General features: G+C 49.4%; 4 protein-coding genes and 1 long non-coding RNA gene across 5 annotated transcripts in view; all 5 read left to right on the top strand.

Moving 5' to 3' along the window:
• The first annotated feature begins 29,248 nt into the window (after positions 1-29,248).
• LOC104296548 (nuclear pore membrane glycoprotein 210) lies at positions 29,249-120,044 on the top strand. Its single transcript, XM_054176577.1, has 40 exons — positions 29,249-29,409; positions 39,971-40,107; positions 43,616-43,747; positions 48,705-48,801; positions 50,595-50,745; positions 52,512-52,644; positions 54,101-54,259; positions 55,330-55,398; positions 56,361-56,467; positions 57,616-57,756; positions 59,163-59,300; positions 64,845-65,000; positions 69,056-69,254; positions 70,480-70,625; positions 74,752-74,973; positions 76,689-76,862; positions 80,823-81,015; positions 81,971-82,077; positions 84,731-84,835; positions 84,962-85,063; positions 89,419-89,547; positions 90,290-90,417; positions 91,865-92,000; positions 92,814-92,876; positions 94,159-94,338; positions 95,609-95,689; positions 96,407-96,538; positions 96,736-96,894; positions 98,532-98,623; positions 100,614-100,788; positions 106,810-106,985; positions 109,090-109,307; positions 110,330-110,466; positions 112,479-112,602; positions 113,721-113,867; positions 115,313-115,563; positions 116,047-116,266; positions 117,617-117,712; positions 117,860-117,943; positions 119,935-120,044. The coding sequence occupies exons 1-40, from the start codon at positions 29,249-29,251 to the stop codon at positions 120,042-120,044; spliced, it is 5,667 nt and encodes a 1,888-aa protein (XP_054032552.1).
• Positions 120,045-123,899: 3,855 nt separating this feature from the next.
• Positions 123,900-124,897, top strand: LOC128898909 (nuclear pore membrane glycoprotein 210-like). Its single transcript, XM_054176475.1, has 2 exons — positions 123,900-124,141; positions 124,625-124,897. The coding sequence occupies exons 1-2, from the start codon at positions 123,914-123,916 to the stop codon at positions 124,895-124,897; spliced, it is 501 nt and encodes a 166-aa protein (XP_054032450.1). The 5' UTR covers positions 123,900-123,913.
• Positions 124,898-129,062: 4,165 nt separating this feature from the next.
• On the top strand, positions 129,063-130,055 carry LOC128898902 (nuclear pore membrane glycoprotein 210-like). The gene is made up of 2 exons (XM_054176382.1): positions 129,063-129,299; positions 129,783-130,055. Exons 1-2 carry the CDS (start codon positions 129,072-129,074, stop codon positions 130,053-130,055), a joined length of 501 nt encoding a protein of 166 aa, XP_054032357.1. The 5' UTR covers positions 129,063-129,071.
• Positions 130,056-132,128: 2,073 nt separating this feature from the next.
• On the top strand, positions 132,129-134,518 carry LOC128898035 (uncharacterized). The gene is made up of 3 exons (XR_008462672.1): positions 132,129-132,218; positions 132,366-132,449; positions 134,437-134,518. It is a non-coding gene; the product is annotated as an uncharacterized LOC128898035 (long non-coding RNA).
• A 3,883-nt stretch (positions 134,519-138,401) lies between these two features.
• LOC128898881 (nuclear pore membrane glycoprotein 210-like) overlaps positions 138,402-140,160 on the top strand; it is a 2,394-nt gene continuing 635 nt past the window's right edge. The window contains exons 1-2 of the mRNA XM_054176277.1: positions 138,402-138,643; positions 139,125-139,365. Coding sequence (XP_054032252.1) covers positions 138,416-138,643; positions 139,125-139,365 — 469 coding nt within the window. The 5' untranslated portion in view covers positions 138,402-138,415. The remainder of the gene's footprint in view (positions 138,644-139,124; positions 139,366-140,160) is intronic.

Here is a 140,160-nt window from a genome sequence, read left to right as displayed (position 1 = left end):
AAGTGCATTGAAGGGCAGCCATCCCCTACTCCAGAAAAGAGCAAATCTCAAGTTTCAGGACATCTTTCTCTTTCTGATGGCCTCAGGCACCTTTCCTGTTACCAAAGTAGCAATGGACACAATTTTAATGTAACAGTTGTCACAATTTCCTAAAAATTAGTATTGGTGATTAATCCAATTGGGGGCAGAGGGGTGGGGAAGGAAATGCAGTTTTGCAGAATATTCCTAAAAATATCAGTAAGTGGAAGGGAGAATTCCCATGGGAATAAAGGAACTCAAGGGACTAAAATGTTCAGGCCAACAGTCTCCTGAGAAAAGATTAATCAGAATCATTGATTTCACAAAATGCCAGGATAGGGAGGGTTTGAAGGAACCTCTGGGGATCATCCAGTCCAACTCCCCTGCTAAAGCAGGGCACCCACAGCAGCTTGCCCAGGAGCACAATGCCCAGGGGGGGTTGAAATCTCTCCAGAGAAGGAGACTCCACAGCCTCTCTGGGCAGCCTGTTCCAGGGCTCCAGCACCCTCACACCCAACAACTTTCTCCTCCTGTTCAGATGGAACCTCCTGGCTTCCAGTTTCTGCCCATTGCCTCTTGTCCTGTCTCTGGGCACCACTGAGAAGAGTCTGGCCCCAGCCTCTTGCCCCCCTCTATCTCCTGCTGAGCATTGCTCAGATCCCCTCTGGGGCTGCTCTTCTCCAGGCTCTCAGCTCCAGGGCTCTCAGTCTTTCCTCCTCACAGAGAGGCTCCAGGCCCCTCAGCAGCTTTGTAGCCTCTGCTGGACTCTGTCACTCTGTCCAGTAGTTCCCTGTCTCTCTTGAACTGGGGAGCCCAACACTAGACCAATACTCCAGATGTGGCCTCAGTAGAGGTGGGAGGGTAACTTCCCTTGACCTATTGGCCACACTCTTCTTCATGCACCCCCGGAGACCATTGGCCTTCTTGGTCATGAGGACACACTTCTGGCTCATGGTGAACTTGTCCCCCAGTACTCCCAGGTCCTTCCTGTGGAGCTGCTGTCCAGCAGGTCACTCCCACCTGCACTGGTGCAAGGGACTCTGTACTCTCTCTCTCTCTCTCTCCACATTTCTTGGCATTACAAAACCCTTTAGAAAAGACCCTGTACAATAAGTGAGGATATTCAAGCTTGTGCTGGCAAAAATAAAGTACCTGTAAAAGTTCAAGTTTCCTTCAAAGAATCTTCCCTGAAAAGGGAACTTAGTGTAGAAACCTGCTTCAGATATGTGGGGCAATTACACTGGACTTTACTTTGTTACAGCACATAAAGGAAACCAGGAGCAAGACTTTTCTGCCACCAGTGGCATTGCTCCTTGTCCCATCACTCCAGGTTTCTGCCAAAAGTCCCTCCCCAGCTCTTCTGCAGCCCCTTTCAGGTACTGGAAGGCTGCTCTAAGATCTCCCTGGAGCCTTCTCTTCTCCAGGCTGAACAGCCCCAACTCTCTCAGTCTGGCCTGACAGCAGAGGGGCTCCAGCCCTTTGATCATCTTTGTGGTCTGTGCTGGACCCACTCCAACAGTTCCACGTACTTCATGTGTTGGGGGCTCCAGAGCTGGCCACAGTACTGCAGGTGGGGGCTCACTGGAGTAGAGGGGCAGCATCCCCTTCCTTGACCTGCTGGCTCTGCTCTTTTGGACGCAGCCCAGGATACCAAGACCCACAGCAACCAACCTGGCTTTGTTCCAGGCTTTGGAGGTGTGCTAAGCTCAGAATGATTTAGAAACTCTCCTTCAGGATCAAAGGCCTTCAAGATGAAATTCCTCAGGGGCAGCAGGAGACATTTACACATTTAGATCAGGCTGTCTTACAGAACTAGATGGGACATTCCATTTCTTCTCAAGGACCACAGCACAGCTGAGAGGTGAACGAGCAGGTAAGTGGCACTCAGCCTGTATCAGGCATCATGAATTTGTATCAGTGGTTTGAGTTGCTCCTTCTGGCAAGCAGGCAGCCACCACAACCCAGCCCCTTATCACTGGCATTGCTAAAGAGGTGTTTTGGTTGCTGGATGATGGTGGTGTAATGATCACAAGAAGAGAGAAGCCAAATGTAGTTCAAGGAGGCCAGGCAGCTTGTCAGACCATGGCCCTACACTACTGCACTCAGCCAGACTGGGGGTGATGAAGGAGAACATGGAGCAGATGAGCCTGAAGAAGGGCAGCCTGAGAGGAGACCTTATCAATGTCTACAAATATCTGAGGGGTGGGTGTCAGGATTAAGGTGCCAGGGTCTTTTTGGTGGTGCCCAGTGACAGGACAAGGAACAACAGCCACAAACTGGAACCCAGGAGGTTCCACCTCAACAGGAGGAGAAACTACTTTATGGTGAGGGTTCTGGAGCCCTGGAGCAGGCTGCCCAGAGAGGTTGTGGAGTCTCCTTCTCTGGAAACTTTCAAGAGCCATCCAGATGTGTTCCTGTGTGACCTGCCCTGTGTGATCCTGCTTTGGCAGGGGGTTGGACTCAATGATCTCTGGAGGTCCCTTCCATCCCCTCCCGTTCTGTGATTCTGTGTTGGTGAATTTCCACCCCCCAGTTTTTCTGCACTGAGGGAAGCAGGAAACGTCTCCACCCCCTGCTGCTGCTCTAAAGCACCACACACCCCGAATCAAGATGATACAAGCTGCAATTAATGCAGCACTAATAGAAGAATTGGTGTAATCACAGGAGCTAAATGAGGAGGGTGCTAATTGCTGGCCATTGACTGACTTGCACTGATGAGCAGCCTGTTAGGCTCAGAAAGGAGGGAAGGTTATTACCATCATGGTGTGAGCAGCAAAGCCTTTCTCCAAGTAACTTCCTGTGGAATCAAGAAATGAGCTGCTCCTTACACACTGAGGGGACTTCTGCTGAGGTAGTTGAAAAACGTTTCTGCTTTGCCCTGGCTGTGTTAGTGGAGTGGAAGATGGAGAAGAAAAGTGAAAGGGACATCTTTCACTGACATTCTTTTCTGTGTGGACACTAGGAAGGATCCTTGGCTCTGAGGCTTTCTGAAATGCATTTCTTGGGATTGCAGCCCGGCGCACCGAGTGCATCTTTGTGTCCACAGCTCTTCTACAGTCTGTTTGTATACAAATACAGGGAGAGGTTCTCTTGGTTCTTCACCAGTTGTCCCCCTGGAGACAGCACTGGTGAGGCTGCATCTCAAATCCTGGGTTCAGTTTTGTGACCCTCTTTCCAAGAATGACATTGAGGGGTTGGAACAGGTCCAGAGAAGGGCAGCAAAGCTGGGGAAGGGTCTGGAGAACAGGGCTGGTGGAGAGCAGCTGAGGAAAGTGGGGTTGTTTAGTCTGGAGGAGGATGAGGGGAGACCTCATTGTCCTCTCCAACTCCCTGAAAAGAGGTTGGATTGAGGTGGGGGTTGGTCTCTTCTCCCAAGGAACAATTGATAGGACAAGAGGAAATGGCCTCAGGTTGTACCAGAGGAGGTTTAGGTTGGACATGAGGCACAATTTTCTCTCAGAAAGGGCTGTGAAGCCCTGGAACAGGCTGCCCAGGCAGGGGGGGAGGGATTTAAACACTGTAGGTGTGGTGCTGAGGTTTAGCGGTGGCCTGGCAGTGCTGGGTTAACAGCTGGACTGGATGTTCTTAAGGGTCCCTTCCCACCAAACCAATCCTGTGACTCCACTCTCTGACAGTGCCATGCAGTTTAGGGGTGGCTGAGGTTGGCACTCTGTGGTTGGCATTACAGCACTGCATCAGTGCAAGTGGCTGGCTGGCATTGCAGAAGATTGCATTAGTGCAAGTGAAACCTACCCACAGCAATGTCAGAAATCCCTGAGTAGTGAACCAGGGCCTTTCCAGTGAGGGCTTGTGGATTGTGCACCTGTGGCTCAGTTGTCCACCAGTTCCTTCAGTGGTATTGATACCACTGCTGCTCTAATTCTGACCACTGCAACTCTGCTGGCTTGCAGAAATGTTGTGAAGAGCAGGTCACTAGTGGTGGCTCTTGAGTGGATGTGTTAGGAACTGGCTGGAGGGCCGAGCCCAGAGAGTGGTGGGGAATGGTGCCACAGCCAGCTGGCAGCCAGGCACCAGTGGTGTGCCCCAGGGATCAGTGCTGGGCCCCATGCTCTTTAACATCTTCACTGATGATCTGGATGAGGGGGTTGAGTCAGTCATCAGCAAGTTTGCAGATGACACCAAGTTGGGAGCAGATGTTGGTCAGTTGGAGGGCAGAAGGGCTCTGCGGAGGGGCTCTGCAGAGGGACCTTGACCGACTGGACAGATGGGCAGAGTCCAACAGGATGGCATTCAACAAGTCCAAGTGCCAGGGGCTGCACTTTGGCCACAACAACCCCATGCAGAGCTACAGGCTGGGGTCAGAGTGGCTGGAGAGCTGCCAAACAGAGAGGGACCTGGGGGTGCTGATTGACAGCCGCCTAAACATGAGCCAGCAGTGTGCCCAGGTGGTCAAGAGGGCCAATGGCATCCTGGCCTGCATTAGGAATAGTGTGGCCAGCAGGAGCAGGGAAGTCATTGTGCCCTGTGCTCAGCACTGGTTAGGCCACACCTTGAGTCCTGTGTCCAGTTCTGGGCCCCTCAGTTTAGGAAGGACATTGAGACACAGAGAGAGTTGTTGGCCACTGGGATGTGCTGCCCAGGGCGGTGGTGGAGTCACCATCCCTGGAGGTGTTCAAGAGGGGATTGGATGTGGCACTTGGTGCCATGGTCTAGTCATGAGGTCTGTGGTGACAGGTTGGACTCGATGATCCTCGAGGTCTCTTCCAACCTTGGTGATACTGTGATAAAAGGAAATTAATCATTCATCTCCAGGGCATGGTTGGAATCATGTGCAGAAGGTGATGTTTCAGGGCTTGGATAATGAGGAGACAACAAAATGACTCAAGAGCAGCCTCTCTCTGCCCCTGAGTGGAGCAGGGTTCTTCGAAAGAGTCTCTGCCCATGCACCAGCACCATCTGAACAGGTAATTCAAGATGGGGTACTAAGTGTGCCCAAGGAATCTTACTCTGGCATTTCCTACTTTTTCCCCCAGTGTTTTTTAAATCTGTTGTAAGTAATTTTTAGCATATTTTGATCTGCCCTTGTCTGTGTGTTTTGTAACAGCCTGTCTTCTGGCAAGCTATTATTGGTTTATTTGAGTCTTTGCATGACTGAACAGCAGCACTTGGTGAGGAAGAAAATATACTAGTGACTGGGGGGTTTTCCCCACATGGGCTACCCTCTTCTGAAACCAAATGTTCCCCTCTCCACAAGGCAAAGCTAACCCAGAATGGAAGCCACCTTCTTGATGGAGGAGAAGCTGGACAGGAGCAGGCAGTGTGAGCTTGCAGCACAGAAGGCCAATCACATCCTGGGCTGCATCCAAAGCAGTTTTGCCAGCAGATCCAGAGAGGTGATTCTGCCACTCTGTTCTACTCTGGTGAGACCTCACCTGGAGCACTGTGTGCAGGTCTGGAGCCCTCAATATAGGGAGGACCTGGAGCTGATGGAGCAGGTCCAGAGGAGGGACATGAAAATGATCAGGGAGTTGGAGCAGCTCTGTTACAAGGACAGGCTGAAGGAGCTGGGGGTGTTCAGCCTGGAGAAGAGAAGGCTCTGAGCCTTTGGGGAGGCACCTTATTCATCCTTCCAACTGCGTGTGAGCTGAAGGCCAGAGGAATGAGATCAGTCAGCACTGATTATGTTTATTCCACCAGAAAAGCTCTGTTCATTTGGTGTGATGGCAGTGTCCTGCTGAGGAGAGCACAAAGCCTCACAGCATATTTTGGACTCGAGGTGAGCTGACAGATCTGTCAAGGTACAGATAATTGGAAACAACTGGGCAAGGGAAGGGATTCTCCCCCTTTCCTCTGCTCTGCTGAGACCCCACCTGCAATGCTGGGGCCAGCTCTGGAGCCCCCAACACAAGAAGGACATGGAATGGTTGGAGTAGGTCCAGAGGAGGCCATGAAGATATCTGAGGGCTGGAGAACCTCTGCTATGGAGACAGGCTGAGGAGTGTTGGGGTTGCTTGTCCTGGATATGAGAAGGCTCCAGGGAGACCGTGGTGCAGCCTTCCTGTACCAGCAGGGGGGCACAGGAGAGCTGGGGAAGGACATTTTACAAAGGCCTGGAGTGGTGGGATGAGGGGCAATGGCTTCAAACTGGAAGCTGGATTTAAGTGAGACAGCAGGAAGAAATTCTTCCCCCCAAGGGTGGTGAAGCACTGGAACAGGTTGCCCAGAGAAGTTGTAGGAGCTCCAAGCCTGTAAATCTTCCGGGCCAGGTTGGATGGGGTCTTGAGCAAGCTGGTCTAGTAGACCCCCACAGCAGGGGGTTAAGAACTAATTGATCTTTAAGGTCCCTTCCAACCCAAACCACTCTGTGACTGTATGCAACTCCCTAGTAAATATGTAGCTGCAGAAACAGCAGGCTGTGAGTTACTCAGCTGGCTCTGAATTCAGCACCACACAATATTTACACAGATGGATGCAGTACAACATGCTCTGGCGTTCAGTGCTTCATCTCGGCCTCCTCCTGCCGTGCCTGTGCAGAGCTGATTGAGTAGCAGGGATGGAGTCAAGGAGAGGCACTGTTTATCCCTTTCTAATTCTGGCAACATACACACGAATTTGACCTCTCTAGAGAATGTTCCTCCTTCCTGCTGTCTGCCTTGGAACACTGAGCAGTTTCCCCACTCTGTTAATTATTAGACAGCCACGTTTGTCTGCTCTTTCTGTTAAGCCAGGAAGCAAGGGGTAGCTGGGAGAAAGGGGAGGAGGAAAAGGGGTGAAGGGCAGTTTGGGGTAAACACAAAACCCAGGGCCCTTTCTAGTTTTCAGTATCAGATCTATAGGCATGAGTTCATGACAGAATCTCAGAATGGTAGGGGTTGGAAGGGACCTCTGGAGGTTATCCAGTCCAATGCCCCTGGCAAAGCAGGGTCACACAGGAGCACATCCAGGTTGATTTTGAAAGTCCACAGAAAAGGAGACTCCACAACCTCTCTGGACAGCCTGCTCCAGGGCTCCAGCACCCTCACACCGAAGAATTCTCTCCTCCTGCTGAGGTGGAACCTCCTGGGTTCCAGTTTGTAGCTGTTGTTCCTTGTCTTGTCACTGGGCACCACCGAAAAGAGCCTGGCACCTGCCTTAATCAAAAACCAAATCCTTACACTCTACAAAGAGCTAAGTTTCAGCAGTTTGCAAAGTAAATCTGCTTATTTCCAGCACATTACCAAGCCAGATATGTAAGACCCATCTGTAACACCACAGCTAGCAGGGAATTGATGCTGTTCATTCCTTAACCGCTGCAGGCAGGGCGCTGGGGACCTGCTCTGCGATCAGCCAGAAGGGACAACAGAGATGGAGCAGCAGCAATGACCTGCAGCAAAACCCAAACACACAACCTATGTGAGCACACAACTGGGGAGAAGCAGCAGCCAGGTGCAACCTCAGCCTGAGCTACAAATCCTGGCTGAACTGTTGTTTAGGTTGGCAAAGCCCTTTAAGCTCATCCAGTCCAGCCATTCATTAAACTCTACTAAGGCTGGGGCTAAACCATGGCCCTCAGCACCACAGCTCTGCCTCTCTGAAACATCTCCAGGGATGGGGATTCAAGCACTGCTCTGGGCAGCCTCTTCCAGTGTTTGAGAAACCTTTGAGGGAAGAAGTTTTTAATGTCCAACCTAAACCTCCCCTGGTGCAACTTGAGGCTATTTGAAAGGGGCTGCCCAGGAAGGTGGTGGAGTCACCATCGCTGGAGGTGTTTAGGAAGAGCCTGGCTGAGGCACTTGGTGCCATGGTTTAGTTGATTAGATGGTGTTGGGTGAGAGGTTGGACTTGATGATCTTAAAGGTCTTTTCCAACCTGGTCTATTCTATTCTATTCTATTCTATTCTATTCTATTCTATTCTACTCTATTCTACTCTATTCTATTCTCTCTTATGCTATCACTTGGTACATGGGAGAAGAGACCAAGCTCCATTTCTCTCCAACCTCCTTTCAGGGAGTTGTGGAGGACAATGAGGTCTCCTCTCAGCTTCCTCTTCTCCAGACTGAACAACCCCAGGTCCCTCAGCTGCTCCTCACCAACCCTGTTCTCCAGACCCTTCCCCAGCTTTGTTGCCCTTCTCTGGACCTGCTCCAGCCCCTCAATGTCTTTCTTGGATTGAGGGCCCCAAACCTGAACCCAGTACTCACGGTATGGCCTCACAAGAGCTGAGCAGAGTGGATAATCACGTCCCTGGTCCCGTTGCTCACACTTTTCCTGTTGGGTTGCAAAACCCAACATTTGCTGCAGAAACCACATCTGCAGCCACATCTAAGTGTGGTCCAGCACCAGGCTTGGTGGAGTTAGAGAATGGCTGGCCCTGTTGAACTTCAATGTCTTTTCCAACCCAAACAATTCCGTGATCCTGGGGTTCTGTGATTCATCCCTTCCACACACAGTATCACAGTATCACTAAGATTGGAAGAGACCCCAAGGATCATGGAGTCCAACCTGTCTCCACAGACCTCATGACTAGACCATGGCACCAAGTGCCACATCCAATCTCCTCTTGAACACCTCCAGGGATGGTGACTCCACCACCTCCCTGGGCAGCACATCCCAAGGGCCAATCTCTCTTGCTGGGAAGAACTTCTTCCTAACATCCAGCCTGAACCTCCCCTGGCACAGCTTGAGACTGTGTCCTCTTGTTCTGCTGCTGGGTGCCTGGGAGAAGAGACCAACTCCTTCCTGGCTACAACCACCTTTCAGGTAGTTGTAGAGGGCAATGAGGTCTCCCCTGAGCCTCCTCTTCTCCAGGCTAAGCAACCCCAGCTCCCTCAGCCTCTCCTCACAGGGCTGTGCTCAAGGCCTCTCCTCAGCCTTGTTGCCCTTCTCTGGACACATTCAGGTGTCTCAATGTCCTTCTTAAACTGAGGGGCACACACAGTCCTGCAGAGCAGCTCCTTCAGTTCACTGGCATAAATGAGAAAGAAAAAGTCTTTATGGAGCTTTCAGCAGAATTTTTGGGGTGGAAGAGAATCATAGTCCCTAAAGCCATGCAGATGTAAGACCAAATCAGTAAAAGCACCTCCCTGGAAGCCAAGCAGAATGTGTTGTGAACTCCTGAAGCAAGACCCATCTTAGTGCAAGGCTGCAGAACAGATCCTGTAGGTATTTTGGTGTTCATTTTCTCATCTGAGGTTTCAGCTTAACAGTTCAGGGCTATTCCTTTGTTTACACAAGAAAATCTCATTTGTCTTCTGCCTTTCAGCAATTGCTTTTCAAAGGGAAAGGCTGATTTCCTTGTAACCAAGCCACATGTCAGTGGGTAATTCACTGCCTTTTTTTTCTTTCTCCTGAGTCCTGTTAATTAATTAGAGCCCAAAGGCTCAAACTTTCAAATAATAACAAATCTTTATTCAAACAATTGGTAATAATCAAAGAGCCAAAGCTGCTGCAGCAGTTGGATATGAGAAAGCTGATTCTGTTTGTCAGCTGAGAAAAGTTCATTTTTCATCCAGTGAAATATTTCCAAACCCACAGGCCTGCCCCCAAGGTACTGCTGGGAAGCTGTGCAAGTGACTTTCACAAGCACAGAGCTAAGATTGGCATCACAGTCATTAATTTATGGTACTGCATGAAAGTCATACAATCCTACAATGGTTTGGGTTTGAAGGGACCTTAAAGATCCTCCAGTTCCAACCCCACTGTCACGGGCAGGGACACCTCCCTCTACCCCAGGCTGCTCAAGGCCTCATCTAGCCTGGCCTTGAACAACATGGGAAAATATGATGAGAAACCACAGAGTGCAGAGCTGCTTTCCTCCCTCTGTGAGCTATCTCAGATACCTAGTTGCATGGAATCATAGCATCATAGGCTTCATATTCAAGGCCATCCAGTCCAAACCCCCTGTAATCAGCAGGAACATCTGCAACTAGAGCAGCTTGCTCAGAGCCACAAATAACCTGACCTGCAATGGTGCTGGGATGGGGCTTCTACCACCTCTGGACCAGGGCTTCAGAACCCTCATTGTCAAGTATTTTCCCCTTCCATCTTGTCTGAATCTCCCCCTTTTATTTTCAAACCATCACCCCTCGTCCTGTCCCAACAGGCCCTGCTCAGAAGTCTGGCCCCAGGTTTCTGATCAGCCCCATTAAGTACTGAAAGGCCACCAGAAAGTCCCCATGAGCCTTCTCTTCTTGCAGGCTGAAAAACCCCAACTCTCTTAGAAGAGGGCTTACAATCCTGGCCTGTGCTGGCCCTGCTCCAACAGGTCCATGCTCTGCTGTGCTGGGCTCCAGAGCTGGATGCTATATGAATTTAGCTTGGCACTTTGGGGGGCTCTTATGATATGAAATGCCTAAAGAATCAGAGTGTCAGGAGTTGGAAGGGACCTGGAAAGAGGCTCCTGCCAGAGCAGGATCACCTGCAGTAGGTCACACAGGAAGGTATCCAGACAGGGTTTGAATGTCTCCAGAGAAGGAGATCCAGAGGGGATCTTCTCAATGCTCAGCAAGGGTGGGGGGCAAAAGGATGGGGCCAGTGACAGGACAAGGGGCAATGGGCACAAACTGGAACCCAGGAGGTTCCATCTGAAGATGACAAAAATCTTCTTTGATATGAGAGTGTTGGAGCCCTGGAGCAGGCTGCCCAGAGAGGTTGTGGAGTCTCCTTCTCTGCAGAGATTCCAAACCCCCCTGGAAATTGTGATCCTGGGCAAGCTGCTGTGGGTGCCTTGCTTTAGCAGGGGGGTTGGACTGGGTGATCTCCAGAGGCCCCTTCCAACCTCACCATGCTGAGACTCTGGAATTCTGTGACTGTTTGGCAGTTCCACAGGAGAAGCTGTTAACAATTGCAGTTTTATGCTGGAGCAGGATTCATCTAGGAAAAATATTTAGGGTTGGAGGATTAGTGCTGCTTACAGTGTAGGTAACCTTGGTCCAACCTCAGCATGTGTAATGATAATGAACTTCTAAGTGAATCTTCCTGTCTCTTCATCTGCTGATTAGTATGCTTGCTATGCAGAGCACTCAGCTGAGAACTTACTCAAAGGAAACCAAAACCAGTAAGAAAAAGAAATTGGGGGGGGGGGCTAAGGGGGAAAAGGAGACTACAAATGTGCCTCCAGGATCCCAAGAGGACACATTCATAAAGAACATAAACCTCAGTGCTGTCAAGAAGCCAGCTGGTTAGGAGAAATCAAATGTAAGGTTGATGTCAGTGTGCTGGAGGTGATCATAAACAAATAAAAGCAGAGTGATGACCTCCTGTAGAGAGCAGATCCTCTCTTGATAAAGAGACACAAGTACAGCCAAGAGAACATCACCAAGTGGCACTGAGCTTGATAATGCAAATCAAAGGGAGGCAAAGTGTCTTCACAGATTCCTACACAGCCCAGCAATGGGCTTCCAGCTTCTTGCAGCAGAAACAGAGCAGGCTCCAAGGTGGATTTGGGAATCATGAGAGACACTGTCCTCTCCTATTAGAATAGAGTAGAGTAGAGTAGAGTAGAGTAGAGTAGAATAGAATAGAATAGAATAGAATAGTATAGAATTAACCAGGTTGGAAAAGACCTCTGAGATCATCAAGTCCAACCTATCACCCAACACCACCTAATCAACTAAACCATGGCACCAAGCACCCCATCCAGTCTCTTCCTAAACACCTCCAGGGATGGTGACTCCACCACCTCCCTGGGCAGCACATCCCAATGGCCAATCTCTCTTTCTATGAAGAACTTCTTCCTAACATCCAGCCTAAACCTCCCCTGGCACAGCTTGAGACTGTATATCCTATGGGAAGCTTAGGCTTGAGGTGAGGAGAAAGTTCTTCACAGAGAGAGTTGTTAGCTGTTGGAATGTGCTGCCCAGAGAGAGGTGGCAGAGTCACTGTCCCTGGAGGTGCTCAAGAGGGGACTGGATGTGGCACTTGGTGCCATGGTTTAGTAGTCATGAGGTCTTGGGTGGCAGGTTGGACTTGATGATCCTTGAGGTCTTTTCCAACCTTATTGATTCTATGATTCTATGATTCACCCCAGGTCACTGTTTCGAGTTTCAAGCAGAACTGGAACCAATGCTTTTCCACTCTGTTCTGGCTCTTTTCTCTGTTCTTTTTTTGTACCACCACACTTTATTTAGATTGTGACTGCTGCTGAGCTCTGAGAGGAGGTTTGGATGGTGCTGGGGGCTGCTCTTTTCCCTTAGTGCTAAGTCAGACCGGGGCCACGTGCAGCAGCAGTTCAGCTCTTTCCCTTCAACGTGCTCTGCCCTGCCTTTGTCAATGTCTGAATTTCACCAGCCATTATGCTGCCAATTTGTCCACTTCTCTTTCCATGAAGTTCATCACAGCCTTCTCCTGCACAGGCTCACACTGAATAATTTTGTCATCTGCAAATCCTGCTGACCTCATTTTTTACACATTTCCCCCCTGCTACCCCTGATTTCTGCCTTTCTGGGTAATTAAGGAGTGTATGAAATACTAGCTCCAGTACAGATCCTTGGGACATACTAATATTAACCTCCTGCTGAGCTGAAAACTGACAGCTTAATGCATGAAACTCTTTACAGAAGAAATGTGCTGGCAGTGAATATCAGGATGGCTTCTGATTGATACCTCATCTGAAGGATGAGAAGGAATGGATTGAAGCTTGAGGATGAGAGATCTAGACTGGCTATGAAAAGGAAATTCTTTACAGGCAGACACTGGAACAGGTTGCCCAGGGAGGTTGTGGATGCCCCCTCCCTGAAGGTGTTCAAGGCCAGGTTGGATGAGGCCTTGAGCAACCTGGTCTAGAAGGAGGTGTCCCTGCCCACGGCAGGGGGTTGGCACGGAATGATCTTTAAGATCCCTTCCAACTCAAACCATTCTAGGATGATTTTAGGATGATGAAGCAGCCCAACAACCACCCCAAACTCTGCAAGTACAAGCACCTACAGGCTCCACTAGTTTGTATGGGACCTGGGAGAAACCAGGCTACTTCAGGAAAACCCAAGTCCAGTTAAAGAGGAAACAGCACCTCTGTAGACCTGTTTCACTTGCTCCTTACAGAACTGTTCAGCTATCAAACAGCAGCTTAAGCATTTACCCCTACAAAATGGTTAAAAGGGCCTTGGTTGGAATACCCTTGTCACAACTTGTTTAGGTATTTGATCCAGAGAGGACAAGGTAGAGCATTCATAGCTAATCAAGCCTGAAGTAAAGGATGAATAAAATGAACTAAACCATGACTACCACAGCTATAATCATGTTGACAGGACAGGCTTCCTTGTCAAAGGCATTCAGTTTTGCCAGGACCCCAGAAAACATCTTGCATTTCTCTGACACTTTGACACAGTGTCTGCAGCAGACATTTCTGGAAGCCACAGATAATACAGGCAGCAAACATCACCAAGCCACTCAGAATAGAAGGGTAGTTACCAAGTGTCCTGCCTCTGTTACAAAACTTCACAGCTTGCACTGGGTTGGAAGGGACACTCAAAGGGCATCTTGTCCAACCCCCCTGCAGGCAGCAGGGACACCTCCAGCTAGAGCAGGCTGCCCAGTGCCACATCAAGTCTGATTTTGAATGTCTCTAGGGAAGGGGCCTCAACCACATCCCTGGGCAATCTGTTCCACTGTCTCACCACCCTCACTGTGCAGAACTTCCTCCTTATGTCCAGCCTACATCTCCCCTGCTCCGGTTTCAAACCATTGCCTCTCATCCTATCCCCACAGGCCCTTCTGAAAAGTCCCTTCCCAGCCTTCCTGTAGGTCCTCTTCAGATACTGAAATGCAGCTCTAAGGTCTCCCTGGAGCCTCCTCCTCTCCAGGCTCAACAGCCCCAATTCTTTCAGCCTGTGAAACTCAGCTGTGTTATAACCATCAGCAGAAGGTCTAGGATTATTTCTGAAGGTAAATGTGTGCAGTTTATTCAGCAGCTTGCAAACATGCTCATTAGTGTTCCCCCAAGTACAAATCCTGTTGTTTGAACCCTGCACCAAAGAAGAGCCAGAAGAATAATGCAAAAATAGGAATGAATATTCACAGGCTCTTGAAAGAAAACCTCCTTCATTCCTCAATGACTGGGGAGATCAAATTTGACTAGCACAAATGTTTACCAAAAGTGAAGCAGTCTGTGAAGGCATTTAAATGGTCAACATTGGAATAACCTGTGCTGCTGAGCCAGGGGCCAGTTCCTAGGAAGACAGGAAGGTCTCTGGAGAATGTGCCTTGTGCTCCTGAACTTCAGAAATCACAGAATGGGTTGGAAAGGACACTGGGAGGTCATCTAGTCCAGCACCCCTGCAGTCAGCTAGGACATACCCTATTAGATCAGCTTGCTCAGAGCCCCATCAGCCCTGACCTTGACTGTCTCCAGGGATGGGACCTCCACCACCTCCCTGGGCAACCTGTTCCAGTGTCTCCCCACCCTCACTCTGAAGAATTTCTTCCTATTTCCAGTCTTAATCTCCCCTCTTCCAGCTAAAGCCATTGCCCCTCGTCCTGGCACTCCCAGCCCTTGTCAAAAGTCCTTCCCCAGCTCTCCTGTAGCCCCTTCAGGTACTGGAAGGCTGCTCCAAGGTCTCCCTGGAGCCTTCTCCAGGCTGAACAGCCCCGACTCCAGTCCTCTGATCATCTCTGTGGCCTCCTCTAGACCTGCTCCAGCAGGTCCATGTCTCTCTTGTGTTGGGGGCCCTAGAGATGGACACAGAACTGCAGGGGAGGTCTCACCAGAGCAGAGTAGAGCAAAGGGTCAGAATCCCCTCTTTCCATCTCTGGCCACTCTGCTTTGGTTGCAGCCCAGGCTGCCACTGGCTTTCTGGACTACAAGTGCCCATTGCTGGCTCATGTCCAGCTTCTCCCCCACCAGCACTCCCAAGTCCTTTTCTGCAGAGCTGCTCTCTGTCACACCTTCCCCCAGCCTGGATTAGCAATGACTGTCACAACCTAGGTGCAGGACTTCTCAACAGAGGTCCTTGTCAGAGCAGATTCTTTTCCTAATGTGTGATGCTGAGATAATTCTGCTAAAGTTGAAATGGAACATTCTGCCTTTGAAGTGCTCCTGGATGCTGTCTGCATCATAAGCTACACATGTAAAAACTAAGACCCAATCTCAAAGATAGATTGGGGTCCTTTGGAGATGATTGTAACTGGACTAGACTACTCTTTAGGTGCTCATACCAGAGTAGGGCAGCATTCAGTGTGTCCTAATTCTCCTCCATGGAAATTTAGTTGTTTGTTGTTTAGTGAACATTGGGCCAGATGGTGCAGTCAGATTTATTGTCCTGAGATGTGTACAAGAGATGATAGCAAGCACAGTGCCAGCCTGCAGGACTTTAAGGTGTCCAGCAAGAACTAATGCTGCTGTCCCTGCTGTAGAAACTCCTAGGGAGCCTCTATAATTCACCTAAATCACATTTCAAGACATAGACTCATAGAATAGTTTAGGCTGGAAAAGACCTTTAAGATCATCAAGCCAACTGCTGACCCAACACTGCCGGGTCACCACTAAGCCATGTCCCTCAAGGCCACATCTGCATGGCTTTTAAATCCCTCCAGGTCCTGTTCCAGGTCTTAACAACCTTTTGTGAGAAGAAATTGTTCCTCACACCCAACCTAAATCTCCCCTGGCACAACGTGAGGCCATTTCCTCTTGTCCTGTCGCTTATTACTAGGGAGAAAAGACCAAGCCCAACCTGGCTCCAGCCTCCATTCAGACAGCTGCAGAGAGCAAGGTCTCCCCTGAGCCTTCTTTTCTTCAAACTCTCAGCCCATCCACATAGGACTTGCTTTGTAGACCCTTCACCAGCTTTGCTGCCCTGCTCTGAGTGTGCTCCAGCACCTCAATGTCCCACCGAGGAAACCAAATATAGAGAATGAGAGAATGGCTCAGGTTGGAAGGCACCTCAGAGATCATCTACTCTAACACGCCTGCCATGGGCAGGGACACCTCTCAACTAGACTTGGTGGCTCAAGGCCTCATCCAACCTGGCCTTGAACACCTCCAGCAAGGAGGCATCCACAACCTCCATCAAGTCCCCCTGGAATCTTCTCCTCTCTAGGCTGAACACCCCCAGCTCCCTCAGCCTGTCCTCACAGCAGAGCTGCCCAGCCCTTGGATTATCTTCCTGGTTTCCTCTGGACTCACTCAGCAGCTCTGTGTCCTTCTCATGCTGGGGACACCAGAACTGGAGGCAGGATTGGAGGCGGGGTCTAAGCAGAGCAGAGCCCAGGGGCAGGATCCCCTCTCCTGCCCTGCTGCCCACCCTGCTCTGGCTGCAGCCCAGCACACAGCTGCCTGCTGGGCTGCAGGAGGGCACTGCTGGCTCCTGGGGAGCTGCTCAGCACCCAACACCCCCAAGACTCTTTATTCAGAACTACTTTCAACCCACTCTGCACCCAGCCTGGATTTGTGCCTGGGTTGGCCCTACCCAGATGCAGGACCTTGCACTTTGACCTGTAGTCTAGGAAGGTGCTTGGTATGTCAGACAGGGATGGGGGATGTTAAGAATGAACTTGCAGCATAATCTCAGATTTCTTTGATGGGCTTTAGTTGCACATCTGCAAAATGGGGACACTGGGCAGCTGTGAAGACACATTCATGAAGTACCTGTGGTAAAGCAGCAGTGGAAGATGCAGGCCAGAAGGGGCAAAAGGGAAATGGATGTTTGCATGTAACCAGGATGAGACAGACTCAGCACAGAAACAAAAATCACTGAAGGAGAAAGATGTCTGCATGTGGAGGTGGCCAGCAGCAGCAGCAAAATCCAGCCCTGGGCTGCAGAGGTGGTTAGCTACTGTGCCATGCTTTGCTAGCCTGGGCACCACTTTACTCATGCAATTTCTGTCTGTGCTGCTGGGACCAGGCCTTGATAGGCCAAGAGCATGAAGTATCCTTCAGGGAAGGAGCCCTTTAAAATCCCTGGGCAGTGCCTCACTACCTGCAGGGACACTGCAGGCACACTGCATTTAGCTTTTTTTGGTTCCAAATCTGCAGCTGTAAATCCACACTGAGGAGGGCTGGCTTGCCCCAGGAATGCTGCCTTTTTTTTTTTCCAAGGCTGCCCACTGCATTCCCCAAGGGAGCTTGATTGGTGGGTGACCTGCTTGGGAAAGGGACCCTAAAAGGAACTGAGGAGACAAAACAGAAAATGGTTCTCTTCAGAGCCATGTCTCCATGGTGGGTTACAGGCTGTGGTACAGTGCAGCACCTCCTGCCCTTCTGATGTTCCACTGCAGTACTGAAATCTCCTCTGGAAGGACTCATTACACACACAGCTGAATTTGTGTTGGGTTTCTTCAAGGTCAGCATTATTTATGCATTAGAATGGGAAAAAAACAACCCACCACCACATGTACTTGGAATAAAAATGTATAATTTTACAGTGAAATGCATATTTCAGCTAGGCAATATACATGGGATACAGAGGGAGAGGCTGGCAGTCTTGCTGTGTAGGTGCAGAAGCTCTCTAGATTCATGTCACAGCCTCCAGGGTGGGGGGCAAGAGGCTGGGGCCAGACTCTTGTCAGTGGTGCCCAGGGACAGAAAAAGGGGCACAAACTGGAACCCAGGAGGTTCCATCTGAACAGAAGGAGAAAGTTGTTGGGTGTGAGGGTGCTGGAGGCCTGGAGCAGGCTGCCCAGAGGGGCTGTGGAGTCTCCTGCTCTGGAGAGGTTCCAACCTCCCCTGGCCATTGTGCTCCTGGGCAAGCTGCTGTGGGTGCCCTGCCTTAGCAGGGGGCCTGGACTGGATGATCTCCAGAGGTCCCTTCCAACTTCACCATGCTGGCATTCTGAGATTCTGTCATTTGCAACCAACTAACCTTGAAAAGCTCACAATTCCCTTCCCTTGGTACTGTTAACTAAGCCATGACACACAGTCACATGCCTATTTATAACTTGTGTTAATTCATTGCAAGACTGAGGACTATTTGTGTTTTTCTAAAATTCCCCAAGGTATTTAAAGCAGAAACAAAGGTTGGGGGTGGGGGGGGTGGTGTTTGCTACTCCTCTGGTCTTGTGAATCCTCCTCACTGCTGCCTCCATTCAGTGGTTGGGGGAACAGCTCATGACTATGATTTGTGTCGTGGAGCTATAAATAACCTGCTTCAATAAGCAGGCATTTACATTAGAAAGGTAGAGGAACTCTGAACTGAAAACCTATTATTTTTATCTGATGTCACTGTTTCAGGATCTCAGCCTTATCAGACTCCTCCAGAAGAATTCAGTAAGGTCCTGGGGCCCTGTAGCAGCAGGGAAAGGCTTCTATCTCAAATGGGTTTGTAGGATGGGAGCTGAGATCCCAGAAGAGCTCCATTTCTCTGTGGGGACTCCATCCTCCTGGTACACTTTCCAAGCACCCTGGGGACAGCCCTGGTAGATCAGACTATGTAAAGAACAGCAGGGCTGGCCCTAGTCCTACTGATTCTCTAAACACAACTGCTCCTCTCTGAATAGAATCATAGGATGGTTTGGGTTGGAAGGGACCTTTAAAGCTCACCTGGTCAAAGCCAGTAGTGGCAAGGAAATCAGCCTTGATGGAAGTTATTTCCTTATTAGAATCAGAACCACAGAATTGTTTCCATTGGAAGAGACCTCTAAGATCATCCAGTCCAACCCAATGCCACCATAGCCATTAAACCATCTCCCCAAGCCCCACATCCACACATTTCTTGTACACCTCCAGAGGCAATCACCTCAGACTCCATCACCTCCCTGGGCAGCCTGTTCCAATCTCTGACTTCTTCTGTAGGAAAGAAGTTTTTCCTCATCTCCAACCTAAACCTCCCCTGGCACAATTTCAGGCCATTTCCTCTCCTTCTATCACCTGATAGGAGGGAGAAGAGACCAAGCCCCACCTCACAACCTCCTTTCAGGGAGCTGTAGAGAGCAATGAGGTCTCCCCTCAGCCTCCTCTTCTCCAGCCTAAACACCCCCAGATCCCTCAGCTGCTCCTCCCCAGCCCTGTTCTCTAGACCCTCCCCCAGCTTTGCTGCCCTTCTCTGGACCTGCTCCAGCTGCTCAATGTCCTTCTTGGAGTGAGGGACCCAAAACTGAGCTCAGTATTCCATTGACTGGCTGCCTTAACTCAGGATATTTACTGCATTGACACCTTCCTTTGGCCAAACCTCTTCTCTTGGAAGGAAAACACTGCCAGGCATAACCAAAGCGTTCAGCTTTCCTGTTGCTCTCAATCCATCATTCCCTCCGCAGGGAAGGGCTGTAAGGCTGGGAGGATGTTCCCATAAACTGTTCCATAGGTTTATGAAGGCCCAGAAAGCCTAGCACAGTAAAGTGAAGATGATCACTCTACTAGCAGAGAAAGTGATAAAGAAATAATTGCAAAGGGAATGTTGGTTTATGTGCTCTCTAGGGCTACGATAGCTACTGGAAAGAGAGGCCCTGCAGAGCTCTGTGATCACGGCAGGCAGGAGCAGCTCAGCAGGGATGTAAAGCGGAGGCAGGAACACGTCCCATGGGCTGGTGGCAGCAGGACCATAAGTGAGTTAATAAGGTTTGCCAGGCAGCTTAACAGCTGTGAACATCTGTGTGCATGGAAGGACGACTTGGGCTGATCCCCAGCAACATGGGCAGGGAGGGGATTCTGCCCCTCTGCTGTGCTCTGCTGAGACCTCCCCCCCTGCAGTGCTGGGGCAGCTCTGGAGTGCTCAGCACAGCACAGACAGGGACCTGTTGGAGAGGGGCCAGAGAAGGCCACAGCAATGCTGGGAGGGCTGGAAGCCCTCTGCTGTGAGGCCAGGCTGAGAGAGTTGGGGTTGTTCAGGCTGAAGAAGGGAAAGCTCCAGGGAGACCTTCTGGTGTCCTTTGATTGCTTCAAGGGCTGAGCAGAAAGCTGGGGAGAGACTTTTGAGCAGGGCCTGTTGTGAGAGGACAAGGGGCAACAGTGTGAAGCTAAAAGAGGGAGATTCAGACCAGAAGGAAGGAAGACAGTTTTTCCACTAAGGGTGGTGAGACCCTGGCCCAGGTTGCCCAGAGCAGTGGTAGAAGCCCCATCCCTAGAACCACTGCAGGTCAGGTCAGGCTGTGGCTCTGAGCAAGCTGCTGTAGTTGCAGATGTCCCTGCTGACTGCAGGGGGTTTGGACTAGATGGCCTTGAGAGGTCCCTCCCAAGAGGACCAGCTGGTCTATGATTCTCTGAGTGACCTCTGAATTATTAATTCCCATGAGCCTTTTGCTAGTGCTAAGAGCCACCAGTTGTCATTTTGTTCCTTTGTTGACTGGTTTTAGATACCTTTTCATATACTGGACTACTTTTTTCACTGATGTGTCTTTGGTGGAGGCACTTTCAAGGTTCTGCAGCTATGAGGATGGAACCAGGCAGCAAACTAAGCAGCAAAAAAAATGCAGCAGTGAAAGCTATCAAGCTGGTCAGCCAGGAAAAACGGGTGAAGCACTGTACTTTGAGGTCAGCCATGGGTAAGAGACACAAAGGGAGCAGCTGAAGTGCTGGGAGATGCAGCCTGATAAGCAGCAAGGAAAGTGACCATCTTGCCCAGTGAGTTTTTGCAGGATACAGCTTAAACACAGCCAGCATCAGACAAAAGATGTGGTGGAACACACATCCCTGGAGATATTCAAGGCCAGACTTGATAGGGCCCTGAGCAACCTTATCTAGTTGGAGGTGTCCCTGCTCAGTGCAGAGGGACTGGACAAGATGACCTTTGAGGGTCCCTTCCAACCCAATGCATTCTGTGATTGTGCATTAAAAGGTCCATCACTGCTATTCTCACCTTAAGCTACCACTCCCAGACCACTTTCCTTCTCCAACTTTCTATTAACTTGCCCTTTTCATCTCCTGCTCAGCCCGGTGGAGGCAACTCCCCATCTCATCTCAACCACAGCTTCATCCCTGGAGGAACAGCCTTTTCATTAAATGTGTTACCATTACTTGTCAGTCACTCTTTAGCCTCTAAATCAAAGATTATTTTCTTTGAGAGGTTCATAGGTTTAATACCACAGAGTATTTTTCATTACTCTACTGGGTGAGATCTGTTCTCCCAGTTTAATGAAACTGTTCTTATAAATAACTTGCACACATTGCATTTAGCTGCTGGTGCTGCACAGAGCCAGCCCTAAACAACCAACGTGTGAGCACAGGCACACCTGCAAGGATTGTGGTTGGACATGGCTTCAGCTAGCTTCATCCAGAACACTTCAAATGAATCCCAGAGCCAAAAATGGTTTGGGTTGGACCCTGAGGATCATCCACTTCAACCCTCTTGCCACAGGTAGGGACACCTTCCACTAGACCAGTTTGCTCAAGGCCCCATGCAACCTGGTACTGAACACCTACAGGCTTGGAGCCCCCCCACATTCTCTGGGCAATGTGTTCCAGTGCCTCACCACAGGGAAGAATTTCTCCCTAATGCCTGATCTAAATCTAGCTTCTTCCAGTGTGAAGCCATTGTCCCTGGTACTGTCACACCAGGCTTTTGTCAGAAATCCCTCCCCAGCTCCCCTGTAGCCCCATTCAAGTACTGGAAGGCTGCTCTGAGGTCTCCTGGAACCTTCTTTTCTCCAGGCTGAGCAGCCCCAACTCTCAGCCTGTCTCCACAGCAGAGGTGCTCCAACCCTCCACACCTCTTAGCATTTTGCTGGCATTTCACTCTCCGAGTTTCAGCTATTCAGAGCTGGGTTTTCAGCAGGGTTGAGGGGGAGGGTTGGTTTGGGGGGTTTGTTGTTGTTTCTTGCAGCTGAGCATTTTTAAAGATCTTCAGATAGACAGTTTGAAAGCTGTAATGTCTGAGACTAAAATCAAGTGTTCCTTGGCCAGATTGGTATTTAGTGCCCTCTTTTTTTTTTTTCATAGAATTATAGAAACAAAGAAATATTTGGGGTGGAAAAAACCTTTAAGATCATAGAATCATAGATAACAGAATGGCTTAGGTTGGAAGGGACCTCAGAGATCATCTGCTCCAAGCTCCATGCCATGGGCAGGGATGCCTCTCAACTAACCTTGGTTGCTCAAGGCCTCATCCGACCTGGCTTTGAATGTTTTCTTAGTCTCTTCTCCCAGGCAAGCAGCACCAGAACAAGAGGACACAGTCTCAAGCTTCGCCAGGGGAGGTTTAGGCTGGATGTTAGGAAGAAGTTCTTCATAGAAAGAGAGATTGGCCATTGGGATGTGCTGCCCAGGGAGGTGGTGGAGTCACCATCCCTGGAGGTGTTTAGGAAGAGACTGGATGGGGTGCTTGGTGCCATGGTTTAGTTGATTAGGTGGTGCTGGGTGATGGGTTGGACTCGATGATCTTGGAGGTCTCTTCCAACCTGGTTGATTCTGTTCTATTCTGTTCTGTTCTATCCCCAGGGAGGAGGCCTCCACAGCCTCCCTGGGCAGCCTGCTCTGGAGTCTCACCACCCTCATACTGAAGAACTTAATTCAAACATCCAGTTGTGGTGGGTGATTTATTTACATTCTATCACTTCCTGTTCAAGATCTGTGAAAAAATTTAAAGGCATAGGCTAAAACAACCACACCAGTCTAACCCTGCTCTCCCTCAGCTTCAAACCATTCCCCCTGGTCCTACCTCTAGACACCCCGATGGAAAGTCCCTCTATAGCCTTCCTGTAGGATCCCTTCAGCTATTGAAAGGCTTCTCTAAGGTCCCCTCAGAGTCTTCTCTTCTCCAGGCTGAACACCCCCAGCTCCCTCAGCCTGTCCTCATAGCAGAGGTGCTCCAGGCCTTGGATCATCTTTGTGGCCCTTCTCTGGACTCACTCCAGCAGCTCTGTGTCCTTCTTATGATCTTACCATTGAGTCCAGCCATTCTCTAACCCTGCTTTTTTTCCTGTATGAACTCTGGAACCTGAGGTTTTCGTCACTCAAAAGCTGTCACAGTCAGGTCTCAGTCCAGGAAAGCACCTGTGGCTCACCTCACTATTAGACATGTGCTCAGTGCTCAGATCAAGTTGGCTTAGCCTTCCTGAGCAGTGTGAGCCCCACAAGTCCTCGTGCTGCCCAAAGAATTGGCACCCACATACTGAACACCCTTGAGAGATGAGGAAGCAGCAAGGCAGTTCCAAGAGAAGAGAGGCAAACAGGCACCATCATCACTGTGCCATTAGACACTTCCTTTTTCTGAACAAGGCTTTCAAATGATTTCACTGCAAACACATCCCCACGTGCTGTACTGATAGCTCTGGGGGAAAAAAAAAGGTTTGTAAAACCTTTCACTAACTCTTCCTTTTTTTATTTTCCAGTTTCAGCAGAAACCTTATCAGCACCTGGTGTTTGTTATTTATTATGTGCATTTTGATTGCCTCTTCAGTCTCTTTAAAATGTAAAGTTCTTCCACAAATGGCCCAGCTGCTTGGAGAATCACCATTTATTGTTTGCCTTCATCCCCTTCACAATTAGGCAGCTCATTAAAGTACTCTCTCTCTCATTCTCTAATTGCATTCTTTGTGACTAAGAGATTCCCTTTTTTGGTTTTTATCAGACTCCCTAAGGGTGCACACTGACATGGTGCAGCTGACATGTCTGAGGGTTGGGATCCATCCAGAGGGACCTGGGTAAGTTCAAGACAAGGGTCTCTGACAAGCTCATGAGGTTCAACAGGGCAAGGTCCTGCACATGGATCAGGGCAATCCCTGCTATCAGTCCAGGCTGGGGCTGGAAGGCTGGAGAGCAGCCCTGTGGAGAAAGACTTGGGGTTGCTGGTAGGTGCAAAGCTGGACATGAGCCAGCACCGAGCGCTGCCAGCCCAAAGCCAGCCCTGTTCTGAGCTGATCCCCAGCAGCATGGGCAGGGAGGGGATTCTGCCCCTCTGCTGAGACCCTCCATGTAGTGCTGGGGCCAGCTCTGGAGTGCTCAGCACAGCACAGACAGGGACCTGTTGGAGAGGGGCCAGAGGAGGCCACAGCAATGCTGGGAAGGCTGGAAGCCTCTGCTGTGAGGCCAAGCTGAGAGAGTTGGGGTTGTTCAGTCTGGAGAAAGGAAGGCTCCAGGGAGACCTTCTGGTGTCCTTTGATTGCTTCAAGGGCTGAGCAGAAAGCTGGGGACAGACTTTTGAGCAGGGCCTGTTGTGAGAGGACAAGGGGTGACGGTGTGAAGCTAAAAGAGGGAGATTCAGACCAGAAGGAAGGAAGACAGTTTTTTTCACTAAGGGTGGTGAGACCCTGGCCCAGGTTGCCCAGAGAGGTGACAGAAGCTTCATCCCTGGAACCATTGCAGGTCAGGTTGGTTGTGGCTCTGAGCAAGCTGCTGTAGTTGCAGATGTCCCTGCTAACTGCAGGGGGTTTGGACTAGATGGCCTTGAGAGGTCCCTCCCAAGAGCACCAAGTCTTCTATGATTCTCTGAATGACTTCATAATTGCTAATTCCCATGAGCCTTTTGCTAGTGCTAAGAGCCACCAGTTCTCATTTTGTTCCTTTGTTGACTGTTTTTAAAGTACCTTTTCATATATTGGGACTAGGTGGCCTTTAAAGGCCCCTTCCACTTCAAAGCATTCTGATTGTATGATTTTTTTTCCATTCTTTGCACTGTCTGTTTAATGTGGGAAGGGATGTGCCCACTCCATACTGGTCTCACCACTGCAGCATTGCAGAAGAAAGCAGAGTGCTGCAGCAACTATGCAAAGCCAGCCCATGATTGTAGCAACTTTTCACAGAGCCTGCAGGCCTGCTGCCTGCTTCCTAGCCTGTGATGCAAATGCAGTGCTGGACTTCTCATTTAGTAAACAAAAACCTTCTTCATCATTTTACTGTGCAACAGAAACTGCAGAGTTGCTCATCAGTGTCTCCTGCCTTACTCCCCTCTTATGGTTGCTCAGCATGCTTCTGAGTTTGCTCTGAAGGAGAAGTCAGGCATTAACTGCTGTACCTAACTGTCATGTGTCATCCAAAGTTTTGTCCTAAGTGCACTTTGTTGCTCCTTATGAAAATCACTGCAGTCTAAGAAGCAGCTGAGAACAACAATAATTTTCCAGTAACACACTGAATACTCATCACCATGCACTGCTGATGAAAGAATGCAGAGACCTACTGAGACTGCAAGACCTGCTCTTAAAAGCTGGGATGTACTGGGATACAGACATTTTTCTCACCTCATTCACTGCACAGGATGCAAGGTACTCAGTAGCTACTTCTTATCTACTCAGTTGCAATTATATTAGCTGTGAACACTTTATACTCATTGAGTCGTGGGCTATTTGATCAAGTCCCTCCCTCACATCTGAGTCTTTACTGAGCTTATCTTCCTAAGTTGCCTGTGAAGCAAGGTCACAGATCCACTGACAGCAAGAATAAAGAAATAAATAAGTCTGAATTTCAGGGAGCAATTTGAGGTGCAGTCATTAGATTTGCCAGAGCTTTCAACACCATCTATCTTACTGTGCCCAGCTCCCAGTGACTTCAATTGCAGCTGAAAAGTTCAGCTCTTCTCTAGATCAGAGCACACAATTTCAAGATGTGCATTCAGAAAATGAGTAATATCCAAACAGGAGCTACAGAGAGAAGTGAACTGTCCAGCAGCACACTCCTCTGGGATAGAAAAGGGAATAGCTTTGCTGAGGCACTGAGAAATGAAACACTAGTGGAATAAATGCTGTAAAATAAAAAGAATCCTGAGCAAATAAAGCTCTGTGGAGTTTACTTGCTTAGAGTGGATGAGGACTAGGTAACTTCTATACTGCCTAAATTAGAGCTGGTCCCTGGACAACTCCTGGCCAGATTTTAAATATCCTAATCCCAAAATAGACTTCTGAAAGGAGGTTGGACTGAGGTGGGGGTCAGTCTCTTCTCCCTGGTATGAAGTGACAGAACATGAGGAAATGGCCTCAAGTTGTGCCATGGGAGGTTTAGGTTGGAGATTAGGAAAAATTTCTTTGCTTCCAGAGTGGTCAGGGAGTGTAACAGGCTGCCCAGGCAGGTAGTAGAGTCACCCTCCCTGGAGGTGTTCAAGAAATGTGGGGACATGGCCCTTGGGGACATGGTTTAGTGGCCACGGTGGTGTTGGGTTGATGATCTTGAAGGGCTTTTCCAGACAAAGCAATTCTGTGATTTCCCCCTTCTTAAAATCCCTTCTCTAGTTGCATCTATCTAGCTATCCATCCATTCATCCCACATCCCTCTATTGTAGGGCATATTCTCCACAGAAGAACAACATTCACTAAACAGCTTTGGGTAATTCCCATGCTTCACGAATGGTGTAGAGATCCTACCTTTAAACAGATGCTGAATTAATGACACATATGAGTGCCTACTGACAACAAGGATAGCTTCAGTCTGCAATGCCAGCCTGCCTTTGGACTCACAAGCTAGGATGGTCTTTCAAGAGTACTTTCAAGTGTGTTCAAAGAGTCTAAAAAAGGAAACTATGAGCTGTACAGGAATTCCACACTATGGAATGATGCTTATCCCTACATAAATCACCAGATGATTTGAGCCTCCATCAAAAGCCTCTCTCAGAAAGTGAACAGACTTGTACAATGCCATCCACTGCCAAGTCAAATCACCACCAGGAAGCTAATATATATTTTGTAAGAGGATTACAAATTATAGAGGTAAAAAATACAAATAACCCCCCAAAACATACCTGCAGCATCATGTATCTCTATCTTCATCATCATCCTTTCTTCACCATGCAGCTCTTCTGCGATGAGCTGTCTTGCCAGTTTGATGTTTCGTCCTTCACTGTAGTCATTTTCCTCTTCAATTCAAACTGTTTCTTTTTCTCTCATTCTTCAGGTGTTAATTCTTCACCCTCTTCCTCACTGCTTTGCTCTTGCCTTGCTATAATCTTGGGTCCTTCACCTTCAGCTGCTGCTGCCAGTTTCTTACTCAACACGTCTGCTTTTAAGGGCTCATTTCTGGCTGTCTCATTTGATTCCTGAATTCCATTCCAGGTTCTGAACACACATCCATGATTATAGATCTCTCAGTGAGGGTTACAAATTCCCTTTTCTTCTTCTTCCTACACTGTCCTACTTCCCATGCTGTTCTACCATGCTTTTGAGCAATACATAGGAAAAGGCCAAGCTCATGTTAGGCTGCCTGATGAAATCTAGCTACTTACTGTGCTCCTTGGAAACTCTTAGAGGTCAGGAGCTAATCTCAGGTGCCCAGCTCCAGCTCCACTAAGAGTCAACCAGCATTCAGCTTGCACAAGGCCAAATTCCTTTGTAGTTGTGGAGTGTCTGTAAGTTTGCAGCTAAAATTTAATGCAAACTTTTTCCTTGTCTTTGTTCCTTCCTTTTCCTACTCTGAGAAATATCCTGACATTAGCTTTAGTTTGCCAGCACTGCTGTTGGTGCAGGTTGTAGCAGGTGAGTAATTACACTACACAGCCATGTACTCAAAGACCAACTCCAAACCAGAGTGGAACCCCTGTTGTGTTGCAAACACAATCAATTTCTGACTGTAACAACACAAGCCCCTCAAATTAATTTAAAAAAATCTCTAAAGACAGAGACTATTAAGCAGTGTAAAGAGCTAAATAATAAGGGTAAAAGTCAATGCCATACATATAATCCTTATTTAAAATGCCTGTGTGTGTCTGAAGTCAGACACACAAGCTCAGCTCCCAAAGCCTGCCAGCCAAGCACAGAGAAAGCCTCACTGGTGGTGAATGCTAACACTATTTAAAAGAACTTGCTGAATGTTGGAAAACTCTTTGGTGGTTGCCTTAGAAGTTACAGACTAACAGGGAAAGAGCTCATTGTTGCTCTGGAATTAATCCCTGTGTAACACATTTTAGTGTACTACTAAAGGAGAGGATAAATGGAGCAGTGCAGTACAAAAAATACCCTCCTATTTCTGTACAGAGCTTATGGATTGAGAATACAACAAACAACTTTCACCTTTAAGTTTGTAATTGGAGTTCAAATTGTCCTTTGCATCCTGTTGCGGGGTGCTTTTATCTTGATGGGGTAAGAGGATTACAAATTATAGAGGTAAAAAATACAAATAACCCCCCCAAACATACCTGCAGCATCATGCATCTCTTCATCTTCATCATCATCCTTTCTTCACCATGCAGCTCTTTTGTGATGAGTTGTCTTGCCAGTTTGACGTTTTGTCCTTCACTATTCTTCAGGTGTTAATTCTCCATCCTCTTCCTCCTCCTCACTGCTTTGCTCTTGCCTTGCTGTAATCTTGGGTCCTTCACCTTCAGCTGCTGCTGCCAGTTTTTTACTCAACACGTCTGCTTTTCAGGGCTCATTTCTGGCTGTCAGCCCACACCCTGCCTCGCTGGCCTCACAGGAAGCACGGTTGGGTTATGTTGAGCACCAAGGGCTAAGGGCAAATGCCACCACTTCATCCCACTCTGCTCTCAGCAAGGCTCCTGGAAGGTGCTGTCCCGGGCAAGATGAAGGCAGCCTGACACACCATGATCCTCACTCTGCATCCCCAGCGGGGTGAAACCTGCACATGGAATGGTAGAACTGCTCAAACTGGAAAAGACCTTCAAGATGATTGAGTATAACCATTAATCCAGCACTGCCAGGGCACCACTGAACCATGTCCCTCAGCTTTTAAACATCACTGCCCAGGGCAACCTGTTCCAGGGCCTGACAACCCTTTCAGTGAAGACATTTCTTCTACTATCCAACCCAAACCTCCCCTAGTGCAACCAGAGGCTGATTTCTCGTGTCCTGTCACTTGTTATGAGGGAGAAGAGACCAACACCCACCTGGCTCCAACCACCTTTCAGGGAGCAATGACGTCTGCCCTCGGCCTCCTTTTCTGCAGGCTGAACAACTCCAGGTCCCTCAGCTGCTCCTCGCAAGACTTGTGCCATCAGATGGCCATAGGCAATCAATTGTTCACTGTCAAAGACTTAAAACAAAATTCAATTTGAAAAGAATTGGGAAATTGCCTCCCTACGCTAGACCTTTGTAAAGCTCCTTTTGGTGAAAAACAGACTCTGCTAGGAGTCGACTTGAGGCAGCTCCGGCGACAAGCAGCATCTAGACCACAAGCATCAGGCTCATCCTTTCAGTCGGCCTGAAGAAAATCCACCTCCCTCCCCAGCAGCTCAAGCCCTTTCCACCGCCATGTGGAGCCCTTTCAGCCGCCCAAACCTGCAGCAGTTGGCCTTGGAGGCCGGCCCGGGCCGGAACCTGCCCTGGCCTCAACCGCTGCTGCGGTTCCCTGCGCTTGGCGCCACTGGAAATCACCTCGGAGAAGGCGGCGGCGGCGGCGGCGGGCAGGGCAGGGCAGGGCAGGCCCAGCCCTCTGCGCGCCCCCTCCGCCCCCCGGGCGGCCTGTCCCGCGCTGACGTCCCTGGGCGCGCAGCGCACAGCCGCCCGCAGCCGCCGTTAGCCGCCCGCAGCCGAGGCAGTTGCTCGCTGCGGAGTATGGCTCCCCCTGTGCTTCAGGCGCTGCCTCTTCTACTCCTTCTCTTTAACTTCCACTTCACCGTCACCTCTAAGCTCAACATCCCCAAGGTGCTGCTGCCCTTCACCCGCGGCACCCGCGTCAACTTCACGCTGGAGGCCAGCGAGGGTTGCTACCGATGGTGAGTGCAGGTGCCGCCGCCTTGGCCGCCTTTGTCCGCCACTTCTCCCTCTCCCCGCCGCCCCCGCCGCCCGGAGAAGGCACCTGCGGCTGTGGCTCAGCCCGCGACGGAAACACCGCGACCCGGCGGGGCCTGATGGCTCCCCTCCCGGCGGCCCTGCTCCTGGGGGCAGCCGGCAGCGCCAGGCCTCCCCTCGGGGTTTCACGTTACCCTGGGTGCTTTGCGGAGTGGCACAGCGGAGAATCCCTGAGGGCAAAGATGGGGCTTTACGAACCAGCGCCGTGTTTTTGCCTGCAGCGGGGGTTGAACCTCCTGGAGAGGGATTCTGGCTGGAGACCGGCGCTGGAAAGGCCCTGAGGAGAAAGTTCTGGCTGTGGGAGGTCTTCCCGCCATGGCGGGAACGGCCTTGTGTGCACCTCGCGCCCCACGTGTGCCCAGTTTGCTGCCCCACATGCCACACCGTGCCCACCTTGGCTCTCCACACGTGCATCCTGCCTCCACACACGTCCCATGTGTTCCCCCTGCTGCCTCCTGCACCCTTAGTGGCACCCCACATGCCCTGGGTGACCCACATGTGCTTTCCCCAGGTGTGTAAGGACAGCAGCCAGGGCTCACATGTGTGCTGCTGGTGTGCAAATGCCCCATCCCTTGCTGTGATCAGGGGTGAAAGACCCACAGCTTTGAGTTTGGAGTATGGACATAAAGGGAGGAGGGCTGTGAGTCTGCTAATGCTGCTCTGAGCATAGGCAACACCGAGCACATCACCTGTGGAACATAAAATGGTATTTCAGAAGGTGATACTTCTGGGTTTCTTCTGGTGGCCTCAGTGCCAAGCATGTGGGATTTTACATTTCTGGCTGTCAGCCCACACCCTGCCTCTCTGGGCTCACAGGAAGCACGTTTGGGTTGTGTTGAGCACCAAGGGCTAAGGGCAAATGCCATGGCGTGTGAGGTTCAGAAACTGTGTCACAGCCTTCGTGTTAAACAAGTGTTACTAAATCCTCATCCTTCACCATCTCAGAATTGCCATGTGGGAAAATAATGAGCAGGAGGTACCCACATGAAAAAAATGTGGCAGCCAAGATGTGTTTAGGATGCTGCTTCCATATGTGCCAGATGGATGTGTATAGCAGCTTTCAGTTGTTATTTTGTGGCTGACAGTGCCTGAAATACCTCTTATAGGGCTGTGTTTTCCTTCTGTATTGGTCTGTTTAGCTGGTGGTCCATCCTTGGGCTGGCTGCAAGCCTTTGATATGTAAGAATTTACACATTTGAGGATGTTTGAGCACGAGAGCAGTAATCAGAGTTTCTCTGAAAGTTGATTGGAAAGGAAGTTGCTGAATGAGCTGCATGTGGTTGTGCAATTTAATTTTTATGTGGAATCTTCTAGTGAAAGTCTCACAGGTATGAATGTTTTCTTCTTTTCCTTACTCTTTAAAAGCAGCTGAGTCTCCAAAAGTGTTTGCTGTGTAGGGGAGTGTGTTCTGTGAAGGTAACCCTCAAACTCATCAAAGCAGTAGTAAGATCTAGGAGGTGTAGACTCTCCTTCCTCTTTAGCCAGGGCACTGCTAGGTGATGCTGGGCTGGTGACAGCCGTTCCTGTGTATGCCAGGTGCTATCCAACTGGCAGAGCTTTGCAAAGCTCACAGATGAAAATAGGTGAGATTGTACTTTAGGGAAATACCAGTTCTGACTCACAGATGTCTCTCTAATGAGGGTGATTTGTAAGCACTTCAGAGAATGTAATATTGGCACCAGTTGCCAGCAATGGGTCATATCCCTCGTTCAGAGAGGCTTTAATGTGCTTTTCCGTCCTGCCCCTCTGCCCTTCAGAGATTAATTTTGGTTACAAATTAAGGAAACTACACCAACTTCATACAAAGTGTGTCCTCATTTGTGTGCTGGGGTTGCAAATGTGTCTTTATTCACTTCTGCTTTGCAGGGGCTGGCAGGATGTGGGTGGTAAAACTCAACGTGTGCTTACAAAACCTTCAGGAGGAAGCAGGAGCTGTGTGTGTGACTTGAGCAGAAGCAGTAATGCTCCTTGTGGGTGCTCACAGCATGTTTGCTAGACTGCATCTCTGTCTCTCGTTCCCGCTAGATCCTTGACCCTGCAGGCCTTGAAAAGTGGGGGATTAGGAAGAAACATCCTTTGGAGGGGCAGGCAGCTCCACAGCCATTTGCTGGCAAGTTTGCTGTTGGAGCTGTCAGTAACAGCCATTACTAGGAGGAGACCACTGAGGAGTTAGGAAGTACCAAATGTAATGACCTTGGAAGCAGCGACTGTGCCTCACCCATGATTTGTAAGATGATGGGTGGCTTTGTAGGCACAAAGCAGGGATCCTGAAGGTCTTTTCCAACCTGAATGTTTCTGTGATTCTGTGGGATTTGGAATGGAACTGGTAAGACTGAGGCCCCTGGTGTCAGGAGAGGGGACTGAGGTTGTGTAACATGGGTGATGCCAGGTTAGTGGTTGTCACAGCATCACCTGTCTTCAAAAGGCATTTCTAAGTATTTGAAGGACTGCATTACACATCTCAGACATTCAGAGTTCATACCTGAGTGCCCAGTTCTGTGAAAAATCAGTCTATGGTGTGCTGTGACCTTATTTCTTTTCCAGTTTCCCTTTCAGACTTCAAGTTTACCTCTGAAAGCAGCAGATTTTGAAGGTGATGGTGGTGGTGTCTGAGAATTCCAGTGGTTCAAAGGGAAAAGGTCAAATTTTATCATCATCCCAGCAGACTGGGAGCGATGATAAAGTTACCAGCATGGCTTTCAAGTGTTTTCTGACTCTGAAGATGCTCATGCCTTCTGGAGTTTGGGTTGCCTTCACAGGGAAACTGGGTTTTGGTGAAAGCTTCGTTTTCAAAGCATACGGTGTTCCCATCTGTAAATATTGGACCTGGTGCTATCTTCTGGGCTAAAGCACAGCCTGTGCCAATATATTTAGCATGTAAAGGACATGTGTATTTATCTTTTCAGTACCTTAATCCTGAAAATACACCTGAAAGAATGAAAGCATTCAGAAGCAGAATTGTCTCCTTGAAACCTGTGACTTAGGAGCTGCCTTCCTGTAACAGCCTTTTAGAGGGGGAAGGGGGAACACAAAACAACCCCCCCCCCAAGCAATACAGCATGATGCAAAGTATTTATAGCAGAAATTATCTGCAGTGTACAAATGTGCTGCCATGCCTGTAACAGTATTTCATCTCTGGTAGAATTGAGATGTGGGGAGGATGGGTGGAAAGTTTAAGCTTCCTGAGACAGTTGTGGGAGCTAAACCAAAGTGAATTTGTACCAGGGACCACTGGAGGTGGAGGTTTAGGTTTTGCTGTGGAGAGGTTACAGATACAGGAAGATGCTCAAAGGTGCTAATGGCCCTATACAGTGTTGCTTGCTGCAAATACAATGAAGGCAAGTTTACTGCCCCCTTAAATAAGAGGGTTTGTGCTGCTAAGGAAGGTCTCTCTGACAAGGTTACATAAAGCTAATTGCTCTTGCAATTAGAGAGGAGCAGGTGGTAGAGTCCTGGAGTGAGAGATTTAGTGGCTTCATGGTGTGAGCTGTGTAAGGCACTGGTACTTTCAGAGACCCCACACCTTCTGGACAGTGCTGCTGGGGCAGTAGTTGGCTGGCAACACCAATTTTCTACCTCCTTATCTTGTCAGAAGGCTGAGGGGAGACTCTACCACTACCTGAGAGGAGGTTGGAGCAAGGTGGGGGTTGTTCCCTTCTTCAAAGACTAGCAGAGGCTGCACAGGGAGGTGGTTGAATTCCCCATCCTGGAGGGGTTTCAAAGATGCAGAGATGTGGTGCTGAGGGACATGGTAGCTAGAAAATGGTTGACTGAATGATCTTGAAGGGCTTTTCCGGCCAAAATGTTTCTGTGATTCTATAATACTGGGTTGCAAATTGGTCTTAGCAGTCCCTGGGCTCTGTGAGGTGGATTCTGTGTTTTAAAAATGTATATTAAATAGTAGGCCTGCTACTTGACTGTGGGACTGACAGTCTCATCTCTGATAACCTGAGGGGTTTGTTGTTTGGTGGATTATCTGTTTAAACATGAGTCTGAAAGCCCCTGCCTGCTTCTTGTGTGAAGCTACTGTTAATGTCCATGTTATGAGGTGACATCCTAAATGGTGCTGGTTATCCCCTGCTATCTTCCTGCCTTCTCTACTTCTCACCTGCTCTCCATTTCCTACTCTCAAGTCCATTTACAGCAGGCAGCAAAATATTTTGTCTCTCTGGGAGCTGCCTGCACTGCTGAGTGTGCTTTCTGCAGTGTGCACTCTCCCAGCACAGGCTCTGGCTCTCACAGGTGCCAGGACAGGCTCAGAATGGGTGGGATGCCCTGGTTGGTAAAGTGAGACAGGCTGTACTGCTCTGTCACCCGAGCACCTTGGCTCAAAACCAGAGCAAGCAGCAGGAGTCTTTGACAGGAGTGTTCTGCCAGAGCTGGAGAGACAAAAGAAACGAGGATGCTTTTTTAATCTTGGCTGGTGGGTCGACCTGCAGCACAGGGTTAGTGCTGAAGAGAGTTTCTGAAATGAGTGTAACCTGCATGGGAGGGAGGGCAGAAAGAGTAGGGACTGTTGTGGTTTGGGGCAGCTTTCATTGCTGAGCACCCATGAAGTCTGTTAAGACTTTTGCTCTCTTTGGGTGTGGGTCTCACCTCAATGATTGAAGCTTTAAGGAGGGTGCCTGCATGTGCGAAGGTTTAACAGAGTGGGTAACTGGAAACAATGCCAAATGTGACATTTGTGGCTTGGAAGCAAAGTGCTGTTTCTTAGTTCTGTTTTCTAATTTGAAGTCAGGCTGAGCTAATTCCAGCCCAGGCTTTCTTTATTGCACTCTCTTAGCTGGAACATGATTGCCACTGGGGTGATGTGCCATTTTCCCTCCTGAAAGGGTACAAAGATAAGGCACTTCTGCTGAAATGCCTTTGGCCACCAGCTGATTTGACAAAATACCCAAGTTCCAGTTGGGCACCTGGCTTGGGTTTTGAGAACAGCCATCACTGGCTTCACTCTGCTTCATTTGGAGGGAATGGGCATGGCAGCCCATCTCCAGCATGAGCAAATGCTTCGTCCTTGGCTCATCCTGTGCTGTGTGATGCTTCCCTTTGCTTTTAAAGCAGTACTAGATGGAAGGTTTGTTTGCTGGTTTTTTTTTTCCTCAGTACAGCAAACACATCCTAGGAGAGGATTGAGTGACAGTAGAAGGGTGATCTGCCACTGTGTTTGGAAAATCCTTAAGAGGGAACTCTGCCAGGTTCCCTCTGTGTTTTCTTTGGAACGGGTTCTGTTCCCCTGCCCTTGGTTCTCTGGGCAATTTGGTTTATCGTACAACTGCAGTTGCCTGGACGCTGCTCTGTCTCTTGTGTTTCTTTGCATTTTTGTAGGTCAACAGTGACCAGAGAGAAGGTACTTCATGTATAGGTCAATCCAGTCCTACCACACTCTGGAAAACCTTTACTATCCACTTTCCCTCTGGCTAAATACGTGCCCAATACAAACGCTAAAAAGATGAGGCTGACCAACAGCTGTGGTGCGTCTCCACAAAGGTGGGGGTTTGGTGGTTCAGTCAGCTCAGTTTAGTCTGAAGAGCTGACCATATCTAAAATGTTGAAGCAAAAGAGTCAAGAGAGTATTGCTGGAGTGAGGGAAAGAGCAATGTTTGCCTGATCTTTAAAGCAGGTGATAAATTAAGTGTAATCCTGGATGTGTTCACATTGATGGCCCAGAACAGTGCAGAGCAGGTTTGGTTAGATCAGGAGATCCAATGCTGGCACGTGGTTCTGTGTCTGAAGATCAGCAATGCATTGGAAACCTGCAAGAGGACTGGTGGTCTTTAATTACTAGTGTCCCTAACTCCTCAGCAAGCAGGATTTTATTCTGAGGGAATTCAATACTGGGACATTTGATAGCACGTCTCCTCCCTCTTCTTTCTAGCGCTTCCTCCCCTGCCCTGCTTTCCTCCAGACGCTGGTATGGGATTTAGAGCCAGTGCCAGGAATGCTGCCCGTGGCTGGCTTCTCAGGATCTAATTTTGACCTGTGACAAGCCTGGCATGCAGTATCCCACACTACTGTGCTGCTGAAGATCTGCTGTAAGTGGAAGGTGATATGAACTGCAGTCCTTGGTGTCATTTAAAGCAGAAGGTTCTTTTTCTTGTCTGTGTAGGAGGCAGTAGTGGCCCCGCTGTGTGCTGTGGTAGAGTAATGCACACACAGCCTGTTTGATTCGTGCCCTACCATCCTTGTGCCTAACCCTGCATCAGATGTAGCTGGAAGCAGAGTGTGCTTTTGATGTTGCCCAGTGGTGCTGAGGGATCCTGAAATCCTTCATCTGTTACGGTGTGCAAATGAGCAGCCATGCAGGTTGGGTTTGGATATGAGCTGGTAGCAAACCAAGCCCTGGGAAAGGCCTGGCTTCAGCTGCTCGGTTCAGGGAGCTTCCTCAGACAGCAGACATCCTATTGCTAATGAACCTCAGCCTGTTTGTATTTTCCAAAGGACAAACTGAGCTGCTATTCTCCCTTCTCTTGGAAACTCTTAGAGGTCAGGAGCTAATCTGAGGCGCCCAGCTCCACTACGAGTTAACCAGCATTCAGCTTGCACAAGGCCAAATTCCTTTGTAGTTGTGGAGTGTCTGTAAGTTTGCAGCTAAAATTTAATGCAAACTTTTTCCTTGTCTTTGTTCCTTCCTTTTCCTACTCTGAGAAATATCCTGACATTAGATTTAGTTTGCCAGCACTGCTGTTGGTGCAGGTTGTAGCAGGTGAGTAATTACACTACACAGCCATGTACTCAAAGACCAACTCCAAACCAGAGTGGAACCCCTGTTGTGTTGCAAACACAATCAATTTCTGACTGTAACAACACAAGCCCCTCAAATTAATTTAAAAAAAATCTCTAAAGACAGAGACTATTAAGCAGTGTAAAGAGCTAAATAATAAGGGTAAAAGTCAATGCCATACATATAATCCTTATTTAAAATGCCTGCGTGTGTCTGAAGTCAGACACACAAGCTCAGCTCCCAAAGCCTGCCAGCCAAGCACAGAGAAAGCCTCACTGGTGGTGAATGCTAACACTATTTAAAAGAACTTGCTGAATGTTGGAAAACTCTTTGGTGGTTGCCTTAGAAGTTACAGACTAACAGGGAAAGAGCTCATTGTTGGTCTGGAACCCCATGCAGAGCTACAGGCTGGGGTCAGAGTGGCTGGAGAGCAGTCAGGCTGAGAGGGACCTGGGGGTGCTGGTTGACGGTAGACTGAACATGAGCCTGCAGTGTGCCCAGGCAGCCAAGAGGGCCAATGGCATCCTGGCCTGCATCACGAACAGTGTGGCCAGCAGGAGCAGGGAGGTCATTCTGCCCCTGTACACTGCACTGGTTAGGCCGCACCTCGAGTACTGTGTCCAGTTCTGGGCCCCTCAGTTTAGGAAGGAGGTTGACTTGCTGGAATGAGTCCAGAGAAGAGCAACAAAGTTGGTGAGGGGCTTAGAACACAAGCCCTACGAGGAGAGGCTGAGGGAGCTGGGGTTGCTTAGCCTGGAGAAGAGGAGACTCAGGGGTGACCTTATTACTCTCTACAACTACCTGAAGGGAGGTTGTAGACAGACGGATGTTGGTCTCTTCTCCCAGGCAGCCAGCACCAGGACAAGAGGACACAGTCTCAGGCTGCGCCAGGGGAGGTTCGGGCTAGATGTTAGGAAAAAGTTCTATACAGAGAGAATGATTGCACATTGGAATGGGCTGCCTGGGGAGGTGGTGGAGTCACCATCACTGGAGGTGTTCAGGAGGAGACTTGATGGGGTGCTTGGTGCCGTGGGTTAGTTGTTTAGGTGGGTTGGATTGGTTGATGGGTTGGATGCGATGATCTTGAAGGTCTCTTCCAACCTGGTTTATGTATGTATTCTAATCCCTGTGTGACACATTTTAGTGTACTACTAAAGGAGAGGATAAATGGAGCAGTGCAGTACAAAAAATACCCTCCTATTTCTGTACAGTGCTTATGGATTGAGAATACAACAAACAACTTTCACCTTTTAAGTTTCTAATTGGGGTTCAAATTGTCCTTTGCATCCTGTTGTGGGGTGCTTTTATCTTGATGGGGTAAAACTTGGCGGGCTCTGAGTTAGCAGTTGCTGCTGTTGTTTCAAAACCCTCTGACAAATCCCACAGCATTGTTTGGAGCTCACCAGTATTAGGAATTAATAATTCAGTGAATTAATGAATTTTGCCCAAGACAAAACTCTCACAGTGCACTCCAGTGTCTGATAAACCTGTGCAGTGCCATCAGCCTGCGCAATGAAAACTCTTCTGCCTGGGCTTTTGTGGCCTTGGGTTGCAAGCTTTTAGGGCTTTGTTGTTCAGACAGTACAGCGTGAGACAGCTTGGACAGTAAAGGTGAAGATTTGGGTAGAGGGAGACCTCATGAAGTTCAACAAGGGCAAGTGTAGAGTCCTGCACCTGGGGAGGAATAACCCTCTGCACCATGACAGGTGAGGGGTTGACCTACTGGGAAGCAGCCCCAAGGAGAAGGACCTGGGAGTGCTGGGGGTCAAGTGCCCCACGAACCAGCAACATGTCCTCATGGCCAAGAAGGATTTGCAGGTTTATTCCTGTAGCTACAACCAGGTTGGTCTGTGTTCACCTGGACTGCAAGTGTCAGCTCTGAGATAACAGAACATCCTGTGATACATAATGGTTTGGAATGGGTACAGTTTTAGTTCACAAGAGATACTGTTCTTCACTATTTTGGGTTGCTTGGTTCTGACAGGAATAAAAGTAGGTAAAACCTGCACCCTGGTGTCAGGCTGAAGCTCCCCTGCAGCTCCACAGTGGGTTAGAGTTTTTTCTACGTGGATCAAAGGCAGGGCTTTCTGAACATTCTCCACTAGAATGTTCTAAATCCATCCAGTTTCACCAGTTGAGGGATCTAGTGCCCAGCTTGGATTGCACTCCCCAGATAATGCACTGTTTTCATCAGAGCTGCTGTCCTCATCTGAGAGAAGCAGTTCCTGAGCAGCTTTGTCATCAGTGCTTTCTTTCATTGTCTAATCCTTCAGAGGGCCCTTGTGAAAGAGCTTTGCCTGGGAATCCCTGAGCAAGCAGCCATGGCTGGCTCAGGCACAGAACTCATGAGCTCAGGCAGGGTGCTGGGCTCTGAGCTGAGTCCAGGCTGGCTGCCTTCCTACTTACTCTGCAGTGACCCCTGCACGGGTGGCCTGAGTGAGGAGCTGTGGACAACAGCTGTCACACAGTTCTCCATAGGGTAGTCAGCAGCTCACCCAGTTCAGAGTGACGTTCAGTGACTATTTGCAGGAGGTATGGCCTACAGGAATTGCTTTGAGCCCTTTATTTTTCAGGCCTCAGATGTGTACTGTTGCTATCTCCAAGCTATCACTTCAAGAGCCTTGATTTTTAGTAACTTTTAAGCTATTTTTTTTTTCCTCATCTGGACTTTCTTGGCACACAGAAAGTGAGAACTGGGCTCCATGTCCACGGTGAGCTTCCCACAAGCTCGTTCCTGGAACAGCTGGCTATAAAGAAACCAAGCAAGTCAGAGCAGGTGCTAACAGATGCAGCAGTTTTAGGCTTCCATGTAGGCTTCCATTTCACCAAAGATGATGATTGGGCTGTCTGTGTTTTACAGTGTTACATACTTCACCTCCACAGACTAAATCCATTACTTTTAAATTTCTTGATTGAAAAAAAACAACCTTGTTTGGTACTGGTTCAGAGCCTTTCATAGCAAACATGTTCTGTGACCAGGGAAAAAAACAGGTTCTCATAGATTGCACTGGCTTGGAAGGGACCCTCACTGGTCATCTCATCCAGCCCCTCTGCAGTCAGCAGGGACACTTCAAACTAGAGCAGGCTACCCAGGGCCATGTAAAGATCTCCAATTGTCCCTGGAGATGGGGCCTCAGCCGCTTCCCTGGGCAACCTGTTCCAGTGTCTCACCACCCTCACTGTGCAGGACTTGCTTCTGATGTCCAACTTAAATCTCCCCTGCTACAGTTTCAAACCATTGCCCCTCATCCTATCCCCACAGCCCTTCTAAACAGTCCCTCCCCAGCCTTCCTGTAGGTCCCCTTCAGATACTGAAATGCCTGGAGCCTCCTCTTCTGCAGGCTCAACAGCTCCAATTATTTCAGCTTATCCTGATGGGGGAGGTGCTCCAGCCCTCTGATCATCTTTGTGACCTCCTCTGGACCCACTCCAGCAGGCCTATGTCCCTCTTGTGCTGGGGGAGTCCCAGAGCTGGACACAGTAGTCAGAAATTTGTTTCAATTTTCTTTTGAAAGTGCAATTCCAAGTGGCAAATGGAGCTTCAGCTAAAATGATTTTCCCTTCTGCTTCAGCATTGTGCATGTGGGTTTGCTTGTTCTAGGCTTTTCCTGAAGGCCTGGAGCAGCTGCTGTAACAGCTCTTGGGGAGGTTGGGTCCTGCCCACGTAGCAAGTGTTGTGTGAATGATTTTGGTGCATTTTAAATACCTTGTTTTTTGTCTAGCAGTAACTGAACTCCTGCTAACACAACCAAACCATCTTGTAGGTCCTCCAGCAGGCCGCAGGTCGCAAGCATAGAGCTGGCAGAGCAGGATGAGCAGCAGTGCTCACAGAAGGCTGTTGTCCAGGCACGGTCCTCAGAGCCCACACGTCAGACAAGTATCATCCTGGCTGAAGACATCAGTAAGTTTGAACTTTTGGAAGCACAACACTGCTTGTTTGTGGGCCTCCTGGCTTCCTGCAGGACGGAAGCAGAGTGCACAGAAGTGCACGAAAGAAGATATTCCCATGCCTGTGCATAGCCATGTTGGACTTGTGTGGTACTTTCAGGCTAGGCCTGTAAAATTCTTTTCCACAGATCTTGAACAGAAAGTAGTAAAATGTAAATAAATCACTGTTGGGTGTAAGAAGGAAAATAATGACAACAATCCCATTGGAGAGAGATTTGCCGTAAGATTTAGTTTGCAAAACGCTCTCTCTCCTCCCCTCCGCTCTGGGAGGTACTTTGTGCTGTGCTGCCTTCTGCTTGACCTTGGCTGCATTGTTTTGGCTAAGTTCTAACGTCTCTCTGCTCTTTTTCGTGTGCCTTTGGTACAGGGGGCAAGTAGGGGAGAAGCTGGTAGCAGCTCCCCTGGTCTTTGACCAGGGGTGTTCCTTGTGCTGTTCATTGCAACACTGGACAGCAACACTCTGTGCTGGGTTAGGAACTGGCTGGAGGGCCGAGCCCAGGGAGTGGTGGTGAAGGGTGCCACATCCAGCTGGCAGCCAGGCACCAGTGGTGTCCCCCAGGGATCAGTGCTGGGCCCCATGCTCTTTAATATTTTCATATCTTCATTGATGATCTGGATGAGGGGGTTGAGTCAGTCATCAGCAAGTTTGCAGATGACACCAAGTTGGGAGCAGATGTTGGTCAGTTAGAGGGCCGAAGGGCTCTGCAGAGGGATCTTGACCGACTGGGCAGATGGGCAGAGTCCGACAGGATGGCATTCAACAAATCCACAACAACCCCATGCAGAGCTACAGGCTGGGGTCAGAGTGGCTGGAGAGCTGCCAAACAGAAAGGGACCTAGAGGTGCTGGTTGACAGCTGCCTAAACATGAGCCAGCAGTGTGCCCAGGTGGCCAAGAAAGCCAATGGCATCCTGGCCTGCATCAAGAATAGTGTGGCCAGCAGGAGCAGGGAAGTCATTGTGCCCCTGTGCTCTGCACTGGTTAGGCCACACCTTGAGTCCTGTGTCCAGTTCTGGGCCCCTCAGTTTAGGAAAGATGTTGAGATGATGGAAGGTGTCTGGAGAAGGGCAACAAAGCTGGGGAGAGGAGGAGGGAGCTGGGGTTGCTTAGCCTGGAGAAGAGAAGGCTCAGGGGAGACCTTATTGCTGTCTACAACTACCTGAAAGGTGGTTGTAGCCAGGAGGGGGTTGGCCTCTTCTCTCAAGCAACCAGCACCAGGACAGGGTCTCAAGCTGCACCAGGGGAGGTTTAGGCTGGAGGTGAGGAGAAAGTTCTTCACAGAGAGAGGTGTTTGCCATTGGGATGTGCTGCCCAGGGCGGTGGTGGAGTCACCATCCCTGGTGGTGTTCAAGAGGGGATTGGATGTGGCACTTGGTGCCATGGTTTAGTCATGAGGTCTTGGGTGATGGGTTGGACTTGATGATCTTTGAAGTCTCTTCCAACCTTGGTGGTTCTGTGATTAATTGTAAATACTTGCAAATACTGTAAACACTGTGTATTTTGTGCATATCCATTGCTTTCCATTGGAGAGTGTAGTTTTGCTTGTAAACACAGCTTTCATTTGCTTCCAACTGAGCTGGTCTGGCAAATTTAATGTTGGGGGGGGGGAATTTTCAACCCACCACAACTTGTCATGGGTGTGGCTTAGAAGTGCTGTTTGCTAAAGGCCTCAGATATGTGTTAATGATATTAATGATACATCCAGGAAATGGGCTAATTCATTAAAATGAAAAGAGGGAGGGGGGGAGGGTCACTGGAAATGATTTTCAGTGCATGTAATGGGAATTCAGGTGCTGTGCATTTAGAAAGCTGGGAATTGCCTTGGTGTCTGTCATGCAGTATACCTGGTGGTTTTATGATGACAGAAGCAAAACCAGGTGGTCAGGTAAATGTCTTGCAGTCACTAAATGGAGATGTAGATAGGGATTTATCATCTGGTCATTAAATTGGGATGGACCTGAGGAGCAGACCACTGGCTGGATAAGGAATTGCCTGGATGGCTGCACTCAGAGAGTTGCAGTAAACAACTCTAGGTCCTAATGAAGACGAGTGACAAGTGACCTCCCTCAGGGGCTGGTGCTGGACCAGTGCTGTTTAACATCTTTGTGGGCAATATGAGCAGTGGAACCGAGTGCTCCCTGAGCAAGATTGGGAGTGGCACCAATCTGTGTGGTCTGATTGGCACACTGTAGGGAAGGGATGGCATCCAGAGGGACCTGGACAAGCTAGAGATGTGGGCTGAAGTCAGTCTCATGAAGTTCAGCTTGGTCTTGCACCTGGGTTGAGAGCAATCCCAAGCACAAATATAGACTGGACAGAGGACAGTGCTGAGAAGAAGGACATGGGGGTGTCAGTTGATGAATCATAGAATGGCCTGGGTTGGAAGGGACCTCCAAAGCTCATCCAGTCTAACCCCCTCTGCAGTCAGCAGGGACATCCTCAACTAGATCAGGCTGCCCAGAGTCCTGTCTAGCCTTGCTTTGAAATCCTCAAATAAGCCATCAGTGGTCACTGGCAGCCCATCAGGCTGCTGTTTGCTGAGCTGCATCCAAAACAGGGAGAGCAGCAGGACAGGGAGGGGATTCTGCTCCTCTGCTCTGATGAGACCTCACATGTAGTACTGTGTTCAGCTCTGGTACCTCCAGCAGAAGGGCATGAAAGTGCTGAAGCTGGCCCACAGGAGGCCACAAAGATGATCAGAGGGCTGGAAAACCTCTGCTATGGACAGACTGGGAGAGTTGGGGCTGCTCAATGTGGAGAAGGCTCCAAGGAGACCTTAGAGCAGCCTCCCAGTACCTGAAGGGGGATAAAGGAGAGCTAGGGAGGGACTTCTGACAAGGGCCTGTAGTGATATGCTGAGGGGCAATGGCTTTGAGCTGGAAGAGGGGAGGCTGAGACTGGAGATTAGGAATAAATTCTTGCCAGTGAGGGTGGGGAGACACTGGAACAGGTTGCCCAGGGAGGTTGTGGATGTCCCCTTCCTGGAGGTTTTCAAGGTGAGGCTGGATGAGGCCTGGAGCACCCTGGGCTGGTGTGAGGTGTCCCTGCCCATGGCAGAAGTGTTGGAATTGGATGATCTTTAAGGTCCTTTCCAACCCAACCCATTTGATGATTCTATGATTTGTGGGGTAAAGTCTTTTAAGGTCTGTGGGACATGAGCCCAGTCTGACAGTTGTACTGTAGAAACTCTTCACAGGTAACACAGACAAAACATCTGTAACTTGGTGTAGACAGAAATCACAATCAAAAGATCATTCTAAAGCTCAATGAGGAAAGGAACTGCTTTTCTTGCTCACTTAGCCATAGTCACCACTGGCTTAGCCAAAGCCATGACCTAGTTTCAGTTCCTGCAGTGTCCTGTGTCATTGGCTCTGTCAGAGGTGTTCTTTGTCTTCTTGGTGCTCTTGATGAGCAGGTTCAGTGTTGCTGATTTCATTTTCTCTTTCTGATGTTTCTTCAAGTGACTGGACAAGTGCTGCGCTGTGATGCTATAGTTGATCTAATTCATGACATCCAGATTGTGTCCACAACAAGAGAGCTCTATCTTGAAGATTCACCACTGGAGCTGAAAATCCAGGCTTTGGACTCAGAAGGTAAGAGATCTGCTTTGAAATTCTTAATTGTCTGATCTGTACACTGGTTTCATTTACAACACAGTTGAATGTTGGAACAGAATTAGCTGTTTGGTTTGGTTTGGTAGACAGAAGAATGATTATAGAATCCTTCAGATTGGATAAGACCTTTAAGCTCATCAAATCAATCCAGTAACCCCGGATTGCCAGGTCACCGTGTCCCCTGGCACCATATCTACATGGCTTTGAAGCCCCTCCAGGGATGGGGGCTCCACCACTGCTCTGGGCAGCCTGTCCCAGGCCTTGACAACCCTTTCAGAGAAAAAAATTGATCCTCATGTCCAACCTAAACCTCCCCCGGTGCAACTTGAGGCCATTTCCTCTCATTCTGTCATGTTTTATTTGGGAGAAGAGACCGACACCCACCTGGCTCCAGCCTCCTTTCAGAGAGCTGTAGAGAGCAATGAGATGTCCCCCCAGCCTCCTTTTCTCCAGACTAAAGAACCCCAGGTCCCTCAGCTGCTCCTCTCCAGACTAGCTTTGTTGCCCTTCTCTTCAATGGCTCCTGGGGAGCTTCTCAGCAACCAACATCCTCAAGTCTCTTTCTTCAGGGCTGCCCTCAACCCACTCTGAACCCAGCCTGGATTTGTGCCTGGGTTGTCCCAACCCAGATTCAGGACCTTGCACTTTGGCTTGTTGGACCTCATGCAGTTGGCACTGGCCCAGTTCTTAAGCCTGTGACATCAACACTCCAACCAAGTGATTTTTAGGACAGCTGCTGGGCTGAAAGGAAATGATATGTAAAGCAGCTCTGAAAGGTTGAATTGTTTGGTTTGGGTAGTTAATGAGCCTGTCCTACTTTTTTTTCTGTGTACAATGAATGCCAAGTTATGTATGGCAATATGTTAATAATCAAAAGTAATTTGGTTTTCTTATGCTATGCATATGGCTGGATTCTTGGCTTGGTATTTCTGCAAAACCTGAAGTGTGCTCAATGGACCAATTAGCCTTGGAAGCCACCCAAGTTAGACTCTGAACAGGAGCAGTGATTCCAATCCCACGAAGAATGTTTAATCTGCATGACTGAAACAACGGCTTGGTATGAAGCTTTGGGACTAAACTTCCCAGTCTAAATTTAGGGAGTCAGGATATGCTCAAAAGCTTTGAGTATCAGCTCATTTTGACCCTAATAACCTTGGGATTTCACAGACTGACAGGTTGCCTTGGGTTGAAAGGTGTCCTCAAAGGTCATCTTGTCTAACCTCCCCTACAGTCAGCAGGGTCACCTCCAGCTAGAGCAAGCTGCCCAGGGCCACAGTAAGTCTGATCTTGAATGTCTCCAGAGCTGGGACCATCTTTGGGATCTATCCTTGGGAGACCTTGGGGAGTACTGTTCCTCATGTCCAATCAAAACTTTCCTTGGTGCAAATTGAGGCCATTTCCTCTTGTCCTATTACCTAGGGAGGAGAGACCAAGCCCACCTGGCTCCAACCTCCTTTCAGGGAGTTGCAGAGAGCAATGAGGTCTCACCTCAGCCTGCTTTTCTCCAAACTAAACAACCCCAGGTCCCTCAGCTGCTCCTCACCAGCCCTGCTCTCCAGACCCTTCATCAGCTTTGCTGGACGTGCTCCAGCCCCTCAATGTCCTTCTTGCACTGAGGGGCCCAAAACTGACCCCGGTACCCAAGGTGTGGCCTCACCAGTGCCTAACACAGGGGGACAATCCCTTCCATAATACAGCTTTGCAAAGCTAAAGCAGGCATCATCAAAGGAAATCAGACTTGAAGCCATGGTAAATAATCCAATCTGAGTCAATTTTAATTAGATTACCCTGTGTATTTAGAGGTTTGTGTTCCAAATCTTATTTGTTTGGGATTTGGAGCTGTCTGCAGTAAGCTGTAGAGAAATGGGAGGAACACCATAGGCTGTGCCTTGTGTCAACTTGTCTTGAAGTGGGTTTGTGGCTTTAAAATGTCATAAACCTTTAAGCATACAAATTCAATAACACCTTTGCTTTGAATCTTGATAAATCTTTACATAAATGTCAAAGAGAGCAACAGAAAGGGAAATAGACATTAAAATATAGTAAATACTGGGATTTCAGTTCCCTGTTCCAGTGGATCACAGTGTCACAGTATAACTAGGGTTGGAAGAGACCCCAAGGATCATCAAGTCCAACCTGTCCCAACAGACCTCACAACTAGACCATGGCACCAAGTGCCACGTCCAATCTCCCCTTGAACACCTCCAGGGATGGTGACTCCACCACCTCCCTGGGCAGCACATCCCAATGACGAACGACTCGCTCAGTGAAGAACTTTCTCCTCACCTCAAGTCTAAACCTCCCCTGGCACAGCTTGAGACTGTGTCCCCTTGTTCTGGTGCTGGTTGCCTGGGAGAAGAGACCAACCCCTTCCTGTCTACAACCACCTTTCAGATAGTTGTAGAGGGCAATGAGGTCTCCCCTGAGCCTCCTCTTCTCCAGGCTAAGCAACCCCATCTCCCTCAGCCTCTCCTCACAGGGCTGTGCTCAAGGCCTCTCCCCAGCCTTGTTGCCCTTCTCTGGACACGTTCAAGTATCTCAATGTCCTTCTTAAACTGAGGGGCCCAGAACTGGACACAGGACTCAAGGTGTGGCCTAACCAATGCAGAGCACAGGGCACAATGACTTCCCTGCTCCTGCTGGCCACACTATTCCTAATACAGGCCAGGATGCCATTGGCCCTCTTGGCCACCTGAGTGCTGCAGTTCAGGGGAAGGCTGGTCCTGGAGAGTATAAAACCATTCAGGTGAGCAGCTGAAATCCTCAGCATTGTACCAGGAAATCATGCTAAACCTTGGCTTTCAGTTTGTGGTTTCTGCTCCTTTTAAACGTTTACAGCTCCTCGTGGTGCACAGTTTCTGCAAGGAAAGTGCTCAACTGAAGTTCTTTTGAGTGAAGAATTATTCCTGCTCTGGGTTCACCATGGTAGTGCTCAAAACCAAAACAGCAGAGGTGGAAAGTGCAGTGCATCAGTGCTGTGAACTCGTGTCCCAGAGGGGATCTCAGATCCCTGTGTTTCAAAATGGAGGTGGTTTGGGTTTTTTTTGATGTGTTACAGTTTGAAGGGGGAACTTTAGCCTCCTCCCTGACTGCAAAGACTGAAAGTAGAAAAAGAAATTATTATAACCATTGGATACAAAAGAAGAATAGTGTTAAGTTCTACATAATTCCTTGGTTTGTTAATGGGCACGTAGAGTAGTGGCAAAGCCAGTTCTTGCTCTCTTTTCTTCTGTCACTTCTGCTTGCACCACCTTTCTCTCTCTCTTGGCCTTGCCAGGGTATCTCTGTTTTGACTACTGTGTTGAGGTAACAGCAAGGAAGGAGGAGGGGAGGAAGTGAATGGTCCCCCTGGATCCATCCAGGGGCCTCTGAAGAGTTTCTGGGTTGTTTATGAAGGGTAAATACATCTCTATGTATTGTACCTCTGGTGTGTATTTGGTACATATTCCTTGCATCTCCTATTTCTAGATTTTAGTTTGCTTGGAAATGTAGCTCCAGTTGCTTCCATCCCCAAAAGAGCTAGTCTGGTGATGTATTTTGGGGGGGTAATTTCAACCCACCACATGATGTCCTGCTAATATCAAATAATCATCCCCTTGACTGCAGCAAAATCTACAGCATGCATAGACCGTGTGTGCTGTAACAGTAGTGAGTGGCTGTTGAAGTGGCAAGACTCAGTGTGCCCCTTAATCTTACTTACTTGCTTCTGATTTGTATATATCTATATAAAAAGCACAAAATCATTTTGCTGCAGTTTCTGTGGTGCACAGTAGATGAAAAATCGTGAAGAGAGAAGGGTCTGTCTGAGGTTTTGTAGCAGGAGTGGGTGATGGGACTCTGCAACAGGTTGCCTAGGGAGGTTGTGGATGTCTTCTCCCTGGAGGTATCATAGTATCATAGGATAGTCAGGGTTGGAAGGGACCACAAGGATCAGCTAGTTCCAACCCCCCTGCCATGGGCAGGGACACTCCACACCAGATCAGCCTGGCCAGAGCCTCATCCAGCCTGGGCTTAAACACCTCCAGAGACGGGGCCTCAACCACCTCCCTGGACAACCCATTCCAGGGCTTCACCACTCTCATGGGAAAGAACTTCCTCCTCAGGTCCAGCCTGAATCTCCCCACCTCCAGCTTCATTCCATTCCCCCTAGTCCTATCACTACCTGATATCCTGAGAAGTCCCTCCCCAGCCTTCTTGGAGCCCCCTTCAGATACTGGAAGGCCACAATTAGGTCACCTGGGAGCCTTCTCTTCTCCAGACTGAACAGCCCCAACTCCCTCAGTCTGTCCTCATAGGAGAGGTGCTCCAGCCCTGCTCATCCTTGTGGCCCTTCTCTGGACACCTTCCAGCACCTCCAGATCCCTCTTGTCCTAGGGGCTCCAGAACTGGAGGCAGTACTGCAGGTGGGGTCTCACCAGAGCTGAGCAGAGGAGGAGAATCCCCTCCCTTGCCCTGCTGGCCACACTTCTCTTGCTGCAGCCCAGGATCTGATTGGCTTTCTGGGCTGAAGCCTTGAGCAACCTGGGCTGGTGGGAGGTGTCCCTGCCTGTGGCAGGGGGTTGGAAGTGGATGATCTTTAAGATCCCTTCCAGGCCAATCCGTTCTATGAATCTATGATTCCAAGCAATTGGTCCAAGGGGAAAAGAGGTGAATATTGGGGGGGGGCTGACAAGTGGTGACACCTGCACCTATCTGGTGAGCTTTGTGCAGAACATCAAGTGGCATATGGTGTTGCTAAACTGTGAGCAGATAAGCCAGTTAACAGAACATCTTACATGTGCCAAAGGCAGATAGTGATTTGTAACACAGTTCTGGCAGTCCATCTTTTTAGGGATGAGAGAAACCTTTACTAGGGAAAAAAAGCCATGGTTTGTGCTCCAGGAGGACTCCATGCTTGTGATTTCTTTTTGGGTTAACCTGCTTGTTTGATTTCCAGGCAACACCTTCAGCTCTTTGGCAGGGTTAGTCTTTGCCTGGACGATAGTCGAGGACACCAAGGCTGACAGGTTCTCGGATGCCCACAATGCCTTACGGTAAGTTCATTCCCATCACCCTCACAACTCTCAACTCCACTGGCCTTGGTGGCCCTCCTCTAGGCACTTCAGTCAACTGATGCCTGAAGTAATAGAATCCTAGAATGATTTGTGTTGGAAGGGAGCTCAGTGATCAGCTAGTACCCACCCTCTGCCGTGGGCAGGGACGCCTCCCACCCAGGTTGCTCTCGGCCTTATCCAGCTTGGCCTTGAACACTGTTGATGCCTCCTCCCCAGAAATCTCCTCTGCAACCTGTCCCAGTGTTTCCCCACCCTCACTGGAAAGAATTTCTTCCTAATCCCACCCTCAGTCTCCTCTTTTCCAGCTCAAAGCCATTGCCCCTCATCCTGTCACTACAAGCCCTTCTAAAAAGTCCCTCCCCAGCTCTCCTGTAGCCCTTTCCTTCAGGTACTGGAAGGCTGCTCAGGTCTCCCTAAAGCCTTCTCTTGTCCAGGCTGTACAGTTCCACCCTCACAGCCTGTCCCTATAGGGGAGATTCTCTCCATCCCTCTGACCATCTTCATGACTGCCTCTGGACCCATTCCAGCACTTCTATGTCCTTCTTGTGCTGGGGGTACCAGCACTGGAGGCAGTGTTCCAGGTGAGGTCTCCCCAGAGCAGAGGGGCAGAATCCCCTCCTTTGTCCTGCTGGTTGCTCTTCTTTTGATGCAGCACTGGACATGGCTGCCTTCTGGGCTGCAAGTGGCTGTTGCTGGCTCATGGTGACACACCCAATTCCTCTTCCTCAAGGCTGTTTTTAAGCCATATATAACCTAGTTTGTATTTGTCCTTGGGACTGCTTCAGGAGTCTTTTTAAAGTGCCTACTCAACAGCTTGATCAATTTATCAGCTGAAGGTGTTAGTGAGCAGCTCGAAGTAGCTCTAATGCAACAGCTAGGAATGAATAGATGTAGTTGCTGATCTTCCTGAAGCATCCTGTGCAATTAAAGATTTATCACTAAGCCTCTAACCTCAGCATTTCAGCAGAGGTATTGCAGTTTTCATTTTGGGTTTGGTTTGTGTTTTTAAGTCCTATTTAATATCAGGAGGGAGCTCTCCCAAGTTGAAGAATTTCAGGTTTCAGTCAACACTTAGTTCTGCTCTTGCAATTACCTTGAATTCAGGTTTTGGGGCCAGGTCTGCCCCAAGTGTTAATATTCATAACTCTTCTCAGTATGACTGGTGATTGCTGATTGCCCTGTGAAAGGGCACAGCAAGCCATCCAGAGGCTGGCAACCCTTAAAACATCTCTCTTTCCATTTCTGTCCCCTCACTAGCCGTTCATGACAAATTCTTTCCTCTCTCTTGTTACATCTCATTGAAATTTCTAACAGCTCCTACAAGTGTCCTGCTTGGCATTTTATCAGAGTCATTTTTTAAATGCAGCCTGGCTTCTTCAGAGAGGTCAAAGTTCCCTTCTGCTTTGTTGAGCTGTTGCTTTTCCAAACACAAGCTTAGGGTCTTTCAACATCAGCTGTTCCACAACAATGTAGAGAGCTTTTGCAGCCTACACTTACTGTGAAGAGCAGAGGGGTGATTACAGGACAACATGTGCAGTCCTCTGATACCTCTTGAAAGCCCACATGTGAGCCTCAAAAGAACTTTTATCAGTCACAGCAATTGGCTGCAGATACCTTGAGGAATGAGTAGAATTTGGATATCTGGTCCCAGGCAGACCTCTTCAGTTTGCTGAAAAGTGAAAGGAGCTGGTAATAGATGCTGGTGTGCTTCCTCTGTGGGTTCACAAAGATGAGTTAACAGGTTTCTGTTCACTTTGTGGTTCACCTTTCAGTATACTCAAGTTCTCGGAATCCACTTACATTCCACCTTCCTATATACTGGAGATGGAAAAAGTTGGCAAGCAGGGGGATACCATTTTGGTGTCTGGAATGAAAACAGGGAGTTCCAAGATAAAAGCAAGAATACAAGAAAGGGTCTATAAGGTAAGAAACTTGCATTCATCTCTCTTTTTATTTGTTTTGTAGCCCAGCGTTACAGGAGTGCTGTCAGCTTGCCCTGCAGACTTCTCCCCAGCATGGAGTATCAGTGCTGCATCTCTGTGCTACTGGGGTGACTGCAGCTCATATCACAAATGATGACAGTGCTGCTCTTGATCACCCTGAAGGGGCTGGAGCTGGGTGCAGTTACCCAACCCAGGATGGTGCTTGTGCCAAGAGATAATTTTGAACCCTTTCTGGCAAAGGGCCCTCTGGCAAAGCAAGCCACTTCAGATACTTCTGCACCATTTTATTACCTCTGATAGTCATTATTTTTTTATATATATATAAAGCAAGAACCATGCTGGATTGGGCATTGTCCCTTCAGCTCCTTGTAAAATAAGCAGCTGGAACACCTCAGGTCTTTTCATCAATCAGTAAATAGCTAGAACAAGGCTTCCTATATTGGCTGCACCTTTGTTCCCTTGTTGTTCTTGGCATGAATGTGTCACCAATGCTTCTTAGTATCTAATTCTACCTCATTAGGTTCTGGGCTCCAAGGAAGGGAAACCTTGGGACCAGGATGTCAGTGCAACAAGAGTATTCAGTCTTTCATTTAATGGAGGTGGAAGTCTTGCCCAGAAATCAGAAAGCTCACCTGTGGCAGGAATAGGAGTAGAACCCAGACTGTATGATTTCAGCTGCAGCATTGATGGTGTTCCAGCTGTTGTGTAGATCCATGCAGCTTCTTACTTTGTAACTTACAGTGACTGATTTTTTTGCTTAACTCTGGTAACAGAGTTGTTTTTTTCTTCTAATAGACTTGATAAAGAGCCAAGAGAGATGTTGTGGGTTCTTCTTAAGGGAACGCTTGGCGTTGTGCTAGCATCAGCTTAATGCTGCACCTTCAACAATCTCCCTATCAAATGGTAGGGGTTTTTCTGAGGCTTCTCCCACCCCTGCAGTCAGAACATGTTGTACATCATGTTTTTGCTTAAAGCAGAATTGCCTGGGACTGTCTAACCCATACCTGTCCCAAGTGTTGTCTCAGTGTTGGTAACAGCAGGCAGCTGGCACAAACACTGTGTGTGTGCTCAGAAGTGTGGCTTTGTTACAGCTCTGCCTAACTGTGCTGCACACTAACTCTACATGCTAATCAGCCTGACTTTTTCTCCTCAGTGCTTGTAGCTTGGTTAGTTTTCTGGTTTGTAGTTTGTTTTTCTGAAGGAGTTTGGAGCTGATAGTGGAAGTGCAATTGAAACACTGTTGTTCTGTTTGCAGTTTTTTATGCCTTCCTGGTTAGCAGTTCCTTTAAAATCTCACTGCTGTCATGCTGCACTTTTTCAGTGAGCATCCCTCCCTGAATGGAATTCACACAATTATCTGTTGCATTGCTAATTTAATAGACCACTGAGTTTGCTGCAGGTTCCACAGTGAAGTTATGATGAATATGGTACTGTGGTTTACAGGAAGGAAAGTAGATGCCTAGATGCTTGACTAGTTGCTGTGCCTCTGCCTCAAGCCTCTCTGTGTTCTCCAGGAAGCTTGATGGATTTCCCTCAGCCTCACACAGGTTGCACAGAGCAGATCTCTAGCAGCATTCTTGTCCCTTACATTTCTCTGCTGTGCCCAAATTTGAGCTGATAATAGCCAATTACAGCAAGTGCTATTTTTCACTTGCAGATTGTGAGTTACTGCTGTGTGGTCTGCTCCAAACAAATGAGCTGCTGTAACTCTGGTTGCTTTTTCTTTTTTCTCCCCTCCATCAATAGAATGTGCATCCTGCAGAAGTCAGATTGCTTATTTTGGAAAACATCCTCTTAAATCCAGCATATGACATTTATCTCCTGGTAGGAACATCGATTCAGTACAGAGTCCAGAAAGTAAAGCAAGGGAAGATCACAGGTTTGGCCTGTTCTCTTTTTTTCAATGCTTTGTGTGAGTTTTTAGCTGCTGAGAACTTTTGAATTGCATTTAAACTGCTTTGTTAAGATTTAATACTATATATTATACATAAAATAGAGACACAGGTACTGTGTAATATACACAGAGCTTATTGATAATGCAGCTGTTTAACTTTTCTGTCCAAACACTGTGTGTGTAAAGGCAGATTAGTCAAGGAGGTGAAGGCAAGGGGAGCTTAGGACAGGAGTCAACACTGTCCTTATAGATGTACTCATGTATTGCACATTGACTGAGGAGCTGTCTGGCTCTCTTAGTTAAATCAAGTTTAGTTCAGTACCTTCTCTAACAGAAGATGACTTCCTGACAAATGGATGTGCTGCACTTCTACAGAGGTGGAATAGAATCATACAATCATAGAATCAATAAGGTTGGAAAAGACCTTAGAGATCATCAAGTCCAAGCTTTTTCTCCATTTGAAAGTGGGGAAGTTTGCAGTTCATAGAATCACAGAATCTTAGGGTTTGGAAGGGACCTTGAAAGGTCATTCAGTCCAAACCCCCTGCTAGAGCAGGATCACCTAGAGCAGATCACACAGGAACACATCCAGGTGGGTTTTGAGTATCTCCAGAGAGGGAGACTCCACAACCTCCTGGGCAGCCTGCTCCAGGGCTCTGTCACCCTCACAGGGAAATAATTCTTCCTCACTTGATGGGGTGCTTGGTGCCATGGGTTAGTTGTTTAGGTGGTGTTGGATTGGTTGATGGGTTGGACGCGATGATCTTGAAGGTCTCTTCCAACCTGGTTTATTCTATGTATGTCTCCATGGCACTTCCTCTGCCTCAGCTTCCACCACTGCCCCTTGTGCTGGCATTGGGCATCACCCAGCAGAGCCTGGCTGCATCATCTGGGCACTCACCCTGCACAGCTTTATCAACAGCAATGAGGTCACCTCTCAGGCTCCTCTTCTCCAAGATATAGAGCCCTCAGGCTCTCCTCAAAAGGAAGATGTTCCACTGCCTTAATCACTGTTGTGGCTCATTTGCTCACAAGGAGCCTATGCTGTTAGTGACTTGACTTTGTTCTTTTTTCCTTTGTATAAACTCAGGAAGAAAAGTGTTCCTGGGCTGATGGGCTGGGCTGGCTTCATCAGCTGGCAGTGCAGAGTGGAGAGGCAGAAGTTCAGTAACTCTTAGAGAGTAATGTGACCCCTTTTGAAGCTGGGAATGAATTGGGTGTTAGGGCTGAAGAGGGGGGTGACAGTAGCTGGAAGCTAGAGGAGCAGCTTGCTTTGTGTGTGTTGATGCAATCACAGAAACCCTGGTTCTCCAAGACAGAAAAACACTGATTTGCAGCCTGCACGAGGCTTCAGCAGAGATGAATCAGCACTAATTAGCAGCATCCAAGCAGTGGCATGCTTGCCCTTGTTGTTTCATGTGTTGTCTTGTTTCCTGTGCAGAGTTAATGATGCCCTCTGATCAGTACAAGCTGTACCTACAGAACCACATCCTCGCTCCTGGGGGAGATCCATCCAGGCCGGTTGCTGAGTTGGACCAGGTGACGTCGGTTGTGACTGCCTTGCAGCAGGGACAAGCTAACCTCATACTTGGCCACAGGAGTATCCTTCCTAGGTGATGCTTTTCCATCCAGATCTTCATGGCAGGGAATAAGCTTTCCACCCTTTGCTGCACAGAAAGATAAAGCTATCCTCATTTGAAAATCTGGAGCCATAGAGAAGAGCGTTGCTCTGAGTTCAGTCGTAGCAGAGCTGTCAGGTGCCTCAACAAGTTCTAAGAAATTAGGTTGGCAAAAAAATCATAGAATCAATGAGGTTGGAAAAGACCTCAAAGATCATCAAGTCCAACCTATTACCTAATACCTCATGACTAACTAAACCATGGATGGCTTCAAGTGCTGTGTCCAATCCTTTTTTGAACACCTCCAGGGATGGTGACTCCACCACCTCCCTGGGCAACACATTCCAATGGCCAATTACTCTTTCTGGGAAGAACTTTCTCCTCACCTCCAGCCTAAACTTCTCCTGGCACAGCTTGAGACTGTGTCCTCTTGTTCTGGTCTGGTTGCCTGGGAGAAGAGACCAACCCCCACCTGGCTACAACCTCCCTTCAGGGAGTTGTAGACAGCAAGGTCTCCCCTGAGCCTCCTCTTCTCCAGGCTAAACAACCCCAGCTCCCTCAGCCTCTCCTCACAGGGCTGTGCTCCAGACCTCTCCCCAGCCTCATTGCCCTTCTCTGGACACGTTCAAGTGTCTCAGTGTCCTTCTTAAACTGAGGGGCCCAGAACTGGACACAGTACTCAAGGTGTGGCCTAACCAGTGCTGAGTCCAGGGCACAATGACTTCCCTGCTCCTGCTGGCCACACTATTCTTGATGGAGGCCAGGATGCCATTGGCCTTTTTGGCCACCTGGGCACACTGCTGGCTCATCAATTAAATCTGGCCTGTTCCCCTCAGTCAGTGTGGAAATGTGATGAGGCTTTATTTGATTCTTCTATTCAGGGTTTTATACTCCCTGAAATGCTCCTTCCCTTTCAGGGTAGTGGCGATAACATTTCTTTCCAGTGTACAGTAACCTTTAAATATCCAAAGAGGCATAAGAAGCCCCAGGAAAGAGCTGATCTTTAGGTGATTTTCAACAAAACTTTTCTGTTCCTTTACTGAGACTTCAGGTATCAGCATGCAGGGGGTTGCCAGGCTGCCAAACAGCACTGTCTACGTTGTAAATCCCAGGCGCTTGGGTTGGTACAGGCTGAAGTTCTCCTGATTGCTTCATATAATTCCTTGGCTTGTTTTTGTGTTGCTGTTTGCCTCTGTGTGTATCCACCCCTCCAGTTTTTGTGGTGCTGTTCATAGAATGGCTTAGGTTGGAAGGGACCTCAGATACCATCTACTCCAACCCTTGACGTGGAGAGGGACACCTCTTGACTAAACCAGGTTGTTCAAGGCCTCATCCAACCTGGCCTTGAACAGGGAGGAGGCATCCACAACCTCCCTGGGCAACCTGTTCCAGAGTGTCACCACCCTCCTACTAAGGAACTTCTTCCTAAGCTCCAGTCTAGCCCTGTTCTCCCTCAGCTTCAAACCATTCCCCCTTGTCCTGTCTCTAGACACCCTCATGAAAAGTCCCTCTCCATCTTCCTGTAGCATCCCTTCAGGTACTAGAAGGCAGCTCTGAGGTCCCTCCGGAGTCTTTCTTCTCCAGGCTGAACACCCCCAGCTCCCTCAGCCTGTCCTCATAGCAGAGATGCTCTGGTCCTTGGAGCATCTTTGTGGCCTCCTCTGGACTCCCTCCAGCAGCTCTGTGTCCTCCTGCTGCTGGGGACAGCAGAGCTGGAGGCAGGGTTGAAAATGTGGTCTGAGCAGAGCAGAGTCAAGGGGCAGAATCCCCTCTCTTGCCCTGCTGCCCACACTCCTCTGGCTGCAGCCCAGCACACAGCTGCCTGCTGGGCTGCATGAGGGCACTGCTGGCTCACTTTTCAGAGGGGGAATGATTTTATTCACTGCAGTAGCTCAGTGTGAAGTAGGTTTAGTAGTAAAGACTTACTAAGCAAGTGTGAATACTTAAATCCTTCATCTTTGTATTCAGCAGCTTAAAACAATGAAAGTGCACCTTCAGAGTGTGGACAGCAGTAGCAAAGTGCTTGTGTGTGTTATGTGAGGAGCTGTTGGTCTGTGCTGCTCAGTCTCTCCTGTTTTGTAGGATATAAAATTCATCCAGGTGACAAATGGGTCCTGGAAGCAGGCAGGCTTTACGAGATTACAGTGGAAGTGTATGACCAATCAAGCAACAAGGTGTATTTATCTGATGTAAGTTGAGATGTTGATCTCCTTCTGTGTGTCTGTCGCTCTCCTAAATGCTGCCTTTCACTGAAAGTAGTTGAGTAGTTTCCTGTTTACACTGAGTTAGAGCACTTCAGAGCAGGTTGTTTCCTGCCTTCTTTTCTCCCTTTGTTTTCTAACTGAAACGCTGTGGGTGGTTGATGTGGAAGTGCCTGTTGGGGTCTAAGTGCTATAGAATAAGCTGGAAGGGGTTGGACAAATCACTTCAGACATGTAGCACAGGCACTGCACTGCAAATAGCAACCAGTGTGAGGTCTAAGTGCTATAGAATAAGCTGGAGGGGGTTGGACAGCTCACTTCAGACATGTAGCACAGGCACTGCACTGGAAATAGCAACCAGTGTGACTGCTGGAGAGCTGTGTTCATGCAGTGCTTCATCTCACCAGTCCCCCTCAAATGGACACTGTCACACCTAGAGGCAAGCTGTCCTACCAGGGAACGAGGTGTAAGGAAGGTGTAAACCCTTGAGGAGCTTCCTTTCTCCTTTCAGTTGGTTAGGGGAAGAGCTTGGATGATGGGCTGGCATGAAGACACTGCATCATTTGGAAGTTTAAGATGAATTCTAGATACTAAATACCAAATACACATTGATCTGAAAGAAAACAAACCCAACCACAAAGAGTTCATTCACAAGCAGAAAATAATCATGGAATGATTGCTTTGCAGAAGATGGCTTTGTGAGTGTTGTTTTATTTGCACTTCTCTGCTTCCTGAGATAAAAGATCCAAGTTTCAACTAGATCTCAGAAGTGTGCTACAGGGGCAGTGTGTTTGCATGTTCTTGCCCCTTGTGTGTTTAAGAAGGACAGAATGAAGGAATTCTTGTTAGATAGGAATTACTTAGTGGTATAAATATTGTTAGATAGGAATTACTTAGTGGTATAAATATTGGTGGTCTCCCTGTATGTTGCTGCTGATTTACAAAAGTAAATATCTTCTGGTGGAGTTAATGCTCTGCCTGGAAGGTACAAAGGCTGAAACTTCCATGGAGGAAAATTCTTCCTCAGTAAGTTTCTCTGAACTCTTGTCATGAAAGAATTGTTCTCTCCTTGATTTATTGCTGGTGGTCGCACAGTGTTTGTGGCAGTCACCTGTGGCAATATCTTCTGGTTTTAGAATATCAGAATTTATACAAAGCTGTCCAGAGACTATTTTGAGGTGCTGAAGTCCTCTCTGAATGGATCATACCACTATGTGAAAGCAATGAAGAAGGGCCAGACCGTTATTGATGCTGCACTGACATCAGTCGTAGATCAGGTATGGTTTTATAAGAACTCTTCCTGCTGGGCCTAAAAGAGATACTGTGGCTTTACACTGACACAGTAAAAGGAAAACTAAGAATTCAGACTAGACATTAAGAAGAGATTCATCCCCATGAGGGTGGTGAGGCACTGCAACAGGTTGCCCAGAGAAGTTGTGGAGACTTGAAGCCTGGCAGTGTTGAAAGGCAGGTGAGGTGGGGCCTTGAGCAAGCTGCTCTAGTAGGACCTGCCCATGGCAGGGGAGTTGGAACTTAGGTGATCTTTAAGGTCCCTTTCAACCCAAACCACTCCATGATTCTGTGGATTATGTGGGCCTTAGCCATTTTTGTTCACACAGATTAACTAGCTTCTGAAATGCCTGCTTCAGGAATGCTGTCAGTGAAGTCAGCAGAGGATCTCCTTACATAAAAGCTGGGGGACTTTGCTGCTCAGTGTGTGGCAACCACCTGTTAAAGTAGTGGTGCACAGCACTGATTCTTCTTCTCATGGCAGTTATGTGGGTGGGTAAATATTGTTGCCTTGTGCTGGTGCAAAGGTCCCCTCCCCTCCTCTGAGTGAATTTTAACAGTTGGCTGGGGTAGGATCATCAGTGTCATAGCCTGGCCTTGCTCTGCCTTCAGTTAGATTTGGAAAGTGTTCTGTCATTTGGTAAGTGAGAGCTGGAATGAAAATCTGCCAAGTGTATCAGCCTGCAGAGTTCTTCAAATTAATATTCATTAACTTTCTGCTGGTTGGGCAGGCTGCTGAGTGTATGGCTGACTAGGGCATGTGCTGTGAAACTGATTTGCTTCTGCTTGGAATTTGGAAAGGTTCAACAGCTCACCTGTGCTGTGGAATCATTTTTGTGATTCCTCCAGTAGGATTTAGTAGGTCCCTGTGTGTGGTAAGCCATGCTCAGTCTCTGGAGCAGAGAGGTGCTCTTGAATGAAATGAGGTCACCTGAGAGCTCTTAGTTTTCCTTCAGGCTCCAGTAAGAAGCAGTATATTGTGCCAGAGGGTCATGGCATTACAGGCACAGCCAAGATGTAAAAGCCAGTGTTTGGGTTGGGGTGAGGTGAGAAATGGGGCTTCTAGAGTCAGTGTCATCTTCACCTGCTACAGAGTGGAAGGAGCAGAGTAAATGCAGGTGTGCACTGAATCCATTCTTCAGACAAGGTCTCAAGCCCTGGGGATAGTGGAAGAATGTATTTCCTGCTGCTATTTGTCTTTTCAGTGTATTTCTGTAGTCATTTAACACAGCAGCACACTTTGCTGTGCCGAGCTCCCTGCACACAAGTGCCCCTGAACAGTTTCCTTTCTCTCGTAGGTGCTGTCAACAGCTTTGCTGTACATGAGGACTACCCAGGAGTTCGTGGATGCCCTGTGCTGCCATTTTTAATGCTCTGCTGTTGCTTTTTGTAGGATGGAAGTGTTCATACATTACCAGTACCAGTTGAAAGCCAGCAAGATGTTGAAATCTATCTGCCCATAGTTCTTTCACCCAGTGTTTTGACATTTCCTTGGCAGCCTAAAGCAGGAGCCTACCAGTACACCATACAGGTATGCCAGAGGGAGTGCTGGTGGAGGAGAAGCTGGGCATGAGCAGGCAGTGTGAGCTTGAAGCACAGAAGGCAAATGACAGCTTGGGCTGCATCAAAAGCAGTGTTACCAGGGATCCAGAGAGGTGATTCTGCCACTCTGCTCTGGTGAGACCTCACCTGGAGTACTGTGTCCAGCTCTGGAGCCCTCACTGTATTAAGGACACGGAGCTGATGGAGAGGGTCCAGAGGAGGCCATGAAAATGATCAGGGGGTTGGAACAGCTCTGCTATGAGGACAGGCTGAGGGAGCTGGGGGTGTTCAGCCTGGACAAGAGAAGGCTCCAGGGAGACCTAATAGCAGCCTTTCAGTACCTGAAGGGGGCTACAAGAACAGTGGAGAGAGACTGCTTGCAAAGGCCTGCAGGGACAGGACCAGGGGCAATGGCTTCAAACTAGAGCAGAGCAGATTTTGATTGGATATTAGGAGCAAGATCTTTACTCTGAAGGTGGTGGAACACTGGAACAGGTTTCCCAGGGAGGTGTCTGGGGCCCCATCCCTGGGGATTTTTAAGGTGAGGCTGGACAGGGCTCAGGGCAACCTGATCTAGTTGGGGATGTCTCTGCTGAGTGCAGAGGGGTTGGACTGGATGAGCTTTGGAGCTCCCTTCCAACCCAAACCATTCTTTGATTGTGTCTGCATGCAGGCACAGTGAGGCCTGTCACCACCTAGATAGGGTTAACTTTGGATCCATCATGCACAGTGACATCTAGAAGCTTGTATTTGGAGGAATTTTGTGGGATGTTAGTTGTAGGTGTTGAAAAAAAGAGTTAAAACAAGCAGATAAGAAACCAACAGAGATAAACCTCCCCCTGTCTTTTACCTCCTGTTTTCATTTACTTCCTCTCTCCCTGGTGCATGCACCACACACAACTGCATGCAGTGGTTTGGGATTACAGGAAGCAGCCAGGGTGCAAACCTTCATAGCTATAGTTGGAGGGGACCATTTATTGGGAAGGGATGGAAGTCTGGGAGCAGGAATCAGAGTGTGGAGAGACTGCAAAAGGCAGAAGATTAATGAGCAGCACCCTGCCAGCCTTGGACATCAGTGTCCTTCACTTGCCACACATCTCATGATTGAGGGCCACAAGAATGATCAGGGGGCTGAAACCCCTGTACTGTGAAGCCAGGCTGAGAGAGTTGGCCTTGTTCAGCCTCCAGAAGAAAAGGCTTCAGGGAGTCCTGGTGGCCTTTTAGTGCTTCAAGGGCTGATCAGAAAGCTGGGGACAGACTTTTGAGCGGGGCCTGATGTGACAGGACAAGGGGTGATGGTTTGATCTAAAAGAGGGAGCATCAGTCTGGAGAGAAGGAAGAATCTTTTTATTTATTTAGGGTGGTGAGACCCTGACCCAGGTTGCCCAGAGTGGGGGTTGGGGTGGGGAGGGGATGCCTCATCCCTGGAACCATTGCAGGTCAGGTTGTTTGGGGCTCTGGGCAAGCTGCTCTAGTTGCAGATGTCCCTGCTGCCTGCAGGGAGGTTGGACTGGGTGGGCCTTAAAGACCCCTTCCACCTAAAGCATTCTGTGATTGTAATAACAAGTCATCAGGAGGCAGAGACCACAGTGTCCCTGACTGTGTCCCCTTCTAAAGGGACCTTATTCTTGGATACATCTGTGCTCCCATGCTGCCAGTCCTCCATACACTTCCTGAAGCCAATGGCTTGTCCAGAGTACAGTCTTAACTGCAGCAAAGATCATTGTGCTTCCCCAGCTGCCTCTTACCCCAGCAGAGATCCTGAACTCCAGCTTTCAGCATTAGGCAGTGCTGAGGTTTGGGTCTGTTTTCAAGTAAACAAAAAGAGGCAGTGGGATGGGGGAGGGTCTGTGTGTGAAGAAACAAATCCATCTCAGAGGAGTGCATTTGTGCTCTCTAGTGTAGACCTGAAATTAGCTCACGAGTTTAGTTCTGTCATCTGCAGTTCTGATTTCTGTGGGAGCTTTGGATTAGTTCCTGCTATACCCAACCACACCAGCAGAGCATGGTAAAACTTTAGTTACAAAGACACTTTTTCACTATTTCCTCTGCTAGAATTGGCCCAGCCAGGGACAGGAAATGTGTTGTTCTGCTTGCCACCTCCTACAGTGCTAGTCTTGCCTCATTTTATCTTGCATATATCATCAAGTATCTCACCTGTGTGTTACTCACACAATCACAGAATTAAGCAGGTTGGAAAAGACCTCCAAGATCATCGAGTCCAACCTCTCACCCAGCACCATCTGATCAACTAAACCATGGCACCAAGGGCCTCAGCCAGTCTGCTTTTAACCGTTTCCAGGGATGGTGACTCCACCACCTCCCTGGGCAGCACATCCCAAGGGCCAATCTCTCTTTCTGGGAAGAATTTCTTCCTAACATCCAGCCCAAACCTTCCCTGGCACAGCTTGAGACTCTCCTTCTCTTCTCCCAGGCAACCAGCACCAGAACAAGGGGACACAGTCTCAAGCTGTGCCAGGGGAAGTTTAGGCTGGAGGTGAGGAGAAAGTTCTTCACCGAGAGAGTCATTGGCCATTGGGATGTGCTGCCCAGGCAGGTGGTGGAGTCACCATCCCTGGAGGTGTTCAAGAGGGGATTGGATGTGGCACTTGGTGCCATGGTCTAGTCATGGGGTTTGTGGTGTCAGGCTGGACTCGATGATCCTTGAGGTCTCTTCCAACCTTGGCGATACTGTGACACTGTGTTCTGTACTTCTGTCACTGTTCCCTGGGAGAAGAGACCAACTCCCACCTGGCTGCAACCTCCCTTCAGGGAGTTGTAGAGAGCAAGAAGGTCTCCCCTGAGCCTCCTCTTCTCCAGGCTAAGCAACCCCAGCTCCATCAACCTCTTGTCACCAGCCTTCTGCCCCAGATGCTTCCCCAGCCTTGTTGCCCTTCTCTGGACACCTTCAAGTGTCTCAATGTCCTTCTTAAACTGAGGGGCCCAGAACTGGACACAGGACTCAAGGTGTGGCCTAACCAGTGCTGAGCACAGGGCACAATGACTTCCCTGCTCCTGCTGGCCACACTGTTCCTGATGCAGGCCAGGATGCCCTTGGCCTTCTTGGCCACCTGGGCACACTGCTGGCTCATGTTCATCTGCTGTCAACCAGTCCCCCCAGGTCCTTTTCTGCCTGGCTGCTCTCAGCCACTCTGACCCCAGCCTGTACTCCAATAATTGCATCACTTTTCTGGGATTTGTTGTCATCAAGAATAGAACCCCTTTTGTTCTCCCAGCATTTAAATTACTTTGCATTTACTAAAGCTGGAAAGGCTGTGCCAGCCTGCTTGCTCACTTATGCTAGTGGTTGTTCACAGTAACACACAGCTTGCCTCCTGGTCCTGCCTGTAGACCCATGTCTACATGGGATCCTGCTTGGTGCTTTCTCAGTCAGCCTGGTTTCAACTGCTGGCTAGAATTTCTTCTTTATTTTTTTATTTATTCTGAAACTAAGTCAAAAGGGAGGTTTGGACCTAGCCACACTCTGTTTATAGCTAAAGCAAGTCCTTCCAGATGGTATCGGAATGACTTCTGGCTTTTGCTTTGTCAGCTGTCTGGTTTTGTGTTGCTTGCTTTGTTCATTTTTGTGCTAATAGGATGGATTTTGTTGCAAGTGGAAGGAGGGAGCAAAAAAAGCAAAGTCCCAAACCTTTGCCCTCCCCAGCAGGGCAGAAAAGTGCAGGGCCCTCAGTTAAGTAGGTTAGCTTTCTACTGAGGGCATCACTGTCACTGGTACCAGTTTGTGGAGTGGATCTTAGCTCACAGGCTGTAGATGGTGATCAGACAGTAAGAGAAGCTAATTTCCCTTTTCTCTGCTGAGGACAAACTGGCTGCTAGATAAAAAATGTAGTAATGCAGCTGCTCTGTATGGCAGTGAGATGGGACTCCAGGGGATTACTAAACATTCAAAATTTCTGTTTCATGGTTTCTGGGAGCCATCCAGTCCAACCTCTTGCTGAAGCAGGGCACCCCCAGCAGCTTGCCCATGATCACAGTGGCCAGGGGGGTTTGGAATCCTTCCAGAGAAGGTAACTCCACAACCTCTCTGGGCAGCCTGCTCCAGGGCTCCAGCACCCTCTTCCTTTCCTGCTCTGATGGAACCTCCTGGGTTCCAGTTTGTGCCTGTTGCCCCTTGTCCTGTCCCTGGGCACCACTGACAAGAGTCTGGCCCCAGCCTCTTGTCCCCCAGCCTTTAGCTTCTGCTGAGCACTCCTCAGATCCCCTCTGGGGCTGCTCTCCTTGAGGCTCAACAGCCCCAGGGCTCTTTCTTCCTCACAGAGATGCTCCAGGCCTCTCAGCATCTTCTCAGCATCCACTGGACTCTCTCCAGTAGTTCCCTGTCTCCCTTGAACTGGGGGAGTCCAGCACTGGACACAGTACTGCCCATCCCCTGAAAGTTGTTAGCTAAGCTCCTGCCTATTTTTAACCTGTGAGGGTGACAGAGCACTGGAACAGGCTGCCCAGGGGGCTGTGGAGTCTCCCTCTCCAGAGGTATTCAGCACTCACCTGGATGTGTTCCTTTGTGATCTGCTCTAGGTGATCCTGCTCTGGCAGGGGGGTTAGACTGGATGAGCTTTTGAGATCCCTTCTGGCCCCCAACATTCTGGCATCCTGGCCTGCATCAGGAATTGTGTGGCCAGCAGGAGCAGGGAAGTCCTTGTGCCCTGTGCTCAGCACTGGTTAGGCCACACCTTGAGTCCTGTGTCCAGTTCTGGGCCCCACAGTTTAGGAAAGATGTTGAGATGCTGGAAGGTGTCCAGAGAAGGGCAACGAGGCTGGGGAGGGGTCTGGAGCACTGCCCTGTGAGGAGAGGCTGAGGGGGCTGGGGTTGCTTAGCCTGGAGAAGAGGAGGCTCAGAGAAGACCTCCTTGCTGTCTCCAACTCCCTGAAGGGAGGTTGTAGCCAGGTGGGGGTTGGTCTCTTCTCCCAGGCACCCAGCACCAGAGCAAGAGGACACAGCCTCAAGCTGCACCAGGGGAGGTTTAGGCTGGAGGTGAGGAGAAAGTTCTTCCCAGCAAGAGAGATTGGCCATTGGGATGTGCTGCCCAGGGAGGTGGTGGAGTCCCTGTCCCTGGAGGTGTTAAAAAAGGGATTGGATGTGGCACTTGGAGCCGTGGTTTAGTTGTCAGGAGGTGTTGGGTGGTGGGTTGGACTTGATGATCTTTGAGGTCTTTTCCAACCTCATTTATTCAATGATTTTTCCACACTGTCCTTCGTGGCAAGATTTATCATCCTGGTCACTTTCTTCCTTTATTATGAAATGGCTTAGGGTAAATGCTGTGATCAGTCAAGGAAATTAAAACCATACAGGATGAAAAGAAAATGAAGTGCAGTGATGCTCTTGTCTCTTTCCTCACCTTGCTTGTTTGGAAGTCCTGAGGCATTACTTTGTTTGTGTTTCCTCAACAACAGCATTGTCCCTGCTCAGCCTGTCCCTGCTTTTCATGTATGATATTGAGAGGCTCAACAACTAAGAGAGGTGAGAACCACAGACATTATAAAAGACTTGAATGATTTTCTCTCTCTGTTCCAGGCTCGTGGTGGGAGTGGCAATTTCAGCTGGTCCCATTCCAACCAGTCAGTTGCTACAGTGACTGTCAAAGGAGTGATGACAACTGGCAGTGATATTGGCGTCAGTGTTATTCAGGCAGTTGATGTTCAGAACCCACTGCACTATGGAGAAATGAAGGTACAACTCTCTGATTCTCCCTCTTACTCTTCCATATGGCTGCTGGAAACAGCAAAGCAGTTGAGAATGCCACAGTCATTCCCCTTTCCAAGAACCTTCCCAAGAGGATTCTCTGCCTGCCCTTGGTTTGTGTTGGTGCTTCTGGGGATTCAAGCTCTCTCCACTGCATTAACTTTACCCCTGTTGTGTTCCTTCCCGATGTCCTTGGCAAGTCGTTTTTCTTTGTTGAAAGTTTTGAGTGCAAGAGGAAAGTAGTAATTCAGTACTGGCCTGGCCATCTAAGCAGACAAGGCAGCCTAAAAATGCTTTCTGCAGGGTGAGAGGTGTTTGCTGCTGGCTGATAGCTGGACATGAGCCAGCACCAAGCACTGCCAGCCCAGAGCCTGGGCTGCTGCCCAGCAATGTGGGCAGAAGGGGCAGGGAGGAGATTCTGTCCCTATGCTGTGCTCTGCTGAGACCACCACTTCCCCACCCCTGCCCCATAGTGCTGGGGCAGCTCTGGAGTGCTCAGCACAGCACAGACAGGGACCTGTGTGAGAGGGGCCAGAGGAGGCCACAGCAATGCTGGGAGGGCTGGAAGCCTCTGCTGTGAGGCCAGGCTGAGAGAGTGGGGGTTGTTCAGCCTGGAGAAGGGAAGGCTTCAGGGAGACTTTCTGGTGGCTTTTCAGTGCTTAAATGGGGCCTATAGAAATATATTAATAGTGGAGTTTTGAGTGGCAAATTAGCTTGGGTTTTCTGCTGAGGTGATTTATGCCAGCTCAGCAGAAGGAATTGGAGAGGTACTAAGCTTCATGCTGGAAAGAGTGAGTGAAGTGCTCTAGAATAGTGACACAAATGAAAGTTTGTGCAGGATTTACTTCACAGATGTGCTTTGAAACTCTTTGCTGGACAACCCAGGCTGCTGCTGCTAAGCAGTGGACATTTACCAGCAGGAGATACAAAGGTGAAGATTTTTTTTTCTTCAGTTGAAACTTCTTATCCTCAAACATAAGTCAAAGCCTGAAGACAGAAAAGAAATACTTCTCTCCATAAGAGATTTCAGATTCAGTGCAGTGCACAATCTGAATAGGTTATTTTTGACTGCCTTTGTTCTTGTGCTGGGAATTGCATCCTTCAGAGGATGACTCTGAAGAGTTTTGTTTATTGACCTCAGTGAGCAAGTTTGAGGAATCTGTTGCATCATGATCACAGTTTGAACTCTCTGCCATGTGGTACAGCATCAGTCATTAGCAGATGAAGTTACTGCAAATGCAAAGCTTTGATCATAGGGATTGTTACCAAACCTGCAGTCAGACTGGGGTGGACTCTTCAACATCAGTGGGAAAAGCAGCAAATCAGAGTCACAAATTCTGCAGTTATGGCCTGTTTGTCCCCATACCAGCTGTGACTGCATGGAACATCTATTTATGCCCAGCAAGAAAGCTATGGGGGGACTTTTTACAAAGGTTTGTGGTGATAGGACAAGGGGGAATGGTTTGAAGCTGAGGGAGAGCAGGGTTTGTCTGGATCTTAGGACTAAGCTCTTTGGTATGAGGGTGGTGAGACTCTGGAACAGGCTGCCCAGGGAGGTTGTGGATAGCTCCTCCCTGGAGGTGTTCAAAGCCAAGTTGGATGAGGCCTTGAGCAACCTGGGCTAGTGGGAGGTGTCCCTGCCCATGGCAGGAGGTTAGAACTAGATGATATTTAAGGTCACTTCAAACTCAAACCATTCTATGAGTCTCTGAATTCTTGGTTGTTAAATTAGGCACCAGATATTGTCTCATTGTAAATTCCTGACCTATTACTGTCAGGAAATGTTGACCCCTGGACACCTTTGAAAATATTTGCCAACAGAAATGAAGAAAAAAAGCCATTGAGGAAGTGTTTGCCTCATTAGTTCCCTCAACTTCTACCTATCTGCTGCTGTGAGTGGTGAAGGCTGTCAGGTCTGGCTGAAATATTTATGCTGTCAAAGTCAAGGTTGGATGCTAAATCTGTCCCAAATCAGTTGGTGGCAGTACCTCCTGGAGATACCCTGCAACTCAGTCTTCACTTCAAAATCAACAAAGCAGAAGGGAGAATCTTAGAGGTAGCAATAAAAGAATCACTGAAACTTAATGTGAACTTGGGCTGATGGGAAAAGAGCACTAAAGCAGCAAACTTTCCTTGGCCCTTTCATGGAGTCATAGAATTGTTTCAGTTGGAAAAGACCTCCAAGATCAACCCAACACCACCATGGCACTCAACCACGTCCCCAGGTGCCATGGCCACACATCTCTTGAACACCTCCACCACCTCCCTGGGTAGCCTGTTCTAGTGCCTGACCACTCTTGCAGCAAAGAATTTGTTCCTGATACCCAGCCTAAACCTCCCTTGGTGCAGTTTCAGGTCATTTCCTGTTGTTCTGCAACCTGATACTAGGAAGAGACCAAGCCCAACCTGGATCCAGCCTCCTTTCAGGGAGTTGTAGAGAGCAATGAGGTCAGGTGTAGAGAGCAGTGAGGCCAAGAGCATCATCTTACTCCTAATCTATGAAACAGATAGCAATTCTTGTATGTGTCTGAGCAAAAGATGCTTTCTGATACCTTTCTGCAGCAGATAAACACAAAAGCAGTGTTGAGGGCTACAGACTTGGGGAGGTGTGCTTGGAAAGCTGTGACTTTGAGAGGGACATGGGGTTTCTGGCTGACAGTTGACTAAACATGAGCCAGCAGTGCCCATGTGCCCAAGAAAGCCAGTGGCTTGTTTTAGAAACAGGGTGGGCAGCAGGGACAGGAGGTGACCATCCCCCTGTGACAGTGCTGGGGAGGCCACACCCTGAATGGTGCTGTGTTCAGCTCTGGCCTCCTCACTCCAGGAAGGATATTGAGGGGCTGGAGCCTGTCCAGAGAAGGGCAATGAGGCTGGAAAAGGGCAATGAGGCTGGAGAAGGGTCTGGAGCACCTGGGCTATGAGGAGGGGCTGAGGGAGCTGGGGGTATTCAAGCTGGAGAAGAGGAGGCTGAGGGGAAACCTCATTGCTCTCTACAGCTCCCTGAAGGGAGGTTGGAGCAAGGAGAGAGCAGCCTCTACTCCTTGCTGTCAAGCAACAGGACCAGAGGAAATGGTTCCAAGCTGTACCAGGGGACGTTCAGGCTGGATGATAGGAATATTTCTACATTGGAAGGGTTCTCAGGCATTGGAATGGTCTGCCCAAGGCAGTGCTGGAGTCACCATCCCTGGAGGTGTTCAAGCAGCCTGTGGAGCTGGCCCTTAGGGACACGGTTTAGCATTGAGCTTGCAGTGCTGGGTGGAGGATTGGACTGGAGTAGCTTGGAGGTCTTTTCCAACTGGATGTTTTCTGTGATTCTGTGAGTGTGAGAAAAATTGCTTCCAGCCATCAGAGGGAAGGCAGCAGCTGGGAGAAGGATCACAGAGGGCTGGTTAAATTGAGAGCACTCTGAAGCTTGTTGTCCTTTGTTTTTTTTCCCTCCTGGTCCCTCTTTGTGGTGTTGTGTCCATAGCTCTTTGGTAGTTTCAGGCTATGCCTAGAAAACTTTCCACAGATCTTGATCAGAAAATGGTAGAATGTAAATAAATCACTACTGGATGTAAAAAGAAAGATAATGGTAAGCTCTAAATAATCCCATTGGACAAATTGGCAGCATCAGCCACTTCTGTAAACTATCTTCCTCTCCCTTTTTGGCTTCCTGGCTCTGGAGACACTAACTTGTGCTTCTGCTTGTCTTGGCTGACCTTGGCTGTGTTCTTTGTTGTGGCTGAGTATCTTAACAAACAACTCTCTGCTCTTTCTCTCCTCTATTGTGTACAAGAGGGTAGGGAGCAGGGTGGGGGGAGGAAGCCGTTGCTGGCTCCCCTGGCTTTGTCCAGGGGGGTTCTGGTGCTGTTTGTCAGTTGTAAATATACATGAACACTGTCTGGTTTGTGCATGCCCCTTGCATTCCCTTGTAGGTTGTAGTTCTGCTTGTAAACACAGCTTGCATTTGCTGCCAGCTGAGCTGGTCTGGCAATGTAATGCTGGGGGGGGATTTCCAACCCACCGCGAGCTCCGTGTGCTGTGCTCCTTTCCTCCGCCAGGTGTACGTCACAGAGCCTAGCGGGATGGAGTTCGCCCCGTGCCGGGTTGAAGCACGTGTGGGGCAGGTGCTGGAGCTGCCCCTGAGGATCACTGGCCTGACAAATGTTGAAACAGGCCAGACCATCCCGCTGAGCGACTGCTCACACTTCCACCTCCTGGTGGAGGTAGAAAACCAGGCTGTGCTCCGGCCGCTTCAAGGTGATTTGACCTCCTCCCTCTTTTGACAGTTACATTAAGATGTTGCTAAGCATAACCACAGGTCGAGGGAGGTGATTCTCCCCCTCTACTCCTCGCTGCTGGGACCTCACCTGGAGTACTGTGTCCAGTTCTGGAGCCTCGATTACAGCAAGGATCTGGAGGTGCTGGAAGGTGTCCAGAGAAGAGCCACGAGGATGGGCAGAGGGCTGGGGCTGCTCTGCTGTGAGGACAGACTGAGAGAGTTGGGGCTGTTCAGTTTGGAGAAGAGAAGGCTCTGAGGAGACCTCCTTGTGGCCTGCCAGTATTGCAAGGGGGCTCCAAGAAAGCTGGGGAGGGACTTTTGAGGGTGTCAGGTAATGATAGGACTTGGGAGCTGGAGCAAAAGTAGAAATGGGTAGATTGATATTGAATGTTAGGAAGAAGTTCTTCCCCATGAGGGTGGTGAGGCACTGGCACAGGTTGCCCAGGGAGGTGGTGGAAGCCTCATCCCTGGAGGTTTTTAAGGCCAGGCCAGATGTGGCTCTGAGCAACCTGCTCTAGTGTGGGGTTTTGAAACTGGATGATCCTTGAGGTCCCTTCCAACCCTAACAATTCTATGACTCTAAGCCAGACATCTCCTTTAAATCACTGTTCCAGTTTCTGTGGGCAGTACTGCTAGAGAGGTGCTTCGCTTACGAGGTGGGGATCAGAGTAATTTCATTTGTTACTGGGTCATTAGCTGCCTTAACTTCTGCATAGCTGCTGCTGTGAGCAATGGAGGCTGGGAGTCTTGCTAAGTGTGTCAGGTCTGGCTCAAATATTCACACTTTCTTAGTCAGGGTACTAAATCTGTCCCAGTTGGTGACAGTGCCTCCTGGAGATATCCTGCAGCTCAGTCTTCACTTCAAAATCAGCAAAGCAGAAAAGGGAGTTCTAGACGCAGGAGTAAAAGAATTCTAGAAGTAGCAGTAAGAGGTGGTGTGTGGAGCACTGCACCTGGAGCCTCCAACACAGAGTAATGACTCATGAGCTGTCTTGAAAATGTGTGAAAAGAGAGAGGTTTGTAAGTTGTTTGTAAGATGTGTTGGTAGGTGCTGGGTTGGAGATGAAAGGGAGGGCTGAACATTTTCAGCCCTTTGGTCCCTGCTGGTCGAAATGCTGATGAGAAAAGCCACATTGAAGTGGCACTAAGATGCCTGCCCCTTTCCCTCCAGATGTGCATTTGTCTGTCTGGTTTCTGTGACAGGAAGGCTTCGGCCATCTGCTGATTCCTGCAGTGGAGTGCGAGTGAAGGCTGAGAGTCAAGGGTACACAACCCTGGTGGTTAGCTACAGCCGTGGTCACGTCCACCTCAGTGCCAGCATCACCATAGCTGCCTACCTGCCGCTGAAGGTAAGCCTTGCATTTGCTGTTCCCAGGGCAATCCATCACTTCAGATGCCCTCACAAGACAAATAGCAGCTCATGCAGTGAGTGTGTTCAAAACAAATCAGTGGGTGGTTGGTTCACAGGAGCACAATGCTGGACTGCTTTGCGGAATCGTGCTTTAACCCTTGCTCTGTGGAGCGTATACAGTCTGCCTGCAGAGAGGAGGGAGAGGGTGCTGCAGCTTCTCAAGTGGAAAGTGATTTTGATAACCTTGCCACTATTTCAGACTTGGCAAGAGAGTCTCAGAGGCTGCCATCTGAAGAAATAGGCAGGACTGGGGTAGGCTAATGCCAGTCTCATGAAGTTCAGGAAAGCCAAATGCAAGGTCCTGCATCTGGGTTGGAGCAATCCCAAACAGAGACTGGATAGGGAGGGGTGCTGAAGAGAAGGACTTAAGGGGTGCTGGGTGCTGAGAAGCTTAACAAGAGCTGTCACTGTGCTCTCCCAGCCCTGGGCTGATCCCCAGCAGCTTGGGCAGCAGGGGGAGGGAGGGGATTCTGTCCCCCTGCTCCCCTCTGCTGAGATCTCAGCTGGAGTTCTGTGTCTCTGGAACCCACAACACAAGAACATGACCTGCTGGAGCAGGTCCAGAGGAGACCACAAAGATGATCCAAGGGCTGGAGCACCTTGGCAGGGAGGACAGGCTAAGAGAGTTGGGGCTGTTCAGACTGGAGAGAAAAAGGCACCAAGCAGACCTTAGAGCAGCCTTCCAGGATTTGAAGGGAGGTAGAGGAGAGCTGGGGAAGGGCCTTTTACAAAGGCCTGCAGTGTCTGAACAAGGGGCAGTGGCTTCAAACTGGAAGAAGCTGGCTTTAGACCAGACATTATGAGGAAATTCTTCCCCATGAGGTGGTGAGGCCCTGGAACAGCTTGCCCAGGGAAGCTGTGGAGGCTCTAATCCTGGAAGTGTTCAAGGCCAGGCTGGATGAGGCCTTGAGCAACCTGGGCTAGTGGGAGGTGTCCCTGCCCATGGCAGAGGGTTGGAACTAGATGATCTTTAAGGTCTCTTTCAACCCAAACCAGTCTGATTCTGTGGTAACAGGAGTCAGCCCTCATCCGAGTGAGGATTGTCTCTCGTTTTGCACAGCACACTTGAGTTATTAAATTACTTTGTAGCAGACTCTAAATGGGTTTAACATGATGTGAGCCTCAGATTAATTGTTTTTTGAGTGCCCATTTCAAGTGATTAAAAATTGGCTTAATAAGGGAGCAGCCACAATTCTGTGTCCATCATGGCAAATGAAAGTTCACACAGCTCATGATCCCTGCTGCACAGGCTGTCAACTGCTGCGCAGATGGGAGGAACTCAGTCTGCTGGTGGGCAGCTCACTGAAGAGAACAGGAAGAACAAACCTGAGAACAGGATCAATATATAGAAGCATGAAACAGTGGGTTTGTGTTGCACAGAGTCCCAGCATGAGGAGGTTGGAAGGGACCTCTGGAGATCATCCAGTCCAACTCCTCTGCTAAAGCAAGGCACCCACAGCACCCATAGGATCCCAGTGTCCAGCGGGGTTTGGAATCTCTCCAGAGGAGACTCCACAACCTCTCTGGGCAGCTTGCTCCAGGGCTCCAGCACCCTCACCCCAAACAAGTTTCTCCTCCTGTTGAGATGAAACCTCCTGGGTTCCACTTTGTGCCAGCTGCCCCTTGTCCTGTCAGTGGGCGCTAGTGAGCAGTGTCTGGCCCCCTCCTCTTGCCCTTCACCCTTTAGCTCTTGCCGAGCACTGATCAGATCCCCTCTGGGGCTGCTCTTCTCCAGGCTCAATTGCCCCAGGTCTCAGCCTTTTCAGATGCCTAGCAATGAATTTGCTGAGGTGAACTCCAGTACATTTGACCAGAGCTTTTTTTCGTTCCTCCCAAACCTGGAACAAAAATTTGTGCAACTACTGCAAACGTCTGCACTGAATTGTTGATCTGACTTTTAAAAAGTGCTTTTTTTTGGGTCAAGTATTTTAAAGAGCTGAGTATAGTAACTTGAAGGTGCTGAGATATTCTAAGGCAAGTGTGTAAACCTTCCTCTCCTTGGCAGCAGTGTGAGAGATTTAAATGCCTTTAATTAGGAATTGTTCATTTGTATGGTCTCATTCGCATGCCTTAGCAGAACCCCTCCAGATGTCGTGCTGCTGCTTTCCATACATCAGTTAAATGATTGTAGAGTACTTAACAGAGCCAGTGCATGGTGACAAGGAGGGAAATGAAGTGCACTTTAAAAAGGAATAAATCTGTGCTTAGATATCTCACTGAAGAAGTTTTTTCCTTTGAAGCACAGAAGAGTGGTTTCCACCTTCTTCTCTCTCCTTTCTGTAGAGTGAAAGTGGCCTGGAAGTGCAAGCCAGCATTTCACTGTCAGTTACCCATTTAATAACAATTATAAAATAAAAATGGAAGACAGATCACAGGATCAGAGAGGATGTTAGGGCTTGGAAGGGACCTCCAGAGGTCTTCCAGTCCAACCCCCCCTGCCAGAGCAGGACCATAGAATCCAGCACAGGTCACACAGGAACACATCCAGACAGCGCTGCAAAGGCTCCACAGAAGGAGACTCCACGACCTCTCTGGGCAGCCTGTTCCAGTGCTCTTGGGACCCTCACAGTGAAGAAGTTCTTCCTCATGTTGAGGTGGAACTTCCTGTGCTGGAGTTTCCATCCATTACCCCTTGTCCTGTCCCAGGGCACAAGTGAGCAGAGGCTGTCCCTGTCCCTTCCTTCTTGGCACCCAGCCCTCAGCTATTGATTGACATTGATTAGATCTCCTAAGCAGCAGTTTAAGGGCAGGCAGACACTAGAGACTAAATCTCATACTTGCCCAGTGGATTTTTATCTTTACATCCCAAGGATAACCAGGGGGTCAGTGGGAGACATGAGGAACATTTCTGCCATCCTTTGCCTTCTCCCTTCCTACCAAAATGCACAGTGGAAAGAATGGGTCCAGGGCCTTGGGGAGCAGCCTTGATGTGAGCTGCCGTTCCTTTCTTACTAAACACATAAGGAATATGATGTTGTGGAGCACAAGCTACAACTTGCTGTTGTGAATTAAAATGTCAGGTGAATTTCTGGGCTGCTAAACAGCACAGGCTGTCCCAGTGACACACGTCAGTGGAGAATTTGTTGTGGAGGTTTGAAGTAAAGCTTGTGTAGGAGAATAATTACATGGCCAGGGCTGTGCTGGGGAGAGCACTGTCACATGAAAGTGAAATTTGACATGGCTTCATTCATTTAAAGTACTGTCTGTGTAAAACCCAACCAAACAGACAGAGTAGAATGTGCTCAGGGGAGTATCTTAAGCATCTCTCTGTTGTAATTCTTTGTGAGAGACGTGATGAGAATGTTGTACTTGGGATTTGTGGTTCCATTGAGTAGAAACCAGCCACAGAATTCTTGGGGGGACACTGATCATTTTTGGCAGAACTCTTCCAAAGTAGTCATGTCTACAGACCACTGGGTGGGAAAAGTCACAGCCTAATCCAGTGGCTCTTCCTTTCAGAAGGAAGTTTCTTTTCAGGTCATTCTCCCTCTTTGCTCTGGTGAGACCACACCTAGAGCACTGCTTACAGTTCTGGTGTCCCCAGCACAAGAAGGACATAGAACTGGAGGCCACAAAGATGATCCAAGGGCCGGAGCACCTCTAATACGAGGACAGGCTGAGGGAGTTGGGGTTGTTCAGCCTGGGGAAGAGAAGGCTCCAGGGAGACTTTAGATCAGCCTTCCAGTACCTGAAGGGGCTGCAGGAGAGGTGGGGAGGGCTTTTGACAAGGGCTGGGAGTGACAGGACAAGGACAATGGCTTTGAGCTGGAAGAAGGGAGAGCCAGACAAGCTGAGGAAGAAATTCTTGCCAGTGAGGGTGGTAAGACATTGGAACAGGTGTCCCAGGGAGGTTGTGGATGTCCTCTCCCTGGAGATTTTCCGAGGCCAGGATGGGTGAGGCCTTGAGCAACCTGGGCTGGTGGGAGGTGTCCCTGCCCATGGCTGGGGGTTTGGGACTGGATGATCTTTGAGCTCCCCTCCAACCCAACCTATTCTATAATTCTTTTGCCAAGTACTACCAGAGTGGGAGAGTCATTAATTTGTAATTAATGAATCCATTGCAGGCTATTGATCCTCCGTCTGCGGCGCTGGTGACGCTGGGCTCCTCTAAAGATATGGTGTTTGAAGGAGGACCTAGACCATGGGTGCAGGAACCTTCCAAGTTCTTCAGGAATGTCACCACTGAGGGTGCAGGAAGCGTTGGTCTCTCTGTACTGGAGCATCCTGCGGCTCGAAATACCCTCCAGCACTGGGTCAGAGTCTCTTGCAAAAGCCTGGGAGAACAAGTAAGTGCCAGGAGGTGGTTGTGTTGTCCTCCGTGGAGCACTGAGCTGAGGTGACAGAGGGCAGGCTTCAGGCAGGGTGGTGGCACTGCACACCTCTTTGCCAGGGGTGGTTTCTGTACTAAGCCAGTGAAGTGCCTGGGTAAGGCTGGTGTTTGTGCACTGTGATGCTGGGCCAGGCTGTAGGGTGAGCATTTCATGAGGTTAGGTTCCAGTAGCTTTGTGCTGGGTGTATTGCAGCATGAAGCAGAGTCACAGAAGCCTTCTCTTGTGGATGCTAGAAACTGCAGCTTCAGCTGGTAGGAAAAGGATCATAGCAGAAGGTTACTGCAGTGAGCTGACTCTTGTGTGTGGCCTGCTCCTCTTTACCCAAGTTACTTTCTAGTGAAATTCTGCTTATTGAGACAAATGTCAGCCCTGTGAATTTGCTGCTCTGATGGTGATAGCAGCTGTGGTCACTTTGCACCTGCTCTTGTTTTCTCCACCACCCAGAAATGATTTACCCTGCTTTGTTCACTGTGGCCACTCTAGGAAGCATTTAGCTTTGATTTAATGTTTTCCCCCTCTAATTCTGCCAGACCTGAGCATTTTGGTGTGGCTGCCAGACTGTCCAACTGATCTCCTCAGTGGACACTGCACAAACTGTAACTATTACTGTAAGGACACACTGAGAAAGGAAGACCATCTTTTGTGGTTATTTATGACTGTAGAGGCATCACCTCTCTGTCCCCAGTGCTGTCCAGAGCAGCTCACATGTGCATGGCTTTGACACCCTTCAGTGACCAGAGCTCACCCAGCCTGCTGGCATAGCCTTCTCTGTGTTTATGTCCACTTAGTTTTCTTAAGGGCTGAAAAAAGGACCCTGAAATAAACCAGCAGCTGTTTTCAAACAGACTGAGGTGACCATAAATATTGTCCTTGGGCTGCTCTGTTCTCACTCTGTGAGAAAAGCACCACCCTGGTAGCTTTTTAAGTGACAAGAGATTTGTTGTGCTAATCATTTGTTAGTAATAAACATGAGTACTGGGTGCAGCTCTGGAGCACCCAGCACAAGAAGGACATGGATCTGTTGGAGAGGGTCCAGAGGAGGCCACAAAGATAATCAGAATGGAGCTATGGAGATGCTCTGGAGATGGGATGAGAAAATTTGGAGGGGAAAAGGCTCCAGGCAGACCTTAGAGCAGCCTTACAGTACCTGAAAGGGGCTATAGGGAGAGCTGGAGAGGGACTTTTGACAAAGGCATGGAATGACAGGATGAGGGGTGATGGCTTCAGACTGGAAGAAGCTGGATTGAGATGAGACATGAGGAGGAAATTCTTCCCCATGAGAGTGGTGAAGAACAGCTTGCTCAGAGAAGTTGTGGAGGCTCCACCTGAAAGTGTTGAAAGGCAGATTGCATGGGTCTTTGAACAAGCTGGTCTAGTAGGAGGTATCCCTGCCCATAGCAGGGGATTGGAACTAGCTGATCTAAGGCCCCTTCCAACCCAACCCAGTCTGTGGTTCTTTGAAATGCTCCCAGGGATCATACTCTGAGAATGCTCTAGAACTGCCCTTGAAGGATGCGCTTCCTTTGACACCTTCTGCCTTAGTGGTGCTGGAGATCCCTCGGCATCCTGTTTGCCCTTATTGATGCTTCCAGCAGAGTGTGAACCAGAAGGTGCCTGAGCTCAGCAGTCCTTGCTCCTCACCTCACCTGCCTGTTTGCATAACTGTCCAGGTTATTTCCTTGGCTGTTGGGAACAACCCCACCATCACCAACCCTTTCCCAGCGGTCGAGGCTGTCGCTGTGAAGTTCATCTGTGCCATCCCTTCGCGCCTCACCTTGACTCCCATTTATGGAAGCCCTCAGCTTGATCTTTCCTGCCCTTTGCTGCAACAAAACAAGCAAGTGGTGAGTGACAGGAAAAGATTGTGTTCTCAGAACTTGATGTATCAGTTTGGACCTCCACTTAAGAAATGAAGAACCTGACCTCCTGCAAGGGTAGTGGTACCTTGGGTGTTGTGGGCCCTGCTGGGATCATTGCCTGCTTCTGCAGCAAGCATTCTGGGGGTGAGTGTCCTACAGGTGGTCATTTGCACAGGTTTATAAAGGGATCTGGATGAAGCTGGATTTAGATAAGACATTAGGAGGAAATTCTTCCCATGAGGTGGTGAGGTGCTGGAACAGACTGCCCAGAGAAGTTATGGAGGCTCCAAGGCTGGAAGTGTTCCAAGCCAGCTTGGATGGAGCCTCGAGCAACCTGGTCTGGTAACAGGGGAGTTGGAACTAGATGATGTTTAAGGTCCCTTCCAATGCAAACCAGTCTGTGATTCTATGCTCTAGGAGAAAACAGGAGCATTTTCTGCATTTGTATTTGGCTTCCCACAACCATGTTGCTGTGAGGAAGCCTTCCTGACTTGTTGAGATAAACTTGGGGTTTATTTGAAAGAAAAACAAAGAGAAGAGGGAAAGGTTTCTTTTTTTCTACAGCACTTCATTCTAGTCCACATATTCCACAGAACACACAGAGATGTATCTTACCCTCAGCTCTTACTGTGTGAGTGGATGTTTGTGTGTACATTGCTAAAGGCACAAATGATGGCATGAAGATACCTGTGTAGGCTTCAACAAGTGACAGAGCAGTACAGGTTAGGAGGTGATCTTCTGGAGAGCAGCCCTGTGGAGAAAGACCTAGGTGTCCTGGTGGACAAGAAATTATCGATTGGACAGCAATGTGCAGCTGTGACCAAGCAGGCCAATGGGATCCTGGGGTGCATTAAGGAGAGTGTGACCAGCAGATTGAGGGAGGTTCTCCTCCCCCGCTACTCTCCCCTGGTGAGGCCCCACCTGGAATATTGCATCCAGCTCTGGGCTCCCCACTTGAAGATGAACAGGGATCTGCTGGACAGAGTCCAAAGGAGGGCTACAAGGATGATAAGGGACTGGAGAACTGCCTGATGAGCAGAAGCTGAGAGCCCTGGGGCTGTTCAGTCTGGAGAGGAGAAGACTGAGGGGATCTTTAGAATAGAATAGAATTAACCAGGTTGGAAGAGGCCTCAGAGATCATCAAGTCCAACCTATCATCCAACACCATCTCATCAACTAAACCATGGCACCAAGTGCCTCATCCAGGCTCTCCCTAAACACCTCCAGTGATGATGACTCCACCACCTCCCTGGGCAGCACATTCCAATGGCCAATCTCTCTTGCTGGGAAGAACTTCTTCCTAACATCCAGCCTAAGATCTGATCAATGTCTATCAATATCTGAGGCCTGGGGGTCAGGAAGGAAGGGACAGGGACAGCCTCTGCTCACTTGTGCCCTGGGATAGGACAAGGAGCAATGGATGGAAACTCCAGCACAAGAGGTTCCACCTCAACATGAGGAGGAACTTCTTCACTGTGAGGGTCCCAGAGCCCTGGCACAGGCTGCCCAGAGAGGTTGTGGAGTCTCCTTCTGTGGAGCCTTTGCAGCGCTGTCTGGATGTGGTCCTGTGTGACCTGTGCTGGATTCTGTGGTCCTTCTCTGGCAGGGGGCTGGACTGGAAGATCTCCAGAAGTCCCTTCCAACCTCTAACATCCCCTGATCCTGTAACATTTGATCATATTTTAACACGTAAAAGACATCTCTGAAACTTCACCTTTCAAGCTGAGCCAGTGCTGTTCAGTGACTTCAGATCTGTTCAGCTTTGCACATCTGAGTCATAACAATGACCAGAGCATAGAGAACTCTTTATTCTGTATCCTCATGGGTGCTGTCATGTGGCGGCTGCTGAGAGAACTGATTTGTATGCTGGTACTACCAGGCATATCTACCAGTCATCCTGCTTACAGAAATCTGTAGTGTAGGAGCTACTTCTGTGCAATAACAGCATGAGAAGGACATTACAAGTAGCCTACTGAAAGTCTCTTCACTGGGTTAAGAACTGGCTGGGGCCAGAGAGTGCTGGGGAGTGGAGTTAGCTCCTGGTACTGGCCAGTCTCAAGTGTTGTCCCCCAGGGCTCAGTCTGGGGCCAGTTCTCTTTAACATCTTTATCAATGGTCAGTAAGTTTGCAGATAACACTGAGCTGGGAGGGTGTTGTCTTGCAGGGGGCTAGGAAGGCTCTGCAAAGGGACCTGCCAGGCTGGCAGGCCAGTGGGATGAGATTCACTGGAGCCAAGAGGTGGGTCCTGCATTTGCAACACCACGAATGCTGCAGTCTTGGGGCAGATTGGCTGGAAATCTTCCCAGTGGAAAAGGACCTGAGGGTGTTGGTTGATGGCAGCTGAAGATGAGCCAGCAGTGTGCCCAGGTGGCCAAGAAGGCCATCAGCATCCCAGCCTGGATCAGCAATGGTGTGACCAGTAGGAGTAGGGAAGTGATGGTGCCCCTGTACTGGGTACTGTATTGGTGAGGCCACACCTTGAGTACTGAGTTCAGTTCTGGGCACCACAGTATAAGAAAGGATCTGAGTTTACTGGAGGGTGTCCAGGGAAGAGACTGAGGCTGCTGTGGGGTTTGGAGGGCATAATATGAGGAATGGTTGAGGGAGCTGGGGTTATTTAGTTTGGAGAAGAGAAGTCTCATTGCTTTCTGTGAAAGGAGGCTGGAATGAGGCTGGTGTTGGTCTCTTCTCCCAAGTAACTAAACACAGGATGAGAGGGAATTGCTTGAAGTTGTGTTGAGGGAAGTTTGGGTTGGATATTAGGAAAAATTTCTTTGCTGCCAGAGAGGTCAGGCATTGGAACAGGCTGCCCAGGGAGGTGGTACAGTCACCATCCCTGGAGGTGTTGGGCACTTGGGACATGGTTTAGTGGTTATGGTAGCTGGGTTCCAGGTGGACTGGATGATCTTAGAGGTCTTTTCCAGCCTTCATGATTCTAGGTCACTCCAGAGCTCACCTGTTTTCCTGGCTCCCTTATGTGTCAGTTGGACTCCATCAGTGCACTGTTCATCATTTCACAAGAGGAACCCCAGAATTTGAGCCATCCCCTCTGAGAAGTGACAGGAGTTTTCATTACTTGTCTGAGTACCCAAGATGAGCTGCATCAAAAGATGCATTGGCAGCAGAGCCTGAGAGGCGATTCTGCCACTATGCTCTGCTCTGGTGAGGCCTCTCCTGCAGCACTGCATCCAGATCTGGAGCCCTCAGTATAGGAAGGACATGGAGCTGATGGAGAGGGTCCAGAGGAGGCCATGAAAATGATGAGGGGGTGGGAGCAGCTTGGCAATGAGGACAGCCTGAGGGAGCTGGGGGTGTTCAGCCTGGAGAAGAGAAGACTCCAGGGAGACCTAATAGCAACCTTCCAGTACCTGAAGGGGGCTACAAGAAGGGTGGAGAGAGACTGTTTGCAAAGGCCTGGAAGGACAGGACTAGGGGCAATGGCTTCAAACTAGAGCAGAGCAGATTGAGATTGGATGTGAGGAACAAGTTCTGCACCAGGAGGGTGGTGGAACACTGCAACAGGTTGCCCAGGGAGGTGGTTGAGGCCCCAACCCTGGAGATACTCAAGGTGAAGCTTGATGAAGCTCTGGGCAACCTGATCTAGTTGGGGATGTCCCTGCTGAGTGCAGAGGGGATTGAACTGGATGAGCTTTGGAGGTCCCTTCTGGCCCAGAGCATTCTATGATTCTAATTGAGCTGTGTGGTTTGAGTTTTGTTTTAAGGTGATTCACCAGCTAGAAAAAATCCAAACACATTGCCACTCCCCAAAAGAAGCCTTTGCAGCTGAAGCAGTGCAGCTTAGTGACAGCTCACTCTAATGGCCATGACTCACACAAAGAGGTTCTAATAAATCTGATGGAATTCAGCACCCTTGCTTGGGGTTTCTTGTAATGACTAAAATCTCCTCTGGCATCCATTCACTTCAAAGCATTCCTTCTTTTTCAGGTTCCTGTTTCAAACCATCGCAACCCAGTCTTGGATTTGGCTGTGTATGACCAGCAGGGCAGTAGATTTGATAACTTCAGCTCTCTTAGAGTTACCTGGGAGTCAACACAAGTGTCCCTGGCTAGCATTGAGCCTGACATGCCCATGGAGCTGACTCTGAAGGACAGTGGAAACGGACAAAAGAAAATGCACGGTATGGGTTTGGTTTCCATGAGCAGCTCATTAGTTGCAGGAGGATTAAACCTACTTGGTAATGCTCTGGTGAGACCCCACCTGGAGCACTGTGTCCAGTTCTGGAACCCCTATTACAGGAAGGATCTGGAATAGAATAGAATAGAATAGACCAGACCAGGTTGGAAGAGATCTTCAAGGTCATCACATCCAACCTATTATCCAACACCACCTAATCAACTAAACCATGCAACCAAGTGCCCTATCAGGTCTCCTTCTAAACACCTCCAAATCTGGAGGTGCTGGAAGGTGTCCAGAGAAGGGCCACGAGGATGAGCAGAGGGCTGGAGCTGCTCTGCTAGGAGGACAGACTGAGGGAGTTGGGGTTGTGCAGTCTGGAGAAGAGAAGGCTCCAATGAGACCTTCTTGTGGCCTTCCAGTATCTGAAGGGGGCTCCAGAAATGCTGGGGAGGGACTCTTGAGGATGTCAGGGAGTGATAGGACTGAGGGGGAATGGAGCAAAACTAGAAATGGGAAGCTTCAGATTGGATGTCAGGAAGAAGTTCTTTCCCATGAGGGTGGTGAGAGACTGGCACAGGCTGCCCAGGGAGGTGGTGGAAGCCTCCTGCCTGGAGGTTTTTAAGACCTGGCTGGATGTGGCTCTGAGCAACCTGCTCTAGTGTGAGATGTCCCTGCCTGTGGCAGGGAGTTGGAACTAGATGATCCTTGAGGTCCCTTCTGTGATTCTATGAATGTCTGAGATTGCTTAAAGAAATCCCTGTGAGGCGTAGCTGTGTCTCAGTTTATCCTCCATAAACATGCTGTGAGCTATTTACAAAGGAATAAGAACCAAACCTGACTGGAGAGAGATAATCCTTGTGTGGTTCGAATGATAATGGGAGAGATGAGCAGTGTTCATGTCACCTTTTTTTTTCCCTGCCATCAGATTTACTTTGGCTTTTTTTGTTTGATCCCAGGCTTACAAACTGTCCTGGTTCATCACAAGTCTGGAACGAGTGCCATCTCAGCCACTGCAGCAGGGTACCAGCAGGCCCAGCTGAAGGCAGCTCAAGTGAAAGCAGCGGTACTCGGGACTCAGGGCTTTTGTTGCTGTTTTCCTGTGGTGCTTCATGTTGTGTCTTCTGTGTCTGTGTTTCCTTGGGGCTGAGTCATGTCAGAATCAGGCAGCCCATAGCCGCTGCTGAAGACAGATTCACACCACGGTGCTTTTCTCCTGCTTTTCTGTGCACTGCGTGCTGTGAGCCAGGGCAAAGCCATCCGGTTCCTTTGGGTTTCTTGAAGCATCTGAGCAAGGGCATTGCAGAGGATGGTCTCAGCTGAGAATGAATTGGTGAATCTCTGCTGCTTGTCCTTCTCTAAAGCAACCATGTGCTTAGTGCAGCTGTCCCTGGGGAAAGCAAATTTCCACTGCAAAACTGGGGAGAAAGGTTCTGCATGAGCAAAGCAAAAGCTGGCCGAGATCCTCTGGTGGACCATATGTAAAAGCTGGGCTCTGACTGATGCTCTTCCTTTCTCCTTGGGTCTCTCATTGATCTTGCACAAGGGAGAGACTCCTCATTTGTACAGTGCCAGCCATAAGCCTGGGCTCTGATTTTACAAGTCATTAGCCACTCCCTGACATACTCAGTGTAGATACTCAGCATAGGGAAGAGCAGCAGCAAAAAGTGATGCTGGGGAACAGAGAAGGCAGGTGGAAACAGATGGCAATTTTCTGTTTGTGTCATTTGGTGTTCTCCAGTCACTCACTGTGCTCTTTCTCAAGCCATTAGTCAATGTTCTTTACATTTAGAGATAGTTACAGAAGTGAATTCTCTGAACTTTGCCTCCAGTTCTGAGAAGTTTGTCATATTTCAATGTGGCACACGGGTGTAAAGTGGCACTGGAGTTCTCTTAAGCTCTAGCACCTGCTTCTAAGTTTGGGAGGAATCTTTGTGCAGGTGAAGAGTAGTTGTAGATGCCACTTGTGCTCCAGCTCCATGGGGCAGTTAGTCTGCTCTTCTCAAGCACATCACAGATGGACTACTGGATTTTGCTCTCAGCCTCACACTTCTTTCTTGCAGACAAAAGGGCTAAATAAGAATCTAGTAAGACCTAGTCTGGTCTATTAAGATGTCCTGATCATTGCTCCACGTTTAAGTGGTGTATCCTATTATGCCATCAGGGGAGGCTACATCCTTTCTACATCAAAGAAATCATTCTAATTAGGGTACATAATAGTAACTTCCTCTGAATACCATTTTCCCTTTCTAAGCTAATGTTGTTAGAAGTGAATGATTAAACTTTGGTGGCCTGCTAGGGAGAATCCTACCAAGATGAGGCTGCAGTAGAAGCAAGCATTCTGCCTCTCTGCTTTTTCATTTTGTGTGCACTTAGAGCACATCTCTGAGTTGCTGTACTGTGTGTCAGACCTGCTTAGCTGCTGCTGCTGCATCTGTCAAGTGCAGGCTTTACTCTTTGTCTTGGTCAGCGATGTAGAACAAAGCAGCATGGCCTGGGTCTGACCTTACCTGCAGCTCAGGCAGTTAGTAGATTGTGTGGACATTCCATTGACCTAAACTCCTCCAGCTCTGGCTCTGTGTGCTTTAAGTATCCTTCCCTGGCTGTGCAAGAAATTCGGGCTGCTTTCTGGCTCTTGGTGTGTGCTCTAACAGCTGGAACTGTTAGTGACTCTTGGTGTGTGCTCTAATATCTAGAACTGTCTCTGACTCTTGGTATTTCCTCTCACAGAACTGTTTTTTTCTGGCTCTTGGTGTGTGCTCTAATAGCTGGAACTGTTTGTGACTCTTGGTGTGTGCTCTAACATCTAGAACTGTCTCTGACTCTTGGTATTTGCTCTCACAGAACTGGTTTTTTCTGGCTCTTGGTGTGTGCTCTAATAGCTGGAACTGTTTGTGACTCTTGGTGTGTGCTCTAACATCTAGAACTGTCTCTGACTCTTGGTATTTCCTCTCACAGAACTGTTTTTTTCTGGCTCTTGGTGTGTGCTCTAATAGCTGGAACTGTTTGTGACTCTTGGTGTGTGCTCTAATATCTAGAACTGTCTCTGACTCTTGGTATTTGCTCTCACAGAACTGTTTTTTTCTGGCTCTTGGTGTGTGCTCTAATAGCTGGAACTGTTTGTGACTCTTGGTGTGTGCTCTAACAGCTGGAACTGTTTGTGACTCTTGGTGTGTGCTCTAACATCTAGAACTGTCTCTTTCTAGCTCTTGGTGTGTGCTCTAACATCTAGAACTGTCTCTTTCTAGCTCTTGGTGTGTGCTCTAACATCTAGAACTGTCTCTGACTCTTGGTGTTTGCTTTCACAGAACTGTTTCTTTCTGGCTCTTGGTGTGTGCTCTAACATCTAGAACTGTTTGTGACTCTTGGTGTGTGCTCTAACATCTAGAACTGTCTCTTTCTAGCTCTTGGTGTGTGCTCTAACATCTAGAACTGTCTCTTTCTAGCTCTTGGTGTGTGCTCTAACATCTAGAACTGTCTCTGACTCTTGGTGTTTGCTTTCACAGAACTGTTTCTTTCTGGCTCTTGGTGTGTGCTCTAACATCTAGAACTGTTTGTGACTCTTGGTGTGTGCTCTAACATCTAGAACTGTCTCTTTCTAGCTCTTGGTGTGTGCTCTAACATCTAGAACTGTCTCTGACTCTTGGTGTTTGCTCTCACAGAACTGTTTCTTTCTGGCTCTTGGTGTTTGCTCTAACAGCTGGAACTGTTTCTTGCAGTACCAGGCTCTCCTACCAGTGTCTGCCACTATTGAACTGATACTAGTAGAAGATGTAACAGTGAACCCTACTGATGTCTCCATTTACAATCACCCTGACCTACAGGTAAGGAATTATCCTGCTGCTTTCAGCTGCAGGCAGGAGCCCAGCAAAACCAACCCAAGATGTGTCAGGATGCCAGTTTTAGCAGGAAGATCTCATCTGATGTTGGCTGCTTCTCTGGTTTTGCAGGCAGAACTTTTCATCAAAGGTGGTTCTGGATATTTTTTCATCAATACCAGTGTTGCAAATGTTGTAAGAGTGTCTCATGAGGAAACTCAAGGTGTTGCTTTGGTGAGTGAAGTGTTTTGTTATCTGATGTCTCTGCGCACCTGAATGTCCTGCAGCGGTCTGTTGGTCAACAGTGGTGGGCAACAGGCAATAGCTAAATCATGGAGGTGCTTGCTTGGCACAGTCAGGCTTCAGGCAGGGGATCTCTGCACAAGCAATTTCTTGTGTAGCTTCAGGTACAGGAAACTGCCTACAGCTGCAGTGCATGTATGGATTGTGTACAAGACAGCAGCCAGCACCAGGTTGTTCTTTACCCACTGCAGTACTGCAGTGCAATGTTCCTGCTTTCATAAACACAATGTGAAAGATACTGTGATGGAATTGTTCAGAAGTGTTCAGAATGCCAGCATGGTGGGGGTTGGAAGGGACCTCTGGGGATCACCCAGTCCAACCCCCCTGCTAAAGCAGGACATCCACAGCAACTTGCCCAGGGTCACAATGTCCAGAGGGGTTTGGAATCTCTGCAGAGAAGGAGACTCCACAACCTCTCTGGGCAGCCTGCTCCAGGGCTCCAGCACCCTCACCCCAAACAAGTTTCTCCTCCTGTTCAGATGAAACCTCCTGGGTTGCACTTTGTGCCAGTTGCCCCTTGTCCTATCATTGGGCACGACTGACAAGAGTCTGGCCCCAGCCTCTTGCTCCCCACCCTTCAGCTCTTGCTGAGCATTGCTCAGATCCCCTCTGGGGCTGCTCTTCTCCAGGCTCAACAGCCCCAGGACTCTCAGCCTTTCCTCCTCACAGAGATGGTCCATGCCCCTCAGCATCTCTGTAGCCTCAGCATCTCTGTAGCCTCCATTGGACTCTCTCCAGTAGTTTCTAGACTTACAGTGGAATGTTTGTTGTAGGCCTTCCACAGCCTTCCAGTTCTTCTTGCAGTGCCATTTCAGGATGGTTTTGCTATCTCAGTATTTCATCTCCATTTTGTGAATAACTCTATTAAGGAGTTGATGTTGCTCTCCACGTTGTTTTTAATGCACTTCTCCCCTAGAAGATGCCACTAAACCATAGTGATGCTTGACTTCATCCAGGTGCAGGGTATGAGATGCATTCTGCAGTCAGCAGCAACAAGTATTTGCACTGTAGCTTTCCTGAGGCAGGAATTGGAAGCAACACAAGTTGGTTTAGTTGCTTTGACAGGTACAGAACTTCGACATTTCACTTGTCATGGATAACATTGATAAAGTAGTGAGATGCTGATCCATCTGGATTGATGGTTTTTTCTCATTGTGGAGAGTATGGTGAAACATTTTTGCTTGTCTCAAACTGTTGGAAATGGAAGGTGGGAATATTTTTCCAACTAAGTCATCCAGGCACAGAGGTGGGATGAAAGCAAAAGAGATGAGCTTATTGTTGTACATTGTTCACTGTTTCAGCTCTTACTACTTCTTCAGTCAGATGTCCCCCGTGGGTTTAGCAGTGCTTTAACTGATGTACACAAGATAATTGCAGTGCAGAGCAGTGAACATTTAAGTAGTGGAACAGTGCCAGCAAGGTAGGCTTTTGGAGATACAAAAAGATTTATCTTAGCTACCTGTCAGAGTTTAAGGGGAGAACACTCCACTTAACACATTCAAAAACCATTTTAAAACAAACCAAATCCCCAGCCCCCCTCCCCCCCCCCCCCATTTTATAAGTCTGTTAGTCCTCTGTGCAGTGTTTGAGCTAAATCCCAGTGTGCCCTGTTGATTTTTGTCTCTCTGTGGAATCCAGCAGTGTGTGGAAGTTCCAGATGTGGCAGGCTGATGCCATGGTGGGGCTCAGTGGAGCCAGGTTGATACAGGGTGGTTTGATAGTGAACTGTTCTGAGAAACTAAGCTCAAGTTACCTAAAGCAGTGATCTCAGTCTTCCTAGGACTGCCAAGGATAAATGCCCTGCCTCTTTGTCACAGAATCACAGGTTCAGGTTGGAAGAGAGCCTCAAGATCACCAAGTCCAACCTAGAACCCTACTCTGCAAGGGTCACCCCTAAACCATAGCTCCAAACCACCTTGAAACACATCCAGGGTTGGTGACTCCACCACCTCCCTGGGCAGCACATTCCAATCCCTGACCACTCCTGATGTGAAAATTATTTCCTACTGTCTAGTCTAACCCTGCCCAGTGGCAGCTTGAGGCCATTCCCTCTTGTTCTATCACTAATAACCTGTGAGAAGAGACCAGCACCAGCCTCTGCACAATCTCCTTTCAGGTAGTTGTAGAGAGCCATGAGGTGTCCCTTCAGCCTCCTCTATTTCAAACTAACCATCCCCAGCTCTTTCAGTCCCTCTTCATAAAACTGATTCCCCAGGCCATTCACCAGCTTACACATTCTGTAAGGACCCCAAGTGGGGAACAGTGTGGAGGAAGATGGTTTTATTTCCTCCAGCTTACTCTCAACACAGCAGCTTTTCTGGGTGTGAGTGCTAGTGTGGGGGAAGAATGAGTAGTGGTGGAATGAAGCATGTTTTGTGCTTGGGAGCTGCTGGACACCTCACAAGGGATGAGAACACCAGTGGTAGCTGTGGCAGGCAGGAGCAGTTTTTGCAAGTTGGGGTAGCCCTGCTTGCTGTGGGAGCCCTCTGCTCTGATAGCTCTTGTCTCTGGTCTGCCAGCCCAGCAGAGCTTCATTACATCATCTTCCCCGTGGTCACGCTGCCTGCCTCCTCCTGGCCACATGCCCCTCGCTGCTTTCCAGGGCCCCCAGCCCCTCTCTTAGCCACTCACCTTGGGAGCTGCTGCAGTTCTGAAAGCTGACATTTATTGAAACTTTCAATTCCTTTCTCTTTGAGGAAAAAGAGCTGTGCCCTCAAAGAACAAAATGTCAGCTCTCCCCACTGCTCTCCCTGCTACCTCCTGTAGTGCTGCCAAGAAATGCCATGGATGATCTAAATCCCTTCGAAGTGGGGGCCTGGCTGTCCAGCACCCCTTGGTCCAGAGTTCATCTTTGTAAGTCAGATGAGTGCTTGGAATAGGGCACCAAACATCTCCTCCAGCCCTGGCCAGAGCAAAGGTACCTGTGGGGGTGCAGAGAAAGCTGGGATTGTCCTTGGGGTATGTGGCAAGGTCAGGCAGAAATCTCTGCAAGAGACCTGCAGAGGTGACATGAGCAAGGTGTGGAGGCCTTGAGGAGAGATCAGTGCCTGGTTCTGTGCCTGTGAACAGAGCTCTCTTCCTGTGCTGTGTGATTCTCCCTGTTCTGAGATGTATAATGTGTGCATTCTTTGTACAAAGCAATTAATGCAATAATCATGATAGCTGCATCCCAGAAACACCTACTTTGTCTTCCGGGGAGCTCCGGTGCCCAACTTTGGCTTTCATTCACATGAAAAGCAATGCCTGAAAGTGTGAGTCTTGCAGGAAGCAGTACCAGGGCTTCACAAGCATTCTCTGTCCTTCAGCTTTGGGTTTTTCCTTGTGACTTTGGTTTTCATTCCACATCAGAAAGTTTCATTGCTCTGGGTGATAGGTTGTGGGCTTTCTGTCCTTCTGATGGCAGAAGGAGATAAGCAGGATGCCAGCCTGCTTCTCAATGGAGAGATGTTCCATCACAGAGTTGTCAGGGTTGGAAGGGACCTCAAGGATCATCCAGTTCCAACCCCCCTGCCATGGGCAGGGACACCTCACACTACAGCAGGTTGCTCACAGCCACATCCAGCCTGGCTGCAAAAGCCTCCAGGGATGAGGCTTCCACCACCTCCCTGGGCAACCAGTGCCAGTCTCTCACCACCCTCAGGGGGAAGAACTTCTTCCTGATGTCTAATCTAAATCTCCCCTCCTCTAGCTTGGATCAGTTCCCCCCCAGTCCTATCACTCCCTGACACCCTCAAAAGTCCCTCCCCAGCTTTCTTGTAGCCCCCTTAAGATGCTGGAAGGCCTCAAGAAGGTCTCTTTGGAGCCTTCTCTTGTCCAGACTGAACAACTCCAACTCTATCAGTCTGTCCTCATAGCAGAGGAGCTCCAGCCCTCTCTTCATCCTCATGGCCCTTCTGTGGACATGTTCCAGCACCTCTAGATATTTATTGTAGTAGGGGCTCCAGAAGTGGACACAATGCTCCAGGTGGGGTCTCAGCAGAGGGGTGTAGAGGGGGAGAATCACATCCCTTGCCCTGCTGGCCACACTTCTTGTGATGCAGCCCAGGATCTGGTTGGTTCTCTGGGGTCAGTTGCTGCCCAGGGGCTCTTTGCACTGGCTTGATAGTGTGATGCTTCTTACATGCACCTTACAGCTTCTCTTTGATAGCAGAATTATCTGTGTGTAAGGCTTGGAGACTTCTTCATCAGCTGTGTCTGCCCTGAAAGTGATACAATTTTCATCCTCTGAAACGCAGAGAAGTTGAAATAGCTAAGTGTTGTAACAGAATTTTCCTTTGGCCTTGCAGGTGCAGCCTCTGCTTGCAGGATCAGTGACTGTCGTGGTCCATGACTTGTGCTTGGCTTTCCCTGCCCCAGCCAAGGCAGAGATTTCTGTCTGTGATATCCAGGAGCTGTATGTCCGAGTCGTTGACAAGGTTAGTGACTGGGGAAGCAGCGCTTTCAGCTGAGCCAGCTCCCCTGTGCTGATCATCAGCACAGAGATGAGCCAGGCACAAGATAACAGGATGTCATGGCTAGGGCCTCTGCTGCAGCTCTGTCACCTCAGAGAAGCAGTCTGATCTCCTGACTTTGTGTTCCTTCCTCCCAAACTTACCCTTTTCCGTTCCCTCAGAGTCCCAAGCGTCTGCCTCGATGTGTGTGGGAACAGGCTGCAGTTCAGCACCTCACCCGTTATAAGAACATGATCATTTACATCTCCCATTGTTTCCAGTGCATCAGAGCAAGTCTTTGGCCCCAAGGTCACAGGATGTTAGGGGTTGGAAGGGACATTTGAAGAACCCTTGAGTCCAACTCCCCTGCCAGAGCAGGACCGTAGAATCCAGCACAGGTCGCACAGGAGGTCATTTTCTGGATGCCATGTTTTAAAGATGAACCAAAAAAAACCCCAACTTCCATCTCCTTTTCCTTGCCAGCTTGGGTGCATCTTAGATCTACTGGATGTTTTAATTGCACTCTTGCCAGCTGCAAGCCCTGAATGCATTGATTTAATTTGACACTAACCAGAGCTGGCAGGGACTATTCTTGAAGATCGGTGCTAGTCTAACCCTGGGGCTGTATCTCTAACATCCAACTCCAAGTGTGATGCAAAGCAAAATGAAAGTGTTTATGCTAGTAAGTAGGAAGAGTTGTAATGAAAGATGAGTGCCTGTGTTTCAGGTGGAGATTGGAGAAACAGTTACAGCTTATGTCCGAGTTCTGGATGACTCCAAGAAACCTTTTCTGGCAAAACACTTTGCTGTGATGGATCTCAAGCTGAGGGCAGCATCTCAGATTGTTTCACTTGTGTAAGTTGATGGATTGAGTTATTTATTTATTTTAATTCAGCTGCAAATATGGCAAGCTGCAAAATTCAGCAGCCAAACAATCCTAACCCTCAGGTTGGAGTGGGTGCTCCTGGGCTTAGATCCTTTCCCTCTGAGATTGCTTTGTCATCGAAAACAACAACAAGCAACCCTACGGGCTTGGGGCAGTGTGGCTGGAAGGCTGTCTGGTAGAAAGGGACCTGAGGGTGCTAATGGACAAGCAGCTGAACAGAGCCAGCAGTGCCCTGGTGGCCAAGAAAGCCAGTGGCATCCTGGCTGGGATTAGAAATGCTGTGTCCAGCAGGAGCAGGGAGGGGATTGTCCCCTTGTGCTCAGCTCTGGGGAGGCCACACCTCAAGTATTGTGTCCAGTTTTGGGCACCTCAATACAGGAGAGATGTGGAGGTGCTGGAGCCAGGGCAGAGGAAGACAAGGAAGCTGGGAAGGGCCTGGAGAGTAAATCTGATGAGGAGCAACTGAGGGAGCTGGGGATGGTTAGTGTGAAACAGAGGAGGCTGAGGGGAGATCTCCTGGCTCTCTGCAACTACCTGAAATGAGGTTGTGGAGAGGTTGGTGCTGGTCTCTTCTCACAGGTCATTAGTGACAGAACAAGAGGGAACGGCCTTAAGCTGCCACTGGGCAGGGTTAGACTGGACAGTAGGAAGAGTGGTGAGGGATTGGAATGTGCTGCCCAGGGAGGTGGTGGAGTGCTGGAAGGGGGCTGCAGGAGAGGTGGAGAAGGACTTTGTGCAAAGGCCTGGAGTGACAGGGTGAGGAGGGATGGCTTCAAACTGGAAGAAGCTGGATTTAGGGAAGACATTAGGAAGAAGTTCTTCCCCAGAAGGGTGGTGAGGCACTGGAACAGGGTGTCCAAAGAAGCTGTGTTCAAGGCCAGGTTGGACAGGGCCTTGAGCAAGCTGGTCTGGTGGGAGGTGTCCCTGCCCATGGCAGGGGAGTTGCATCTAGCTGAATTTTAAGGTCCCTTCCAACCCAAACCATTCTAGGCTGACTTTATTTTGGTGAAGTTTTAATTACCTTTTAAGATAAAACACAGGCTAGAAAGAGCCATGCCAGGATGTTATGTGCAGAAAGGTGGTGGTTACATTGATTTTGCTTAAGATGCAGTCACTGAGTCATCCTTATGATACAGCTGCTGTGCACTAAAGAAGTTCTCTGCATCTGTTATTCAGGTAATTTACAGGATCACAGGCTCACAGGATGTTAGGGGTTGGAAGGGACCTCTGGGGATCCAGTCCAACCCCCTGCCAGAGCAGGACCATAGAACCCAGCACAGGTCACACAGGAATGCATCCAGATGGGTCTTGAAAGGTCCAGAGGAGGAGACTCCATAACCCCTTTGGGGAGCCAGTTTATTCAGTGATGAGTTTTCAGAGTGTTAAGAGTTCTTTTTATGTCTTTCTCTGCTGCAGCCCACTCAGTGAAGCTCTTGATGACCACACTGCTGCCTTTCAAGTGCATGGGATGGCCATCGGGCAGACGAGTCTGACAGCAACTGTTGCTGACAAAACAGGACAAAGAATCAGCTCTGCTCCCCAGCAGATTGAAGTACAGTATTTCACATAAAATAAGGAAAATTTCTGTATGGTAGAAGGAGGTGATGGTGCCCCTGTACTCAGCACCTGCACCTTGAGTTCTGTGTCCAGTTTTGAGCACTGCAGTATAAGAGAGACATTTAAGTGCTGGAGCATGTTCAGAGAATGGCAACCGAGCTGGGGAAGGATCTGGAGAACAGGGCTGGTGAAGAGCAGCTGAGGGAGCTGGGGTTGTTTAGTCTGGAGAAGAAGGAGGCTGAGGGGAGACCTCATTGCTCTCTACAGCTCCCTAAAAAGAGGATGGATTGAGGCTGGTATTGGTCTCTTCTCCCAAGTAACTAATGACAGGGCAAGAGGAAATGGCCTCAAGCAGCACCAGGGGAGGTTTAGGTTGGACATTAGGAAAAATTTCAAGTGGTCAAGCATTGGAACAGACTGCCCAGGGAGGTGGTGGAGTCACCATCCCTGGAGGTGTTCAAGAAATGAGTAGTTGTGGCAGTCTGGGACATGGTCTAGTGGTCATGGAAGTGTTGGGTAGAAGGTTGGACCGGATGATCTTCGAGGTCTTTAAACCTTAATGACTGTATGATTCTATGAATAGGAACAGTGTCACAGTATGTCATAATTAATTGATTGTGTAGTAATTAACTGGAAGGAAGTCTGGAAGTGATCCAAGTGCTCCTCTGTTTCGGATTTCATAGTGGGTTATTAACTGCAAGGGATGAGCTAAGTTTCTGACTGCTCAATTCACTGGAGTGAAGCAAGTGAAGACTCAGCTTTACATCATCTGTACAGTTTTGTGACACAATTGATCTTCTGTGTGTAGGTCTTTCCTCCATTTAAACTACTGCCAAAGAAAGTGACCCTCATTATTGGGGCCATGATTCAGGTAAGGCAGCTTCTTGCCTGTTTTCTGTCTCTTGTAATTTCTGTTTCAAAATAGAACTTCTTTTTCAGGAGTACATTGTTCAGCTTGGCAGCTTAGCTGCATTCACACTGAATGCTCCTCCTGACCACAGCAGGTCCGTTCTTGAGCCACCTTCCACTTGAGTGTTTTGGATTCAGTTGTGCTAAGGGAGTTTCAGCTTTTCCAGTGGGAAATAGCAGCCCAGCATTAAGAAATCTGTCACCTCCAGGAAACAGCTTAGTGAGGCCAGTTCTGCAGCCTGAAACACAGAACCAGAAAGGGAGGTGAACTGTTCTGAAACTTCCTGGGCTGGATGTTCCATGGACCCTATTCCATTCTGTGTGAAGCACTGTTACAAATAAAGGGGTAATAAGGCAAGATCCTAATAATAGGTTAATTATTTACTAATGTGACTCTGCCTCCCACATAACTTGATACAAAGATTATAAAGGTTATAAAAGTTTGGTGTTTGGTTGAGCTTATCCTCACAACAGGAATGGTTAGGAATAGTTTGAGAATAACATTTGGAAAGATAAATCCAAAAGCAGTAAATATTACTCCTACTACCAAAAGGAAGGAAGTTCCCAGATCCTTTAGGAATGTATCGGTCACTCCCAATGCTGCTTGCTAATTGTGGGAAATCCTCTAATTTTCTCTTTTTATTGGAAAAGTCCTCCTGAACTGCTGTGGCTGCTTTAATTCACATGTGTGGGGGGTAAAAGACCCAAGAGAGAAGAGCTCATGCTCTCTGCAGCTCACCTATTTTAGCACGCCAGGCTAATTTTTTACTACATGTTACCAGAAAGCAAGTCCAAAAGCCACAAACAAAAGGCCAGAAACCAATAATCATCAGTTCTCTGCCCAAACATGCCCAGACTTAACCCAGCATGGATTCTGTGCCTGCCACAAGGCCTGGGGAAAGGGTCCATGTGAGCTCCCTGATCCACAGTCCTGGGAGGTATCTCCCCTAGCTCCCTTCATCCCAGCTTCTCTGTTTCCCCCCATCCCATCTTCCTGGCTGGGGGAGGGGGTTTGGGTGTACTGCCACAAGCACATAGTGCACTTCTGTGCATAGCTCCTGTGTTTCCCAGTCCAGCATCACTCAAGGGCCAGTGTGCAGAGAAATAAGCCCTGAGGCGTCCTGGGAAGGTTCAGACAGCCTTTGCCTACTGGGAACGCTGCGGTGCTGAGCAAGGACTGTGTGACAGGAACCAGAAGTATCTGCTGGGTTAACCTGAGGTGGTTTGTGTGCTGTTCATTACAGATCACCTCAGAAGGAGGACCTCAGCCCCAGTCCAACATCATTTTCTCCATCAGCAATGAGCAGATTGCCTCAGTGAAGAGCACTGGGCTGGTCCAAGGGGTGGCTGTCGGCAACAGCACGGTGACAGGAGTGGTGCAGGCTGTTGATGCAGAGACAGGGAAGCTCCTTGTGGTGTTTCAGGTAATGCTTTATGATACTGATTGGGGCTGGAAGAGGATCTCTTGAACTCGGGGGTTTGGCTCAGAAGGGTCTCTTTGCATCAGTCAGGTTTAACTTGTGTGCTTCCCTGGCTTCCTTCAGGAGGTGAGAAATGTGAACTCAGCCCTCTGTTGGCATAGGTTGATACTTCCAACAGATGGCTACCTCTTGCTGTGCCTTAAAGTTCTACTGAGAACCCAAGAAGACTTTATCATCAGTCTGGGATCTTTAGAACTGACAAGTAAATTAGAAAAGCCTGTCTAAAGAAGCCTTCCTAAAGCTGTCCTTGGCTGTTTCACCTTACAGCTGAGCAGCATCTTGTGTCAGGAGAAGTCAGAAGGTAGCTGTTGCTTAACAAACACACTGGCTCTGAAGCTCTAGGCAGGCTCTGTCAGCCTGTGCTGTACCTGAGTCAGTCTAGGAAGTTCAATCCCTGACACTCCATAAGAATCTGTGCCCAGATAATTTCCTGCCAGCTGAGTGTGAGGGAGCCGCTGAGCAGGCCTGTAAAGGGTGCACAGTGCCTGGAACTTGGGTGAGACTCAGAACAGCAGAACTTGGGCCAAATCTTATGGCTCTTCATTTGAGGTCAAGGTAGGAGAGATGCTGCACAGCACAGAGCTCTGCTGCTTGAAGGATGTCACCGCAGGCCAAGAGGAGACAGAGTGCTCTTCCTGTTAAGAAAGCTCTCTGTGCTTTGTCTGCCTTGATGCTCTTACAGGAACCAGAATCATCTTGAAAGCTAAACCTACTGCCCCGTGAGGTCCAGGTCTGACCTCGTCTCCTTGGTACACAGTTGGAATAAAATCTATGAGGAATGTCAAGATCTGTGAAGAGCAAACATCAGAGTATCAACACCTAGCATCCTGTTCTTCTTGGTTGTCCCATATGCTGCTTGTACCATTCTCATTTCCTTCCTTTACCTTCTGGGTTTATTGATCTCTCTTTTTCTCCTAGGGACCACTATGGTCCAGTCCCTTGGTGTCACCTCTCTGCTCCATCACAGCTCCATCATTTCCATCATCAGGAGTGTTGAGCAGAGCTGGGTTTCACTCATTCCTGTGGCATTTTAAGTGCCTTTCAGTCCAAAGCTGATGCTTCTGTAATTCCTTTACGTCCTACTGAGTGATGTCCATCTGTATTTTCTCTGCTAAGTCATGTGCAGATCACATGGTAAGAGTGATTAGATAATGGCAAAACAGTGAAGAGATCCTGAAGGTGACTTACAGTGTTCTCCCTTCCCCCTTTTCAGGACAAAGTGGAAGTTGAAGTGGTGCAGCTGGCAGCTGTCAGAATTCATGCACCAATCACACGGATGAAAACAGGCACCCAGGTTAGTGGCTTCTGTGTTAAAATGTTGGCCTGCAAGCTGTGGCCAATCCTGTCAGATCATCTGATCAGAGAATGGGTTGGAAATGACCTTAAAGATCATCAAAATAGGAGAAAAGGGCTCCAAGGGCTGAAGCACCTCTGCTATGAGGATAGGCTGAGGGACCTGGGCTTGTTCAGCCTGCAGAGGAGAAGACTCAGGGGGGACCTTAGAGCTGCATTCCAACACCTAAAGGGATCCTCCAGGAAGGTTGCTGAGGGACTTTTCGTGAGGGTGTCTGGGGACAGGACAGGGGAAAATGGTTTGAAGCTGAGGGAGAGCAGGGTTAGACTGGAGCTGAGGAAGTTGTTCTTCAGTAGGAGGGTGGTGAGACTCTGGAGTAGGCTGCTCAGGGAGGTTGTGGCCTCCTCCCTGGGGGTGTTCGAGGCTGTGTTGGATGAGGCTTTGAGCAACCAAGTCCAGTTGAGAGGCATCCCTGCCTCTCTGAGGTCCCTTCCAACCGAAGCCTTTCTGTGGTTCTATGAGCAGGAGAATAATTCAATTTACTTCTTAGCGGCTGGTGGTCGAGTCCTCAGCATGATGCCTCCGTGCAATCCAGCAGCCAAACCATTTCCTCCATAAGAAATACCACCTGTGGGTCCAGGAATTTGCAGTTTGATTGTTTGCTCAGTGCAGGTGTAGTTAGCATCACAGAAGTCTCTTGTTTTTTTCCTTTCCTAGATGCCAGTGTACGTGACGGGCATCACCAGCAGTCAGACTCCTTTCTCGTTTGGCAGTGCCGTGCCAGGGCTAACGTTCCACTGGTCTGTCACCAAAAGGGACACTCTGGATGTCAAGACAAGGCACAGTGAGGTAGCTTCTGTGTGTGCTCTTGCATGTGTGTGTGTCCTGGGGGAAGGAAGCTGCCAGGGAATGGCAACTGAGACAATACTGGTGCTGCCGCTGCCTTCAAAGCACGGGGCAATTGCCCACACTGGGGGTGGTGTTTCCTTTGCCTCAGTGTCATGTCATTCTGTCAGAAGCCTTTTAATCTCCTCCTCCTCTCCAAGGCTTCTTTTCAGCTTCCTGCAAAATACAACTTTGCAATGGATGTTTATGGCAGAAGAAAGGGAAGTACAGGCCTGAAAGTTGTTGTGAAGGCCCTTGATCCTGCAGCCAACCAGTTTGAGAACATGGCAGAAGAACTGTCTGATGAAATCCAAATTGAGGTATGATGATGCTCCTGACAGTTAAGATTTTAATGTCTGCTTCAGAGCTGAATTAAAGTCTGTGTATGAGGCAGGAATTGGAAATGCAAAGGAGTAGTTGCAGCTTAGGTTTATCATTGAGCTCTTATTCTTGTTTGTATAACCTTCTGCTGTTTGGAACCCTCCAAGTTCCTCAGGTGTTGGTAAGGTTTACAATGAACAGCCACAGTGCTGCGATGCCTGAATGAATTTCTGGCCTCAGGTTTTATTGTAGGCCACCTGAAATGGAGAAGATTTGTGCCTTGGGGATAAGCAGTGGTAGGGCTGCAGAAGAGCTTTGCTGCTGAGTTCCCCTCTGCACAGTAACATTTCTTTGGTTTAGTTCTTGTCATTCACAATACCACAGTATCACCAAGGTTGGAAGAGACCTCAAAGATCATCAAGTCCAGCCTGTCACCACAGACCTCATGACTAAACCATGGCACCAAGTGCCACATCCAATCCCCTCTTGAACACCTCCAGGGACGGTGACTCCGCCACCTCCCTGGGCAGCACATTCCAATGGCAAACGACTCTCTCAGTGAAGAACTTTCTCCTCACCTTCAGCCTAAACCTCCCCTGGCACAGCTTGAGACTGTGTCCTCTTGTTCTGGTGCTGGTTGCTTGAGAGAAGAGACCAACCCCCTCCTGGCTACAACTACCTTTCAGGTAGTTGTAGAGAGCAATGAGGTCTCCCCTGAGCCTCCTCTGCTCCAGGCTAAGCAACCCCAGCTCCCTCAGCCTCTCCTTGTAGGGCTTGTGCTCAAGGCCTCTCCCCAGCCTTGTTGCCCTTCTCTGGACACCTTCAAGAGTCTCGATGTCCTTCTTAAACTGAGGGGCCCAGAACTGGACACAGGACTCAAGGTGTGTCCTAACCAATGCAGAGTACAGGGGCACAATGACCTCCCTGCTCCTGCTGGCCACACTATTCCTAATGCAGGCCAGGATGCCATTGGCCTTCTTGGCCACCTGGGCACACTGCTGGCTCATGTTTAGGCAGCTGTCAATCAGTACCCCCAGGTCCCTCTCTGTTTGGCAGCTCTCCAGCCACTCTGACCCCAGCCTGTAGCTCTGCATGGGGTTGTTGTGGCCAAAGTGCAGCCCCTGGCACTTGGACTTGTTAAATGCCATCCCGTTGGACTCTGCCCATCTGTCCAGTTGGTCGAGGTCCCTCTGCAGAGCCCTTCTGCCCTCTAACTGACCAACATCTGCTCCCAACTTTGTGTCATCTGCAAATTTGCTGATGACTGACTCAATCCCCTCTTCCAGATCATCCATGAAGATATGAAAAAGGCTGGGGCCCAGCACTGATCCCTGGGGGACACCACTGGTGACTGGCTGCCAGCTGGATGTGGCATCACAACCTCCCTGGGCAGCCTGCTCCAGTGCCTCACAAGATACTGCCAAGATACCTATCCCAGTCTCCTTGAATTCATCTTTCATTTTCTTTTTTTTTTGTTGTTTTTACCATATATATTATAAGAGTAGAATTAAAACCACCTCAGTGTGTTACAGTTTTCCTGGGTTTGGGTTTTTTTTTTTGCTGTGAAGGTGAACTAAACGGAAATAAACTACTTTGCTGCACACAACAGTAGGTTAAAATGCCTTCTGTTTTCCAGGTGTTCGAAAAACTTCATCTGGTCATTCCAGAAGTAGAAGCAGAACAGATCTTAATGTCACCAAATTCCTTCATTAAACTTCAGACAAACAGGTTAGTGATGAGTTTTCGTCCTGTGAGCTGTGCCAACAGTGTAGCAAAGTCCTAAAGCAGTAGTGTTTGAAGTCAGCTTTTGCAGTCTCTTGCCAGAGTGTCACATAATACATCAAGTCACTGGTGGCTCAGCTGTACTTCTGGGCTCTGTCAAATCTCCTGTTAGTTGGATTGTAGCTAGAAAATTCCTTCAGTAGTGGGAACTTAAGAGATCCTTGGTTTAAAAGATGCTGAGCCAGTTAAAGCAGTAGCCTGCTTTCACTGGAGGCTTTTTTTTCCCGGGGTGATCAAGGCTCTGCTCTGTCTCTTACACAGAGCCCATGACTGGATTCTGAGATTGAAAAGTCCTTTTTACATAATCTGTTTCCAAAGCCTGATGTTTCAGATTCATTTCAGCTTTGAAGTTTGGTTTCTGTAGCATAAGAAGGTGCACTTAGAGACAGTAGGACATAGCCCGAGGCTGAGGCTTTGTGCATGCATTTACTTTGTAAGGGAAGGAACTGTTCCTTTCACTGGAGCTCCAATGGCCATGGTCATTCAGCATCTGCTTTTGAAACACTTGCACAGGAGCCCTGTCATTTGTACTCAGGTACCCATGGTGTTCTGGTGCCTGTTCTGAGCAGTTTGTCTGAACAATTCTTCATTAAGTTGTTACATCATGGAGTTACAGAATGGTTTGGGTTGCAAGGGACCCTAAAGATCTACTAGTGGCAACCTCCCCCTGCCATGAGCAGAGTCCAGCTTGCTCAAGGCTCCATCCAGCCTGGCTTTGAACACTTCCAGGCTTGGAGCCTTCACAACTTCTCTAGGCAACCCGTTCCAGTGCCTTACCACCCTTCTCATGGAGAACAGTTTCCTCCTAATGTCTGATCTCAATCCAGCTTCTTCCAGCAAAAAGCCCTTGCCCCTCATCTTGTCACTCCAGGCCTTTGTCAGAAGTCCCCCTCCAGCTTTCCTGTAGTCCTTTTCAGGTACTGGAAGGCTGTTCTAAGCTCTCCCTGGAGCCTTCTCTTCTCCAGGCTGAACAACCCTAAATCTCTCAAGTCTTCTCTACAGGCAGAGGTGCTTCAGCCCCCTGACCATCTTTGCAATCTCCTCTCTAACAGTTCCATGCTCTTCTCATTTTGGGGCTGCAGAGCTGGCCCCAGCACTGCAGGTGGGGGTCTCAGCAGAGCAGAGTAGAGGGGAAGAATCCCCTTTGTGGAGGTGATACCAGTGTGTACATTTCTGTATCCCTTGTCTTCACTGTGCAGTGTTGGAGCCCCTATGTCTGAACCCGACCACCAAACCTAACAGCACTACAGCCAAGGAAAGGACAGCTTAACACCCAGCTCTAATGCTTTCTTTTCCCTAGGTTCAAATGGAGTAGCTCTACCTCAGTGGAGGAGCTTGGAAAGACAGAAAAAGAAATAATTTACAGATCTTCTAGCTGATGTGAAAAGTGATACTTACAAGTAGCTGATGGCCCTGAGTGCTCCCTAATTACAGCTTGTATTTGCTCCCTTTATTAACATGAAAACATCATGGAGAGGGTTACTCCAAAAATTAACCTTGGCTACAAAGCCATTTCCATGATGAGATCCATTTAATCAAGTCCCAGACTCTCTCCAGTCCCAGCACTGGCCCTGGCAGATTAATCCCCTTCAAGGTGCTGCTCACATAAAAGGAGAGCAGAAGCTGTGTGCTGTAGCCTCAGCCATCACTGTCTGGATTCCACTGTACAGCAGGGGATGGTGATGCTGCAGGGCAGTGGATGCAAACTGGAGTGCCACACATGCCCCTGCCCAGCTAAGAGCTCCTCCAAGACAGCTTGAACCACAAGTTCAGTCTTTCTTAGACTAGAACACAGGCTGGTCAGCTTGTACTGCAGGCATGTGGAAAAAACACATAGCAAGCAGCAGTCTTGTAGCTGTGGATGGCAGGTTGGTGCTGATGTGAGCTTGCTCATTCAAGGGAGCCTCCTGTCCTCTGTTTCCTTTGTTCTCTCAAGGGACCACGTGGCCTCACTGAGATACCGCATCCTGGATGGACCGGATAAAGTGCCTGTGGTGAGGCTGGATGAGAGGGGCTTCCTTACTGCTGGCTCTTTGATAGGATCATCCACCATTGAAGTCACTTCACAAGAGTCCTTTGGGATCACCCAGACCATTGTGGCTGCTGTTAAGGTAGAGTCATCTCTCTTTGCAGCTGTGTGTTAGCAGTGTGGCATCCCTGCTGTGACAGGGATGGTAAACTGCACTTCATCAACTTCACTTCTGAAAAACCTGAAGTAGTTAACAGTGAGTTCTGAGCTTGCAAAGACACTTTGGGACACCAAACTAAATGGAACCACAGGAATCTTAACAAGGGCAACTGTAGAGTCCTGCAGCTGGGGTGGAACAACCCTCTGCACCAGTACAGGTGAGGGACTGACCTGCTGGGAAGCAGCTCTGTGGAGAAGAACCTGGGAGTGCTGTGGGGACAAGAAGTTCCCCATGAGCCAGTAACGTCCTTGTGGCCAAGAAGGCAAATGAGATCCTGGGGTGCATCAAGTTGAGTGTGGCAAGAGGTCAAGGGATGATATCCTCCCCCTCTGCTCTGCCCTAATGGGCCTCATGTGAAGTACTGGGTCCAGTTCTGGGCTGCCCAGCTCAAGAGAGACAAGGAACTACAGGATAGGCTACAAAGCTGCTGAGGGGCCTGGAGCATCTCTGTGAGAAGGAAAGGCTGAGAACCCTGGGGCTGTTGAGCCTGGAGAAGAGCAGCCTGGGAGGGGAACTTCTCAGTGCTCAGCAAGAGCTAAAGGGTGAGGGCCAAGAGGCTGGGGTCAGACTCTTGTCAGTGATGCCCAGGGCCAGGAAAAGGGGCAGTGGGCACAAAATGGAACCCAGAAGGTTCCATCTGAACAGGAGGAGAAAGTTGTTTGGTGTGAGGGTGCTGGAGCCCTGGAGCAGGCTGCCCAGAGAGGTTGTGGAGTCTCCTTTTCTGGAGAGATTCCAAACCCTCCTGGCCATTGTGATCCTGGGCAAGCTGCTGTGGGTGCCCTGCTTTAGCAGGGGGTTGGATTGGATGATACCCAGAGGTCCCTTTCAACCCCACCATGCTGGGGTTCTCTGTATTACAGTGGGAGAGAAGCCTTGGGGCAGCTTGTTCTCTCCCATATCCAGGGAGTCTGAGCAGTGTTAAGCTACAGGGTAACACTGCAGCCTGTCAAGCCTACACAGCACTGCTGCTCGCTTCAATCCCCAGTGCTGGCAGAGAACAATATGAAGAAGTAGTGGTGATCTGGAGTGCTAAATATAAATGCAGCATCTGCTGTGAGGTACCCCAGTGATAACCTGGGTTTTCATGACATTGGAGATGTAGCTGTACAGTGCCCCAGAATTTCCTTTCTCTGCTGCTTCCCTGCAGTTCGACTCTTACATATGACGAGAGTCTGTGTGAGGAAGCCTCTCCTACCAGAGGCAATCATTTAGCTGCTGTTGCCTGAGAGCTGGCAAGGAGCATGTCCAAGGCTGCCCTGTGGCTGCTCCAGGGAAGGGCAGATCTGTAGCAAAGCTCAGCAGTTCATTCCCAGGCTAGTGAGGTATCTTTTGTCATCTATCAAGTGAGTGCTGTTGTCTGAAGTCTGATGAATCTTACTGGTTGGGCACTTGGGACATAAGGGAACATGAGGCCTTCATTGCCAGATATAAAGGTATATGAAGGGGGCTGCAGGAGAGCTGGAGAAGGACTTTGGACAATGGCATGGGGTGACAGGACGAGGGGGGATGGCTTCAGACTGGAAGAAGCTGGATTGAGATCAGACATTAAGAGAATGGTGGTGAGGCTCTCGAGCAGGTTGCCCAGAGAAACTGTGGAGGCTCCAAGCCTGAAAGTGTTGAAAGCCAGGCTGGATGAGGCCTTGAGCAACCTGGTCTGGTGGGATATGACCCTGCCTATGGCAGGGGGATTGGAACCAGCTGATGTCTAAGGTCCCTTCCAACCCAAACTGTTCTGTGATTCTGTAATTTCTGTTCGGAAATCTTTGTGCCAAGAACTTTCTACATCTGGCAAGGTGAGCCTTGAGATCCCCGCTGCTCCACTTCCTCATATCCCATTTTACTCTGTCAGCATCTTCCCTGTGTCCCAGCTGAAGGAGGCAGAAGTGCTGACTTGAGCTGAGTTGGGAGTTTGATGGTTAGGATTCCTGCGAAGCAGCTTGGTGGATTTCGATTTCTACTTGAATGTTGGGTTTTGCCACCATGTTCAGCTTTGTAGGACAGGATGTAGGTCTCTCTTTTCCTGTGTGGAGAAGGAAAGAAGTTGTGGCTCAGTTTCACTAAAGCCATGCCTGCTGCTGGCTGGTGGCAGTGAAAGTCTGCAGCTCTCTTGCAGGTGACCTTGTTTCTTCCCTTCGCTGCTGGATCCCGCGAGTGAAAGGCGTCCGAGGAGCGCGGGGCTGGCTCAGATGACATTCAGTCAGCACATTGTGGGGCTGGAGTTCAGTCCCACTCTGGGCATTCTTTCTGTGCACATTGAGGCTGTCACTGAGCTGTGGAGTCTGTGCCCTGTGGTGTTAAGTTTGGGAGCTCTTTGTAGGAGGAACCATCTCAGCACAGCATCTTGTACAAGTGATTTGCTTTCCTGCACTCCACTTTATGGGAATCACCTCAGTCCCCTCACAGTAACGTCCTGAGGTAAGGCAGTACTGCTGCCTTCACTGTGTGGATGAGGAGCTGGGAGAGAGTTGGAGTGGTTTTGCTGAAGGTCATGTGGAAAAACTTGTGCCAGAGCAGGAGATGAGCCTGAATCTGTTGTGTCATCCTAAGGCAGAGCTCTCCTTCATGCTGTCCTTCCTTTCATAAGCTCTTGTTTGGGCTCTTTACAGCTGTACACAATTAAGAACCATACTGCTGCAGCAGCACCACCTAACACTTAGCCCTCTGGCTTTGTGCTGTGGAGGGCAAGGAGACAGGGGAATCGGGCAAAGACAGCCTGCAGAGCAGGGAACCCAGCTGAGCACCCACCTGTGCCAGCTGTACTCAGCTCACTGTGCCCAGCCTGTCTTGGGATTCTCCTGCCCCTCTGCTCTGCCCTGCTGAGACCACACCTGCAATACTGTGTCCAGGTTTGGGCTCCACAGTTCGAGAGAGACAGAGATCTGCTGCAGAGAGTCCAGCAGAGGCTGTGAGGATGATGAAGGGACTGGCACATCTCTGCTATGGAGCAAGACTGAGAGATGTGGGCCTGTTGAGCCTGGAGAAGAGAAGGCTGAGAGGGGACCTGATCAATGCCTATCAGTATCTGAGGGGTTGGCTTTTTCAGTGGTGTCCTGTGATAGGACAAGGAACAAAGGGTTGTAAGCTGGAACCCAGGAGGTTCCACCTCAACATGAGGAGAAACTTGTTTGGTGTGAGGGTGCTGCAGCCCTGGAACAGGCTGTCCAGAGAGGTTGTGGAGTCTCCTTCTCTGGAGAGATTCCAAACCCACCTGGAAGTGTTGCTATGTGTCCTGTCCTGGCTGATCCTGCTTTGGCAGGGGGGTTGCACTAGATGATCTCTAGAGGTCCCTTCCAACCCCTGGGCATTCTGTGATTCTGTGACATAAAAAGTACTTTAAAAACTGGTGTGCTTTAACAGTGAATAGCTGCTCTCATCAATATTAAACTGAGCAGTTGTCCCTTGTGGGACAGTTTCTGAGATGAAGTAAAGCAAGCTTGAAAGCCTGTCTGGGAAATGGTGGTGGTGTTAGGTGGTGAGCTCAGGCGGTTGGGCAGGTGCTGGTGTGCACTGGTGTGCACTGGTGCTCTGCCTGCTTCTCTCAGCCCATGGAGGAGGCAGCAGGACAGGCTGATACTCAGCCACTGCTGTGGGGGTTTTCATCCTCACCATAGATGGTATTTGCTTGAGGCCAAATTTGTCCTTTCCCTTTTAAGTTTTGACATGTACATTTTCAGACTGCAGAGTTTCACATTTTAGCTGAGCCTCTTTGCTCAGAAGAAAAAGGGCTTTTCCTACAAGATAAGCTCCAGGGCTTCTTTTAAAATAGTTTTCTCTGTATATTTAAGGAGGGGGGGGGTTGCTTGCTCTGTCCTTCCATTATTTATTTTCCAACAGCTGCAGCAGAAGGAACAGATAGAGTTGTTGTGGGTGGGTAATTTTGCTAGAGAAGTTACTCAAGAATAGTAAAATAACAAATGAAGTCTTGAAGCCTTTTCCTTCAGCCCAACCTCCTTCATCAGAGTGTTACTGCAGGAACGTGGGGGTGTGCACAAATGGATTATCTAGGACACCTTCTGGAGCGGTTTCTAACTTCTCTCTGGGGTGAGGAGAGGTGTTGAGGCAACCAAATGCAGCCTGCTGACCACTCAGGGTTTGTCAAGCACCAGTTCTGAGTGCCTGTCTGTGGCACTGCACTTCCACTGCCCAAGCCTGGCTGCAGCATCCCAGCAGCGGCAGTACCAAGGTCAGTCTGCCCAGTGGTTGGGTGGAAAACCCACCCAGCACACCAGAGGAAAGGTGCTGGGTGTTGCTTCTGGCCTGTTGCCAGGCCACTGCGGGCCTGTGTGGGGGCAGCAGTTTGTGGTGTCTGTGATGGTGTTTTACAGGGATTTCTCCCCAGCTGGGCAAACCTTCACTCAGAGCCAAGGCTGTTAGAAACACTGTGGTTTCACCTTGGCTTCTTCACCCTCTGCAAGGGCAAACAGTGACCATCCCATCCCCTTATGCTCATATACATATATACTGGGGAGTTTAGCTTCCTCTCTAGCCTGGAGAAGAGCAGCCTGGGAGGGGAACTTCTCAGTCCCCAGCAAGAGCTAAAGCGTGAGGGGCAAGAGAGTGGGGTCAGACTCTTGTCAGTGGTGGGCACAAACTGGAACCCAGGCGGTTTCAGCTGAGTGTTAGGAGGAGAAGCTTCTTTGGTGTGAGGATACTGGAGCCCTGGAGCAGGCTGCCCAGAGGCTGTGGAGTCTCCTTTTCTGGAGAGATTCCAGCCCCCCCAGCCATTGTGATCCTGGGCAAGCTGCTGTGGGTGCCCTGCTTTAGCAGGGGGGTGGATTGGAGGACCTCCAGAGGTCCCTTGCAACCCCTCCGTGCTGGGGTTCTGTGTATTACAGTGGGACAGGAGACTTGGGGCAACTTGTTCTTTCCCATATCCAGGGAGTCTGGACAGTGGTAAGCTACAGGATAACACTGCAGCCTGTCAAGTCTACGCAGCACTGCTGCTTGCTTCAATCCCCAGTGCTGGCAGAGAACAATATGTAGGAGTATCTGGTGTGAGGGTGTAAAGGGCCAGAGTTTCCTCAGCAGTGCACACCGTGACAAGGCAAGAGGGAATGCACAAGGACTGCAGCACATGGAGTGTAGGACAGCACCTTTTTCCTGTGAGGGCTGCTGGACACTAGCACAGATGGCCCAGTGAATTTGTGCTGTCTCCATCCCAGGAGATTCTCACGTCCAGCCTGCACATGATTCTGGGCACCTGGCTCAAGGTAATCCAGCAGGAGCAGAGCATGGGACTAAACAGTTTCCAGAAGCCCTTTTCAACTTCAGCTATTCTATGGCCCTGTGAAATAACTGTATACTGATAATAACAGAATGTTGGGACTTGGAAGGGACCTCTGAAGACATAGACTAGACTAGAATTAACCAGGTTGGAAAAGACCTTTGAGAGTGAGTCCAACCCAACACCAACACCATCTAATCAACTAAACCATGGCACCAAGCACCCCATCCAGTCTCTTCCTAAACACCTCCAGTGATGGTGACTCCACCACCTCCCCAGGCAGCCCATTCCAATGGCCAATCTCTCTTTCTGTGAAGAACTTCTTCCTAACATCCAGCCTAAATCTCCCCTGGAGCAGCTTGAGACTGTGTCCTCTTGTTCTGGTGCTGGCCACCTGGGAGAAGATACCCCAGTCCCACCCCTCTGCCAAAGCAGGGTCACCTAGGGCAGACCACACAGGAACACATCCAAGCAGACCATGGAAGGCTCCAGAATGGAGACTCCACCACCTGTCTGGGCAGCCTGCTCCAGTGCTCTGCCACCTTCACAGTAAATTAGTTGCTCCTCATGTTGAGATGGAACTTCCTGTTTGAGTTTATGCCCCATAGCAAAAGAAGCTTTGTACATTTGCATAATGAGAGCCCCTGCAGATGACTTTATTTTTATAGAGGTCTTAAAAAACCCCCAAACAATAAGGCTTTTCACTGGTGTTTTTACAGGTCTGCCCAATCTCATACCTGAGAATCTCCATGAGCCCTCTTCTGCAGGCAGGAAGCAGCAAGGCCCTGCTGGCTGTGCCCCTGGGCGTGACGCTGAGGTTCACAGTCCACTTCCACGACAGCTCTGGAGAGGCTTTTCACTCACACAACGCCCTGCTCAGCTTCGCCACCAACAGGTAGGGCTCTGTCAGGTACTGACAGAGAGCAAAGCAGGCCCCAGGGCAGCCACAGCAAGGAACAAAGATTGTTCCAGAAACCTCAAGTGAAGACACAGCTTGGGCTGGGATTGGCAAAGAAAGGATTTTGTCTCTGCAGCCTTCAGAGGCACCGCAGCAGGAAGAAGAGTTGCAGTTAGCAATCGATACTCTCTAGCAAGTGGAAAGCTCCCCAGATAAGCCTGATCCCCAGTGGGACCTGCTGGGCTACAGTTCTGCTTTAAGTGACTCTGAATCATCAGCTTGCACACATCAGTGGCCTATATACACTAACTGATCCTACCAGCATCACCTTGCTGCCTTCCTCCTGCTGCTCTGGCACACTGACTCACTTCAGGCTTATGTAAAGTGGTGAACCTTCTGGATCAGGGCCTGTCTCTTCAGATAGGCTTGTGCAGCCTCTGCACAGCAGAGCCGGGCCTCCCAAGGCCTTTTGGTCTCTGCCTCAGAGAATAACAAATATTCTAAGCCAGCCTGCTTTGGTCATTAGTGAACACTTGCTAATTCCATTACTGTAACAGAGCTCATTTCCTGCAGAGCACTTGGCAGTTATAACACAGAGAGCATGATTAAAGGGGAATTAGAAAAGGGCTTGAATGCAACATTTTCTTGTTCTACCAAAATGGTCTGTAGAGTCTTCTGCAGTATACAGAGGTGCCTGAGATAACAGTGCTCTAGCTTCTAAAATAGCTGTGACAGAGCTGCTCCAGCACAGGGCTCATCATTAGCCCTACAAAGAGCAGCACTGCACCTTAACCTCGGGTGCTGCTGCGTCTGTCACTGTGGCTGTCCCTCAGCTGGGGACACTGCCAGGTGCTCTGCCTGTCAGTGTCTTCAGGGATGCTGAATTGGGGTAAATATCAGAACTTGCAGTCAAACGTGGTTTAGATTTGTGAAGCTGTGGCTGGAAAGCTGCCTGTTGGCCTTTTGATGTCTTTGCTGCTTAACTCCCCTAGAAAAGGGGAAAGAGACCACCTTGTTCTGAAGTTCTGCAGCTCTTTAAATGAGGAGGGAGTTCTCAGTGGTTCTGGGAATGACAGCCTCTGTGTTTCCTCACCATAACGATGTGAGAACTGAAGTTTGCCTCAACAGCACCTCAGCAATGGTCAGATTTTCCTTACATTGTCAGGCGTCATTAGAAGATAACCAAAGCATTGTCAACCACCTAAAAAGAGCTCAAAATCTGCTCTTTATTGCAGGGAGAATGACATGAGCAAACTTAATCCAAAAGCATAGAATCACAGAGTGGGTTGGGCTGGAAGGAACCTTAAAGATCGTCTAGTTCCAAGCCCCTGCCATGGGCAGGGACATTTCTTACTAGACCAGGTTGCTCAAGGCTCCAGCCAACCTCCCTTTCAACACTTCCAGGCTTGAAGCCTTCACAACTTCCCTGGGCATCCTGTTCCAGTGCCTCACCACTGGAAGAATTTCTTCTTAATATCCAGTCTCAATCCCAACTTCTTCCAGTTTGAAAGTGTTTCCCCTCATGCTGTCATTCCAGACCTTTGTACAAAGTCCTTCTCCAACTCTCCAGCAGCCCCCTTCAAATCCTGGAATGCTCTTAACCAAACCAAACCCCAGTCATGGCACAATGCCATGCTTCCACGGCAATACCTCCACTCTTTCTCTGCTTGTTCTGCCTGTAAATGTATTTGCAGGTGCATAAAAAAATGCATCAACTTACACGAGTGAAACAATCTTCCAGCTTGAAGTCATTGCCCTTCAGCCTATCACTACAGGGGCTTCTATAGAGTCCCTCCCCAGCCCTTCTCTAGCCTCTTCAGGTACTGGAAGGCTGCCCTAAGGTCTCCCTGGAGCCTTCTCTTCTCCAGGCTGAACAGCCCCAACTCCCTCAGGCTGTCCCCATACTGGGAGGTGCTCCAGCCCTTGGATTATCTTCATGGCCTCCTCTGGCCCTGCTCCAAGAGGTTCCTGTCTGTGCTGTGCTGAGGACTCCAGAGCTGGCCCCAGCACTGCAGGTTGGGGTCTCGGGAGAGCAGAGCGGTGCAGAATGCCCTCACTGCACCTTGCCTTCACCTGCAGGTCTCTGCTCTTTTCTCTGCAGGGATGACCTGGTGCAGGTGGGGAAGGGAGCCACGAACAACACCTTTGAGATCCAGACAGTGAACGTGGGGCTGAGCCTGCTGAAGGTGTGGGCCGCGGAGCACAGCGGCCTGGCCGACTACGTGGCGCTGCCAGTGCAGCACAGCATCCTGCCCGAGCTCAGCACCGTGCTGCCCGGAGACGTCCTGTGCCTCAGCACCGTGCTGCTGCCACCGCAGGGTGAGCCCCGGGAGAAGCAAACGCACGATTGATGCTGTTTGTTCAGCATCAAATGTCACTGCTCCTGGCAAGGACAAAAACAGCCCTGATCACCTCCTCTAACTTTAATGGTGCCCAGTGCTGTGTGGCCTGTGCCAGGCTTCAGACGTCTCCATTCTGGTAGCTTCAAAGGTTGGGCTTTCAAGGGGGTTGTGCAGGGTCAGGACTGCCCAACTTCACTCTGCTGTTTGATTGGTAGTGTGAATTGGCTTCTACCAGTGCAGCTGCAACTCACCTGGGTGTTGGGCTGCCACCTGACCACCCAGAACCTGATCTCTCTGAATCACAGAATGGCTTTGGTTGGAAGGAACCTCAGAGATCATCTACTCTAACCCCTCTGCCATGGGAAGGGACACCTCTCAGCCAGACTTGGCTGCTCTAGGCTCCAGTCTGGACTTGAACACCTCCAGGGAGGGAGCATCCACCATCCACAACCACCCTGGGCAACCTGTTCAGTGTCTCACCACCCTCAATGCTGAAGAACTTCTTCCTTAGCTCCAGTCTAACCCTGCTCTCCCTCAGCTTCAAACCATTCTGCCTTGTCCTGGCTCTGGACACCCTTACAGAAAGTCCCTCTGCAGCCTTTCTGTAGGCTCCATTCAGCTATTGGAAGGCAGACCCCTGGAGTCTTCTCTCCAGGCTAAACACCCACAGCTCCCTCAGCCTATCCTCACAGCAGAGGTGCTTCAGCCTTTGGATCATGTTTGTGGCCCTCCTCTGGCCTTGTTCCAAGAGTTCTATGTCACTCTTACGATGGGGCTACCAAAGTTGGACCAGAATTGGTAAGTGTGTGTAGCCATGGTGGTGCTGGGTTGACAGCTGGACCTGGATGATCTTAGCGGTCTTGTCCAACCAAAACAATTCCATGATTCTGTGGTACCTGTGCAGTAGGCACATGCCTGCAGGCACCAGTGAGGTCATGAAATGCTGCAGTTAGGACTTAGCATAACTGTGCTGAAGAGTGTCCAACTGGTGTGTCTTAGGCCTGCTGGGCATCTGGAGCTCCTCATCAAACAACATCCTTCAGGTCGACTCCAAGACAGGCGTGGCAGTGGCAAGGGATGTTGGTGTGGCCGCTCTCTATTATGAGATTCCTGGATTGCTCAAGACTTACAGAGAGGTGAGGCACTGTCAGATCCCATCTGAACTGCTGGGGTGGCTTTGCTTCAGGGGGAACCTCACCAAAAGGTATTCTTTCATTATTGTCTTATCAGTACCTACAAACGTTACAGTATCACAGTATCACTAAGGTTGGAAGAGACCTCAAAGGTTGAGTCCAACCTGTCACCACAGACCTCATGACTGGACCATGGCTCCAAGTGCCATGTCCAATCCCCTCTTGAACAGTTCCAGGGATGGTGACTCCACCACCTCCCTGGGCAGCACATTCCAATGGCAAACGACTCTCTCAGTGAAGAACTTTCTCCTCACCTCCAGCCTAAACCTCCCCTGGCACAGCTTGAGACTGTGTCCTCTTGTTCTACTGCTGATTGCTAGAGAGAAGAGACCAACCCCCTCCTGGCTGCAACCACCTTTCAGGTAGTTGTAAAGAGCAATGAGGTCTCCCCAGAGCCTCCTCTTCTCCAGGCTAAAACAATCCCAGCTCCCTCAGCCTCTCCTCATAAGGCTGTGCTCAAGGCCTCTCCCCAGCCTTGTTGCCCTTCTCTGGACACCTTCAAGAGTCTCAATGTCCTTCTTAAACTGAGGGGCCCAGAACTGGACACAGGACTCAAGGTGTGGCCTAACCAGTGCTGAGTACAGGGCACAATGACTTCCCTGCTCCTGCTGGCCACACTATTCCTAATGCATGCCAGGATGCCATTGGCCTTCTTGGCCACCTGGGCACACTGCTGGCTCATGTTTAGGCGGCTGTCAATCAGCACCCCCAGGTCCCTCTCTGTTTGGCAGCTCTCCAGCCACTCTGACCCCAGCCTGTAGCTCTGCATGGGGTTGCCGTGGCCAAAGTGCAGCACCCGCACTTGGACTTGTTAAATGCCATCCTGTTGGACTCTGCCCATCTGTCCAGTCGGTCGAGGTCCCTCTGCAATATATGACAATAACAGGAAGGGTTCACAAGGGTAAGGAACAAGGATGGATGGGGAAAATATGTATACAAAGCCAGTCCTTTGGAGTCCTTTGAAGAGGTGTGGATGTAGCAGGGAGGAGGAGAACCATGCCTGACCACATGGAACCAGGAAGCCAGCAGCAACTCTCTCTTTCGTCCCCGCGAGGCAGAAGTAAAAGAGAGCAAATGGCTGCTGAGTCTTCCTTTTTATAGGCTTGCTGGACAGGGAGGGGGAGTGGAACAGACTCAGTTTCCCAGGGGGGAAACCCCCACCTGGGGTGAGAGAGGCTCTCACAAGCCCTCCCCCCCTGCTTTCAGGATGGGCGTAACCCATCACAAAGGGTTTCAGAGAGACACAGCTGTGGTGCTGAGGGCCATGGTTTAGCCTCAGACTTGGGAGAGTTAGAGAATGGTTGGACTGGATGATCTGCAAGGGCCTTTCCAACCCCACTAATTCTGATTCTAAATGTGAGTGTTTGGAGAGTGTTGGGGGTGTGTCCAAACACAATGGGCTTTGGTTTTTACTCAGCTATGTGAAGCAGGAAAATGGAGCCTAATCATCTCTATTTTTAGCTTGCACTGTTCTTACGTTGAGCATTTTGATTCCTTTGCTTGGCTAAGTTGTTCCCAGATGCTTACCAGTGCTGGATTTGCTTTTCTGAATGAAGCTGCAGTGCAGGCTGGGGTGCCAACAGGAGCTGTCTGAAGCGCTGTGCCGCGGTGCTGTGCCTCACTGATCAGCAGGGCTCAATTGCATTGAAATGATTTTGTTTGTTTGCGGTGCAGTCACAGTGTTGACACAATTCCTGCAGCAGACATTCTAGTCAAATTAAATAGAGATGTAGAGCTTGGTGCTGATTAACTTATGCAGGTAGGCTGGAAAGGGAAAAAAGAAAAGGTTTTATTAGCTTCAATTGCCTTGAAATGGGAAATTTCTTACAAAGAGGAACAGGAGCTCCTAGAACCTCCTGTTGCAGCTACCAGGAGGTGCATTTCACACTCCAGTCTGGTCTGACCTTTATTTTTGTTCCATGATTATGATACCCAGTTTTGTTTCATCCTTTCAGATAGTGATTAATCCACCCCAGAGGACTAAGGGCATGCACATCAGTAGAGTGAAGACAAGCTTCCAAGGAGCTGCAGCCTCCAAAGTGCTGGTTTCAGTTGGGGAAAGAAATTCAAATTTGAATGGTAGGATAAATAAAAATATCTTTATGCTAATTTCAGAGCCCTGGAACAGGCTGCCCAGAGAGGTTGTGGAGTCTCCTTCTCTAGAGAGATTCCAAACCCCCCCTGGACACTGGGATCCTGAGGAAGCTGTTGTGGGTGCCCTGCTTTAGCAGGGGGCTTGGAGTGGATGATCTCCAGAGGTCACTTCCAGCCCCCCACATGCTGGGCTTCTGTGTCGATAGTTTATTTCATGTGTGAATATCCATGCTAAGAGGTTTGGGGTTGTGGTTTGGGTTTCTTGTTTGGTTTTTGTGGTCTGTGAAGCTGGTGTAGCAAGGTCTCTGTGAACTATTGGTGCCTTGCTGGAATCCTGGGAGCTCTGGAAGAGTCTTAGGGCCATGTTATGTAATTTGGAGGTGTTTTGGGGCACTGTTACGATCTCAGAACTAAGATAAATAGGGAGATGATAAAGTATTTTCTTGTTATCAAAACCCAGCTGACAGGCAGTTAGCTGATTGCTTGCTTGTATGTTTAATGCCAATTGTCACCTCCAAGTTCCTGATTTTGCCCTCAAGTCCTTTGCAGAAATTGCCAGCAAATCTAATCAACACCAAGGTGAAGCATCACATTATGTCCTCTGTTCATAAGATGTGGTGTGTTTGATTACAGCTCCTTTTAGTTTCCATCTTAACACTTAGCACTTACCCAAACTGCTCTGTGCCAGTTATTAGCCTAGCAAAAAACATCTTGCCAGAAACCAAAATACAAATGGAGACTCCCAGGCTCATAAAAGTTATTCAACAGACAGATCTGAGTTGAAGATACACTCTGCTTCATTCTGTCCTGTAAATAAATTATTCCTGTTAAAAAAAAACCAAAACAACAACAAAACAAAGCAATCCACAAGATGTAAACATGTCATTGCCTGTCTCTGTGGCATTAGCCCTGTGGTAGGACAGCTGCCTCCCATTGCCAGCTGCTTTAGGATCAGCATAACCTTGTCAAGCAGTTTCAGAAGGTGGCAGAGTAACCCGATGTTTCTCAAGCCATGGGTTTGCTTTTAAGTAATTAAACTGTAATCAGTTCTAATTTTCTAATTCATTCATTAGAGATGAATTATTTTGGTTTCTTCCCCTCAGAGGAGTGCTCAGCTGCTCAGACCGAAGCCATCGCTGAGCTGCAGCCACAGGCCATGATCGGCTGCCACCTCGAGTTTACCACTGATGCCTTGGACTTCCCAGCACAAGAGATTTTTACAGCAGAACCTGGATTTGAAGCAGTCTCAGGTGAGATGAGACAACATTTCTCAGGTTGTGAAGGCTCCAAGACTGGAAGTGTTATCATAGAAGCACAGAGTTGCTTGGACTGGAAAAGGCCTCTAAGATCGAGTCTAAACCATGTCCCCAGGTGCCATGGCCACAAGTTTCTGGAACACCTCCAGGGATGGTGACTCCAATGCCTGTTCCAATGGCTGACCAGTCTTGCAGTGAAGAAATTGTTCCTAAATCTCCAACCTAAACCTTCCCTGGTGTAACTCAAGGCCATTTCCTCTCATCCTATCACTTGTTATTAGGGAGAAGAGACCAACTCCCACCTGGCTCAATCCTCCTTTCAGGGAGTGGTAGAGAGCAATGAGGTCTCCCCTCAGCCTCCTCTTCTCCAGGATGAACAATCTCAGGTCCCTCAACCTAAGACATGATGAGATTGAGAGCAGTCCTGAAGAAAAGTGCTTGGGGGAGTGCTGGTGGGTGAGAAGCTGGACATGAGCCATCAATGGGCATTGGCAGCCAGAAGGCAAATGGTGGCCTGGACTGCATCAAAAGCAGATGAGAGGTGATTCTGCCTCTCTGCTCTGGTGAGACCCCCACCTGCAGTGCTGTGTCCAGCTATGGGACCCTCAGCACAAGAAGGACCTGATGGATAGGGTTCAGAGGAGGATCACAAAAAATGATTAGACGGCTGGAGCAGCTCTCCTACAAGGACAGGCTGAGAGAGTTGGAGCTGTTCAGCCTTGAGAAGGCTCTGGGTAGACCTTAGAGCAGCATTCCAGTACCTGAAGGGGGCTAAAGGAGAGCTGGGGAGGGGCTTTTGACAAGAGCTTGGAGTGACAGGACAAGGAGCAGTGGTTTGAAACTGGAGCAGGATAGATTTAGGCTGAACATTAGGAAGAAGCTCTTTACAATGAGGATGGCGTGACACTGGAACAGGTTGCCCTGGGAGGTGGCGGAGGCCCCATCCCTGTGTCCAGTGGAGGCTGCAAAGCTGAGGAGGGGCCTTGGAGCATCTCTGTGAGGAGGAAAGGCTGAGAGCCCTGGGGGTGTTGAGCCTGGAGAAGAGCAGCCTGAGAGGGGATCTGAGCAATGCTCAGCAAGAGCAAAGGGTGTAGGGCAAGAGGCTTGTCAGTGGTGCCCAGCGACAGGACAAGGGACAGTGCACACGAACTGCAACCCAGGAGGAGAAATTTGTTTGGTGTGAGGATTCTGGAGGTATGGAGCAGGCTGCCCAGAGAGGTTGTGGAGTCTCCTTCTCTGAAGAGATTCCAAAGCCACCTGGCCATTGTGATTCTGGGCAAGCTGCTGTGGGTGCCCCTGCACATTGCTCATCTTGCTGTTAGTGGAATTTTGCCACCATTTCTAGATCCTCTCTGAAGGTGCCACAGAAATGTCACTTTGCTTGGGGAGAAAGCCTTAAAGAGGAGCCATTAACAGTCACACTGCTTTTGTTTCTGTAGGCCATTACACCTGCTCCATCACAATGCACAGGCTCACTGACAGGCAGCTGAAGCAGCTCAGCATGAGCAAAACCTCCCTCAGAGTCACAGTTTCCATGCAAGGCAGCCACTTCTCCGGGGAGGAGGTCAGCACTGAGGTGCCATTCAACCCTGGCTTCTATGTTGACCAAACAGAAATGCTGCTCAGTAACCTTCACCCAAGCTCTGAGGTGAAAATCTTTGGTGCCACTGAAATTCTGGATACCCTGGAGGTGAGTGTGTTGCTGGAAAGTATCACATCCCAGCTGAAAGCCTTTTGAGCTGTCACACACAGCTTTCTCTAGGTCACCTCAACCATGCCAGCAGGGCTCCTGAGACGGCCTGGAGATCCCTCCTCAGTTTTTGCTGCTGTTTTGGGGTAGTGGGAATGTGCCAGGCTCCCTGGGCCACTAGCTGGAATGTGTTAACCAGCTGACAGGCAGGGAGGCACAAAATCTGCCTGATTCCCAGCAGCACAGGCAGGATCTTGCCCACTTCCCTGTTTGCTTCCCAGTGGCCTGGTGAGGGATGCTTTGAGTTTTGCTGCTGTGGGGTTAGCCCAGAGCCACAGAAACCAGTGGCAACAAACAGGGGAAAGTGCTGTCCTGTAAAGGTACAACCAAGGCCAGCTCCTCCTGCGGGGTGAGTTGCTCTGTGTCTCTGTGGGCAGTGGTCCCGTGCTGTGCTGTTTCAAGTTGGTTTCTGTCCCTTGGCAGGTGAAATGTGGGTCACCAGCAGTGAAGGTGCTTGAGAAGGAGAAGTCCTCTGGGCTGCCCAGTTACGCAGTCTACACTGTTAGTCTGTCTGACCCAGGAGTCTCCAGGCAGCAGTCCTTATCCACCACCTTGACTGTCTCCAGCCCCATCACTGACCAGTCCATTGCCATCCCGGTGACCCTCATGTACCTGTCTGACAGAAGCAGAGCACCACTCAAGCGTAAGTTTACCTCCAGACTTTGTAAGCCAGAAGAAACCTCTAACTTCCACTGATGTTCATGAGGTCATCAGCTTTGGTGTGCTTAAAACCTGAGCTGGCAGCTAACATTATCATTGACACAAGAGAAGGAAGAATTACTTTAGAGACTGTGATGAGTCCCTGGCCCAGGCTGCCCAGAGAGGTGGGAGCTGCCTCCTCCCTGGAACAGTTCCAGGTCAGGTTGTTTGGGGCTCTGAGCAACCTGCTCTAGTTGCAGATGTCCCTGCTGACTGCAAGGATTTGGACTGGATGAGCTTTAAAGGTCTCTTCCTACCCAGAGCAGTCTGGTTCTGTGTGGGCTGTTCACTGTGAGCAGAAGACTTGAACACAAGTGTGCATTTCAACTTCACCTTCCCTTTTGGGTCAGCCCAGAGTACTCTGTTGAACTTGGGATAAATATCCCAGGGCTACAGTGTCTGAAAGGCAAGGGTTTGTTCTGCTTTTCTTTGGAGCATGCCTTTATATGTTGTGAAGAGCTCAGCATTTTGAGACTGTGAAAGTAAAGAACAGGCTAAAGACAATTGTCTGGGAATGTCTTCAGCTGTTCTTAGCAGCTCACAGGATCAGGGGATGTTAGGGGTTGGAAGGGACCTCTGGAGATCTTCCAGTCCAATCCCCCTGCCAGGGCAGGAGCACAGAATCCAGCATAGGTCACACAGGAACACATCCAGACAGGGCTGCAAAGGCTCCAGTGAAGGAGACTCCACAACCTCTCTGGGCAGCCTGCTCCCGGGCTCTGGGACTCTTACAGTAAAGAAGTTCTTCCTCATGTTGAGGTGGAACCTCCTGTGCTGGACATTACATCCACTGCCCCTTGTCCTATCCCAGGGCACAAGTGAGCAGAGGCTGTCCCTGTCCCTTCCTTTCTGACCCCCAGTCCTCAGATATTGATAGACACTGATCAGATCCCTCTCAGTCTTCTTCTCTCCTGGGCTCTCAGCCTCTCCTCATCAGGCAATACTCCAGTACCTCAGTCATCCTTGTAGCCCAGCAGATCCCTGTCCCTCCTGAACTGGGGAGCCCAGAACCAGATGCAATATTCCAGGTGGGGCTTCACCAGGGCAGAATAGAGGGGGAGGAGAACCTCCCTGGATCTGCTGGCCACACTCTTCCTAATGCACCCCAGGATGCCATTGGATCCTGAAGACTGTGTTGGAAATAGTAGACTCAAAGCTGTGTTATCCAAGTTGATAACTGTTACTTGCTCTAATAAAAACCTTCTGTTGTTGGCTATTTCAGTTTGATTTTGGCAAGCAGGTGGGAGAAGATGCTCTTTTAACTCTGTATTGTCTCTCTTAATGAATTCTACAGCTGGGGCCAGTCTGTTCCACCACTTCCTCGACTCCTACCAAGTGATGTTCTTCACACTCTTTGCACTGGTAGCAGGGGCATCCGTGCTGGTGATAGGTAAGCGAGTGAAAGAGTGCATGAGTACTTTTGGCCATCATTCTTGCAGTGTGAGATGTCAGTGAATGATTTCCTTGTGATAGGAGTCTGCTGTTTGTTGTCAGTGATTTACTGGTTTGGTTTCTCTCTCTTTGCCATGTCTTGCAGCCTATCACGTAGCTTTTGTGCAGAGGGAACAGCAGAGTCATCCAGTGTATGTCCTAAGGACACCTCCTCAGCACAGCCACAACAGTAAGCAGCTGTTAGCAGTTACCAGTGAATTGATCAGCCTGGCTCTGTGGGAGGAGGCTATGAGGGAGCCTGTGTCCTGAATTCTGCTACAACAAGCACTGTGCCACATCCTGGGAAATTTCTTGCTCGTCCTCCTGGCCCCTCACTCCAACCAACCTCTCCTATACCCATGGCTAATTCTTCTGAGACTCCTGGCCAGCTCCAGAGACCTGAGAAATAGGGAGTGCAGCTCAGCAGCTGGGTAGAGGAGAGGGAGCCACAGTTGGGCTGCTGCCAGGGCAGGTAAAGCAGAGCTGGGCTGCTGGTGTGATGTGCTGGGCAGCAGCTGGCTGCTCTGCGGGCTCCTTCCACCCCAGGTGAGCTGCAGCCTGTGCTGCCTGTGGGCTGGGAGCTGCTGTGAGAGACAGGGGGAAGGGAAAATGTCCAGTTCTGGGCTTCCAGGTTTGAGAAGGACAGGGACTTGCTGGAGAGGGCACAGCAAAGGGTTACAAAGATGCAGAGGGCACTGGAACTGCTCTGTGAGGAGGAAAGGCTGTGAGAGAAGTGGGGCTGTTTAGTTTGGAGAAGAGCAGCCTGAGGGAGGATTTCATCAGTGCTGATCAATACTTCAAGGGCTGGTGTCAGGAGGGTGTGACCAGGCTTTGGCAGTGGCACCCAGTGACAGGACGAGAGGCAGTGGGCACAAACTTGAACATCAGAAGTTCATCTAAACACAAGGAGGAACTTCTTTAATCTAAGGCCACTGGAGCCCTGGAGCAGGCTGCCCAGAGAGGTGGTTGAGTCTCCATCTCTGGAGAGATTCCAAGCACCCCTGGACATGTTCCTCTGGGTGAACCTCCCTTGGCAGCAGGGTTGGACTTGATGATCTCTGGCTTTCCCTTCCAACCCCGACCATTCTGTGATTCTGTGGTATGTTAGAGGCCAAAGGACACAAGTCTATAGAAGCCTTAGTGTCCTCAGGGAATAGTTTGTTCCTTCACTGCTTTTGATCTTGCAGTCACCTTTTCTCTCTTTTCTGACATCACTGAGTTTCTGTTTTATCAGTCTGCAGTGCTGCAGAGCCATAGAACTGTTTTGGTTGGAAAAGCCCTTTGAGATCATCCAGTCCAATGTTTCTCTACCACGGTTGGGGCTAAACCATGGCCCTCAGCACCACATCTTTGCCTTTTTGAAACACCTTGAGGGATGGAGATTCAGCCACTACCCTGGGCAGCCTGCTCCAGTCTTTGAGAACCCTTTCAGGGAAGAAGGTTCTTCTAAAAGCCAATTTAACCCATGACAATATTTCAGACAGCATAAGGCAAATTCAGACTGCAAGTTCATTGCTGAGGTGAAATTGCTGAGGGTTGTGCTCCCCTCAGAAGACTTAATCAGTTCTTTAATTAATAGGAAGGCCTACAAAATGTTGATAGTTCTCAGCTGCCATTTCAGCATGCACTGAGCCAAAGAGGTTGTTTCACTTGGAAGGGATCATTAGACACTTCCAAGGTGTTCCAGCAGGTGATCAGCACCTATTATTTGGCTTTTACTTCCTTCACCATGTGGGAAACTGTGACGAACATGTGGATCCTTTGATGGGCCAAGAAGAGACTGGCCTTGAGCTCATTGCTGTGAATGTCTGGGAAGTCCCTGAGCTGAAAGTATAAATGGCTTGTGATGGACTACTCTGTAACTTGTTGAGATAGGGAAACCATGAGATTGAGATAGAAGAATTGCAGCAGAAGAAACCTGGGCTAGCTCAGCAGGTAACTGTAGCAATCTATCAGTAGCCAGTAAGAGCCTTAAACCCAGCTTACTAACCAATTAGGAGTAGCCACACTGGCACAACAAACATACAAATATGTGTTGCTTGAAGAAATAAACAGCACTCTGTACTCCGCTCACTACGCGTGTGTGTGTGTGTCGCTTGTGTCCGTCACCATAACAGCGACACCGCCGCTCCTGAGCATGATTGTTAGCTTCTTTTGCCTTCTTGTCCCCCTGTGTTTTAGGTTTCTCTACATCCCCTGGGCCTGCAGCGTATCACTTCAGCCATCAGCCCTCCAGCAGGAGCAGAAGTCCCTCGTCCGCGCTGTGGAGCACTGGCTACGCTTCCCGTTGAACCAGGACTCATCGTTGTGCTCTAGGGCCGGGAAGCAAAACAGAATAAACCCTCAGTGCCTTTCCCAACAATAAATTCAAGTTCCTCCATAGTTTTGATTGGATGTAACTTGCTTCATAATTACTACTAGTTTTTTTTATTTAGAGCTCTTTGACTTTTTTAATGTTCTTTAAAACTTATTTTTTCTGCTGGTGCATGCTCAGCTGACTGGACAGAGCAGTGCTTATGCTAAGCTGGCTTTCCTGCACTCCTCAAGCAGCTCGAACTGATACCTAAGTGAGAGTGCTGCAAGTGTTTTATTTACTTGCTTTGTTTGGGGTTTTTTTTTTTGTTGTTCAGCCCCAACACTTTGTTTTTAATGAGCTTTATTTTTAAAAAGGGAAACAGAGAAAACCAGGTCAAACATGAGCCAAAAACAAGATGAAGGATTGTGTATTTCAAAGGCCTGGGTTGTTTGGTTTGTTGTTTTTAATTTTAAGTCGAGTTCCAAAGCCTCAGGAATGCACTGCACTGTGAAGTGTTCTTACCCTTAGCTTTATATTGTGACTCCTCCGCAGGATTTGCTGGTCTAATGCTGGAAGGACTGTGAAAGCCTGAGAGATTCTGGTACAATAACAACATCCAACACAGCTATCTGAGGGCAGCCTCCTTTGGGCACAACTCCAGTATTCCTCTCTTGGTACTGTAAGCACTTACTTGGCCTGGGAATGCAAAAGCATGTGCCTTCTAAGAGGACCCTTCTAGTAGTAAAGATGTTTGATGGCAGGCAGTTACCTTGCCTGTGTTCTGATGTAGGTCCTTTTGCACTGAGTAGTATCTCCATAAAGACTGAGCCTCCTTGTAGTCCCACTGGTCACTGGATGCACTGGAAAGTAAGTGGCTTGTTTCACACTGAGTGGCCTTTCAGTTGGCTCAAGCTGCCTGTGTCTGTGGTGTCTGTGTACAAACTGATCCAGCCAGGCTCTCTATAGAGCCAGTAAGATACTGAGAGCCCCAGTCTGCTGTGCCACACTCTGGAATATTTGTACCACAATACCCTACCTACAATGTAGCATTTAACTGCCTTAAGTGCTGGTGTGCAGGGGGTTTCTGGTTGACTTTTTGGGTGTTTTTTTTTGTCTTGACTGGTGAAAGTCTAAAATGCACAATTCCAGATGCCTCAGGGAGTCCAACCAGGCAGCCACTCACTATGTGCTTAGATGCATTTTGCTTTCTCCACGAGGCCACTGGTGAGGTGTGCTGACATGAGCTCCTTTCCAAATTCCTTTTAAACAGGAGAGGAGACAAATTTGGTTCCTAAAATACTTCCCTGCCGATAGAAAAATCCTCGATTTTGAGGATTATCCTCCCAACCACGTAACTTCTAATGCTCAAGCAGCATTTTACAGCTCTCAGATAAGGGCTTTGTTTACATAGAACAAGAGTCACTGCTTTAACTGCTGCCAAACAGAAAGGGACCTAGGGGTACTGGTTGACAGCCAGCTGAACATGAGCCAGCAGTGTGCCCAGGTGGCTAAGAAAGCCAATGGCATCCTGGCCTGCATCAGGAATAGTGTGCAGGAGCAGGGAAGTCATTGTCCCCTGTGCTCAGCACTGATTAGGCCACACCTTGAGTCCTGTGTCCAGTTCTGGGCCTCTCAATTGAAGAAGGACATTGAGACATGTCATGGTTTGGGAGGGCAATTCTCCCACCACAGGCAAAAATACCAACTCAGACAAACGGATTGTAAAAGTGATGGAAAGTTTAAATGGGAAAACAATAAATAACAACAACGAAAGTTTTAGAGAACCACAAGCACCGTGACAAAAGAGAGAGATCCCAGAACATACCCAAGAACGTCCCATCCCCACCTGAGGGTACACCCAAAAACCCCCAGGGCTCTTTCTCCCCAACCCAGCCTGGGCAGGCCCAAGGGAGGCGGCTCATGCCATTTTACCTAGGCAGCAGCAGGGGACGAAAGAGGAAGTGAAGCCCCCGCGCTGATGTATTACAGGGGAGCAGGGCATTATGGGAAATGGAATACCTGGTTTCCTGTGACCATCCCCCTGGGCTGGGCCCACCCCTTGGGACCCTCCCAGGTGTGGTCTGTGCAGTGGCATCCGGGCCAGCACCCAGCCTAAACCACCACAAGACACTTGAATGTGTCCAGAGAAGGGCAATGAGGCTGGGGAGGGGTTTGGAGCACAGCCCTGGGAGGAGAGGCTGAAGGAGCTGGGGTTGCTTAGCCTGGAGAAGAGGAGGCTCAGGGGAGACCTTCTTGTTGTCTACAACTCCCTGAAGGGAGGTTGTAGCCAGGAGGGAGTTGGTCTCTTCTCCCAGGCAATCAGCACCAGAACAAGAGGACACAGTCTCAAGCTGCACCAGGGGAGGCTGAGGTAAGGAGAAAAGTTCTTCACAGAGAGAGCTGTTAGCCATTGGGATGTGCTGCCCAGGGAGGTGGTGGAGTCACCATCCCTGGAGGTGTTCAAGAGGGGATTGGATGTGGCACTTGGTGCCGTGCTTTAGTGGTCATGAGGTCTTGGGTGACAGGTTGGACTTGATGATCTTTGAGGTCTTTTCTAACCTTATTGATTCTATGATTCTAATCTTCTGGCTGGCTGAGATCTCCTAAGGACCACAATGAACAATTGTTCTGTCTCAAAGAGCAGCATATTTCATGCAAACTCCACAGGCAGGCAGGGGAATGGCACACAGGCACACCCCGTGTGTTTCAGGCTGTGCTGCACAAAAGCAACCTTGTTCCATGTTCTCTAGAGTCTCGTGTAACTCCCTGGCTCCTTTTGGAGAAGCTGTGCCTCACACGCTAGTGCTCTTAACATGGACAATGTGGATGCATTTGTTACCTCTGTTGTTTAATAAGTCATTGTTAGATTCCTTCAGGATGCTGATGTGTTGTGTTTTGATGAACTTTGTTGTGTTTTGGCTATTAAGAATTTAGCCCTGGACTGTACTATGCAAGGGTGGCTACCAGGAGGATGGAGACTCCCATTTTACAAGGAGTGCCATGGGAAAGACAAGAGGTGATGGGGACAAGTTACTGCTGGGGAGATTCCCATTGGACTCCAGAAGAAAATGTTTCCCATGTGCACAGTCACTGGAATCACCTTCCAGTGGATTCTCCTACACTGGACAGCTTTAAGGCTCAGCTTAACAGGGTGCTGGGCCAGCTCATTTCCACTCTACTGTTAACCTTGAAAGGTTGGACCAGATGCTCCTTGGGGTCCTTTCCAATGTGGCATTCTGTGATTCTGATTCCATGAAAGGCAGTGCACAAGTAGGGGGAGAAGTGGTTTCAGGCTTAACGACGGCCATAGCCACCAGTGCAGCCACAGGAACCCATACCATTGTGGCTCTCAGGCACTGGTTCAGCATTCTGCCAATGGCCGAGTGTGTTCAAAGTGACAATGGGTCACACTTCACGGCAGCCTCAGTACAGGACTGGGCTCGAAGTGAAGGGGTCAAATGAGTGTGCCATACAACACAACAGGGCAAGAACCAGCTCCAATAAAGCATCCTACACCTGGTGAGCAAGGATTTCTCCTGCAGAGACATAAGCATATCAACGGGGTGGACAACTGAAGCAAGCTGACAGAGAATGACCCAAATAAGGATTGACTGGACTAAAACTGACACCATTCCTAGTTATATGGTTTATAATATTGTTCATAGAATGTTCAAAGGTGACTTTTATGTGTTTAATGTAAGCACACAGCTCATCTTGCTATTTGTGGAATTTTACCACCATTTCTAGATCCTCTCTGAAGGTGCCACAGAAATGTCACTTTGCTTGGGGAGAAAGCCTTAAAGAGGAGCCATTAACAGTCACACTGCTTTTGTTTCTGTAGGCCATTACACCTGCTCCATCACAATGCACAGGCTCACTGACAGGCAGCTGAAGCAGCTCAGCATGAGCAAAACCTCCCTCAGAGTCACAGTTTCCATGCAAGGCAGCCACTTCTCCGGGGAGGAGGTCAGCACTGAGGTGCCATTCAACCCTGGCTTCTATGTTGACCAAACAGAAATGCTGCTCAGTAACCTTCACCCAAGCTCTGAGGTGAAAATCTTTGGTGCCACTGAAATTCTGGATACCCTGGAGGTGAGTGTGTTGCTGGAAAGTATCACATCCCAGCTGAAAGCCTTTTGAGCTGTCACACACAGCTTTCTCTAGGTCACCTCAACCATGCCAGCAGGGCTCCTGAGACGGCCTGGAGATCCCTCCTCAGTTTTTGCTGCTGTTTTGGGGTAGTGGGAATGTGCCAGGCTCCCTGGGCCACTCGCTGGAATGTGTTAACCAGCTGACAGGCAGGGAGGCACAAAATCTGCCTGATTCCCAGCAGCACAGGCAGGATCTTGCCCACTTCCCTGTTTGCTTCCCAGTGGCCTGGTGAGGGATGCTTTGAGTTTTGCTGCTGTGGGGTTAGCCCAGAGCCACAGAAACCAGTGGCAACAAACAGGGGGAAGTGCTGTCCTGTAAAGGTACAACCAAGGCCAGCTCCTCCTGCGGGGTGAGTTGCTGTGTGTCTCTGTGGGCAGTGGGCCAGTGCTGTGCTGTTTCAAGTTGGTTTCTGTCCCTTGGCAGGTGAAATGTGGGTCACCAGCAGTGAAGGTGCTTGAGAAGGAGAAGTCCTCTGGGCTGCCCAGTTACGCAGTCTACACTGTTAGTCTGTCTGACCCAGGAGTCTCCAGGCAGCAGTCCTTATCCACCACCTTGACTGTCTCCAGCCCCATCACTGACCAGTCCATTGCCATCCCGGTGACCCTCATGTACTTGTCTGACAGAAGCAGAGCACCACTCAAGCGTAAGTTTACCTCCAGACTTTGTAAGCCAGAAGAAACCTCTAACTTCCACTGATGTTCATGAGGTCATCAGCTTTGGTGTGCTTAAAACCTGAGCTGGCAGCTAACATTATCATTGACACAAGAGAAGGAAGAAATACTTTAGAGAGTGTGCTGAGCCCCTGGCCCAGGCTGCCCAGAGAGGTGGGAGCTGCCTCCTCCCTGGAACCGTTCCAGGTCAGGTTGTTTGGGGCTCTGAGCAACCTGCTCTAGTTGCAGATGTCCCTGCTGACTGCAAGGATTTGGACTGGATGAGCTTTAAAGGTCTCTTCCTACCCAGAGCAGTCTGGCTCTGTGTGGGCTGTTCACTGTGAGCAGAAGACTTGAACACAAGTGTGCATTGCAACTTCACCTTCCCTTTTGGGTCAGCCCAGAGTACTCTGTTGAACTTGGGATAAATATCCCAGGGCTACAGTGTCTGAAAGGCAAGGGTTTGTTCTGTTTTTCTTTGGAGCATGCCTTTATATGTTGTGAAGAGCTCAGCATTTTGAGACTGTGAAAGTAAAGAACAGGCTAAAGACAATTGTCTGGGAATGTCTTCAGCTGTTCTTAGCAGCTCACAGGATCAGGGGATGTTAGGGGTTGGAAGGGACCTCTGGAGATCTTCCAGTCCAACCCCCCTGCCAGGGCAGGAGCACAGAATCCAGCACAGGTCACACAGGAGTACATCCAGACAGGGCTGCAAAGGCTCCGTATTTACGGTCAGGAGCTTTCCCCTGTTTTCACTAAGCATTTGCTGAAGTGGATGGTGGCTGAAGAATGAGCTCTTATTTTTCCAGGTTTGTTCAGGCTTCCCCCATGTTCATTCGGGGTTTTAAGGAAGGACATTATCTTGCTTCTCTTTCTTTCTAGAGCCCTATGAATATCTGAGAGGTGCACATATCAGGAATGTTTTTTTTTTCCCCTCAGAAAAAGGAAGGAAATGCTGCAAATGCAGTGGTGCCTCAGCAGAGCCCTTCCTGCTGCAGCGAGCGGCCCTGGGGCTGGCTCTGGGGACGAGAGCTTTGCTCCCAGACAGAGCTGCATTGCTTTGCTGCAGCTCGTCACCTAATCACTGCTCTTAGAGCTTCCTCTGTCCCCTATTTCTGGAGGAAAGCGTTTCTGTACCCCAGGCGTTTGCACGGTGCGCAGGGGAGCGCCGAGCCGGGGCACAGCCTGAGCGCGCAGCCTGCCTGGCTCTCGCCTTGCGGGGCGGCTGCTGAGCCCGCCGCCGTGACCGAGGCAGGCGGCGTGCAAGTCGCCGAGCGCCCCGAGGCGCCGGGCAGCGCCTCCCGCCACGGCACTGCCACGCGCCGGTGCTGAGGGGAGGCGCCGCGAGGCCGGGCGGGAGCCGCTGCTCGGGGGCTGCCGCTCGGGGGCTGCCGCTCGGGGGCTGCCGCTCGGGGGCCGCCGCTCGGGGGCTGCCGCTCGGGAGCCGCCGCTCGGGGGCTGCCGCTCGGGGGCTGCCGCTCGGGAGCCGCCGCTCGGGGGCTGCCGCTCGGGGGCTGCCGCTGGGGCTGAGCGGGAAGCTACCTGCGCCTCACTTTGTGATAAATGTGTGACAGAATTACGGCCAATCAAACTTTTATTGAGAGAAATGAGCAAAAGCAGCGTTAGGCAGCCGGGAACCCTCCTGCTCTACCAACGGCTCGCAAACTCTACTAACTTGCTCTCCAGTTCCACATTCTTCTCAGGTCCTTCCAGCAGTGCGCATGCGTGCAGGTGTGGGCAGGGGTCGTCATCTGGGTTGGAGGTCTGTCCGATGAAGGCTCCTAAGTCTTCCTCATTTGTCCTCCTCTTGACCTTGAATCCAGCACAGGTCACACAGGACCACATCCAGACAGGGCTGCAAAGGCTCCAGTGAAGGAGACTCCACAACCTCTCTGGGCAGCCTGCTCCAGGGCTCTGGGACTCTTACAGTAAAGAAGTTCTTCCTCATGTTGAGGTGGAACCTCCTGTGCTGGACTTTACATCCACTGCCCCTTGTCCTATCCCAGGGCACAAGTGAGCAGAGGCTGTCCCTGTCCCTTCCTTTCTGACCCCCAGCCCTCAGATATTGATAGACACTGATCAGATCCCTCTCAGTCATCTTCTCTCCAGACTAAACAGCCCCTGGGCTCTCAGCCTCTCCTCATCAGGCAGTACTCCAGTACCTCAGTCATCCTTGTAGCCCAGCAGATCCCTGTCCCTCCTGAACTGGGGAGCCCAGAACCAGATGCAATATTCCAGGTGGGGCTTCACCAGGGCAGAATAGAGGGGAAGGAGAACCTCCCTGGATCTGCTGGCCACACTCTTCCTAATGCACCCCAGGATGCCATTGGATCCTGAAGACTGTGTTGGAAATAGTAGACTCAAAGCTGTGTTATCCAAGTTGATAACTGTTACTTGCTCTAATAAAAACCTTCTGTTGTTGGCTATTTCAGTTTGATTTTGGCAAGCAGGTGGGAGAAGATGCTCTTTTAACTCTGTATTGTCTCTCTTAATGAATTCTACAGCTGGGGCCAGTCTGTTCCACCACTTCCTCGACTCCTACCAAGTGATGCTCTTCACACTCTTTGCACTGGTAGCAGGGGCATCCGTGCTGGTGATAGGTAAGCGAGTGAAAGAGTGCATGAGTACTTCTGGCCATCATTCTTGCAGTGTGAGATGTCAGTGAATGATTTCCTTGTGATAGGAGTCTGCTGTTTGTTGTCAGTGATTTACTGGTTTGGTTTCTCTCTCTTTGCCATGTCTTGCAGCCTATCACGTAGCTTTTGTGCAGAGGGAACAGCAGAGTCATCCAGTGTATGTCCTAAGGACACCTCCTCAGCACAGCCACAACAGTAAGCAGCTGTTAGCAGTTACCAGTGAATTGATCAGCCTGGCTCTGTGGGAGGAGGCTATGAGGGAGCCTGTGTCCTGAATTCTGCTACAACAAGCACTGTGCCACATCCTGGGAAATTTCTTGCTCGTCCTCCTGGCCCCTCACTCCAACCAACCTCCCCTGTACCCATGGCTAATTCTTCTGAGACTCCTGGCCAGCTCCAGGGACCTGGGAAATAGGGAGTGCAGCTCAGCAGCTGGGTAGAGGAGAGGGAGCCACAGTTGGGCTGCTGCCAGGGCAGGTAAAGCAGAGCTGGGCTGCTGGTGTGATGTGCTGGGCAGCAGCTGGCTGCTCTGCGGGCTCCTTCCACCCCAGGTGAGCTGCAGCCTGTGCTGCCTGTGGGCTGGGAGCTGCTGTGAGAGACAGGGGGAAGGGAAAATGTCCAGTTCTGGGCTTCCAGGTTTGAGAAGGACAGGGACTTGCTGGAGAGGGCACAGCAAAGGGTTACAAAGATGCAGAGGGCACTGGAACTGCTCTGTGAGGAGGAAAGGCTGTGAGAGAAGTGGGGCTGTTTAGTTTGGAGAAGAGCAGCCTGAGGGAGGATCTCATCAGTGCTGATCAATACTTCAAGGGCTGGTGTCAGGAGGGTGTGACCAGGCTTTGGCAGTGGCACCCAGTGAGAGGACGAGAGGCAGTGGGCACAAACTTGAACATCACAAGTTCATCTAAACACAAGGAGGAACTTCTTTAATCTAAGGCCACTGGAGCCCTGGAGCAGGCTGCCCAGAGAGGTGGTTGAGTCTCCATCTCTGGAGAGATTCCAAACGCCCCTGGACATGTTCCTCTGGGTGAACCTCCCTTGGCAGCAGGGTTGGACTTGATGATCTCTGGCTTTCCCTTCCAACCCCGACCATTCTGTGATTCTGTGGTATGTTAGAGGCCAAAGGACACAAGTCTATAGAAGCCTTAGTGTCCTCAGGGAATAGTTTGTTCCTTCACTGCTTTTGATCTTGCAGTCACCTTTTCTCTCTTTTCTGACATCACTGAGTTTCTGTTTTATCAGTCTGCAGTGCTGCAGAGCCATAGAACTGTTTTGGTTGGAAAAGCCCTTTGAGATCATCCAGTCCAATGTTTCTCTACCATGGCTGGGGCTAAACCATGGCCCTCATCACCACATCTTTGCCTTTTTGAAACACCTTGAGGGATGGAGATTCAGCCACTACCCTGGGCAGCCTGCTCCAGTCTTTGAGAACCCTTTCAGGGAAGAAGGTTCTTATAAAAGCCAATTTAACCCATGACAATGTTTCAGACAGCTTGGGAGAGCTGCCTGGGGAGAAAGCCTTAAAGAGGAGCCATTAACAGTCACACTGCTTTTGTTTCTGTAGGCCATTACACCTGCTCCATCACAATGCACAGGCTCACTGACAGGCAGCTGAAGCAGCTCAGCATGAGCAAAACCTCCCTCAGAGTCACAGTTTCCATGCAAGGCAGCCACTTCTCCGGGGAGGAGGTCAGCACTGAGGTGCCATTCAACCCTGGCTTCTATGTTGACCAAACAGAAATGCTGCTCAGTAACCTTCACCCAAGCTCTGAGGTGAAAATCTTTGGTGCCACTGAAATTCTGGATACCCTGGAGGTGAGTGTGTTGCTGGAAAGTATCACATCCCAGCTGAAAGCCTTTTGAGCTGTCACACACAGCTTTCTCTAGGTCACCTCAACCATGCCAGCAGGGCTCCTGAGACGGCCTGGAGATCCCTCCTCAGTTTTTGCTGCTGTTTTGGGGTAGTGGGAATGTGCCAGGCTCCCTGGGCCACTAGCTGGAATGTGTTAACCAGCTGACAGGCAGGGAGGCACAAAATCTGCCTGATTCCCAGCAGCACAGGCAGGATCTTGCCCACTTCCCTGTTTGCTTCCCAGTGGCCTGGTGAGGGATGCTTTGAGTTTTGCTGCTGTGGGGTTAGCCCAGAGCCACAGAAACCAGTGGCAACAAACAGGGGGAAGTGCTGTCCTGTAAAGGTACAACCAAGGCCAGCTCCTCCTGCGGGGTGAGTTGCTCTGTGTCTCTGTGGGCAGTGGGCCAGTGCTGTGCTGTTTCAAGTTGGTTTCTGTCCCTTGGCAGGTGAAATGTGGGTCACCAGCAGTGAAGGTGCTTGAGAAGGAGAAGTCCTCTGGGCTGCCCAGTTACGCAGTCTACACTGTTAGTCTGTCTGACCCAGGAGTCTCCAGGCAGCAGTCCTTATCCACCACCTTGACTGTCTCCAGCCCCATCACTGACCAGTCCATTGCCATCCCGGTGACCCTCATGTACCTGTCTGACAGAAGCAGAGCACCACTCAAGCGTAAGTTTACCTCCAGACTTTGTAAGCCAGAAGAAACCTCTAACTTCCACTGATGTTCATGAGGTCATCAGCTTTGGTGTGCTTAAAACCTGAGCTGGCAGCTAACATTATCATTGACACAAGAGAAGGAAGAAATACTTTAGAGAGTGTGATGAGCCCCTGGCCCAGGCTGCCCAGAGAGGTGGGAGCTGCCTCCTCCCTGGAACCGTTCCAGGTCAGGTTGTTTGGGGCTCTGAGCAACCTGCTCTAGTTGCAGATGTCCCTGCTGACTGCAAGGATTTGGACTGGATGAGCTTTACAGGTCTCTTCCTACCCAGAGCAGTCTGGTTCTGTGTGAGCTGTTCACTGTGAGCAGAAGACTTGAACACAAGTGTGCATTGCAACTTCACCTTCCCTTTTGGGTCAGCCCAGAGTACTCTGTTGAACTTGGGATAAATATCCCAGGGCTACAGTGTCTGAAAGGCAAGGGTTTGTTCTGCTTTTCTTTGGAGCATGCCTTTATATGTTGTGAAGAGCTCAGCATTTTGAGACTGTGAAAGTAAAGAACAGGCTAAAGATAATTGTCTGGGAATGTCTTCAGCTGTTCTTAGCAGCTCACAGGATCAGGGGATGTTAGGGGTTGGAAGGGATCTCTGGAGATCTTCCAGTCCAACCCCCCTGCCAGGGCAGGAGCACAGAATCCAGCACAGGTCACACAGGAACACATCCAGACAGGGCTGCAAAGGCTCCAGTGAAGGAGACTCCACAACCTCTCTGGGCAGCCTGCTCCCGGGCTCTGGGACTCTTACAGTAAAGAAGTTCTTCCTCATGTTGAGGTGGAACCTCCTGTGCTGGACATTACATCCACTGCCCCTTGTCCTATCCCAGGGCACAAGTGAGCAGAGGCTGTCCCTGTCCCTTCCTTCCTGACCCCCAGTCCTCAGATATTGATAGACATTGATCAGATCCCTCTCAGTCTTCTTCTCTCCTGGGCTCTCAGCCTCTCCTCATCAGGCAATACTCCAGTACCTCAGTCATCCTTGTAGCCCAGCAGATCCCTGTCCCTCCTGAACTGGGGAGCCCAGAACCAGATACATAGAATACATAGAATAAACCAGGTTGGAAGAGACCTTCAAGATCATCGCGTCCAACCCATCAACCAATCCAACACCGCCCAACTAACCCACAGCACCAAGTACCCCGTCAAGTCTTCTCCTAAAAACCTCCAGTGATGGCGACTCCACCACCTCCCCAGGCAGCCCATTCCAATGTGCAATCACTCTTTCTGTATAGAACTTTTTTCTAACATCCAGCCTGAATCTCCCCTGGCACAGCCTGAGACTGTGTCCTCTTGTTCTGGTACTGCTTGCCTGGGAGACGAGACCAACATCCGTCTGTCTACAACCTCCCTTCAGGTAGTTGTAGAGAGTAATAAGGTCACCCCTGAGTCTCCTCTTCTCCAGGCTAAGCAACCCCAGCTCCCTCAGCCTCTCCTCGTAGGGCTTATGTTCCAAACCCCTCACCAACTTTGTTGCTATTCTCTGGACTCGTTCCAGCAAGTCAACCTCCTTCCTAAACTGAGGGGCCCAGAACTGGACACAGTACTCGAGGTGCGGCCTAACCAGTGCAGTGTACAGGGGCAGAATGACCTCCCTGCTCCTGTTGGCCACACTGTTCCTGATGCAGGCCAGGATGCCATTGGCCCTCTTAGCTGCCTGGGCACACTGCAGGCTCATGTTCAGCCTACCATCAACCAGCACCCCCAGGTCCCTCTCAGCCTGACTGCTCTCCAGCCACTCTGACCCCAGCCTGTAGCTCTGCATGGGGTTGCTGTGGCCAATGTGCAGAACCCGGCACTTGGATGCAATATTCCAGGTGGGGCTTCACCAGGGCAGAATAGAGGGGGAGGAGAACCTCCCTGGATCTGCTGGCCACACTCTTCCTAATGCACCCCAGGATGCCATTGGATCCTGAAGACTGTGTTGGAAATAGTAGACTCAAAGCTGTGTTATCCAAGTTGATAACTGTTACTTGCTCTAATAAAAACCTTCTGTTGTTGGCTATTTCAGTTTGATTTTGGCAAGCAGGTGGGAGAAGATGCTCTTTTAACTCTGTATTGTCTCTCTTAATGAATTCTACAGCTGGGGCCAGTCTGTTCCACCACTTCCTCGACTCCTACCAAGTGATGTTCTTCACACTCTTTGCACTGGTAGCAGGGGCATCCGTGCTGGTGATAGGTAAGCGAGTGAAAGAGTGCATGAGTACTTTTGGCCATCATTCTTGCAGTGTGAGATGTCAGTGAATGATTTCCTTGTGATAGGAGTCTGCTGTTTGTTGTCAGTGATTTACTGGTTTGGTTTCTCTCTCTTTGCCATGTCTTGCAGCCTATCACGTAGCTTTTGTGCAGAGGGAACAGCAGAGTCATCCAGTGTATGTCCTAAGGACACCTCCTCAGCACAGCCACAACAGTAAGCAGCTGTTAGCAGTTACCAGTGAATTGATCAGCCTGGCTCTGTGGGAGGAGGCTATGAGGGAGCCTGTGTCCTGAATTCTGCTACAACAAGCACTGTGCCACATCCTGGGAAATTTCTTGCTCGTCCTCCTGGCCCCTCACTCCAACCAACCTCCCCTGTACCCATGGCTAATTCTTCTGAGACTCCTGGCCAGCTCCAGGGACCTGGGAAATAGGGAGTGCAGCTCAGCAGCTGGGTAGAGGAGAGGGAGCCACAGTTGGGCTGCTGCCAGGGCAGGTAAAGCAGAGCTGGGCTGCTGGTGTGATGTGCTGGGCAGCAGCTGGCTGCTCTGCGGGCTCCTTCCACCCCAGGTGAGCTGCAGCCTGTGCTGCCTGTGGGCTGGGAGCTGCTGTGAGAGACAGGGGGAAGGGAAAATGTCCAGTTCTGGGCTTCCAGGTTTGAGAAGGACAGGGACTTGCTGGAGAGGGCACAGCAAAGGGTTACAAAGATGCAGAGGGCACTGGAACTGCTCTGTGAGGAGGAAAGGCTGTGAGAGAAGTGGGGCTGTTTAATTTGGAGAAGAGCAGCCTGAGGGAGGATCTCATCAGTGCTGATCAATACTTCAAGGGCTGGTTTCAGGAGGGTGTGACCAGGCTTTGGCAGTGGCACCCAGTGACAGGACGAGAGGCAGTGGGCACAAACTTGAACATCAGAAGTTCATCTAAACACAAGGAGGAACTTCTTTAATCTAAGGCCACTGGAGCCCTGGAGCAGGCTGCCCAGAGAGGTGGTTGAGTCTCCATCTCTGGAGAGATTCCAAACACCCCTGGACATGTTCCTCTGGGCGAACCTCCCTTGGCAGCAGGGTTGGACTTGATGATCTCTGGCTTTCCCTTCCAACCCCGACCATTCTGTGATTCTGTGGTATGTTAGAGGCCAAAGGACACAAGTCTATAGAAGCCTTAGTGTTCTCAGGGAATAGTTTGTTCCTTCACTGCTTTTGATCTTGCAGTCACCTTTTCTCTCTTTTCCGACATCACTGAGTTTCTGTTTTATCAGTCTGCAGTGCTGCAGAGCCATAGAACTGTTTTGGTTGGAAAAGCCCTTTGAGATCATCCAGTCCAATGTTTCTCTACCATGGCTGGGGCTAAACCATGGCCCTCAGCACCACATCTTTGCCTTTTTGAAACACCTTGAGGGATGGAGATTCAACCACTACCCTGGGCAGCCTGCTCCAGTCTTTGAGAACCCTTTCAGGGAAGAAGGTTCTTATAAAAGCCAATTTAACCCATGACAATATTTCAGACAGCATAAGGCAAATTCAGACTGCAAGTTCATTGCTGAGGTGAAATTGCTGAGGGTTGTGCTCCCCTCAGAAGACTTAATCAGTTCTTTAATAGGAAGGCCTACAAAATGTTGATAGTTCTCAGCTGCCATTTCAGCATGCACTGAGCCAAAGAGGTTGTTTCACTTGGAAGGGATCATTAGACACTTCCAAGGTGTTCCATCAGGTGATCAGCACCTATTAGTTGGCTTTTACTTCCTTCACCATGTGGGAAACTGTGATGAACATGTGGATCCTTTGATGGGCCAAGAAGAGACTGGCCTTGAGCTCATTGCTGTGAATGTCTGGGAAGTCCCTGAGCTGAAAGTATAAATGGCTTGTGATGGACTACTCTGTAACTTGTTGAGATAGGGAAACCACGAGATTGAGATAGAAGAATTGCAGCAGAAGAAACCTGGGCTAGCTCAGCAGGTAACTGTAGCAATCTATCAGTAGCCAGTAAGAGCCTTAAACCCAGCTTACTAACCAATTAGGAGTAGCCACACTGGCACAACAAGCATACAAATATGTGTTGCTTAAAGAAATAAACAGCACTCTGTACTCCTCTCACTACGCGTGTGTGTGTGTGTCGCTTGTGTCCGTCACCATAACAGCGACACCGCCGCTCCTGAGCATGATTGTTAGCTTCTTTTGCCTTCTTGTCCCCCTGTGTTTTAGGTTTCTCTACATCCCCTGGGCCTGCAGCGTATCACTTCAGCCATCAGCCCTCCAGCAGGAGCAGAAGTCCCTCGTCCGCGCTGTGGAGCACTGGCTATGCTTCCCGTTGAACCAGGACTCATCGTTGTGCTCTAGGGCCGGGAAGCAAAACAGAATAAACCCTCAGTGCCTTTCCCAACAATAAATTCAAGTTCCTCCATAGTTTTGATTGAATGTAACTTGCTTCGTAATTACTACTAGTTTTTTTTATTTAGAGCTCTTTGACTTTTTTAATGTTCTTTAAAACTTATTTTTTCTGCTGGTGCATGCTCAGCTGACTGGACAGAGCAGTGCTTATGCTAAGCTGGCTTTCCTGCACTCCTCAAGCAGCTCGAACTGATACCTAAGTGAGAGTGCTGCAAGTGTTTTATTTACTTGTTTTGTTTGGGGTTTTTTTTTGTTGTTCAGCCCCAACACTTTGTTTTTAATGAACTTTATCTTTAAAAAGGGAAACAGAGAAAACCAGGTCAAACATGAGCCAAAAACAAGATGAAGGATTGTGTATTTCAAAGGCCTGGGTTGTTTGGTTTGTTGTTTTTAATTTTAAGTCGAGTTCCAAAGCCTCAGGAATGCACTGCACTGTGAAGTGTTCTTACCCTTAGCTTTATATTGTGACTCCTCCGCAGGATTTGCTGGTCTAATGCTGGAAGGACTGTGAAAGCCTGAGAGATTCTGGTACAATAACAACATCCAACACAGCTATCTGAGGGCAGCCTCCTTCGGGCACAACTGCAGTATTCCTCTCTTGGTACTGTAAGCACTTACTTGGCCTGGGAATGCAAAAGCATGTGCCTTCTAAGAGGACCCTTCTAGTAGTAAAGATGTTTGATGGCAGGCAGTTACCTTGCCTGTGTTCTGATGTAGGTCCTTTTGCACTGAGTAGTATCTCCATAAAGACTGAGCCTCCTTGTAGTCCCACTGGTCACTGGATGCACTGGAAAGTAAGTGGCTTGTTTCACACTGAGTGGCCTTTCAGTTGGCTCAAGCTGCCTGTGTCTGTGGTGTCTTTGTGTACAAACTGATCCAGCCAGGCTCTCTATAGAGCCAGTAAGATACTGAGAGCCCCAGTCTGCTGTGCCACACTCTGGAATATTTGTACCACAATACCCTACCTATAATGTAGCATTTAACTGCCTTAAGTGCTGGTGTGCAGGGGGTTTCTGGTTGACTTTTTGGGTGTTTTTTTTTGTCTTGACTGGTGAAAGTCTAAAATGCACAATTCCAGATGCCTCAGGGAGTCCAACCAGGCAGCCACTCACTATGTGCATAGATGCATTTTGCTTTCTCCACGAGGCCACTGGTGAGGTGTGCTGACATGAGCTCCTTTCCAAATTCCTTTTAAACAGGAGAGGAGACAAATTTGGTTCCTAAAATACTTCCCTGCCAATAGAAAAATCCTCGATTTTGAGGATTATCCTCCCAACCACGTAACTTCTAATGCTCAAGCAGCATTTTACAGCTCTCAGATAAGGGCTTTGTTTACATAGAACAAGAGTCACTGTTTTAACTGCTGCCAAACAGAAAGGGACCTAGGGGTACTGGTTGACAGCCAGCTGAACATGAGCCAGCAGTGTGCCCAGGTGGCTAAGAAAGCCAATGGCATCCTGGCCTGCATCAGGAATAGTGTGCAGGAGCAGGGAAGTCATTGTGCCCTGTGCTCAGCACAGGTTAGGCCACACCTTGAGTCCTGTGTCCAGTTCTGGGCCTCTCAATTGAAGAAGGACATTGAGACATGTCATGGTTTGGGAGGGCAATTCTCCCACCACAGGCAAAAATACCGACTCAGACAAACGGATTGTAAAAGTGATGGAAAGTTTAAATGGGAAAACAATAAACAACAACAACGAAAGTTTTAGAGAACCACAAGCACCGTGACAAAAGAGAGAGATCCCAGAACATACCCAAGAACGTCCCATCCCCACCTGGGGGTACACCCAAAAACCCCCAGGGCTCTTTTTCCCCAACCCAGCCTGGGCAGGCCCAAGGGAGGCGGCTCATGCCATTTTACCTAGGCAGCAGCAGGGGACGAAAGAGGAAGTGAAGCCCCCGCGCTGATGTATTACAGGGGAGCAGGGCATTATGGGAAATGGAATACCTGGTTTCCTGTGACCATCCCCCTGGGCTGGGCCCACCCCTTGGGACCCTCCCAGGTGTGGTCTGTGCAGTGGCATCCGGGCCAGCACCCAGCCTAAACCACCACAAGACACTTGAATGTGTCCAGAGAAGGGCAATGAGGCTGGGGAGGGGTTTGGAGCACAGCCCTGGGAGGAGAGGCTGAAGGAGCTGGGGTTGCTTAGCCTGGAGAAGAGGAGGCTCAGGGGAGACCTTCTTGGTGTCTACAACTCCCTGAAGGGAGGTTGTAGCCAGGAGGGAGTTGGTCTCTTCTCCCAGGCAATCAGCACCAGAACAAGAGGACACAGTCTCAAGCTGCACCAGGGGAGGCTGAGATAAGGAGAAAAGTTCTTCACAGAGAGAGCTGTTAGCCATTGGGATGTGCTGCCCAGGGAGGTGGTGGAGTCACCATCCCTGGAGGTGTTCAAGAGGGGATTGGATGTGGCACTTGGTGCCGTGCTTTAGTGGTCATGAGGTCTTGGGTGACAGGTTGGACTTGATGATCTTTGAGGTCTTTTCTAACCTTATTGATTCTATGATTCTAATCTTCTGGCTGGCTGAGATCTCCTAAGGACCACAATGAACAATTGTTCTGTCTCAAAGAGCAGCATATTTCATGCAAACTCCACAGGCAGGCAGGGGAATGGCACACAGGCACACCCCGTGTGTTTCAGGCTGTGCTACACAAAAGCAACCTTGTTCCATGTTCTCTAGAGTCTCATGTAACTCCCTGGCTCCTTTTGGAGAAGCTGTGCCTCACACGCTAGTGCTCTTAACATGGACAATGTGGATGCATTTGTTACCTCTGTTGTTTAATAAGTCATTGTTAGATTCCTTCAGGATGCTGATATGTTGTGTTTTGATGAACTTTGTTGTGTTTTGGCTATTAAGAATTTAGCCCTGGACTGTACTATGCAAGGGTGGCTACCAGGAGGATGGAGACTCCCTTTTTACAAGGAGTGCCATGGGAAAGACAAGAGGTGATGGGGACAAGTTACTGCTGGGGAGATTCCCATTGGACTCCAGAAGAAAATGTTTCCCATGTGCACAGTCACTGGAATCACCTTCCAGTGGATTCTCCTACACTGGACAGCTTTAAGGCTCAGCTTAACAGGGTGCTGGGCCAGCTCATTTCCACTCTACTGTTAACCTTGAAAGGTTGGACCAGATGCTCCTTGGGGTCCTTTCGAATGTGGCATTCTGTGATTCTGATTCCATGAAAGGCAGTGCACAAGTAGGGGGAGAAGTGGTTTCAGGCTTAACGACGGCCATAGCCACCAGTGCAGCCACAGGAACCCATACCATTGTGGCTCTCAGGCACTGGTTCAGCATTCTGCCAATGGCCGAGTGTGTTCAAAGTGACAATGGGTCACACTTCACGGCAGCCTCAGTACAGGACTGGGCTCGAAGTGAAGGGGTCAAATGAGTGTGCCATACAACACAACAGGGCAAGAACCAGCTCCAATAAAGCATCCTACACCTGGTGAGCAAGGATTTCTCCTGCAGAGACATAAGCATATCAACGGGGAGGACAACTGAAGCAAGCCGACGGAGAATGACCCAAATAAGGATTGACTGGACTAAAACTGACACCATTCCCAGTTATATGGTTTATAATATTGTTCATAGAATGTTCAAAGGTGACTTTTATGTGTTTAATGTAAGCACACAGCTCATCTTGCTGTTAGTGGAATTTTACCACCATTTCTAGATCCTCTCTGAAGGTGCCACAGAAATGTCACTTTGCTTGGGGAGAAAGCCTTAAAGAGGAGCCATTAACAGTCACACTGCTTTTGTTTCTGTAGGCCATTACACCTGCTCCATCACAATGCACAGGCTCACTGACAGGCAGCTGAAGCAGCTCAGCATGAGCAAAACCTCCCTCAGAGTCACAGTTTCCATGCAAGGCAGCCACTTCTCCGGGGAGGAGGTCAGCACTGAGGTGCCATTCAACCCTGGCTTCTATGTTGACCAAACAGAAATGCTGCTCAGTAACCTTCACCCAAGCTCTGAGGTGAAAATCTTTGGTGCCACTGAAATTCTGGATACCCTGGAGGTGAGTGTGTTGCTGGAAAGTATCACATCCCAGCTGAAAGCCTTTTGAGCTGTCACACACAGCTTTCTCTAGGTCACCTCAACCATGCCAGCAGGGCTCCTGAGACGGCCTGGAGATCCCTCCTCAGTTTTTGCTGCTGTTTTGGGGTAGTGGGAATGTGCCAGGCTCCCTGGGCCACTCGCTGGAATGTGTTAACCAGCTGACAGGCAGGGAGGCACAAAATCTGCCTGATTCCCAGCAGCACAGGCTGGATCTTGCCTACTTCCCTGTTTGCCTCCCAGTGGCCTGGTGAGGGATGCTTTGAGTTTTGCTGCTGTGGGGTTAGCCCAGAGCCACAGAAACCAGTGGCAACAAACGGGGAAGTGCTGTCCTGTAAAGGTACAACCAAGGCCAGCTCCTCCTGCGGGGTGAGTTGCTCTGTGTCTCTGTGGGCAGTGGGCCAGTGCTGTGCTGTTTCAAGTTGGTTTCTGTCCCTTGGCAGGTGAAATGTGGGTCACCAGCAGTGAAGGTGCTTGAGAAGGAGAAGTCCTCTGGGCTGCCCAGTTACGCAGTCTACACTGTTAGTCTGTCTGACCCAGGAGTCTCCAGGCAGCAGTCCTTATCCACCACCTTGACTGTCTCCAGCCCCATCACTGACCAGTCCATTGCCATCCCGGTGACCCTCATGTACTTGTCTGACAGAAGCAGAGCACCACTCAAGCGTAAGTTTACCTCCAGACTTTGTAAGCCAGAAGAATCCTCTAACTTCCACTGATGTTCATGAGGTCATCAGCTTTGGTGTGCTTAAAACCTGAGCTGGCAGCTAACATTATCATTGACAGAAGAGAAGGAAGAAATACTTTAGAGACTGTGATGAGTCCCTGGCCCAGGCTGCCCAGAGAGGTGGGAGCTTCCTCCTCCCTGGAACAGTTCCAGGTCAGGTTGTTTGGGGCTCTGAGCAACCTGCTCTAGTTGCAGATGTCCCTGCTGACTGCAAGGATTTGGACTGGATGAGCTTTAAAGGTCTCTTCCTACCCAGAGCAGTCTGGTTCTGTGTGGGCTGTTCACTGTGAGCAGAAGACTTGAACACAAGTGTGCATTGCAACTTCACCTTCCCTTTTGGGTCAGCCCAGAGTACTCTGTTGAACTTGGATAAATATCCCAGGGCTACAGTGTCTGAAAGGCAAGGGTTTGTTCTGCTTTTCTTTGGAGCATGCCTTTATATGTTGTGAAGAGCTCAGCATTTTGAGACTGTGAAAGTAAAGAACAGGCTAAAGACAATTATCTGGGAATGTCTTCAGCTGTTCTTAGCAGCTCACAGGATCAGGGGATGTTAGGGGTTGGAAGGGACCTCTGGAGATCTTCCAGTCCAACCCCCCTGCCAGGGCAGGAGCACAGAATCCAGCACAGGTCACACAGGAATACATCCAGACAGGGCTGCAAAGGCTCCGTATTTACGGTCAGGAGCTTTCCCCTGTTTTCACTAAGCATTTGCTGAAGTGGATGGTGGCTGAAGAATGAGCTCTTGATTTTTCCAG

The sequence above is a fragment of the Dryobates pubescens genome, chromosome 1, assembly GCF_014839835.1.
Source record: "Dryobates pubescens isolate bDryPub1 chromosome 1, bDryPub1.pri, whole genome shotgun sequence".
Lineage (NCBI taxonomy): Eukaryota > Metazoa > Chordata > Aves > Piciformes > Picidae > Dryobates > Dryobates pubescens.
This window is presented reverse-complemented; position numbering and strand designations above follow the sequence as displayed.

Bases quoted from the DNA above. Each gene is read 5' to 3' on its own strand.
- LOC104296548 (XM_054176577.1), top strand. From the start codon at position 29,249: ATGGCTCCCCCTGTGCTTCAGGCGCTGCCTCTTCTACTCCTTCTCTTT. The intron at 59,301-64,844 runs GTATGCCAGAGG...TCTCTGTTCCAG, and splicing joins CCTACCAGTACACCATACAG to GCTCGTGGTGGGAGTGGCAA. The intron at 117,944-119,934 runs GTAAGCAGCTGT...CCTGTGTTTTAG, and splicing joins TCCTCAGCACAGCCACAACA to GTTTCTCTACATCCCCTGGG.
- LOC128898909 (XM_054176475.1), top strand. From the start codon at position 123,914: ATGCACAGGCTCACTGACAGGCAGCTGAAGCAGCTCAGCATGAGCAAA. The intron at 124,142-124,624 runs GTGAGTGTGTTG...GTCCCTTGGCAG, and splicing joins AAATTCTGGATACCCTGGAG to GTGAAATGTGGGTCACCAGC.
- LOC128898902 (XM_054176382.1), top strand. From the start codon at position 129,072: ATGCACAGGCTCACTGACAGGCAGCTGAAGCAGCTCAGCATGAGCAAA. The intron at 129,300-129,782 runs GTGAGTGTGTTG...GTCCCTTGGCAG, and splicing joins AAATTCTGGATACCCTGGAG to GTGAAATGTGGGTCACCAGC.